The sequence below is a fragment of the Plectropomus leopardus genome, chromosome 18 (genome assembly GCF_008729295.1).
Source record: "Plectropomus leopardus isolate mb chromosome 18, YSFRI_Pleo_2.0, whole genome shotgun sequence".
NCBI classification, from domain to species: domain Eukaryota; kingdom Metazoa; phylum Chordata; class Actinopteri; order Perciformes; family Serranidae; genus Plectropomus; species Plectropomus leopardus.
Window position 1 is genome coordinate 5,843,359 of NC_056480.1, and position 117,850 is coordinate 5,961,208.

The 117,850-nt window shown below is 38.8% G+C and overlaps 5 protein-coding genes across 10 annotated transcripts; 2 read left to right on the plus strand and 3 right to left on the minus strand.

The window, feature by feature from the left end:
* Positions 1-2,452: 2,452 nt before the first annotated feature.
* On the plus strand, positions 2,453-10,066 carry eva1bb (eva-1 homolog Bb (C. elegans)). 2 transcript variants are annotated; one of them, XM_042506570.1, is made up of 4 exons: positions 2,453-2,841; positions 4,986-5,052; positions 7,759-7,900; positions 8,974-10,066. In XM_042506570.1, exons 3-4 carry the CDS (start codon positions 7,834-7,836, stop codon positions 9,405-9,407), a joined length of 501 nt encoding a protein of 166 aa, XP_042362504.1. In that variant the 5' UTR covers positions 2,453-2,841; positions 4,986-5,052; positions 7,759-7,833; the 3' UTR covers positions 9,408-10,066. The 2 variants fall into 2 exon arrangements, with proteins under 2 accessions (XP_042362504.1, XP_042362502.1); XM_042506568.1 differs by lacking the exon at positions 4,986-5,052 and having other exon boundaries at positions 2,454-2,841.
* Positions 10,067-13,906: 3,840 nt separating this feature from the next.
* Positions 13,907-29,575, minus strand: thrap3b (thyroid hormone receptor associated protein 3b). The gene is made up of 11 exons (XM_042506441.1): positions 29,222-29,575; positions 25,585-25,733; positions 21,272-22,084; positions 20,171-20,782; positions 19,375-19,541; positions 19,125-19,236; positions 18,934-19,009; positions 18,104-18,279; positions 16,591-16,828; positions 15,978-16,127; positions 13,907-15,435 (listed from the first exon to the last, which is right to left on the minus strand). Exons 2-11 carry the CDS (start codon positions 25,698-25,700, stop codon positions 15,208-15,210), a joined length of 2,688 nt encoding a protein of 895 aa, XP_042362375.1. The 5' UTR covers positions 25,701-25,733; positions 29,222-29,575; the 3' UTR covers positions 13,907-15,207.
* Positions 29,576-38,220: 8,645 nt separating this feature from the next.
* Positions 38,221-92,050, minus strand: LOC121957583 (MAP7 domain-containing protein 1-like). 4 transcript variants are annotated; one of them, XM_042506224.1, is made up of 17 exons: positions 91,696-92,050; positions 69,109-69,321; positions 64,578-64,646; positions 61,180-61,343; positions 59,338-59,446; positions 57,802-57,906; positions 51,662-51,781; positions 49,748-49,872; positions 49,112-49,254; positions 47,386-47,633; positions 46,083-46,419; positions 44,595-44,775; positions 41,459-41,563; positions 41,296-41,346; positions 41,146-41,200; positions 39,887-40,159; positions 38,221-38,814 (listed from the first exon to the last, which is right to left on the minus strand). In XM_042506224.1, exons 1-17 carry the CDS (start codon positions 91,760-91,762, stop codon positions 38,804-38,806), a joined length of 2,376 nt encoding a protein of 791 aa, XP_042362158.1. In that variant the 5' UTR covers positions 91,763-92,050; the 3' UTR covers positions 38,221-38,803. The 4 variants fall into 4 exon arrangements, with proteins under 4 accessions (XP_042362158.1, XP_042362157.1, XP_042362156.1 ...); XM_042506223.1 differs by having other exon boundaries at positions 39,887-40,156; positions 49,748-49,896; XM_042506222.1 differs by having other exon boundaries at positions 49,748-49,896.
* Positions 92,051-99,062: 7,012 nt separating this feature from the next.
* On the minus strand, positions 99,063-104,740 carry stpg1 (sperm-tail PG-rich repeat containing 1). Of its 2 annotated transcripts, XM_042507230.1 has the most exons (8): positions 104,663-104,739; positions 103,730-103,854; positions 103,547-103,648; positions 102,056-102,235; positions 101,856-101,964; positions 101,586-101,754; positions 101,308-101,492; positions 99,063-99,136 (listed from the first exon to the last, which is right to left on the minus strand). In XM_042507230.1, the coding sequence occupies exons 1-8, from the start codon at positions 104,691-104,693 to the stop codon at positions 99,063-99,065; spliced, it is 975 nt and encodes a 324-aa protein (XP_042363164.1). In that variant the 5' UTR covers positions 104,694-104,739. The 2 variants fall into 2 exon arrangements, with proteins under 2 accessions (XP_042363164.1, XP_042363165.1); XM_042507231.1 differs by lacking the exons at positions 103,547-103,648; positions 103,730-103,854 and having other exon boundaries at positions 104,663-104,740.
* A 66-nt stretch (positions 104,741-104,806) lies between these two features.
* meaf6 (MYST/Esa1-associated factor 6) lies at positions 104,807-109,580 on the plus strand. The gene is made up of 7 exons (XM_042507233.1): positions 104,807-104,975; positions 105,935-106,050; positions 106,247-106,334; positions 106,416-106,461; positions 106,561-106,753; positions 108,358-108,391; positions 109,150-109,580. The coding sequence occupies exons 1-7, from the start codon at positions 104,886-104,888 to the stop codon at positions 109,162-109,164; spliced, it is 582 nt and encodes a 193-aa protein (XP_042363167.1). The 5' UTR covers positions 104,807-104,885; the 3' UTR covers positions 109,165-109,580.
* The last annotated feature ends 8,270 nt before the right edge of the window (positions 109,581-117,850 follow it).

Below are 117,850 nucleotides of genomic sequence, written 5' to 3' on the forward strand. Positions count from 1 at the left end.
TACAGATATCCATCGGCGCTGTTACTATTATCGTTATGAGCTTACAGGCCAGACAACTGTTCCCCCAATCTGCAATTGCACCTTTTTATACAGAATAGTGAGGCATCTTAACAGCGTGAAATTCCCACTGTGAACAGGCAATGTATAAAATGTTTTGGTAATGACCCAAAATAGCAGTCCCCCATTTCTTTTAAATAAGTTACAACTGTTTGAAATACAGACAGGATTTATGAATAAAGATACTCACAATAAATTCATTGTCTCCCTCTGCTTCATCACATTAAAATCAAATAGAACATGTGGGTGCAACCCGGAGCGTCAGTGTATTTACTCTTCAGTAATCTTGGCATGCACCACAAAGCTCATCTGTCTGTCTATAAAGAAAGTTAATAACTGCCCACACGCAGGAAAACATTAGTCACCATCAATGCCAGTCTGGTGGAGGGAAAAACAAGCCTGTTTCCACAGCTTCCACCTCACAAACATCTCTGCTGCATGCATCAGTGAGCCGTCACTCTCCTGTGATTGGTGGTGTGGCATCCAAGCCGGGCGGGATGGAAACGAGCAGAGCGGGGTGAAAGGAAGAGAGTGTTTCACTTGGAAACTGCCGTCCCAGTGTTCTCCCGATACACAAATACGATTGGGAATTTGAGGAATTCGCAAAGGGGTATGTTATTCCTACAGAGTGTCAGGAAGAGGACAGGCCTGATACAACACAGGCGGAGGCAGCTGGTGCAGATAAAGCCTGCTCTGTAGAGAGATGGGAGTGTATCCACCAGCCATGTCATTTTAAGTGAAACGCTGCTTAAATTAAGGAATATGCACGCAGGAATGTCCCTCAGCGGTTGGGTCATTGTCTTGGCTGCGGCCTCGGTGTGTTTTTAGGGACATATTTTTCTCTCCAAACCGACATTGAGAGCGTCTGAATGACAGCAGCCCACATAATGACTGCTTACTGCTTTGCTAAAAACACGACCAAGCGCCACATCAACACTCACTAAACTCAGAATAGCACTTTACAGAGGCTCGACCGCATAAACAATTCTTTTACAAGACAACACGGCCTGATTCAGTGTCACAGACTCCAAGAGTGGTCGCAGAAGTACTCACATCCTGTACTTTAATAAAAGTACCAATACAACGAAACAGAAATACTACATACAAATAAAAGTCCTGCTCTCATTTTCATACTTACGTAGAGGTAAATTGCTCATCTGCTGCACACTGTCCCGGTGCATTTAATCAGCGTTTATGTAACGACCAAGAATGCTATGAGATCTAATACGATTCTGTTGTCATCAGTTGCCTACAGTGTGCTGTCCCTCTGAATAAACGGCCGAGGAAGCCAAAGAGAAAGGTCTGTGTTTGGTTAATCACACAACGCAAGAGAGAGAACACAAGCCACTACATAAGCAGGTTTCCATTAACCCTCAAATTGTGCAAATTACACCTGCAAATATAAAACACACCTAATGGAAACACACCCATTTGGAAAAAAGTCCCATTTATTGCAAAGTTTTTACGCTTGCACGAGGTGGTATTTCAGGCAATTCAAATAAGCCATATCTTGCAAAAAATGCAATGGAAACACTTTTGTCACTTCGTCACATAATGTACAACAATGAGTGTCAGTAAGAACTGGCTCCTTCGGGCATGATGTACTATAAGAGGTGTTATTGCACAACTTTTCAAAGGTTGAGTGGATTGTCTGAACGTATGTGGCCGCTCCCATGTATGACGGGCTTGCCTTTCCATTATCACTCACATAAAACGGCTACGTCAACTTCGAGTGGAAATAATGACAGCTAGTGCGGTGGCTGCAATAGAAATAAACCTGCTTATGTTCTGAATGTCCATCGCCATGCTTCTTGGAGTGTTTTCAAGAGGAGAAGTTGCATAACATCACTCAGTGGAAACACAGTCATCTCACTTTTGTGTTTTATCAACATTTCAAAAATAACCCTTACGTTCTGCACAAATCTGTAATGGAAACCCGCCTAATGTGACTTCATTCTCTGCTCTGAATGCAATTACTCCACTATATCTATGAATAGCAAATTGATTGCTGCTATATTAATGCTCTGAATCTGGTAAAGAGCTCCTTCTATTACAGTACCGGAGTAAATGTACTTAGTTACTTTCCACCACTGGAATCAAACAGCGGCACCTGCTGGCTCCACTGTTTGCTTAATAAAGTCAGTTAGAGAGACAAACTTCACTGCTGAAGTCCCCCTCCCCTCTCTCTCTCTCAACATTGAGATTAAAATACAAAGAGCTCAATTAATCCACAAGCCCGTGAAGGAACCGCGGCCCTGTGCCCATGGCAGCCGACTAGCTATTTCCTGTCCCACCCTCCTGGCTTAAGAGTGAACAGACCTCACTGTGGTGCGCTTGTGGCCAGCAGAGGAGAGATCACCTCCCTCTGGTCAGCAGTGTGGCTCAAATCTGCACACAGGCAGAATAACTCCAGAAAAAGGTGATTTCTGTTGAAATGAGGTCTCTCTGCATTTAGGGGCTTTTATTTTGGAGTCAGATGCCAGTGGATTAGGTTGAGTTATCTCTCAGGAAAAGGAAACACCTCCTTCTCAACACATGTGAGGACCATTCCTCCTCCTCTAAAGGATGACAGGGAGTGGATCATAGTGGAGGGCTGCTCCCTCTGCAGCAGCTACATCAGCTCCTCTGTCACAGAGTGACCAAAACCTCTCACTGCTCCTCGGAACAAATTATGGGATCTTATCTAAGTGTTGGCTGAAAGACCAGGTCCAAATTTGGATCTAAATTCTTTGTTTTTGGAAACTTTAATCTAGTCAATCTGTGCTGCTCTCATCTGGAACCAAGGTGAGTGGTTACTTAATTGTTTACTTTTTTACCTCAAACATATTTAATTTTCATACAAATCAAGCCTTTATTGCACATTACAGATGTTTTTCTGTCGGGAAAACTGTCACAGATACTGATTTTAAAACATCACATTTACAAAAAGATCTTCCCAACTATACTTCTCTGCCATCAGGCAATAAACTAGGCAACAAACTTGTTTATTAGCAGGGCCTGCACCATGTTCTTTACAATACCGCAGACCATAAAAGTGCAGTAGCTACAACGTGCCCAAAACCATCAACACTTTAAATAAAAATTCTAAGATGTTTTATGTGTTTTTATCCTTAATTGAGCGCACTTTTATGTAAGTATTTTGACAGCAGCTCCCCGCCTGAGACACAGCGAACATTCAGCGGACTACTGTAAAATAACAAGTCTTATTTTCAATGGTTTCAAGTTTCATCTTTTGACTTAAATGGGATTATCTAGGCAGGAAGTGTGGGGGGGTTGAACGGGAGTGCATTTTATGGGGTTACATAAACAGCTACAGCTGCTGGGCTTTGCATGTGTATAGTTAAGAGGAGAAGTTACTGGACTTGTCTGGAAATGTTAGGTGTTAAATCTGTCTGCCCAAGACGGCGGCGGCTGTATAAAATGGACATTTGTCTCCCTCTGGTATTTGAATTGTGCTCTCAGATCGGGGCAAACTTCAAAACATTTGTCATGAAGCTCTGCACAAAAATATATGTATTTTACTGTAAATCCGCAAATGAGAAAAAAGAAGAAGAGTGTGCTTAGGCACAGACAGAATACCCAATCTATCTTATCCTGTCTGTCTATAATTAAGTTATAATATCTTAAAGCTTGTTTTCTTAAAACAATAGAAATACAAATCTGCTAATGCAGTGAGATATTAAAGTTGTTTCCACAAGACATCAACTTGTTTCAAGAAGTTTCCAGATTTAGCGTCTGTAGTTTAAAACATAAAAGAATACGACAGGTCACTGCGCTGAAATTAAGGAAAATTTGATCTAATTTTGCAATAAAAACCAGGAAAAACGTTCCTACTGCACAAGCAGACTGTTCTGCTTATTTTAAGAAAATTATGCTTGTATTTTCTTTTATCACATACTACGGAGAGTCAGATGGAAAGATCGATACCATTCTCTAAATGTGAGTCTACATGTGAACACAGCTAGACTACAACTATAATAAAAAATTTATAACAAAACACCTCTGAGCTTTAACAGTTAACATGCTCTATCTTTTTTGTTTAATCCATACAAAACCAAAACATAAAAACATCTTATAGTTTAACAGAGGGTTATGTGCCGACCTAGTTCTTGGTCAGGAGCAATTGCATGGTACACAGCAAACTGTTGTTTTTTTTAAGATTTTTTAGGCTTTTTCAGCCTTATTAGATAGGACAAACTTAAGAGTGAAAGGGGGAGAGAGAGGGGAAGACATGCAGCAAAGGGCCGAGGTCAGACTCAAACCTGCAGCCGCTACAGCAAGGACGCAGCCCCTGTTCATGGGGCGCGTGCTCCATTGGGTGAGCTACCGGGCGCCCCAAAACAGCAAACTGTTGTATTATAGTTTGGTTTTAGACAAATAAGAACCTATATGTTAAAGCTGTGAAGCAGAAATCTGGATAAGGCAATGAAACCCAGCAATATCTGAAAATACACCCTCCTCCTCCTGCTGCCTTCCCTCTTTGTCCGATGGGACTCCCACCAGACACCCGTGTGCACGTGTATCAGTAACCCAATATTGCCCATACATTGATTTATTTATTATTTCAATGTGGAGTTGCGGGCAGCTCATTCACTCGGCCCTTCCTTGCTCGGCTCTCTCTCTCTTCATTAATCAGACTAGCTGTTAGCCACCCTGCGTCCCCTCTGACTCTCTCCTCACTGTAGACTGCTTTCTCAGAAGGTGAGCGACCATCAGTCGCCACCTGTAGCAGCTCAAATTTGGCCAGTGCAAACCCCTCAGCGTTAAGTGTGACAGCAGGCTGGTGGCCTAACATGTGCAACAGCAGCAACAGAAAGTTTTCTGATCCGCTGGGGCGTCAGGGCCGTCAGATTCTCTGAAGCTGGGGTTTGCGCTAGCTGGATTCGAGTTGCTGCGGCTGCTAACTGGGAGTCTGTCTGTCTCCACAGTCGCTGCCCGCTCTCCTCCCAGTGAAGTGGTCTATAGCAGCAGGTGTTGAGCGGGAGGAGACACTAGGTGGGTTTCCATTACAGATTTATGCAAAACTTATGTGATATTTTCGAAACGTTGATGTCATGCGACTTCTCCTCTCGCGACACCATTCCAAGAAGCATGGCGATGGATGTTCAAAACACTAGCAGGTTTATTTCTATCGCAGCCACCGAACTACCACCGTCATATTTAGCATACAGACATAAAAGTGGCATCACTCAGAGAACTCACCACAAGACAGCAAATGTTTCCCAAAGCTGTTGACCTATTCATTTCAAGACTAACTCGATAAGAATCTGCGGTGTGATAAATGCCACGTTTGATAAACAGTGTTATCAGTGGGAGCGTAGACGCACTGGTTGTAAAGGCCAGTCTTTAATCAAAACAAATACTGTTTGACTTTACACGAGCTCAAGCGGAAACTAAATAGCCCACTTATGTTGTTAAGGTCTGGGGGATGCAAATTATGGGTGCAGATGGAGTCATGCTTCTTCTGTCTGTGAGTTAAATGCTCAACAGAAGGCAGCGCTGGTTTAGACCCACCGGTTCCCATGAGTCAGCGGCCACCAGAGTGACTACCACTGTAATTGCCCCCCTTTGAAAAAACAGAAAAATAAAGCCTTTGAGAGCGCGCAGGGTCTGCCAAGAGTCACCAGGATAAAGATCAGGGTGGGAGAGCGAGAATCTAGCCCCCCAAATGGCAGCGATGGGAGCAGGGCATGATTTCGTTCTCCCCGGAGAGAAAGCAACAGAAAGAAAAACATTTGGCTCCCACGCACATTGTTGTTGTAATGACAGGGAATGTGAGGGGGTGGAAATATCAGTCATCATGTTTACATCAAGCTTTACTGTAACTCTGGGACCGTCTGTGACAAATCCCCCCGCCCCACCCCCAATTTAACCTGACTTAGCCCCACAGCCTCTCATTCTCAAGAACCAGTTTCACCCAAATTCCAAAAAATACATATTTAGGAACTATTTTTTGTGGTAGAAAGTCATTTAACTGTGGTCTGTGGGTTATCTAGAGTAACCGGAAAAGACATGGTACTGTTGAATTTTTAGATTCCAGCATGGTTCCAGGGATGGCAGTAAAGTGCCCCAGAAATGAGTCCTAAAACCCAGAAATAGGTTAACATTTTAGCAATTCCTTCGTGCCAAATGTCAATCAACTTCAGTCTTGTGCTGTCATTGGCTGTGCCTCACTGACAAAATCCCTGACAGGTCTAGATATTTAGCATACTAGATATCCAAGGAGCGTCTGCAATGAACGGGTCAAACATAGCACTCATGCGCTGATTTGCAAGCACCCAACCATTTCAGATTCCCCTCTGATCTGCATAGGTCGACCTACAACCCAAAGTCTGGGGTACTAACTAAAAATCTCAAGGTCAAAAAGCTAAAAGGCAGCATTCAGAGTAAAATATTAGGCTGAGAGCTGACACAAACACTGCATGCACTAGTCTACCCTCTACTGTCATGTTGTCTCTCCCTCCCTCTCTAAGACAAACACTAGTCTGTCTTACTGCTTCCCAGAACTTTTTTACTTAAGTACGCTGCCAAAAAACTGTAGAAAAGTAATACTTTTGTTTTGGTTGGTTTTGTGTCGTTCTCTCGGCTTGTATTGTAGCATTATGATCCATCAAGATACATTCATGAAACATTAAAGGTGCGCAGCTGAGATCAAGATAAAGACCGAGTTTGAAGATTAGTGCGTTCCAAGCGAGGGCGTTGGAAATCACACTTCACATTACGGGTCTACAGATTATCAGCCTAGCTGATTATCGGGGCCAATTTTTGGCATTTTCCCAATAATCAATGCTTTATTTTAATAATCGCAGATAAAATTAATGAATCAAAAAAGTGCGCTACTTTGGCTCCGCTGCAGCTGTCTCTCCCCCTCTGGGCTGTTTTCACCGTAGACTGTGTATAAAGATGGACGACGCGCGCCCACTTACCCCCATTTACCCCAGTGATGCTAAAGAAAAAAGTGCAGTTTAGGAGTATTACACTCAGCCAACACCAGGGGAGGCAGTCTGCAATACATGCACAGAAAGTGTCAGCATGGAAGGAACTTTTATTTGTAAAACCTCAGGGAGCTATTTTTATTTATTCATTTTTTTATTTATTTTATTTTGTGTTGGAGTTTGTTATATTCCAAATTCTAAATATTGACAGAAAGATTTTCATTTTCATTGTAAATGCATTCAAGTTCTTGGTCTCATTAATTACTAATAATTGGTATCTGCCCCGAAAATCCAATATCGGTCGACCCCTACTTCACATCCCTTGGCTCACATCTGTTTTAAGTCGCGGATCGCTGTATCGCAGCTGAGGTGATCCCATGGCATCATGGTCTCTGGTGACATGCTGTTATTAGCGGGAGTTTCCAAGAGAACATGTGAAATCTGTTATGTCACTTTTTCTGTGGGAAAAGAAAAAGCCGGAAAGAGCCTCCTCAGGCTCTGATGTCATAAATATAAACATCCCTGTTAGACACAGAGGGCCTCACGTTGCCGTCCTCACCGCAGCCCCGAGTGTCAAACACTTAGGAGGAACACAATGTCCTCGTCTGCTGACCTCTGACACCAGTTTAGATCACAGGAGTGATGGATGGGGAAGAAACACTGGATGAGCTCAGATTTCCCCAGTGGGCTTAAAAGTGACACTATCTTATATCTATTTGGTTTAAACATGAATTAAAAGTTTGCTTGTGTTTTTTCTTTGTTACAGAATCTTGGTTTGGGAGTTAAGTGTGTAAAACTAAGTCCTGGAGATGATAGATATTTGAGGCCACAGTGAACCAGGATGGAGCCTGTTAAGAGAGACATGGAGCTGCTCAGTAACAGCATGGCGACCTACGCTCACATCAAAGGTAAAAACCTCCGTGTGTCTGTGACCCCACGACTCCGACAAACAGCACGACTCTACAGGGTCACAAAATGACTGCCAGCGTTGGATATATATACATTTCCAAATCTTTCTCTGATTTTTCTCACCAAATACTGTATGACTTTACATTTTAATTCCCAGTGGTGGAAGAAGTACTTAGATCCTAGTGACAATACCACAAGTATTAACCCTTTGGGACAGTTTGGTGCATTTTACGCTCTATTCATTTTTCATTTTTTGCTAATTTTGGTTGTGTTCATGCATATGGCATACATTTTGGCAAGACTATTTTTGTTTAATCAAAATCAAAAATCAAAAATACACCGAGTAAACAAAACTGTTACATTCATACTGTTAAGTGCAAAAAATGCGCCACCGAAACCCTAACCCTTTCCCAAAATGTAATCTTTGATCCTACAGCCATCAAAGCATAAAAACATGCATTGTGTTATTTCTGTCTTGGAATTGGTAATTTTTACTATTTTTCACGTGATGACGTAATTTTTTTTTACCATAATTAGTAGAATTTGTGTTTGTATTTGCAGAACTCTGATTGCAACTGTTTAGTCAGGTTTTGCGATCGCGGCGCACCAATGCAACTTGGAAATATCAATAATATATCACCTGTAGAGCTGTTAGTTAGTCGCATGCTCGCAGCAGCTAAAGCTAACATCCAACTGTTTACTGGAAGCTTCACGTCAACAGCAACAACATCAACACTTCTGGCCTAAAACGGGCCAGCTCCTTTTAAAATTTCATTATAAAAGTTCTTTATTAACATCCTTATAACATCCTGTAACAGCAGTTCATTCAACAATTTTGTATTTTAGTAGTTTAAATTAGTTTAAAGGACATTTAAAAATATCAAAATATATCATGAATCGCAATGTAGCCTTAAAATACTGCGGTATTATTTGAAAGCCGTATCGCTCAGCCCCTAATGCAAAGCTAGTTCAGAATCGACAGTGTCTTTTTACTGCTTGAGTAAATAAACTCGTTACTCACTATTACTGAAGTCATATCGAACTCATCCATTGTGTTTCTCCGCCCTCTCAGCCAACCCAGAGAGCTTCGCCCTCTACTTCATGATGGGCGTCTGTTTCGGCCTCCTCATGGCGCTGTGCCTCCTGGTGGCCGGCATCGCCTGCAGGACTCGTCGCTACACAAGACCTCCACCTTCCCCCGAAAGGAGACAGCTGAAGGAGTCCAGCGAAGAAGAAGAGGAGGACGGGGACGAGGAGGAGAGCATTGCAGAGGAAGATGGGGAGGAGGCAGAGATCCCAAAAGTGACAATCGGGCCGATGAGTGATCGCAGCAGCCAGTCTAACGGGACTCTGAGGAGCGTCAATGTGTTTGCGTCAGCTGAGGAGCTGGAGAAGGCGCGACGTCTGGAGGAGAGAGAAAGAATCGTCAGGGAGATCTGGAGGAACGGACAGCCGGACATCCTGGTTACAGGGACAGGGACCATTGGACGAGTGCATTACCACTAACAGACACTTTGACTAAAGATCCACCTCACAAACTGCAAAGGACAGGACACTCAGCACATTGGACTGAGACATTTTAATCTGTATGGCAACCCAAAGTGTTCAATATTAAAATAAGAACCTGTACGATAATGATTGGAGTGATACGGGAGACTAAACCTTATATTTCACTTTGTCAAAACTACACCCCTCTTCTTGATTCACAAACAAGAAAAAATAATAATTCAGCAGTGTTACCCCAATTTAAACATGAAATAAATTAAATAAATAAACTTGGCTTCTAATGCTCATCACCAGTGAACAAATTGATATAACACTTACTTAGAGACCGAACAGCTGTCTTCTACATATGGCAAAGTTTAAAAGATAAGTAAGACAAAATACAAATTTGAACAGAAACATACCATAAAAATACTTTCCCTTAGGACAAGAAAAATACATTTTCTGACCCCTCTCCTGCCCGGTAGCTGTTTTACAGTCCCTAAATATATGAGGGTTGATGAAATGCTATTTTATCTTTATTGATCAAGAAAAACCTGTATGTCCTGACTAAAAAGTGCATCATTAACTAAATCTGTCTGGGGGAAAATGGCGTAATTTATTTCATAAAAAAAAAAGATATTGGATTATTTTTTTATATACTGACATTTTGAAGACACTGAAATATGAATAAAAATACTATATTAAAATAATAAACTCACAGCAGGACAAATAACATTATAAAACAATTAGCCAAGTTATATGTGTGTGTGTGTGTGTGTGTGTGTGTGTGTGTGTGTGTGTGTTACAATTTCAGTGTCATAAATTGTCTGTATTTATTCATATGAATTGATTATTCTTAGTTGTATATACAGAAGCATTCACTTGAGAAAAAAAACATTAGCCTTATTTATCTGAATTAACAACATTATCTCAGAATTATAAAGAAGTTTTGCTGAATTAAGGAGATTATTTTAGAATAATGGTAAAAGTTGTGAAACAACTAAATACATCTACTTTTGAAATAAGGAGAAAGTAATCTCGTGAATTCTTGTTTTTTTCCCAATTAACAGTTCCGTATGCATTCATAAATTTAATACTGAACACTCTGGGTTTCCATATGTATTATATTGTATTGCTTGTGCTTTTATTTGCTGCATATTTGACGTTATCTGTATTTTACCATGATCTCTTTGCAATGTGAATAATTAAAAGTTTAACCACTTTATCAAACAACAACAGCACATATATGTCAGTGGTTGCAGCAGTGTACATTTGTGGTTATTTATGTGTCAAACCAATGCATTTATTCGCTGTTTTAGCAATAATCAGAAGAGAAAATCGACACCACTCTCGTTTGTATGCTAATGTAGCGTTAGCTGAAGCCGAGGGACAGTTAGCTAAATTAGCTTAGCACAAACAATTGAAACAGGTAGAAACTGCTAGCCTAGCTCTGTCCAAACGGTAACAAAAATCCACCTACCAGCTCATCCAAGTGTGAAAGGCCTTCTAACACATCCATGGTAACAAAAAAAATAAATAAAAATGAGTAAATAAAGGGCAACTTGTGAACTGTTGCAAACCTGGTCGACCGACGTTGACGTTGACGTTGCCAAAACTCGGGGAGTATCCGGGAAGTAACCAATCCCGACCAAGAAATAGTCCGGACCCAAAAATCGCTAAACTCGGTTCCAGCCCTTCAAATGTAAATATTAGTTAATTTTTCCGTTATATAAGACACTCATTTGAATAAAGGTTTGTTTTACATTCTACTAATAGTCAATTAATGTTTTTGACTGATTAGTTGATTATTTTTAATTCTTAAAATTATTTGATTTGTCTGAACAACAGTCCAAAAATGTTAAATTTACAATGATATAAACGAGTAAACGCAGCAAATTTCCACATTTTAAAAACTCAAATCAAAGATCATTTTGATTTTATTTGATAAATTACCACAAAAAAAGTTTCCTTTTTACTATTAATATTAATAATAACTTAAGTTTATATAACGCTCTTTGAGGTTGCCTACATAAGGCCGCTTTACAGAGTAAGTAAACAAACGAAAAACAATACATTTAAAAAATGAGAATAAATAAATAGAAATACAAATTGTTTAATCTACAAAATATTTTAGTTGTTTGAACACAGTGGCCCATAGGTTTTTCACATACAAGAATTTGCTTTTGATGTTTTGATGCATAAACAAGAAACATAAATAAGCTATAGAATTTAAATAAATATATAAATAGCAATAAACATATTTTAAGTTAACATAATCTGCTATTTCAAAATAAGTAAGTATATGTAAGAGTTAAGAATGTGCAAATATATTTAAAGGGATGTGCAAAGGTTCACTGTATTTAAAAATTATGTGCAATATTCAGCGATAGTAAGCAAAAGAAATGTGCATTAATGTAAAACAAAGGCCTGTAAAGAGATAAGAGGAAGTTATAACATGTTGGCTAGTTAGGATGGGGTTTGGAAAACTGTGATAAATTTTTTTAATGTCCCCCCTTTTTTAATTAAGTAAATAAAGTGTACATTAATCAAAAAATTTAAACAATAATTAGTTGCAGCCCAGAAATAAAACTACTCCCAGAGGCAGCTTCATGGTGGGCTGATCTCAGCACAGAAGTCATCTTCTCACAGAAAACCCTCCAGTCTTTTTCCCAGCCTTTAAACTGGCTTGTGACTGTGACCCCATCACTTCCTGTTTCCCTTTCCACAATTCCCAGTCTCCTCCCTCCCAGTTTCATCTACAACACTGCAGCTCTCTCTGCTGAAGACATGTCTGCTAGAGGGACTATGAAAGAGCCATTCACCTCTGCCGAACTGTAGATATTACCAATGCAGAGCTTCTCCGAGCGATGTCCCAGGAGATTTTCTGTTGGCTGAGTTTTGCTCCTGCGTCCATGAAAAGGCTCGTTATGTTATAACTGCAGTGTCCGTTAAGTGGCACTGAATGGAGATTATAGTAAAGATTTAGAGAAAACTCTCATACTGACAAAGAGACACTCATGATCTGGTGGTATGAGCTCATTCTGGGACAAATTGCTTATTCACACTTGTTTACCGTCTTTGGCCTCTTTAACAGCTGAAGACATATTTAACATTGTTTGACATCATGAGATTTGCTTATAAATGTGATTTTAAACTGGTGACATTTCAACACCTCCGCTTTAACCCCTGGAAATCTGAAGCAACCTCGCTTTTCTCATGCTGCTTTCAGACGCCTTACACAATTATTTAAATCTATAAAACTTAAGAAAATTGGTGTGATTACTTAAAAAACATAGGGAAAAAGGGAATGAGCAATGTGGTTAAAAATGTTTCATGAATTGCAAGAAATGAGTGACTTAGAGAATGACTGATTTTTTTAACAAAAAAGCTAGCTGAAATTTCTAGGGAATAAAGAAAAAAGCTATGGAAAAACAATATTTATAGTTATATATAATATATATTCTATGTGATATTTACATATCTAAAATTGTAACAGAATAAGCATACATTTTTAGCTACTTTTTTCTTAGGTCATTTCCTTTTCTTTTTTAAACTTTGTTTTGTAGTAATAACTAATTTCAGGTAATTTTCTACTACTGTCTTACTGATTTACATTTCTTCTTTCGTTGCTCATTGTCTTCTTCCCATGCTTTTAAAAGAGACAAGTCAATTTGCTCAATTTAAGACCAGTAAGCCAATATTAAGCTGAAATCAGATGTGCCTGATAAGCAAAGTGGGGGAAGTAAAAATCATAATGGCCATTTTCTCTACATTGTGGCATATAGACAAAAATTAAAATAAAAAAAAGATATATTAATCATTAGTGAAAGTAATCATTACATACAGCCCTAAGATGTTTTGTGATTTTGTCACTATCATCAAATGTAAACCACCAGTTTGTGGCCAAGCTTAAAGTTACCACTTCACCACTTTACATAGAGGGTTTTTTTTAGTAGTTTTTTCCATGAACCTTGAATCTCTACATTTCACTATTTTTTTTTTTTTCATGAATTAATCCTGTTGGTCCCCCCTCTACATCTTGTGACTAAACCTATCTCCGTTGGATCCACTGAAAAATACAGCATTTTTTTCTAATTGCTGAAAAATAGATATTTTGGAGACAGGAGGTTTGTACCCGACAGCAGCGTTTTGCAACTATTAATATGTTAACATATACTGCAGTAGAGCGAGACCCCTCACAATAATGCAGCAAGTATTTAACACGCTTCTACAGTCTGTTAAAACTGGGATAGGCAATTGAAATTTGGCCTCATTACTGGTTCTTTAAATGCAGATGTGTGTGCACGTCCCTGCAGATGGTGAAAGTCTGGTTCAATGGTGGATAATCTTGCAGAGAAGTTGCTATTCCAATATTGGCAAAAACTACTTACACTACAAAGCAACCTAAAAAGGAAACAAGTCTAAAAATGTACAAAAAATGAAATAAAACACACTTGTTTTTTTGGCTTGTCCGGATTTCTGTCTAACCCAGCTTCACCTCAACAACCACTCTCACAGAATTTTCCCTGAATCAAAGAAAAGATTTATTGAAAATTAAAAGACAAAGTACTCCAAAGCTCTTGAGAATAGTACAAAAGTTTTCAGCTTCAGATTGAAACAAAAACAAAAGTCCTACAGCTCGGTTTAGTACATGCAGTATGTACAGTCAAAAGTGGGACGAAGCAGCACAGTGAGATTCACAAAACTAGTTCCGCTAGTTCGCATCGACTCCTCTTAAAAATATACACGTTCATCGTTGACAAAATGTTTTGTCAATTTTTTTTCTCTTCGCTTTTTCATGTTTAGGTTCTCTGGTATTTTTTTGCAAGAGGGTTTACTGCAACCGTTGTATTAAAACAAAAAAAAGAACCATTATCAGGTTTTATAATTTCCCTTCCCTCAGATGTTAAGATTACAATAATTTAGATCTTATAATTCTATACATGTATTAGCCTTTTGTAATAACTATTCTTCTTTTTATTAAAAAATCTAAATAAAAGGTAGTCACTTACCTATCTGATATGCCAGAGGCAGAAAACCTACATGTTTATCTAACGCAAAATCTTTTGTTGCCAAATTCTTTACAATTTACTTTTTTTTTTTTTTAAATGAAAACGCCCAAAATCAATGAGAATATACTGCAGCACTCACGCATAAAAATGTCCTCACTTCACAGTGAGAATTACAGGTGAAGTGGCACTATATAAAAGCTCGGATAATGTAAGCGACTATCGTTCAGGGGTTCATCAAAGGATTTTTTTTCTGTGTCTAATAATTTGACGATGGTGAGCCGCCACTGATTGGTCCCGAGGAGCGAGGTATGAATCAAACGTTTCATGCAGTAACATCACAGATTTATCACAGCCCCAAAACAAACGAAAAAAAACAATAAGATGATGTCATCTAATGCCGTCCTACACTGACACAGCTGCACCTCTCAAAGTCGGGGCAGTACCTTCAAACAGATTACACATGTATTATTATTTATATTTATTTTCTAAGGCACAAATTCTTATTTTGTCTTTTTTTTTGTCAGAAAATATTCACCATTGTTGCCTCAGTTTTTTCTCCCTTAAAAAGATACAACAACCAGCTGCAAAACAAAAACTCACCGTTACATAAAAAACACTCTGAAAAGAAGCTAACCTCACGTACAAAAAGAAGCAGAGTGCTGCTCTTCAAGTCTTTCTTCACTTTAACTCACTGAACATTAACCGTTAAATGAAATGACGTGGAGGGGAGAATAAAGAACACCGTCATCACCGCAGTAACCGCTCTGACACGGAGACGCTCACAAACACGTACATGTTGATGATGGAGTCTACTGCTTCTGGGCGGAGGAGTCTCCAATGTTCTTGGTTTCTTTGCGCTCTATTTCCATGTTGTCGTCTCCCAGCTCGCCCTCCGCTACGCCCTGGTACATGTCGTGGGTCCACTTTGGGCTGCTGCCACCTTTACGGTAGACGAAGCGTCCACGGCGAGGCGGGAAGGAGCCGCGGCCTCTTCCACGGTTGTCTACCCAGGTTTTCTCTCCATCTCGATCATCATGCTGGAAGGAGACACGCAATGTTAAAGCTGGTCAGAAGTCTCAGCTCTGGACCAACTTAAAACGTATTTTTATCTTTTGAAACACTTGTATATAACACTATATAATAAGATCTGTTTATTTCCAACATTATCTGTGAATGCATTGGAAAATGGGGATTTTTTGCACAGACCCATTAAACATAAAAAAGTAACAGTTGTGGTACACATGATACAGATCACACTGAGAAATTCAGCGTATTGCAGTTATCTGCAGAAAATACCGCAAGCTCGCAGAAAGGAGTCTGCAGGTATTTGCTTTCTGTTTTTTATACATGTATTTGTGATTAATTGTAAAAAGCAGTATAATGCTAAACCTGCAACTGGCAGTCGATCAGTGATAGCCGGGCTGAGAGTGAATGAAGGAAGGTGTGTTTTATTTCGATCCCCCGCCTGCTTTCTTGGCTTTCCGAGTGATGTCAGTGGTTATGTAATACCAATGGCTGAGGGGGAAGTACTAATGAAACACAGCGCTAATGCGCGCCACTAAATCTATCAGTAGCTCACCTGGTAATACTTCCTGCTCTTGGGAGTGTATTCAGGGTCCCACTCCTCCTCTGGAGGGCGCACGGCAGGATTCATATTGGCAGGGTTTCCATTGCTGTTGTTGCCTGGATAATTTCCCCTGTTCCACCCTCTGCCTCTGACTCTGGGGAACTGGAACCAAAACAACAAGGTGGATTTCAACTCGCCATCAAACAACAAACTCATTTTCTACAATAAGATGGAAGAATATTTTTACTATATTTAATATGTTTTGGTCCGAGTCAGCGTCAAAAAACTCAACCCAGGGACAATGAGAACGACAGCACACACAAATAAAAAGCCACACTGATGGAAATCAGGCATTTGTTTAGTGATGAGGTGAAGGTCCACTGATTTACGCTACATTACCTTAATACAAATCAGGTAGTGCATGGAAAATGTATGATAGTGTCATCATCATTATCATCATCATCCACATTATGTTCCTTATCATTAGGAGGAAGGAACAGAGCAGAGAAGCGCAGTCTACTGTGATGCCATTAGGACAAAGAATTGCAAGAAGATGAAATGTCAGTACCTCAGTGACAAAAACAAATGCAGCACAAGAGATGAACAGAGGCGGACAGGAACTTACAAATCCACGGCCGCGGCCCCTCTCCGGGTTGTGGCCCTCATAATCTCGAGGGCCTCTGTCTCCGGGCCCACTGTAGTCCCGTGGAGGGTAACGTGGGTGACCGTAGCCCTCCTCCGAGTGGTGCTCCATCCCCTCTCCTCCCATGTACTCTTTGCCTCTGTAAGGCGGAGGATAAGGGGACGGAGAGGAAGAGGAGGAAGAGGAGGACGGAGAGCGATCCCGCTTCTTCTTACCCTTCCTGTGAGCACAAACAAAGAAGTTGGACATGAGTGTCTTAAAAATTAGTTCTGCAGTTAAAAATAATAGTAATGGTATAGTAATAACACTATATATAAATAGTACCTTTAAAAACAGAGTTTACAGAGTTTACAGAGTTTACAGAGTTCTTTGACAAAAAAGAGCAAAAGCAGAAATGGGATACATAGAAGGCAACACAGCAACTAAACAGTGAACAACTGAACACAAACGAGATGAAACGAGGATAGAGTGTGGATGAAATTTAAAGAGGACAAATTAAGCAAGATGCAGGACACAAAATGTCAGTATAAAATAACACAAACAATAGGGCAAAAACAACAAAGCAAATACAAGTAATGAAACATAAATAAAATAGGTAAAATAAATAAAATTAAGTTAAATTAAAATAAATGTAAAAATGTGTAAAAAGGGTCTGAAGTCATGTTTTCACTGTTTTCTTCTTCACAAAAAACAAACACAACTTGTAAAATCTTTCTTTAAATGAGGCATTAACACACATTAAATATGCATGTCTCTTCACACATTACATTTTCTCACATGCCTCTCGACCAGCCTGAGCTAGCTCAGCCTCCGCTCTGTGCAGTCATAAAATAACTGCTGTTCCTGAAAATAGCCATGAAAAACGCATTTTTGTTACATTGCACACTTTGATCTGATTATTTTTGGTGTCGCTGATCTGAAGCGAGACCACCTCTTTTTCGTTGTATTACGGTTTGGCTGATTGGTCCTGACTGTGGTACGCAGGAGATTTCACAGCTGTAATTTTGGTTTGGATCAAACTGAAAAGTTCAACAGTTTGGAAAAAACAAGGTGAAAGGCCCCCCAAAAAACTAAAACTGTCACCTGAAACTTTAGACTTGTTTTAAGGCTTTAGTGCCTCAGAAATAAAAGCAAAGTGTCTCCTGTACTGACGGACTCTTTCTTTTGTTTTTTAAACGTTATGTGCCATCCATCTTTTTGCCTGACTGCCATCTTTCAATAAAGAGTTGCAAAAAGAAATGAAAAGTAGACAGTAATGAATACAAAGTCAATCGTGTGCTGATAAACATGTGGTAGGGTTTTAAATAATACTCTGAATGTCTGGGGAAAAAGAAGGAAGTGGTAATCCGACTCTGCTGCCGTTAATCCTCCAACATGGCAACCTATCCATTGTAACAACAGCAACCACTCCTCCAAACACTGTCCCCTGCAGATCTGAACACAGGACTGTCTGAACTCTCTAGGGGTAAAAACAGAGACAACAAAAGGGACGTACTTGGATTTCTTGTGGTGTTTCCCAGATTTCTCAGAGGACCTCTCTCTGCTCGGTCCTCGGGAGCCTCCAGGGCTCCTGCCTCCTTCACGCTTGTACTCCTTCCCAGCAAACCTCTTACGTCTTTCAATATCCAGGCGAAGGTCCATCACGTCGCCTTTGAACTTTTTACTTGGATCCTGCAGAAACACGTGTTTATCAGCCACTAAACCAGCTGTGTGTACCACTGATGGACAGATTCATAAATTATCTGACAAACATGAAACGCAAATGTAAAGCTTGAAAAACAAACATTACAGATAAAGATGCACAACATATATTAAGTATTGTGTTCCCTCTAGTGGTTAAGACAAAATGTGAATGCTAATGTTACTTTAAACACCATGAAATGACTATGATGGCACTAATTACGAAAATAATACAACGTGATCTTAAAAAATGACTTTTCACTGTTTAATATATTTGTGGAAACCAGCAGCATGCATGTAGCTTATCAAAATACACTGAATTTCACATTTTGTTGTAGCTTGATTTTTTTCTTTTTAGGAAAAATACTTACAAGGTAAAGTCACTGATAAGCGTCCCTTGAGAGGCTTGGATTCAGGATCTTAATTCACTTCCTTTTAGCCTTTGCTTGGGTTCGTACATACCCAATCAATAACCATATCTCATAGGCTGGGGGGGCTTGCTTGGCACTTACAAAACACAATTGGGCTCTTTTGATTTAGAAATATGCATCCTTTGAAAGAAAAGCACAAAGCTGAACACTGCTGCTTTGGATCGTCTCAAATTTGCTTGCTCCAAATACGTCAAATTTCAAAAGGGCGGGTCACCTTGTAGCTCGTCTCCTCCATATCCTCAAACAGGTGAGACTGCCTCTTAAAGGCACTGGGGGAAACATCGATTCTCCTGAGAGAGGAGGGAAAAGCGTTAATATCAGGAGGCTAAGATGATAAAAAAAAAAAAGCTAAAGTGCTTAACTGAAGAAATCACATCAGATCAGAAAATGAGACGTTGACAGTACCTGTGGATTTCTGGGCTCTTCCTTGGCTTCATCATTTCTACCTCTGCAGCTTTTCTTTGGTACATGGCAAACCGCTCACTTAAAGTCATGTCTGAGGATTGGAAGTGTTGAGCTGCAAATAAAGAGGAACAAACTATTTATCCAAATACAGCAGCACCAGCTTTGGTAACTAACGTATGATCATGAATGGAGCGTCCCCCCTGTTGTCTCTGTGGCAGCTGGACAAAAACCAGCGCAGGTCATACTATACCTTTGATGTAGTGCACGATAGACACTATGTGCTGAGCGAACAGCTCAGAGGGGCTGCGACGGAGCTGCGCTGACTGAATATGCTGGAAAATGGAGCGAAACTCTTGATCTCTCTTAGTTGGGTTCCGCAAATCTCGAGGCATGAGGCGCTCTTTAGAGAGGGAGGAGCTGAGAGAGCACAAGAAGTCAGACACAATGAACATCAGGGAGTAAAACATATCTACCGTATTGGCCCAAATACAGGATGAAGGGGTTGAATTATATTTCTGCACAAAAAATACATCAATGATGAAGTCATGAAGTACATGACATTGGGAACTTGAAGGTCCAGTGTGTAGGATTTAGTGGTGCTCGGTGCAGTTGCAGAACTGAAACTTGTCCTGAGTGCAAAGCGTGCACTAGATCTGCGGTGGCTGACGTGAAAACATGTATGGCTCCATATAGAGCCATTGTGTTAGCCACTGTGAACCATGTGAACAGTTAGACTCGTCACAGTGTGTGTGTGTAGGCAGACGAGAGCTCGGCATGGAGCAGAAAAAAATAAATAAATACATTTTAAAAAATTTTAACGTGGTGTTAGGATTACACATTTTTAGAGGGAATTAATTTCATGGGACAGTATAATAAAAAAGATTTACATATGTTCACCTTCAACAGAATTTTCCCAGTTTAAAAAAAAAAAAAAAAGTAATTGCCAAAAAACCGAAACCCTGCTCTCACTGTCTGTTTGGCTTATATTTGGGTCAATACGGTGATATTACAGTGTACACTACATGATCGGGTGTAACTACACATACCTGGGCATTTCATCTAAAGAGCTGATTTTGAGCTCAAAGTCGTCCCTTGATGCAGACAGGTGTCGTACAGGTGACCCTTCACGAGGAGGATAAGCTCCGGGGAACAGCGGCCGCTCCTTCTCTCTGGAAGTTGTGGGAGGGGACGGACTCCTTCTGGACTTCTCCTTCTCTTTCTTCTCCTTCTTCTTGGACTTCTCCTCTTTCTTGGAGCTGTGTTTGCGGCTTCGGTACATCTCCTCCTCCATGTCTACGACCTCGGCCTCTTCAGCATCCCTGCGGCTTTTCTCTTTGACTGACGGGTAGGACGTTGAGTAGCTTGGATCATCCCCCCATTTTCCAAAAATGTCCCGTGCTGTGAGAGTGGTTTTGACCTCCCCATCCTCATCAATGTCCCTCTCTTTCAGCCCGTGAGACTTTAGGAACTCTTCTTCTCCAGCGTCAAAGAAAGGCAGCGTCTTGTCTTCCTTGGACTCGCTGAAAGCTGACGAGATATTGAAAAGGTCTCCGGACTTGCTTCCTTTCTCAAGTTCTCTGTCTTCGCTGCTCTGCTCTTTATCCCGACCGTTCTCCTTTTCAGCAGCCTGCTTTTTGCTTTTATTCTCAGCCAAGAACCTGAAACAGAGAAGCAAAACAAACTTTAGTATCTATAACTCCAGATAAAACACTGTGATGAACAATGCAGGAGGGAAAAACAAGTACATATAACATATTCTCACAAGCTGAAAGATTTCAAGTATATTTCAGTTGACTTGGAAAAGCTAATTTTGCATAAAAAAGAAAAAAAATATATATTAGAAGAACTCCCATTCCGAAAACAGTACAGACCATGACTCAGTTTGCAGTAGTTATACTCACGTAACACCACCGTCCTAATTAAGTGGGATTTCATACAACTTCCTCTCAGAGCACAGAATAGGACGGATACATTTTCAATGCTCTTAAAATCTGGAGTCTTATGTTTTTCCTTTTTAACCTGTATTTCACCAGGGATCTTTGAAAAAAGCTAAACATGTTTGAAAGAAAAATAACGTTCATAATTCGATAGGAGAGTTAAAAAGACAACATGATTTCACTGACATAGTAGAAATCTAACTGACATACTTTTTGAAGGCAGCAGAGATCACAGTTTTATCTCCTGGTTTGATGTCGTCTTTTGAAAAGAACCCAAAGCCGCTGAAGGACGCCGTCTGTCCGGATTTTGTGGGGCTCTTAGCTGGAGGGGACACTGTGCCGATGGTTTTCCACAGAGGACCGCCACTCCCAGGCCCTTTACCCTCAGAACCAGAGGGACCGTCCTCTTTCTTAGTCTCTGGGCTGATCTGTTTCGGGCTGGTGTCGTAGTCGATCCATTTACCTCCAGAAGCCTTCTCGATGGCGCTGCCGTCCGCCATCTGTCCCGATTTCTCTGCTTGACTACCTTCTAACTTGACCTTAGCGTCCCTGGAGCCGTGCTTGCCCTTACTACTGCGATGGCGTGGTGATGAGGACCGGGACCGTGACGAGTAGCTGGAGTGCCTGGAGCGCCGAGATCCCCGCGAAGATGAGCGGTCAGAGTAGCGGGAGCGGCTCCGGCTGCCTGAGCGCTTCTTGGGTGTGCGGGAGCGGGAGCGGCCCCTCCTGGGGCTGTGTGAGTGGTGGTCCTGGTCGTGGTGGCGATCATGCCAGCCTCCTCCACCGCCGCCACCGCCGCCACCACCACCACCCTGCCAATTAGACTTATAGCCATAGCCGCCTCCTCCCCTGTTCTGGTAATGGCCGCGTGGATAATAGCCTCGGTTTCTGCCGCGGTAGTGGAAGGGTCTCCGGTAGCCTCGGTTATATCCTCTGAAGCCGCCTCTGTTGTTCTGATAGTCCCTGGTGGGATAGTTTCTGTAGGACGGAGAGTGAGAGCGAGAGCGGGAACGAGACCTAGAACTGGATGAAAGAGGAGACGGAGAGAAAGAGGATGAAAAACGATGTTTAATGAGGGCGAAGCATGTGCTGCGACCCAAGACAATTCTCAACCTTACAAGTCAAGAGCCACACTGTCCGCACATTTCAGCAAAACGCTGTGGCAAGAAACCTACTTCTCTAGTGGGGAATATTACATCTCTGAAATGGCAACCTCTAAACAAAAGACTGACTGAACATCAGAAACGGACGTCAGCTGTCTGTGAACACCAGACCAAAACCAGCCACAACATTGATCAGGAAGGGATAAAAAATAATCGACCAGGAGTCAGTGAACAGCCGCAGAGAGATACAGGAGGCCATTCACACCCTCATCAAATGCCAGCCACTATTCTTGATCAACCACTTATCACCTGATCCAAACTTAAAGGTCTGCACAGATGAGATTGAACCTTCGACCTGCCAAACTGGCTGAAACTAAAATGGAAATTCAACATCTTTGGGTTTCTGATTGTTGGTCAGACAAATTAAGTAATCTGAAGACATCACCTTCAGGTTTGACAACTTGCAATGGACAATTTTTCAATATTTTCTTGCACATAATAGGCAAACAACTAATCAGTTAGGAGGAATCAGGGAGGAAGTTTGATTTTGGCCTTATTAGACAAAAATCAATGAAATCAAAAATAAACTTTGAGCATATTGAAAGTGGTCTGAGAGAGAACTCAACTTCCACACTTCCTCCTGGCACTGTTTACAGGTAATTTCAGAGAAAGCTTTAATCCAGAAATAGTTAGAATAACTAGTAATTAACGGGAAGATTAACAGACAATGAAATTAAGTGTTAGTTACAGCCCTTTGATATTGTCAGCACTTACAAGAGGTTTTAAAAGAAGCAGAAAGAGTCCAGGGCAACACCCTTTTCTATTGTGGTACATTTGAGATTGGACTGATATCATATAAACTAGTTCTTTGGACCCTGTGGTTGTTCCAAAACTACAATTTGTATGGCCTTACAGGAAGTGGGGATCTACTACTGCCCAGGCATCAACAGGGGGCGCTGTAAGCCCAGAGGTGACTGAAAGGTATCTCCCAGAAAACAGCACTGTCTCTGTCATTCATTCATAAAATGTAAACAGAAATCTTTATTACACTCAGGATATCAAACAAGGGTTTGAACCATCACTAATTTCTAAAAACAACCTTCAGGAAGCTGGTACACTGTGGATAATAAATTCTGATGAAAGAGTAGAGTAACACAGTTAAATGTGATTTCAACCAAAGGACAAAATATCATGACATTAAATCTTCATATAAAACACCCAAAAAACTGCAGCTTATCTTACAAAAGACTACAAATAAAAGCAATCCAAACATGCTACTCAGAGAATGTAAAGTGGCATGTGTAAACTCAGGGATATATGAAAAGTCTCTGGAACCAATGCAATACTGAACATGTGCTGATGGTCTGAAAAGCCACAAACCAAACCATCAAGTTTACAAGCACATGTCAACTACACACTCACCCTTTGCACCTTCCCATTGGAGCAGAGTCCTGGACAAAACATAAGTCTCTTCCCACGAGCCAGACCTTCTGTGTGACTTTAATTAATGTGTGGACAAAGGGTACATCGAGGACACAACCTGCTCTAATCCACAGAGGGAGGAGGCAGTGAGGGGGGAGGGAGATACAGCACGGCCACGAGGACTCGTTCTTTACTCTCTCTTTACTTCTGACAATCATTGATATGCTGTGTAGCAATGCTCTTAAGGAAAAACATCCACTCCAACAGCTCACTGTCTGTGAAAGTGATTTAACGCTCCAGCTTCAAACATAGACTGACAACAACATAACAGACAGCGTGAGAAGAACTCCCTTGCTTAGGAAAACATTAAATAACTGAGGGATTATATTGCTTGCCATCTTAAAACTGCAACAAGTCACAAATACAGACGAATGGAGATACCTAACAAGAAAGAAAGTGAGCTGATGCAAATACTTTGAGGCTTTGTCAGTCTGTCTCCCACACAGGAAAAACATTTATGCAAATTAAAAACAAACCTAGAAGGAGTCTGGCCCAGTCAAGAAAAACAAAGAACTAACTTCAAGTTAAATTTTAATTTACTACAGCTGCTACGACCCTGTTATGTGCCCGTACCAACAGCTAATACCAATACAATCACCACCGATCAATTGTTCAGCTGATTTTCAGCTTGATCGGTGGTGACTGGTGACCAGGCGGTCAGTCTCAGATATACCTGATTCTGTGCCGCCTCCGCGATGTGTTTAAATAATCATTTTACACATATATAGATCTGTTGCACCTAGGGCCGGGCAATGTGGTTTTAAAATAATATCACGGTAGTTTAAGGCTAAATCGCAATGCATGATATATATCTCAATATCTTTAAATGTCCTTTAAACTAATGTTAACTACTAAAATACTAAATTACTGAATGAACTTCAGTTAAGTTCAATAAAGTAGCTTCTGTCATATCATGAGTCTAATACACTTCGGTTATAATAACATTTAATAAATTACAGTTATAAGGAAGTTAAAGTACTTTTATAATGACATTTTTAAAAGTATGGATGTGTGACTGTATGAGGGTATATATATTTGTACATTAATGTACAGGTTTTGATATACACTTGAAATTTTAATAAAAATATTGTTAAAGACTTATACTGCACGGGTTGTGTGAGAGTTTGTAAACAGGTGGTTTGATAAAATTTTGCTGCTTTTAAACGTGGTCCCTTATTACATCAATTCAGGCATAATGTTCCTTTTTTGGCTTATTCATTCATTGAGGAGGAATGCAAGAAAAACAAAGTTTTCCTGATGAATTCAATGTGACATGCATTGACTGAGAGATGTGTAAGTGATCATTTTGTGAGTGAAGCACTCCGTAAAGGAGAACTGCACACACCTTTACAGGAGTGCTGACTGAATCACTAAAGTGAAATGGCCGTCATGATGAAGCAAATGATAAGCAAACACCCAAGTGAACATGAGCTGGCCACTTCCTTGTTGCTTTGTGCTGTCCTACAAACAGATATTATTACACCAGAGTGTTTGACAGCACTGGCTGCTATCGCACAAGTGTTTCATCAAAAGCAATAGATGTTATTTGTCTAGTAGGTTACTGAGAGTTGACTTTGCCTTTACAACATTAGTAATTTCTGTAATAAAATATTGATATGTGGCGTTCGTGTATCAATTTAATATTAACCCATAAAAATATTGTGATACTATATTGCAGTATAGTATCCCCCCCAACCGTAATCGACAGCTACAGTAAATAAATGTATTGTTATGTTACATTAGGAAGGTTATTCCCAGAGGATAACTGTAACAATTTTTTTACACACAACAAAACTCCAAGACTTTTCCAAAACTTTTAATGATTTCTACTAATTCCATGACTTTTCCAGGCCTGGAAAATGTGAATGCGAAATTCCATGACTTTTTAGGTTTTTCGTGACCGTGGAAACCCTGTCAGAAACAGAAAACTAGATTTACCTATAGCGACGTTTTCTGGATCTTGAGCGGGAGCGGCTTCTAGATTTAGATCTGGAGTAGGATCTGGATCTGGATCTGGAGCGGGACCGAGCCGGAGAATCCGGAGCCTTTGACATCTTTGCTCTTAGGCCAGACAGAATATTCTTTGACTGAAAAACATGAAGAGAAAAGTAAATTTTAAGGTTATAAGGTTTTAAGGTTATTAATAGCTATTGTTCTCCACAAAAAGAAAACGTCGAAGTTAATTCAAAATCCTTCCTATTCGTCAGTATTGCACGTTTGCATTCAGTCTAGACTTGCTGACAGGCTGAATAGCGTACACCTTGTGCCCCGTCATCAAGACCCCTGCACCCAGCTGCTTCAAAACCTGCATTACAGCCCCTGAAGCTCCACATGCCCTTGAACTGTCAAAGCCAATGCAGTGAGAGCACACAGAGGCCAACAGGTTAGCGTTAAGACTGTAGCAGACAGCTGGAGCAGCGTGTAAACATGAGCTCATGAGCCGGCAGCAATGTGAGACAGGTTGAGCTTCTGTGCAGCAAGATGTTGAAGACGGCTGCTGCTGAGGAGGAGTGGAAGCTGGCTCAACATTAGACACAAATCAAACCAAATAGTGCAGCTTCCAACATCAGGATGCAGCCTACTACGGTCGGGCGATTGGATGAAAATATTGGCCTTTGGCGACTGGCTGACTACATCGCCCGCTGTTATTTTTGGGGATGATCTTTGTCATTTCATTTTGCTTATTTAATAGTTTACCTCAGAAAAACGAATAAGAGGCTCAGTGGGCAAACAGCAGCACACAGAGAGAAAGACAAAAACAGTGTGTAGAGCCATTGTATTTTCACATCTAACTCTATGTATTAAGGGTTTAGTTTGACCAAACAAATTTTAGGGACAATGCAAGTTAACATAGTGCAAAGTCCACCTGTTACAAACAAGCAGCAGTAACTGATGTTTCAGATATAGAGATTATAGCTATTGCCAGTTTCGAACTCCTGTCCTTTGTTAGGCATTTAAGAAAGAAAATGAAGAAAAAAAGAGAAGATCTCAAGGTTACATACAATAACAGTAATGGTAAAAACAAAAAAAAAGACAAAAAAAGGTAAATACTTACATCAAGATTACATAAAATTACAACATCCAATCTCAGTAAAAAAGACACACAAATACACAGCCCTAATCCAAACACTTGATCCTTCCACTGAGGACGTTTTTTGTACTTTCACTGCTGCTTAACATCATTCTGTAAAACATTCAGATAAAATGTAACTCTGCAGGTAAACAAACAATGCTTTGGCTAAGAGACTTTGACACTTAAACTAACTACTGAATCAAAACTAACAGAAAATGGCAATAACATGTGCAACATTGCATCACTTATTCCATCCTAACATTTCCGAAAAAAAAAGAGAAATTATATTCTTTAACTATTTGCTAGTTTCTGCAAAGGGGACAAGTAATACTGAAATTCTTGACTAAAATTTGACAGTATATGTCTATCTAGCTGCTCATTTGCAATGATGCCCTTATATTGCCTTAACAAATATATATATGTTTTTTCTCTTTTTCCATTTCTCTTTTTACAAAATGGAGACCAGAGTCACTTAAAATTAGCAGGCCCGCAGCAGGTAGTTCTGCTTTAGTGCAGTGGGGCAAGAGGAAAGCTTTCACTACTACAGGGGCTGCTTAATGCTGAAAAGGCAGTGCTGCTTACGTCAATCACTTTGCATTTTATTCACAATTCCCCTTTGAGAATCCAAAGAAATAAATGAGTGTTTTTCTTTCGAATGTTGTGGAATGCCTCTTTTCTTTCATGTTTGGGGGGCAACAGTTGCCATGTGCCAAACAATGGTTGCTACGTGCTCATGCGGGGTTTCCCTTCCTGCCCAAATCTTAAGCAGTCTACTTAAGTGTTATATTGACCGCTGAAGACCCTCACTGCTCTTCTGCTGAACCTGAATCTTTCAGAACACATAATTAAGGCACCTTGTTGCTTTTAGGTCCCCTCTGTTTGTGTCTCAACCACCATGTAATGCTCAACAAAAACCTGTCTCCTATGTACAGTTAGCATTGTGAGTTGCATGCTATTATTCTCAACAAGCAGGTCACAACTTGTGCACTGGAAATCTAGCTGCCTAAATACACACAGAGACCTTTTATAGGCATTATGGGTCTTTTAAAAATGTATATTCATAGAATCATCTCTAGATCATGGTTTTGCCTGCAGACTTCATGAACACCCTGAATAATAATTACAGGGAGGTGCATTAGTGAGTCAACTTTTACCACACTGTTTAGTGCATGCTACCAAAGCCCAACAGACTCACTGAGATCAAAACAATAAACAGAAGTGAAAGTAAGCATGAATAATTTTAGTTTTTTTCCATTTTATCACAGGCCAGAAAGATCTTAGTTCAGCTTTACACCCCGCATTTAATGCAAAAAACGTTCACATGTAGTACTTTTCTACTATTTTCTGTGCTCTTACCTCATATTTGCATGTGTGCTCCAGGGTTGGAAATTAGCAACAGCCACTAACCAAAATGCTAGTAAATATGCAAGTGGCTACTTCATTTATTTTTTCCACTCACCTTCCCAAAAAATGTTAATCTTTTGAGTGGCTGGTAGATATTGGCATCCATCAGCCACAGTTACAAGTGGACAAAAAGGTTAATTTCCAACCCTGGTGTGCATAGTTAATGATGCTGAACTGGTTCTGGTTAACCCTGAAAAGTGGCTTGGCTTGTTGGGTGGGTTGATGTTAAGTGTAAACGCATTATAAATATAAATAAATATAAATAGAAGTATCTGAAACTTGCAAACCGCAAAGGCAGTAGCCAAAAGATAAGCCAGAGTTGCTCCAGATCAAATCAAACCTAATCAGAGTGTTTTGACAAAGCTGCAACTGCCTAAAGGTCGAGCGCTTTATATGCTTCAAGTGCATATAATATATTTGTATTTCAAACAGGGAATGGAAAAAATGCAGGATATGAAGGGAACGAAATTAGCATGTGGAACTCTTTGTTTGTTTGAGGTACTTTTACTCCAATACATTTTGAAAGACAGTATCCTATATTTTACTCTACTACATAATAAGGTGGGTTTTTTTCCTTCGGGCACTTAAAGCATATTTAGATGTTAATTTTGTACTTTTACTGAGGGAAGCTTTTGAGTGCAGGACTTTCACGTGCATTTTTACACTGAAGTATATCTTTTTTTTCCTGAAATAAAAGATGTCAACACTTCTTCCACCACTGGGCATACGTGTCACTAACACAAACCACTGGGTTAAATTGATATCATTCATTTTGTCTGTATATTTAGCTGATTAATTGCGTCAAATACAACCATTTAAGAGTATGTGCAAAGATATAATAGGCGGTTGCATTTGCATTGCAGAAAAAGGGTGTCACCACATTAACAGCAAACAAACTCATATTACAATCTAAAAAGAAAATGATGTAGAAAACACCAGACTATGTTTGCTTAGTGTTACACAACACTGTAGTCAATTCAAGACCAAAAAAACTAGCTATCGATACTAAAATTAACGACGTTAACGACATGCTTGCCGAAAGAGAAGCGGCTACTAACTTCAACTATCAGCTTAGCGACAAATTGAAATAGCGTTTACCTTTCTCCCGTTTCCCCCGGACTGAACGCGGGTGTTTTTTGTGAATAAATGTTTGCAGAAGTGGAGTAACCTCTGAGGCCAGGCTGCTCGTCTGGTCCCTCCTTCCTGGTTTTACTGTACGAGCGTAAAACGGATGTTAGCAACCTAGCTTGTTAGCAGCGGCGCGGCTACCAGCCAGGCCGACAAAAACAGACGAACTGCGCCTTTAGAAGAAGCCAGGCGCTCGGTCTGCTGTGTCAGGCTCCATTCGATATATCCCCGGATGCTTGTTTGTGTCTATTAGTTAAGCTAAATGCGTGTTTTTGGTAAAATCGAGATTTTACACGAGCTAACGGTCGAGTTGGTCCGTTAGCACCCAATGCTAACGTCGATATGCTCAAATCTCGCGAGGTTTTGTGTGACGAGGAGGAGGGAGAAGGAGTGAACTTTCCTCTGAGGATGGAGAGCTCATTATTATGTAGATTATAATGTGCTGTTTTAATTTTGTTGTTACACATGTGGCACAGGTTACACACCTGGATTCAGTGATGGAAGAAGTATTCAGTTCCTTTACTTAAGTAAGAGTGCTAACGACAGACTGTGAAAATACTCTGTAACAAATTGCCTAAAAGTCCTGGATTGAAAATGTTTCTGAAGTAAAAGTATATAAAAGTAAAGTATGAGTGTAACCCAATGCATAAAAATAAAAAAATCTTCATATAAATATTCGTGAAAATACTGCTACTACAATAATAATAATAATAATGATGACAATGATAATGATAATAATAATATAGTAGAGTAAAAGTGGAAAGTAAAAAAAGAAAGTACTAAAATAATGTACAAGTACCTCAAATTTGTTCTTAAGTACCATTAAAACTGGTATTTAGAACACCAGTGATACATTTTAAGAAATGTTGATTGTTTTGTCTCTGTAAATAAATAAATGAAAATAAATGTGAGCACAACAATACAAGTAAAAATCTAACATTTTACCGCTTTATAAGTCCTTTTCTTTTGGTTCATTCTTTAGTGGAAAATGTTCACATTCCCCCTCAAACACACAGCTGTCTCTGAGCTGGGCGTAGGTGTCTGTGCCGTTTGTGACTCTATGCACTATTTTTATCAGACTAAAAGCCCCATAACGCCTCCTATCACAGAGGCAGATTCAGTCCTGAACACCACTCAGGGCCACTCGGCCTCGACCAAACACAAATACACTTAGTGAGTCACTAAAGTTGTATTCTGTCTCATCTCACTGATATGTTTTTCTGTCACAAAGACTTCTTTCATACTGTAAGACTGTGCTGCTCAATGAAATTTCTCTATATGGCATGATGGCATTTCAGAGCCCGTTTAAAACTAAAGAATGTGTGTTCAGTCTTTCGACAAATTATAGAAAATAAGAAATTTCAAATAAGGATACAAACTGAATCACTGGTTTTCCTGCATGTGAAATGTACATCTCCCATCTGTTGACCTCAGAGAACTTGTGATGAGATCAAACCTCAACAAAAAGGCTGACGCATCATCTCAGTCTTCCTCTCTGACACACACAACATTTCTTTATTGTTTAGTATTTAGTTTTTTAGCTCCTACTTTTAATCTCTTACAGACATTCAGTCAGATGTGCAAAACAAAATGCCAAAATGCTAATGCACCATTTAGTGTCAATATCATGATGAAATGCTTGCAAAAGTTACAAAACACAGGCTAAAACTAAAAACTGCACAGCTACACACTTAATACCCTGTATATATATCTTAACTGCATTTCTGTGTTTTAATTTAAGGAACTCAAAGGTGCTTGTATGCTGTTGTGCAGATGGCAAATTTTATCACATAACCTTAATCTTGAATTTAATCTTTTGTACTTTCTGATATTTAAAACATCATAATCTGAGAACTTACGAAGATATACCAATGTATTTACTAATTAAATTTATAATAAAACGTCATATTTTAATAATTCTTCTAATGTTTTTTTTTATCAAGAAATATTAATTCGTAAAGTAACTAAAGCTGTAAGATAAATTATTATGAAATAATCAGTAGCCTACAATATTTGCCTCTGAAATGTAGTTGAGTAAAAGTAGAAAGTAGAAAAGTACTCAAGTAAAGTACCTCAAATTTGTTCTTAGGTACTGTTCGAGCTGGCATTTAAAACATCAGTGACACATCTAAAGAAATGTTGATTGGTTTGTCTCTGTAAATTTACTTTCTGATATTGCAAAGATTGCAGAGCAAACCTCATCTTTACGAATCACGCATCCAAAATCTGAGAATCTGGTGCACCGCAGCCCCGAAGGCTTTCGACACAGTTCAAGTACAGAGAAAAGCTGCAGCTGAGCCTCAAACGCAGCTGTCTGTTCTTCATTCTGCATGATAACAACGTGTCATCCAGTCCACAGCCTGCGTAAAAGACCTGATTTGATTCTCACAGCTTTTAATGGCACACTGCGTGGAGTCACTCCTCGTTGACCTTCGACAAAGATATGCAAACAGTTCCTATACACTGTCATTTTCCCCTGCAGCACAGGTGTTGGACACTTGGACGAGCCAAAGTTAAATTTAACCTCCTGACAGATCTCAGCTTTGGCTACAATGTGAGACAAACCAGACTTGGCTCCTTGTCTGTCAGTCACTGTTACAAGCTGTTAACGGTGTCTCACTGGAGGTTTGAATTCCAAGGGGCAGAGGACGACTCTGACCAGTGAGGTCATGAGATGAAAGTGAATTAAAAGTCAGTCAGATTAAAGGATTAAAGCTGCAACATGAAACCTGCGGAGCATCTGTGCCATCATTCAAAATAGAGCAAACAAGAAGCAAACAAAAGAAAATACAGCGAAAGAGCAGCTAGGAAACGCAAAAATATTACTATTAATCTAATAATAAGGTGTTTTTATATACCATTTAAAATGTTTTCTCATCATGTGAACATTATTGTTCAGTTCTGCTGTTTTTGAGTTTTCTTTCCTGATATTCGGATTATTTTGTTGTTTCTATATCTAAAGTACAACAAAATACTTAATTGATCTGTTAAAGTTGCTCTAATGCAAAGCACAGAGAATTATAAGAAAGTAGAAATAAGAAGTATGCAAAAATATAACAATAAAAAATATGTGCATTAGGCTACAATTTAACACCAGTGTGTAAATAATTAAGAATATGAAATACATACATATTCTAAGTATGTGAAGTGTGCAATAAATACTAAAATATGTGCATTGTGCTACATTATAATGTATAAAACAAGTCTGTAAAGTTTTTTAAATATATAAATATGTGTAATTTGCTACAATGCATAACACAATATACACATAACTTGAAATAAGATGAAGAATGTTGAATCTGCATCAGTTAAATATAAATACTCTAAGTGCTATACGTAGTTAAATATGCATGTTTGGTAAGAATAAAATTAGGATAAAACACTGAACATACTTATAAACCATTAAAGTTTACACTAATAACAAAGCTGTAAAGGACTTAAATTAGTGTATTCAGTGGTAAAAGACATACTCTGATTCTTTACTTAAGTAAAAGTATAAGTATTGTCTTAAAATACTCCATTACAAGTAAAAAGGACCCAATTCAAAATGTTATTGGGTAAAAGTACATAAATAAGCAAAATGTACTTTAAGTATCAAAACTAAAGTATGCATTATGCAAATTATGTCCATTCAGAAGTATTTATATTAAAATATAACATTATATTATTCTGTTTAATTTTAATGTTGTAAACAGCAAATGTTAGATTCTTTGTGTACTTCTAGATTAGTTTAGTACTGCATAGTATCATATATAATTGTATTTTTCAATATGTAAAAACTAACTATAAGTGTCAAATAAATGTACTGGGATAATAAAATACAACATCTCCCTCCAAAATATAGTGGAATAGAAGTATAAAGTTGCATAAAAACAGAAATAGTCGAGTAAAGTTAAGTACCAGTCGCTGAAGTACTTGATGAATACTTTTCTATCCCTGCTGCTGTACAGTTCTTTATTTAACTATCATCTGTTACTTTAAGTTATAGGATTTCATTAATGAATTTATTTGTTTCTTTGCTTTTTTCTTTCAGTCCCATTTATACTGTGAATATACTGCAAATATTCTGTCATCTTTTTCTGAGGATTGTACTTTAATACATTTCATGTAATAAAGAATAAAAAATGCATTTAAACCCACAAACTAAATTACAATGCCTACTTTCTCAGAGAAAACTGAGAACTCGGCAGTGCTCTGAAATACTTCTAAGGCAAAAAACAAGAAGCACAAAACATGTAAACATGTGAGAGAGAGAAAAGAAAAGGCTCACCTTACAGGAGAGTAAAACTGTCCTGAACAGCGAAGACTGAGACGTCTTTTTGTTTCCTTGTTTATGGAGACATGTGAATAAGAACGTAAACTGTCTGACAACCACTTGGTGAAATCACATCTCAATTATAAATAGTTTGCTCAGTGGAAGCGTTTTCAGAGATGTTGTTTGAAGTGATGAGCTGTGAGTTACAGTATGTGTCTGCCTCCTCACATTAAGATGCCTTCAGGGTCCGCTGGTGATTCCTGAGGGGAATATTTTAAGTGTAGGAGTTGTATTGATGTGTGCACAGTACACTAAAGGTTAAACATCATTTATGCACGACAGCGGTCTCATTTCATTTACATGTGAAACGGGCAGGTTGTATCACTCGGCTAGATGACGTGTTTTGAAATGCTGTTGCTTTTGGCTTGAGTTCAGGCGTGAAGTTAAACAGCTAGTATCCACGATTCCTGCTCAGCCATGTGGCTCATTCTCAGAGACACTGAGGGTCTTTATTCAGGCTGATATCTCTGCTTCACCACCAGGCTCAATGTGTGACCAGAGATAACATACAGACCTGAATATATGTGACCTGACACTGTAGCGCCTATTCAAACATGTGCACACCAAGATCATTTTCATATCACAAGGTAGTTATGCAAAAAACCAAACTGTCTAGGAACATGAAGAGGAAAAAAATACATAAAGATAACATAATAATCTAACTGTATTTTGATATGTTACTCAGAACTGTGTGAAATAGAAAGCTGTGAACAAGCTGTAGGAAGATTGCAAAATTGCACAAGATCATTTTGGAGCCTGTGTTTATGATTTATTTGTTCACAGTTTTTGGATTGCTTTTGGTTTTAATAGTTTTGTGTTTTTGTTGATATTTATGACATATTTGGCATTTTGATTTAGCACTGGGGCACTTTAATTGTTTTGTCTTTTGATCTTTTACCCGATATCTTTTTATCACTTTTTTCACTGCAAAGCAATTTACCTACAGGTACAAATAAAGGAACCTGAACCTGAAAGCTTACTCACCAAACGATGCAGCGCTGAATATCTGCACAAAAACTGCACCGCTCCATCTGATGGATGTAATGAGTCAAAGTTTGACCAAGGCACTAGAGGAAAAAATCAGAAGAAAAATTAAAGTCAGGAGGATTCGGCCTCTGGGAACCATGAATGTCTTCATCAATTTCATCACAATCTGTCTGATAGCTTTTACGATATGTCACCAAATAAAAGCAATGTATCAGTCTAATGTTGGTATAGATTTAACGTCAGAAGACCACCAAAGACAGTAGGATTCATCCTCTGGGGAATCTCTTTTATACAATATTTCATGGCAATCTATTCATGATTTGTTCAGATATATAACTCAAAACTACAAACGTCAGTCTCACAGTGGTTCTGGAGGAAAAGTCTGAAAACATCTGGGCACCTTGAATTTCCTCGCCAAGTTTCAAGGCAATTCAACTAAATTAGTGAGATATGTCAATAAAAAACAAAAATGTGAACCTCCGTGACAACCACAGAAAAAAAGTCAAAGATTACCAAAGATACAAAGATTCATCCTCTGTGGAACATTTAATGGCTGTACCAAATTTCATGGTAATAAAAGTTAGTAAGAGACCGACCAGCAGACATTCGCCAACAGATAAAGTAAATGTTATCAAGAGCTCATCAAGGAAATTATTATCATTACACACACACACACACACACACACACACACACACATATATATATATATATATATATATTTCCTTTTTTCCTTTATACTTTGTATTGTGTCCTATGTACTTCTTGGTTTTTTTTTTAATATTTACTGACTGCTTACTTTTCCTGTTCTTTGTTGTCATTTATCTTTTGTTGTATTTTTCTGCAAAATATGAATTTGGTTGTTTTTTTGTGTATTTTTCTTCATTTTTGTTTGTTATTTTCAAGTTAATGGGGGTCTGTTTGTATAAACCTCTGGGCTTGTTGACCTCTCCTGACACCTTTTTTTTTTTTTTTTTTTAATCTAGATTTTATAAAAACTGGTATCAATCTGTAAAAAAATGCTGCTGTGTTGTCTCCTGCAGGTGAAACTGGAGTAACGTTACCATGTAAACGTTCACAGATCATCAGTAGAAACTGAATAGAAGCACAGATTGCAGACACAGAGAGGTTAATGGGGTCTCATCATTCACAGAGCGGCCTCTTTGTATGCAGTGCCGTTTTTTTGGGTGAATAATCATTGTAATTCCAAAGTCACCAACAAAGCAAACAGATGCAACAGACAACATGTCCTCCCCCTGGGGTTTCTGACCAGAATCATATCTCTGTGCTAAATTGCAGTGTGGTCACATTGAAACAAGCTCCAGTGTATTTTGTTAGACATTCGATATGCTCTCGAGCCTGTGACAGATGCACTGTGACCCAAACTGTGCGGCAGCTGCAGCAATGAGAGTCCTGTTTGAGGGCAACGTTACCTGGAGCTGAAGAGAAAACAAGAGCGACCACAGGGCTTCTCATATTTGATTGCTAGAGTGCATTATAGCGAGAGGACAGCAAATCCCATGCACACACCTTTGATCCTCTGGCTAGAGTTTACCTCGGAGCTGCCTGAGGTCAGCTCTCTGCTCCGTGTAACATGAAGCCACAGCCAAACAAACACAGACGGCTCCTGAAAACAGAGGCCTCCTGTTAAAATCCAACTGCTTTTTTATGCTTTCATAGATAAAATCCTATTTGCAAGAAACAGGAAGTAGAAACCAGAAACCTGAATAGAGGTCACTTTTTTGTCCTCAGATGCCTTTACAAGTGTTAAAACCTTTGAGTAATTGGTTTAATTTCTTTTTAAAACACGGGAGGAAAAGTCAGTGAAATGTCCACAAAATTTCAAGAAATTAGAACATTTATAAAATTACTTTTCAGAAAGCAATGGAAAAATTTCCAGGGAACTATATTTCATATGGCATACTTGAATATTTGAAATAATTTACAGAATAATTAAATTTTTTAGGTTGTTTCCCTGTTTGTTTATTTATTTTATTATACTTTTTTTTTACTTTCCTGTTTCTTATTATTTTTGTTTGTTTTACTAATTTTCAGGCGGCTTTCTTATACTTTTTTTTCAATTTCTTGCTTAATTTCTGAGCAATTTCCTTTTAAGTAAGTCCTCATTGTTTCATTCCATTTTTTTCTAAAATAAATCAAACCAATTTACCCAGGTTTCAAAGGGTTAAATGTGTTTCCTGTCTTTCTGCTGACAACAAAAAATGATGTAAAATAAAAAATGAAATGTTAAAATAAAAATGTTTGTTTTCAAATCCAGAAGTGAAAGCCAGACTCACTCACTGTTCTAAAATACTGTACCATTTTAATATTTATCTTTTCTTTAGGAGCTACCTATTGTTTGATTTTGTCAAAAAAAAGACCCAAATATTTACTCTTTGGTTCACATTACCTCTGGAAACTAATAGGTTTTTTTTTTATGGTTTAATAATCTACATCTTATGAGAAGATTTTACAAAGTAAAAGTTAAATTTACTCTTCATGGGAATAAGGTGTTGTAAACAATTGTATAAAGTCTTCTAAGAGTTTTAAAGGAGGAACTTTTGTCAAAATCAGAGAAAATAGCAGCATTTCCTATAAGAGGAATTTGTATGGGTCTAAAAATGAAGAGATTTAATTGCATTATGAGAAAAATACTGCAACAGAATTTGTAAAGTGTTTTTGAAGCTTGATCACAACAGAGATAAAAAGGTCAGTATATCTCTGCTGCTAAATGAAAATGATCTGTGCTGCCACCTTCTGGTCTCTCTAAAGGACCAGGAAATACAGACACGTACACGGTATGTGAGGCTGGTTTTAAGGAGTTTTCTATTTAAGATTGCACACAGGTACGGTGTTACCCTTTAAAATAATTTATTTCCAAATGCAAACAATAGATCCTCTCTTTGTAACTGTGAAGGAGAAACTATTGAACGTGTGTTTAAAGATTGTTTTCACACCACTTTTTTCTGGCTTGACTTACAGTCATCTTTCAAAAAATTATGAAAAAGATTTCATACTAACAAATATATGTTCTCATTCATTTTAGCTGGACTTAAACTGACATGCAGTTTAAGTCCAGCTTAACTTTTAAAGATATTTTTAAAGATACAGTTTTAAAACGTACTAGACAACTGTTGAAAATTTCAACCTAAAAATTATAAATTGGCAAAAAGATTAATGAGACATTTGTTTTTTCTCTCATCTCTACATTTTATTTGTTGTGCAATTGAATTCATTTTCTTATAAATATTTTAATACATTAAAAATATTTTAATATTTTTAATGTATTTTCTACAACTTTTATTAATAAAATTTTGAGCATGCATACTCAATATAATGAATGAATGAATGAATAAAGTTGAATTTAAAAATAAAAATAAAAGGCATAAAGTATCAGAAATTCGAAATACTCAAAGTACAAGCACCTGAAAATTGTATTAAGTGCCATACTTGTGTAAATGTACCACTGTTGAACTTCCTTGCAATAAAACAGCATTGATGCAGTTTAATTAACTGTTATCATGCAGCTTCATTACAAAATCTTAAAATATTATATATCCATTTTGGACACTGACAAAAAATCTGAATTTCACAGCAGTAACTGACTCCAGATATCTGCAGGCAGAATGGATATCTAATATTTTCAAATAATAAATACTCGGAGGCCAGTCCCTTTCATAAAGCTTTATTTCACAGATCCCCTGTAACAGGAGGCCTAGGCAGCCGGGCTCATTATACATTTACATACACTGTCTGTGGCCGGTCCTTACAATGCTCCCCATGTTAAATAACTCAATAATTCAAGACAAAAACAACAAACACACACACGCACACACACTGTTCAACTTAAGATAACAATAACAAGATCGTAACGACGGTAATAATAACAACCATTGTCAAATATTATGTATTTCCAGGGTCTTATACTGTATTTTCTAAAATTTGTTACACAGTCAGTCATCTTTAAGGTGCACCATAAAATCTGCATGTGACATTTCAATAAAACTCAACAGATGCTGCACCGGGACACGCGGTGGAGACAGAGAATACTTTTTGTTGCATGTTTTGTATATATTTCAGATGAGAAGCTCCTCCTTGTCCTGTGGCGGCAGATACTGTAACATGTGAATTCAGCGCAGTTCATTGTTTGTTTGGCACACGATTTTTTTTAATAAGCCGCTGTGGTGTGGCATGAATCTCTTAGCTCAAGCAGAGACATAAGGCGCGTCTCCATGGAGATGTGTGTCGGGACTCACAGGACCTCTGCAGGGAAAAACAACAGAGAGATGAAGATGAGAGAAATTAAGTTTTTATTCTTGTCTACCTTAAGTTTATTGATTTTAGTAATACCAAACGAATGAAAGACATCTTGCAAGAAAATGACAAATATATTGTTCATCAGTCAATAATTTAACAAGTAAAATGAAAAATTAGAAGCTGATTCCAGCTTCTCAAACATGAGGATTTGCCACTTTTCTTCTATGTGATAGTAAACTCAGTATCTTTGATGAATATTTAACCCCCAAATGACCATTTGTGTATCAGTTACTCACCACATGAATACATACATACATACATACTCTCTATTACTGACAGTACAAGTGTTTACATTAATCATTGTGCATCACATTTATCTGCATCTTTTCTGAGACGATGTTGTGTTTTCTGGGTTTTGCGGTGGGCATTATTTCCTGTTGCCTTTTTTTTTTTTTTCCTGTTTCGATCACAGCGTGTTTGTCCAAATTGTGCACATGGGAAGATTTCAGATTCTATGTGTGCGTCCCCACAGTGATAAAAGCATTTTTTTTAGTAAACACAATAAAGAAAACAAAAGATATTCTACATTACAAGAAAAAATGTCTTTCCATCTAGAGACTGCGATTAACATAATCTATGAGTTATATTTCCAGTTAGAGGTGACAGAGATGGGTCTTATAAAATAAAAACATACAAGTTTATATTTGTCTTCCTCTGACACAACACCTGTCACATTTAAATGAATCTTGAGGTAATTTTGCATTTTAAGGATACTACATTTCAGGGGAAGTTTGAAGTTTTATAGAAAAAAAAAAAAAGACATAAAATGTGACACCACAAGCCCAATTCTGATAAATTTAGCAGGATGACTTTGTTGTTGCTACTTCCACTGAAAGGGTGACATGTTTGTATTTTCTGATCTATGACAGTGATTCCCGATTTTGGGGTCAGGACCCTCAAATATGATTATGAGGGGTCAAAAGATGATTCATCTCATATAATAAGATTAAATGGATTCAGCTCCAGCTGAAGCCTCTGCTGAATCATCACAGCCTCGTGTGGTGTCTGTTCTCTGTACCTGCGACATGCTGAGGCTTCATAGGGCCTGTTTTCATCAGGAAGGGCTCTCCGCCCTCGAACGCCAGGATGGGCTCGCTGACCAGCCCGCTCTGAGTCTGCGCCGGGTTACCGCTGTTATTCAGCTTGATGATCTCCTCGAAGTCAGCCGCCTCTCCATTAGCCGAGACGCCATTCTGATGAGCGGCGGGCTGGACGCCATTTACAACAGGAGCGGACACACTTTGTGACGGGCTGAGGACCGCTGCATTGGGACTCTGCAGGTTTCCGGCTGCTGAGGAGAAATAATATTAATGAGCAAATACATTTTTTTCAGACTACATTTAAGCGTATATTAGATTGTTTTTGTATTCAAAACATGCAAAAATTAAAAAAAACCTACTAAAGATTGAAAAATATATAAGAAAATAAAACAAGAATACTCAGTAAACATATTCAGTAAAAAAACAAAGTATTTATTGCCTAATTAGGAGTAGGAAGAAGTGAATACTAAAGTAATACCCGTTTTTTATCAATAAACTAAATATTAAAGATGAATATTCCCACTGTTCACCACCATTAATCAAATCAATCAACCAAAAATAAAACATTCAAAACAAGAACAGATCAATGAGAATCATATAAAACAAAACATTACCAATTAAAAACAACTGTTCTCTCTGATCATCCATCTCATATCATTCATATGTTGTTTTTAAAAATGTGTTTTAAATTTGTTAAATATTCTACGTTTTCACAGTTGTTTCATGTTAACATCTTTGACTGTAATACCATGATAATTTGCATTAGTCATCACCGTTATTCAAACATAGAAATTCCTCTCAAATCATAAAGTAAAGTTTCTCTCATTAGAAGCAACTTTTGGATACTATTAGTTAATAGTTCAACGAAAGGTAAGTAATAATTAACTCTAAAATGTTTTCATTGTATCAGAAAAACAGCCTTTTTCACTGTTTTCAGCTTTCAGCTTAAGTTTATAAGAATTGTCTCAACACATGAAGGAACACGTCATCCTTCGGTTCATCACAAACATTCAACGTCAACACATCTGGAGATACAGGAAGGAGATAAAACACTGTGTGACAAATTTAGTGGATAAAAAAGTAAAATAGTAATGTGAAGTCGAGGTATAAAGTGGCATAAAATGGAAATACTCGAGGAAAATACCTCAAATTTGTCCTAAAGCTAAGTACTTGATTAAATGTAGTAGTTATATTCCAGCGCTGGGTTTAACTTTTAGACTGTTTCACAGACTCTTACCCTTACTGAGCTCCGAGTCTTTGCCGTTGACCTGTGGAGAAGCTTTCACATCCTTCTGTGATGATAAAGAACAAAAAGACTCTAATTATTCCAGAAAGTCGAGAGGAAGTTTGGTTTCTTCAAGCTTGTTTAAAAAGGAGTCAAACTGACCTTTTCTCCTGCGTCACTTTTCCGAGTCCTCTTCATGATCTCCTCCAGGCGCTGCGCAGATCACACACAAAGATCGGTTAGTTAGATGTTGTTGTTAAAAGAGTAAAAGCATCGAGATGAACTCGAGTGTGACTCTGAACTGTGAAGACGTTTTTCTCCTCACCCTCTTCCTCTCCAGACGCTCCTGCTCCTCTTTCTGGAAGTGTTTCTCCCTCTCGAGGCGCTGACGCTCGGCCTCCTCGCGGGCTTTGGCCTCGGCCTCCTCCCTCTGAGCAAAGAAGACAAAAACATTCATATGAAGCTGATGAATATGAGTTTCACACTGAAAACAAATAATCTGTTCGCCACTAGAAAAGTCACATGCAGCTACAAAGAGAGCAGAAGCAGCAGGATGTGAGTCATTTAAACTGAATCCGGCTGCACAAGAAAGATGATGGAAATGTTCCCACAGAGAAGAAAATATAAAACAACTGACAACTGCCCAGTAGTCCATTCATCATGTAGCTGAACATCTAAAAAATATATTTCGTGCAAATGAGGCCAAAAATCTTTTTTTCTGGTCCTACAAGAAAATAATTTTAGTAACTAAAACTGTATTTTAGTCTTGACGGATTTTTATTTCTGTGGTTTGTGTTCTGACATGTTAACAGAGCAGCAATTAAACTAAATATATACATTATATTTTGGGGTTAGATCGTGAATAATGCAGACATTTAGGTCACAATTATATACTTATTTTAGACTGATGTATGGCCACAGACGAGTTTCGTAATAACATGTTATTTAGATCTATGACGTGGAGAAGATGAAGCACTTCAGAAAGAAGTTTTGTTTCTTCTGCTCAAGAAGTATAAACAAAATACTCTGCTAAATACTATGTAGGTGTGTGTATATATACATGAGCATGTGTAAGAATTTGTACAAATATGGGACGATATGTCCATCGTATCCATTGTTGTATATTTGTATGTTTATCTTGTGAGACATGAAGATTGAAAACAAATTTCCCTCCTGGGACAACAAAGGCCATCTCTCTATAAATATACAGTAAAGTCAGAATGAGTATAAATAAATGACATTCACATAATTTCTTTAGTCTGAAGAGGAACCCCAGACTTTGTTGTTTGAATAAATGATTCTCCTCATAATGGAGTAATTTTACAGCGTGGTGTTGCTATTTTTACTTGTAACTAAGTACATTTACTTTGCTACTTAATAATAATTATAATCCTAAACTTATAATAATGATAATAATAGGTGTAGTTTTCTGAAAAAAAAATCCCAATCTACTAATTTCATGCAATTTGTGATACATTTCATGCAGAGTTGCTCATCGTCTTTTCCCCCATGTTTTCAAAAGAAATACGAAAAAAAAAGGAAGAAATGACCTGAAAGAAATAGCTTAAAAATTACAATAATTCTGCAAAATAATTTTAAATATAGAATTACAAAAACTTTGAATACAATTCACCTGATATTTTTTCCCTGGCTTTTAAAATAATAAGTTTATTAGTGCCTTTTTTGCGTTTACTGTACTGTAGTGCCGTCTTCTGTCGTATTGATTGAATTGTGTAGAATCTTACCAAGCTAATATCATGTGCAGCATGCTCATATTGACAGGAGTTTAAAAATATATACATATTGTATTTGTGATCTAAGCAGCTAACTAACATTTTCTCCAGCAGGTAGCCTACAATTTATAAATCCACTTAAATTATATAAAATAAACTGCACTGAAACCAGACCAGACCTCTAACTGAGACAGGCCTCTATTTGTGGGCTAGTGAAACGTACTGAGTGTTTAACTGGCTTTTATTTTAAATTTTAGGGTAGTTCTTCCACCACTGTTCACACTGTGTGTTACTGCATCTCTTGACCACCAGGGGGCGGCACATGCTCAGTCTGTTCTGCGGCCTTCAGGCCGGAGTTGATATTATCTGAGTAACTCCATTACACGCTTCACTGAGTATTTAGATTGAGCACCAACAAACAGATGTGTTGAATAAAAACAAGAATTATGACATGTGCATAAATCACATCTGCGTGCAGAACTTTTGTAACCTGCTGCTGTTGGAAAATCTGCACATTTAACCAGCGTGCACTGACTTCTGACTTCTGATTTTAAACGCACAAATCTTCAACAGTCACACACATTTTCAGTTTCAGTTTGAGAGAGTGCGGCACTTGAGCTCTAAAAAATACGAGGCCTCTCTGCTCTCGAGCTGTCAGGGTGGAACAATGGCCCGATTGAAGGGGAAAAGGGGAGTCGAGCGTGGCGGAGTGCTTCAGGCGTACACTGACGCTGCTTATCTGCAGAGAGCGAGCCGAGTGTACGAGACAGAGGCAGCACAGGCCTGTCACTATCTCCCCAGATCACAATGGCTCCCTCAGCCTCCGCTCATCACCATTATGGAGGTCACCAGCTGGCATCTGCCCGGGCAGACAAGGGGCCTCTGACTAACAGGGCTCACGCTCCGTCCGTGACAGCAGCACATACTCTCCTGCTTTAATCTGCCCAGATGCCAGACAGTCAGTCAGTCAGTCAGTCAGGGGGTGAGGGAGGCAGAGGTTTGGGCTCACGTATGGTATCAAGCCCCGACAGCTCAGGCATCCTCGTACACATTAATCTGCCCAGATGGTAAATGGGCTTACTGCATGTGGGGATCAAAGGGATTCATGGCGGTTAATGGAAAATTAGAGGGTTTTCAGAGCGTACAGTATTTACAGTTAAGAAATGATCCTGTGTCTCCCTGAGGACGTGATGGGCTTCACAGCAGAGAGTTTAGTCCGAGGCTGTGGGTTTGTTTCCAGTTTGAGGTAACAATATTTCATTACAGTACTTAAGTATTTCTCCCGAATAAAATTTGTACTTTTACTCCACTACATTTCAATCCTTAACTGCTGATACTTTAAATAGTAACTTTTATTGTAATTTTAATATTTTAATTAGATTCTATATTATTATATTTCCCAGGGCACTTTGATATGTGTTTCTCCATTTTTAAGATTTTAGGGTTTTACTGTTTACACACTGCACTGCTCACTCTATCTATCTATCTGATAACCCGGTGTTTTATTTATTATAATGTTATTATTGATCACAGAGACCTGAGTACAGTAGTAGTGTTGTTCTTCTCATGTAATGCATGGCTGGAATAATAATATCGAATCCCTTGAATTTCCTGAGCATAAATAAAAACTACAAAAAATCTTGTTTGCAGACTCAAAGAAGTATTCCTAGTTTGAATGATGTAGACTACAATAGTTTTGACGACAATTAATCTTTCCTGGTGACTGACCTGTTTCTGCAGCCTCTCGTTCTCCTCCTGTTCGGCCTTTGCTCTCTCCTGCGCCTCCTTCTCCTCTTGAGCCCGCTGGGCCTCGTCCCTCAGACGCTGTTGCTCCGCCATGAATCGAGCCTCCTCCTCTCTGCGCTTCCTCTCCTCGGCCTCCCGTGCCATCGCCTCCTCCCGGAGGATCCTGAAAAGACGTGTTACAAACAGTAAGAACATATTAAATATCTGCAGGAAGATCAGCAGGAACCTGAGAACAACCTTCAGTTCTCTCAGGTGTTGTTCTTCACTACCTGAGGCTAGAACACCAAAAATAAACCGTCTTTCAAATGAAACAACAGAATGGGAAACAAGTCTGATATTTAAAACCTCCACTATTAAAAAATGTGAAAAAAAACAACAAAACTCTAATGTTTCTATGAAAAAAAGTTTCAAATTTGCCAATAATTTTCTTAGTGATGTAATTGGGTATTGGGTATATATATATAATATTCAAAACACTGTAAAAAATCTTTAAAGTTAAAATATTTTTTTATCTTTGAAATGTTAGCATCTAGGCTTCCTTAAAATTTTACGTTGACTGAACTTAAAAAAGCCAAAGTAAATCATTAGAAATTGACCTCAACTTGTCCCCTCACATTCAGCCAACTTAAAATTTTACTGCAGCCCGCACACTGACTTTTTAGGTTTAGAACAAGTGGTTTCTTTTTACAGTGAATAATAGTGATGTAATTTGGTCATCATAATAATAGTAATAATTACGGACTTACGTAATATTATATCAGTATATTTAGGTATTAAATAATTAAATTACGTTATATGAAATTAATTGAATAAATAATAAATTACATTAATTAAATGAAATTATATGACGTATTAAAATAAAGACAGTGCTCAAATGGTGTAAGTGCATATAAATAACTCAGTAACAACTGATTTTTTAGCAGCAGTTGGACAAACTGACATTTGTCTACAGGCAACATTATATAATAACAAAATTCTCACTAGATAAGGTTTATGATCACTCATGTTATTTTTTTTAATTCTTTCATTTATTTGGGTTTTAATGCAGCAGTTCTTTCATGGAAGTTTCTCATTTTCCTGCAATCAATGCCAAATTCACAGAAATTATTATGAAATTAAGGATTTGTAAAGTAAAACATCACCAAATTGTCTGTTTTTTTGTCAGAAAAAAATATTTTGGCAAGGTGAGGAGGGATAAAATAACCTTACAGTGTGATGCAATATAATGCAAGTTTAAAATGTGTTTTTTTATTGCAGGACTGTTGTATTGAATTACATCATGTTGGAAAGTGTTCCTGTTACTGTGTCAAACGCTGTGTGTTTAATGTCTCTTGGCAATAAAGATTTAATTTATTACGTCAGAAATGCTTCAAAGTATTATCACATTGTTTATGGACACTGAATTAAATTATATGATGAACAAGGAGGCGTTATGATGTTGGCATCATATATATCGAGATTAGGTCTGACCTGTTCCTCTGCTCCTGCTCCAGACGCTCCTGCTCCTCCCTCTCCCTCTGCTCTCGGGCTTGTCTGCGTTTCTCTGCCAGGACACGAGCGGCCTCCTCCGGGTCGTTGGTGCCGGCTGACGGCTTGCTGGCCGGTGCAGCCGGGGTGGTGGATGCGGCAGCGGGGGCGGCTGCGGGTGCAGCAGAAGGAGCAGGATTACTGTTGGAGGCTGCAGCAGGAGAAGCGGCTCGCTCTACATTTGGAGCCGCTGGAGAGGCCGCTGATACAACCGCTGGGCTGAGTGAGGGAGGTGTAACCGGTGCAGAGGACACCACGATGGCAGGAAGATTACTGGAGTCTGTTTGAGAGGAGACAGAGAGGTCAGGTGGTGCTTATGTCTCTAAAAACACAATAATATGGAAGCAAACATCTGGTTTACCGAGAACCGATTATTAAAAACATCTGCAGAATTAGACTGACTGCCAGTGATACATTTTTAAATCATTCGTCACGTTCCAAAGATTCAACATTGAATTTTATTTTCATAAAAGAACAATTCCCAGTTAAGTGCCCATCGTGTAAAGCAGATTTATCAATAACAGACATAAAGAGCTCTTTTTTCATGAACCCAGCAACACAGCACAGATTGCAGTCAAGTGCGCCCTGCCAAGTCAGTCGGGGGTGTGCCAAATGCACTTTTTGTGTTTTTCATGCTGTGACAATCAGGGCCAATCACATTTTCTACTTCCACTCCCTTAAACCACAGTGCGCTCCACTTCATGACACACTGACAGTTTGGAAACTCCTGTGGAGAGTTTTCCTCACAGGAAACTTTTTGCACTGTGTGCTTTTGGGATGTTTAAGGATAATCACGGACAAGAAGGATTCAAAGTCCTTGATGCTACAGTGTATCCCTGCTCCTTTTCCTCTCCCCTCAGTTTTTTATTTTACATGATGTTATGCATCCATCCTTCCTATGATGTCTGTCGTCCCTCGTCTTGTCTGTTTGCATCAAAAAAACAATAAAAAAAATAAAGTATTAAAAAAAGGTGAAAACTTTATTGTGCACATAAGCAGGGAGGTTTCTGTGGTTATTTGACAACAGTCTGGCGCAACTACACACCGTTTAAGAGTAATTGTGGTTTGACAGTGTGCAACATCACTCCAGTTAGAGACCAGTCAGTAAAGCTGTCGGAGATCAGAGAGCTGGTGCGAACCTGGCACACTCTCCGCAGTAATCACACTGTCCTTTAACACAAATGTCGGCCAAAACCTCTAGGTCACCTTGAAGCTTGGATATCGTCTCTATGGTAACCATACTCACTCTTTTTCTCCTCTGCAGTGTCGGGCTGCTGGGGTTCGTGGCCCGTTTCCACGGTGACCGCAGTAACCGTCTGGGGCTGCACCCTGGCGGGCGTCTGGGCTCGTTTGGGTCGGGTCTTGGTGCCAGGGGGAGGAGTCTTTTTGCCCGTCGGGGTCTTGGAGGCCGCTGTTGCTGCCGGCACCAGGGGGGACAGGGGCCGACTCTTGGGGGCGGCAGGAGACGGAGGTCTGTTTTTGGGCTTCGGGGTGCTGAGGAGAAGAGAGGAGGTGGAGGTGGAGGTGAAATATGAGTCAAAGAGAGAGTTGGTGGCACAGGAAGATGATGTTTCATGGCGGAGCAGGAAAAGGTAACGAGGTTCCCGGTGCACCGCATGAAGCTGATATCTGGGTCATGTGGAAGATATGAGTGGGTCCATAATTATTTGGCCGCAGGGGGATGTAACCTGAGAGGAGCGGAGCCATCAGTCAGGACAACCCCTCTCTGTCTAACAGACCTGCGGTTGGCTCTCGGCTGCTGGCTGAACGGCGTCCAGCAGAGTCTCTTTTAGTAGTTAGATTATAGCACCTTGGACCATCTGTCAGACATTAACCTGCTCCGAGGATAAAGCTCCAGCACCTCTCTCTCTCAGCCTCTCCTGCTTTAACTAACGCCTCTGGAAATGTGGCTTGAAATAATAAAAACAGACATATTTTTAAAAAGTTTGGTGTTTCATTACGTATCTACAAAAATCTGAGTGAAAATAAATGCTATAAACTATTAGAAAACCAACTTCAAAACAGCTGTTTTTGAGGATAACAGCATTTCTCCAGACTGTGTGGGCGTGGCAGATCACGTTTTGATTGACACCTCCTCGTATCCCACCTTTGTCAACTGTCTCTAGTCTCCACGACAACCATGGAGCAAAGCAGAGTCGGAGTGGTACAGCTCGATCTGCTCCAGCCCTCTGACTCTGGGTGCATTCGTTAATCCAGTCTGAAGCTCTACACTAAAAAGAGAGAGCTGTTGTTCAAAGTCACGGAGCGTTTTCTTTCTCCAAGAATTTACCAAATGTCCGGTTTGTGCCAAAGTGCTCCGGCACTCAGAGTGTTACAGGACACACCCTCTGAACTTTCAGAATCAGAAGATTATCAAAATAACACATTTTACTCCGTCACTGAATGCTGAGTTTACAAAATGCTTTTTTATCGATGCATAACGTAGCACATGTGACATGAGCTAAGATGCAGATTAGTATCAAAACTATGAATGCAATGATAAATTATGGCACTGCAGGGTTAGCTAACGCTAGTGCCATATTATAAATTAATTCTTATTATTTTATAGCTTTCCCATTTGGCACATTCTCACTGGTGTTAATCTAATGTTGATAAAAGCCAGGAAACAAACACAAACACTGCGTGCTGCACAATTAACGTTATGTTAGTCGAAGACTTGAAAGGAGCGTTGAGGGATTTCAGTTGTTTCGATTTCAGGATCAGGGATAAAGATGCCAAAATTAACCCAACTTCAGGAAAGAGAGGAAAAACTAAAATGACAATATTTCAAATTTAGATTGAGGTTAATGTGTGATCGCTTTTTTATGCTTTTTATTACACATGTAAGACCCTAAATTACATATTTAGAAGGTTTTGGGTGATTCGGGTCCCATGAGGCTTTAACTAATGCCTCAATATAGAATTAATTTAGCATTTTTTCTAGTTAAAATACAGGGTTTTTTGCGTGATACCTGCTCTCTGGCCTGGATCTCTGGGTGGTGGTGGTGGGTGACGTCGTCTGTCTCTTCTTCTGCACTTTGTCTTTTGTGAGAGCGCTCTTCTCTTTCTCATTCTCCCTCTCTTTGTCTTTCTTCTCTTTCTTCTTTTTGTCCACCTTGAAGAAAAACAATAACCAGTAATTTCCTCAGGCTGAGGCTATTCTTACTGCATAGACAACCTAGTTTGATGAAAATACCATGTTTCCAGCTGTGAAATACTTCGTTAACAGTAGGGATCACATGAAAAATGGCAACAAGCTACATAATGTAGAATATCAATATATATGTTCATAAAAAAGCTGTTCAAACTTTAACAAGCGCAGGTTTAAATATCAAATATAGGTTTCCATTCCTGTTAAATAGGTTTGATGGATCACTGGAAATTAAATCATATTTTTTCATCTGAAGTGAAGTATGTTTTATGCATTATGTATTTATGTATTTTGACGGTCTGTTTTAGGGTATGAAAGATCCAAAAATAACAGACAACAAAACCACAAAAGATCAGCTTAAACATTTCTGTTATAAAACATATAAATAAAAAATAAAAAACCCAGAAAAACAGTGCATATGTTCACAGCAGGTTTGTGAGTCATTCTTTGTGCCTACCGGTGTGGAGTTTCGCCTGCGCTGGCGCTGGGTGATGTCCGGCGTGCTGGCGGAGGAGACCCTCCAGCGCTCGGCGTTCTGGTGCGGGTGGTGATGGGAGCAGGCGTTCAGCGGGCTGGCGGAGACTGAACGGGAGCAGTGGTGAGAGTCTGAGTGACACATGAACATGCAGAGAGCGGCAGCAGGGCCGAGGTCAGGGCCCCGCACACACACATGAACACCATGCAGAGTGATAATGAAAAGTCTCACAGTGACATGCTGCGACACGACGACTCAATCCATCTGACAGATACGGTAACGATGGCTGAGGAGGAGGGGACTTATTTTACTGTTCCTGATGGGATCTTATTGATTTCACTCATCTTTCATTCATCTTTTAGTTATTAATCCACCAAATTTTATGGCTTTATTCTTTAAAGCAGCAAAGACCCCTCAGGAATCAACACAACAGCTATTTGGATAATCGATTAATCATCTCAAAAGAAAAAATGACAAAAATCTGCTGGTTTCAGCTTCTTAAATGTGAGATTTTACCAGATTTTCTTTGTTTTATATTATTGTAAAATCTAATCTTTAAATGTTGTTTACTGCTGTTTTGACAAAATAAGCATCTTAAAGATGTCATCTTGGGATCTGACAAACAGCAGTGTTTCGACATCTTTAAACCAAACGATGAATCGATTATTCCAACAACAAAAATGATTGATTTAGTGATACTGAAGATAATCTTCTGTTGAAACCTTATCTTCAGTGGAACTAAACAACTGACGATATTCATTAAGCAAAAATGTCAGATATTTGCTGGTTTTAGCTTCACAAATGTGAGTTTTTGCTGGTTTTCTCAGTTTCATTTAATTGTAAATTTATTATCTTTAGGTTTTGGATATTGTTTTGATTAAAAGAACATGTTAAACACGTCAATTTGAAATCTGAAAAAATGTGGTGTGTATTTTTCACTGCCTGCATACATTTTTAGAATAAACAATTAATGATTAACCCAACAAATAAATGACAGATGAACTGATATTTAACATAATCATTAGTTGCAGCCTTCCAATGCATCTCCAACTGAACAAAATATTAACACAGGGTTTTATATACAAATATAATAACATTAATGCAGAGAGAGGAAGAGAGAGGAGTAAGAGGGAGGGAAAATATAAATACTGAAACAATTTTTTTATAAAGCAAAAATGTCAAATAACTGTTGGTTCCAGGTTTTGCTGCATTTCCGTGATTTATATCATTTAAAAAAATCTTACAGTTTTGGACAATACAATCGATTTAAAGATATCACCTTTTGGATATGAGAAGCTGCAGGGTGCACTTCTCACAGCTTTCTGACATTTTTGGACTAAACAATTATTCAAACAAACAACTGACAGATTCTTATTGATATTGAAAATAAATTGTTGTGAAGAAAACAATCTCACCATGAGGTCTTTTTGCATTTTTTTTTTTTAGGATAATTGATGGACAAACTTCTAAGCTCACTTTAATGAACACTGCAGAGAAGTGCTTGAGAGAAAATGTAAATTTGAAAATCTAGAATTCATGATAAAAAGATGAACTCAGTCATGCGATGAAGTTCACATGATATGATCAAAAGCTCCAGAAAAGCTATTATATGAAGCGGTGAGATTGTTTCTTAACTTCTTTGCTGAAGGTAAAGATTGAACTTTGAACATGTCACTATAGGGTTATATTTTATTCAAAAAAACCTGGATAGAAACAGAGAGATTAAAGAAGAAAGTGCAGGACAGAGAGGGTAAAGATAAATACTGGAACAAAGACAAGAAGAGTGATGATTTTAGGTCAAAAAAACTCATAAAATGTCCTAAACAGGGATCTAAGGATGACCAAACACAGTATTATTCCTCTGTCCTAACTATCCACATGTGGTTTCACACTCACAAGAGTCGCTGTTGTTGAGGAGGGTGGCGGCGCTGCGACTGCGGGCCAAGAAGGACAGCGTCGGCGTCATGAGCCGCTCCACGATCTTGCTCTCCCACGGGCTCAGACGCAGGCTGCGGGCTGACACAAGAAGGTGCCGTCAGTATTGTGTTACTGTCAGAGCGACAAACCGCAAACACACCCCTAATATCTCCTGCATACAGTCTGTCGCACAGGTGAATGCACTCACAGCAGGGGGTGAACCGCTGCTCACTGATGACACACACACACACACACACACACACACACACACACACACCACACACACACACACACACACACACACACACACACACACAGTCTGATGCCAGAGTGGAGCTTTATGCTTCAATCATGTGCTGCTGGAAAACTGATTCAGAGGAGGATGAAGCTGGAAAGTCTGAGGATTATGACAAAAAAAGCTAAAATTGCTTTTTTCAGTAGAAAACAAACACCATTCTCGTGTGTTTATTTTACCAGAAAAACCCTCATCACTTCTAAAAAGCACTGAAATCGAATAAGATGCACAACGGCTCACGTTACACAGATTTTCCACCAGCACGTGAATGAACACTTGATTAAACATCTCAGAGGCTCTGAAAGATTCAAAAGTCTCACTGACTGACTTAAAAAGTCAACAAATTAATGAAAGAGATTTTTTTCTATTTACTGATGATGATTTAGAAAGTCAGCAGAAAAGCTCACTGTCTTACATGCAGAAGAAATTAACTTGCAAGAGGCTTATAGCTCTGTTTTAGCTTTTAACATTGATGTTTTCAAGAGGTATCGTGTTACTACAATTTAAACGATATACTGATGTGTTGTTTGCAGCTAAGATGGTTTCTACATTTCTAACATTTTAGTTTTCACCAGTTGTGGTGAGCCATAGTTGTCAACTCTTGTGTCATTTCTAATGTAAGCTCACTTATCCTAACGAAAACACAACATCGTAAGTTGTATTTGAAGGAAGCTTTAGAACAAATCAAAGTTTATCGCAACGGTTTGATTTTTGCTGCTTTAAGCAGTGATTTTATTGGTTATAATGACACTGTAGTCACCAAAGTAAACATAGGTGTGCAGCTAAAACAGATATGGGGCAACAACACTTTCATCAGATGATCTATCTTTTTTACATGGACCCAATAATGAGTACAAATACGTTATGTTGCTAATAATCCCTTCTTGCACAGTCAAACCGTGAGTGTTGTTTGGTGGATCAAAGCTGTAAGCTGTGATGTTGTCGTTATGAGCTTTGGGGGTTAAACTCTCTGCACGATTATCTTATCACTTGTGCTTCTTTAATTTTGTTTTCAGATCTCAACGACTTGGTGAGCACACTGGTTTTTAGCTCCACACACTGAGGTTCAACTCATCCAGTGAGATTTTTACTGCAACGAGAAAATGTTTCTGTAACTCCAGTCTGCACAATCAGACACCGTCACACTCAAAGAACCAGAGAAGCTCAAACAGGATGAATGACCGACCCTTTTCCCACGTTACACACAGTTTCAGACATTAGATAACAACACACAAATGTTAATTTCCATTACTTACCACTCAAAAAAACACATCATGTAAAAAGCCAGCATGGCCGTTTACTCGACCCCAAATCAAACCCAATGCAGTGCAATCAGTTTCTGTGAGTTCAGCTTTTAGCGAAACACACTCTGACTTTAACACCAGTCTGGTATTACACAGCGTGAATCTGTTATGTGATGATCAGCACATGTGACGTCCAACAACAGCAGAATATAATCAAATGTTCTGTAATGACGGGTGGAGAAACATATACACATAATAAATCATTCTTCAAAGCAAACTTAATGCCAGACAGTAAATTTGCTTAAAGTCAGAGGTCTGCGCCATCTTTGATTCTGTCAGAATCAAATCAGTCTGGTTAGAAACTGAAGATGCCTGTGTATGAATTTTACACGAATACTAGAAAACCCTGAAAGGGAATAGACAGAGAAAGAGGCGATGAATGATGCAGAGAGAGAGCTCAGATTCAGAGACTCTTCACACAGAATATTTTACAGATGACGCTCTAACGTCTTCAACAGCAACCGAAATAAAGAAACAAACGTTTGAAGCATTTTCTTTCAAATAATTTAAACTTTAGACCCGCAGACAGTGAAGGAGAGCAATATGTGTACTTAAGTGGGTTTTAAGGTACTTTACTCCAGTACTTTCATTAGGTTTGCAAATCGTACGTACTTTCTTTAGTCGATTAATGTAAAATGAACAATCAATTAATCACTATTTGAAAAAAAAACATAACAACTTATCCTAAGTCAAAGATAACAGCAATATATTGCGTGTATTTTGACGGCATTTCACAGCCTATTGATTAATCGATTCAATTTCACGTGTCCAATAGAATTCTTAACAATGTTTTTTCACACTTACATGTTTTATTTTCTACGTTTTAGTTCACTAGGAGGGTTTCCATTAACCCTCAAATTGCGAAAACTGAAATTGTGAATATAAACTACGCCTAATGGAAACACGTCAATTTCGAAAAAATTCCCATTTACTGTAAAAACGTTTTTACATGAGGTGGTACCTCAGGTGATTGAAAAAAGCCATATTTCATAAAACTGAAATGGAAACACTTTTTTGGCTTTTATAGGTCACATGATGCTATGGCTATGTGCTTGTTGGTAGGAATGCTGAATCCACAATTCCTCTGTGAAATCGTGGACAATCACCTCCCAGAAATCCCTCATATGTGGCGGCTCCCTTGTATAAGGGGCTCGCCTTTCCATTATCACGCGCATAACACGCCTACATCGCCTTTGATTGGAAATAATGACGGCTGGTGCGGTGGCTGCAATAGAAACAAACCTGACGTTTTGAACGTCCATCGCCATGCTTCTTGTAATGTTATCGCGAGAGAAGAAGTCGCATAGCATCAATCAAAGGAAACGCAGTCATCTCACAATTGTGTTTTATTGACATTGTTGCGCAAATCTGTAATGGAAACCCACCTACTGTAAAGTCCTTGAGTTACCCAACTACTGAACTATTCCTTTAAAATAAAAGATTTGACTTTTTTAACCACCACTGGCTGCCGTGATATTATTTAGTGTTGCACTTGAGCTCTTTGAGGCATCTAACTGAGTAAACATCATGTGGGTTTTGTTTTCTTTGTGCTGTTAACTGTTCTGTTCTTTCAAAACAGAACAAAAAAATACAGACACGCGAGTGCGCAGTAGATGATAATGTACAGATGCACACAGATTTTACCATCTCACTGAGATCTAATGGATTTCGACATGTTGTCCAGTATCCTGTTTGTCATGACAACAGCTGACAACATGCTTTGCAAAGATGTATTTTCAGAAACAACTCGACCGTGTGTCCTGCTTCCTCTCGGTGCTCTACTGTAGTGCCTCACCGTGTTGGTATGCACGACACCTACTGACACACACACGATAACAGTGCAATCACAACAATGTTTTTACGCATTTAACACTAAAAACACTCCTTGTATCACAGACTGGCCTTTCTTATGCAACAGTCACCTCTGCTGTACATTATCATTTTTACAACATGTTTTATGACTAACTGATAACACGACTACCTCCCGTTGCTAGGCAACAGTGGTTTCCCCTCCTCCTCTTCTTTCTCCAATGCGGCAAGAGGAGGCTGAGCTGAGCTGCTGCCTGGTGATCGACTCTTCACCTGGAGGCAGATTGATCTATAAACGTCACCCCACCACCACCCTGTTACTGGTACACTGCTGCAGAGCGTCTCCCAAGGCCCGAAACACGAGTTCTGATATCGACTCAAATATGATTCAACTCCAAAATTGTCCTTTCATGTTCCCGCAGTGTCTGTGTTATTAGTGATTATCAAGCACAAAATCTGAGTCTCTATTGTGGCGATGGGGAGCCGAGAGCCGAACTGCTGATTGCACTGTGGGTGATATGATCAGTAATGACACGTTATGAGGCGTGACGAATCTGAGATGAAGACAGTGCTGCTTATGTACATGTGGAAACTCAGGACTCTGATGGGATGAGTTTGATATAACAAGTTCAGCTTGAATATTGAATATTTATCTTATAACAGCAGCGTGCGGCTGCCACGACAAAAAAAACATCTGCTCAGTTTCTCCTTATAGCGTAAGTTTCTTGCTTTAATGAGATCCTTTTTTTGTTATAACAAGATATTTTTCATGTTGTGACATATTTTCTTTAGTTTTACTACATACTAAATTATTGTTGTCTTACAAGAAACTTTCAGCCTGTCTGTCTGTGCACCACTTTGATCCAGAGTGAAATATTTCAACAACTACTGCATGGTCTGCCATGCAATCCATGCAGAAACATCACATTTACAGATTTCTCAAATCTCTGCAATAGAAAACAATTGCCAGTTGTGATTGTTGTTGTTAGCTGGACATCATAATGATTTGGTCTATTCCTGCTAATCATCGGCATGTTAGCATTGTTACTGTGAGCATATTAGCATGCTAACGGTAGCATTTAGCTCAAAAGTACTGCCGTATCTACGACTAGACTAGCAAGACTCTTTTGTCTACTTGTTTATTATGACAACATGCAAACCTACTAAGTAATGATGAGACACAGTTCTTGTTTTAACAATATGTTGCATTTGTCTAAATAAAGTTTACTGTTTAAGCAGGAGTGGGCAACTGTTTGTTTATAAAGTGCCACTTTAACATCTCCTTAATCAGTGTACCATATCGAATAGTTAAATTCTCAAATGCTAAATCACAACTTTGCCTATGTTGTCACATTTTGTTGTCTGAGGCATTGGTTTTAGGAAGCAGAGCTTCTCCGTTACAGTCAAATGACAGTATCTTGCGATGATTGACGAACGTGGTTTATTATTATGAAACCAAGCTTTCATCAAGTGAGATGCTAAATATTGTGATTTTTTAAAAAATCAAATCAGCCGTCCTACGCACGCTAACATTTTCACTTATTATCACACTTATTGTTAGTGTGTCACTGGTTAAGCTAACATGTGTAAGTGGTGGCCCCCGTGCCCAGGGTTACTGACCCCTGCTATAAAGGATCGTCGACTTCTGTTTGTAAACAGTATTGCCAGGAAAAGTAAGAGACAACCAAAGCTTTGCTATATTTTTGCTTTTTTGGCACCGTGTCTGTGATTTTGGTTGCTTTCTCTTCCTCCTCTACCTGTTTATGAAGTCCCGACCTCACCTGAGCGCTCTCCCCTGGACATTACCGAGCACAGCAAAATAAGAAGAAAATACCACTAAACATTTCTACTGGGTCATAAGTGATAACTGAGGGGAATTACTTTTGTCGGACTCCATACATAGATTTTTTTTTTACAAAAATCTGGCATAGTATACCTTTAACAAAATAGTTTCTTGGAAAAGTAGAATTAATTTAGTATGGCGTAATAATAAGAAAAATGTTACAACAAGGACATTAAAACACTTGATAACATAAAATAGATTGTGTATCGAGAAACTTCTCACATCATAACAAGAAACTGAGCATTTTTTTTTAATTAATTAATTTTATATTGCGTTAAATACCTAACCAAGCAAAAAAGGCTATATATTGACATACAGTATAAATAAATATACATTTATATACATTAATATATTACATGTGCATTTAGTTGCTCAACTTTCACTTGCAACAGTCACACTCTAATATCCACCACCAATACCACCACCACCACCACCACACCAAACCACCGACAGTTAAAGTGGAGGGGGACAACCAATAAAAGAGACAAGATGTGAACTTATAAACCTCTGAAACAAAACATGAGATCACAAAATATGGCTCAGTGATGTCGAGGTGAGAGGGAGGCTGATCAAAAATGCATTGGAGACTCAAATCAATGACAACCACCAACTGAAAAAAAAAAAAAAAAAAAAAAAAAACCACGATGCACACGAGACCGAGAGCGTGATCAGAGGAGAGGTGGTAAATGACGAGTCACCAAGCACAGGCAGGCAGGCAGGCCACCAGAGACGACAGTTATAATCATAAAAGAAGAAAACCAAAAACCAGATTAGGGTAGGAGGAGTGGGGTGGGGAGGTGGGATGAAGAGGAAGGGACAGGGGAGGGAGGAGGAGGCCTGGTGGACATTGACGTCGGGTCGTCCTTACTTCTGTTGGGGGAGTTCCAGAGCGTGGCAGAGGACTTGGACAGCCTGTTGTTAATGACAGGGTCCACCTGTCTCGGCAAGTTGACCGTGGAGGCCGAGCATCTGCCTGCACCGGAGAGAACGCAACACACAACAACTGTTCACAAGGCGGCCGGGGTGCAGGCGGCCCCAGCTGATAAGAGATGGAGGGGCTGCTGACTCCCCTCGCTGTGGATCAGGGACTCCCGAAGTTCTCAAACATTTAGGAGTAATCTAACTTTGGGGGGCAATGGGGAGGAAATTTGAGGAAAGCGTGGGAAGGGTGTGGTATAGTTAGAAATCACATTTAGAGTGCTTTTTGTCTGCTGCGAGAAATTCTCACACACATACACGCAAGTTCTCACACACATTCAGGATCTTTCACACTTTGAAGGAGAGAAATTGGCCTCGACCTCAGTGTCACGGGTCCAAAAGAGGCAGCACGTCACATGACCGAAAAGAGGAATAAGCTCACAGCTCTCTGAGAAACACTGTTCGAACTGCTAAACTAACGACACATGTTCATGACAGCTCCCTCACTGCCTCTGTGATCATTTTAACCCTATCAAACCATGAGTGACACCACTTTTCTTGCGCTGCTTTCAGATGCATTTCACAAGTATTTAAACCTTTGAATCCCGAGCAAATTGGTATAATTTATTTTAAAAAATATGGCAAAATAAATAATAAATATTTAAAATTATGTTACAAAATTTTATTAATTTTTTTTCATACTTTTCCAGTCTGTTTCCTTTTTTTAAAATGTTTTAATTTTTAAAAAATTATTTTTTTTAAAGTAATTTTCTGGTCATTTCCTTGTACTTTTAACAAATTTCTTGCTAATTTTGGGTCATTTCTTCTTTTGTTACTCATTGCCTTCTTCATGTTTTTGAAAGAAACAAAACAAATTTGCACAGATTTCAAAGGGTTAAACTGGTACTCAAAACCATTTTTGCCTAAATAAGCAAAACAAAGACGGAAAAAAAGCTAGGAAAAAACTATGTTTATAAATAATCCTAATTAAATATTTGTTACAAAATTATTTTTTAAGCACTTTTCCGGCTAATTTCCTTTTTTTCCATCCATGTTTCATTATGTTTTTAAACTTTTTTTCAAGTAATTTTCATGTACATTTTATTCATTTCTTTCTTCTTGTCTAATTTTGGGTAATTTCTAATTTTGCTGCTCATTGTCATCTTCATGTCTTAGAAATCAAGCCAATTTGCTCAAGTTTCAAAGGGTTAAACTGCTACTCGAAAACAATGTTTCCCTTTAAAAGCAAAACGGAGACATTCACCGAGAATTAACAAAGGTTTAAATTACTGAGAGGGTCATCTGCCTCTGGTACCCCGCCCTCATGACAGCAAACCCTTCAGCAGCTATTTCCTTGAATTGCATCAGTTGGACCAGTGAGTCACAGTCTGAGCAGCAACATGATGCTACTGCGCGGATGTGATCTGTATTCCTGTCATTGTTGTTTTAGTGTTCACCATGTTGTTATGGTTCATTTCAAACTCACTTTCTCTGCGGGAGGTCTGGTTGAGTCCGCCTGCCCAGGACCACCTCTGCTGACGGATCTCGGCCCATGTCTTCTTTGTCGACCTCTTGATAGCTGCTTCATATCTCTCCTGGAGAGACCAAACAGTCAAAACGGAGTATTCACACTTGTAACAGCTCATATGACAGTTTAAAGAGATAGTTTTGGGAAATATTTGCTTTCTTGTGGTGGGTGCTGTAAATGTGAAGCTAAAGACAGCAGCCAGTTAGTTTATATTAGCATTAAGACTGGAAACAGAGGGAAACAGCTAACCTGGCTGTCTAGAAGTTTTAAAATCCACCTACCAGCACCTCCAAAGCTCATTAATTAAAATGTTATATCTCTTTTGTCTTATTCGTACAAAATTGTGAAAGCAACATATCATTTTTTGGAGCTATCAGTCTGGTCTAAAATTATCCTGGATCTAAAGTTTAAAAAAATATGCTTATTAGAACCATTTAGGCCCCTGAGACATTAAGACGACAGTCAGCCGGTGGTTCATTTTGGGCCATTGCTGTGTCGGCTGTAATCAGCTCTTGACGCCTCTTTTTTTGGCCGATTCAGCATGTTGACTAGTCGTTGTCAGTGAATAAAATCCTTCTGATTGGCAGTTCAGCTACATGCACAAGAAGAGAAACAGAAGTGAGGAAACAAATAAATGACTGAAGTCAAGAGGGCGAAACAAATATAAGATTATTATTTGAACCATTACGGTCTTTAGCAGAAACGGTTTGTAATTGTGACGAACAGAGACAACTTCTGTCTGCTGCTATGAAGTTTTTTCCTCTCACTTAAGTGAATAGCGTACATGCTAGTTGGCTGCTGGTTTTAGTCTTGCAACTTTTTGGCCAAGACAATAAGTGACACAACAGTCGTCCGCTTCGCAGCTAGTTCTTTGATGTCGGTTTGCAGTCTGACCAGCGCTGGTCACATGGGCTGTGTGGCTGCCTTGACATGTTAACATGAATAAGCCAGAATAAAAGCAAGTGGATCCACAATGCATGCGCTGTTACAGTATGAAACTACCTGTAAACCCAGAAATTTTACATTTCTGTTTGATTACAGGTCAAACAAATGAGGTGCAGCTTGATAAATAATCAGCTTTGGAGCTGCTGGTTGGTGTATTTTTGACGTTTCAGCAGAGCCAGACTGGCTGTTTGCTCCTGCCTCCAGGCTTTACGATAAGCAGATATGGGAGTTAAAATCATCATGACAAAAAAGCATATACTTGAGCAATCACTCAAATTTAACAATGTGCAGTTAGAAATGAAACTAAATGTTTGATAGAGGTGCTCACGACTCATGGGCATGTGCAACTTGTGACGAGGAGTCACCAGATGACACAGTTTCCCTTTAAAAGGTCACAGAGAAGCCAGAAAGTTTGGGAACAACCGCTGTGATCAATAACTGTTAAACCAAATTGCTGCCAATGAAACATCTGCACTTCTGACCACTGGAAAGTTCTGTGCCAATACTTGGCATCACAACTGATACTTAAGATGGGGCCAAATGCCTGTTACACAGGCAATTTTCCAGCAGTCAAAAGCTTTGCAAAGCATTAAGCTTGCATAAACATATTGGTATTGTGTTGACTTTTCCACTCTGACTTCAATTAACACCAAATATTTTGGACAGCAGGACACAGTTCTGTCTCTGGCGATAATATAAATCTCTCTGTGCAATTTACAGTTGATTACAACCATATTAGCTCTGTGTTATTATTGAAAATGAACCTTATAAAATGCATCCACGGGTTAAACTATAATTTGTTTATTATACAATCCATGCTTGGCTGCTTTTATAGGCTACTTTGTATTTTCTGACCTTGTTCTTTTCGAGTTTCTGTCTCTGTTTTTCCTCCAGAAGAGCTCGGCGTTTCTCGGCCTTCAGCCTCTGCTCCTCCAGCTTCCTCCTGCGATCCTCCAGCTGGCTCTCCCTCAGACGCCGCGCCTTCTCCTCCTTCTCCAGCCACTGGGCTTTCTTCGCCGCTGCAGGGTCACCACAGACAGAGAGTTTAACATTTCGATCGACAGGAAAGAGAATAATGACAAAAGGTAGTGGAGGATTTCTTTTGTCTGCAATCTTTTTTTTCCTTTCTTCAATATTGTGTGTCCTTGTTAGCGAAGGCTGAGGACGAGTGTTTTTTTTTTTTTTTTTTTCGAATTTTGTAAGCAAAGCAGCACCTGTTTCTTTCCCTACCACAATAAGATGTAAAAATGGCACAGAGGATGGCTGTCGTGTCTTGAGCTCCACACTTAACTTTTTATATACTCTTACCTAAAGTTTTGCAAATATTTACACCTCTGTGTCTTTATATTTATACTTATCATTATACATATACATTTGCTACATTCCTGTTTACAGTTCATTAATTTGCAATTACTGTCTAATTTATATTAGTTTGTTTTATACTATAGTCACACTAAATTTATCCATTATTTTAATCATCTACTATGCACTTTTTATGTTTCTCTGGCAAGTAAGAATGTGTGTTACAAATTTTGTTTCAGTCTGGTAGATGTAAAGATATTTCAGGAGATAAATCCAAACTTTAGAGCTAGATAAGCGATAGACTCGAGTCACTGGAAATCAAGAGGATTTAATGAATATCTGAGCAAAATTTTTATGACAGTGCATTAAATAATTTTTAAATTATTTCTGTCAATGATGCAACAAACCAACTGGACAGACATCACCGTCAATATGGGCGTCACAATCATGTCTAAAACATGAACTTTATCAAAAAGGGATAATAAAAAGACATATAAAAGCTTATTTGTGTGTATGAAGTACCGTAACAGCTATTTAAAGACATGTCTTCTTTCATAGGTCAAATCTAAAGTCGGTTCGTAAAACTGAACAGGGTACAATCACCTAAACTCTTGGAGCTCAAACAGAACGGGCGAAGCAGATGGAAGACACTGTGTTCATTTACACGATAATCCAACAACAGTAAATAAGCAGAAGTTCCCGCTGTGTTTTACAGCACCCTGCAGCAGACGCCTGCTTGTCTTTGCACACACGCTGCTGCGGCTCATTTCTTGGAGAAACAATTAAACAGCAATCAATCCTCGTAAATTAAAGCTTCTGTATGCTGGACTGCAGCTGCATCGCCCTCTCTCTTAGACATCTTTCTTATCTTTAACTTTCAAGTTTGTTGCATAATATATTTACAGGCATGGCGGAGAGTTTAAACAGTTAATGATGATGTTTTGGGTTAAATGCTGAATTCAATCAAAGTAATGTGTATGACATATTTCAATGATACCTCGTATTGCTGTGAGTTAGACGGCATTAGAAAGACTTTTTAGTGGATTTAGCTCTGCAAGGGTGTAACAGTGTTGTGAGGCAAAGGTGTGTTTTGTATTTAGTTCTGTTTTCTGCAGCTCATTTTCACTTAATGAGGCACACAACTCTGAGCCTCATCGACAATAATGAAAGCTTTCTTCGCTCCTCCATAAATCCAATTCTTGAAAAAAATCTAATTATGTCTGCATCCGAGCAGCAAGATGGAAAAATGTCTTGTGAGCGTGCTTTTTTTGCATTGTCATTTTTGCAGAGTGTGCAAGAAATATTCATTGCACAGCAGCTGTTGCATAACAACAATACTCAACTGTTCATATGTTCAGATAAAGCAGTTGTTTAAAGGGACAGTTCACCCCAAAATCAAAAACATATTTTTTATCAGTTGCAGAAATTTCTGCCTTTTCTCCAATATCCTGAAACTAGATGTCACTCGGCTGCACTCGGTGGTCATAAGTCTCTAGTGCGCTTGTGCTATGGCTCCATAATGTGGAAGATATAGGTAATTTCATAAAAAAAAAAAAAAAAAAAAATTTCATTAAAAAAACAGCAATTTTGGCTTTATGTGCCACTGAGCAACTTTCAGAGGAATGAACGCGGCCACACCTCGAATGCTGTATCCAGGTCTCTTAACACATCCATGGGTAATTCGGTTAGTGAGTGTTGTTTGGTTGAAAGAAAGTAGTTCCTACATGAAACTACTCACGACAACGTCTGTGGCTTATCATAATTAACCAGGTTATGATTTCTGAAAAAAGACATTGATTTTGAGTTTTAAGAAAATAACTTTTTGGCGCTTTGAGCACCACAAGCTTAGTTCTAGTTCTATTATATTAGAGATATCAGACATATAGACAACTCAAACCAAATCGGTCTAGATTCATACATAGCCCTACAGGTAAGAGGAAAAATATGTATACTTTGACTTTGGGGTTAACTATCCCTTTAAGGAATAAATATGCAAAAAAATCGTGTCTTGACCTACATACGTGCATACTGTTTTGAACAAATTGCATGCTCCACATGAAATGAGCCTTAACTGTGTAATTACAGACCGAAGCAGACTGCAGGAGATTTATCTCAAAGGGGCTGAAGCAGAGTCAACCTCAGATATTATCAATAAAAAGCAGCAGAATTCCCCTTTAACTGTGCTGCAGCATGACCACATTACTGATGCTAATGGAAGTAGTAATTAAATCTAATCTGTCTGAGAGGCCTGCTCTCAGTTTTATAGTAATGACTGCTCATTTTTCTCGCCCTGGGCTACATGGGACGTCTCTGCAGGGAGACACCCACCAAGGTCTACTCTGATTGGCCGCCTTCATCCACAGGGAGAAGCTGAAAACTAGATATAGTCTTTCATGTTTTTTGGCTAAAACAATGTTGTTATAAGAGAGGAAAGTTTCATTCTGTAGCCACAAAGTAAAACTATGATTATAGGTGTGGAGCACGCATGCTTGGTGGGAATGCATAAGAACATAAAGTAAAAATTTAAACATGAGCGGAAACATTTAAGTCAAAAAATGCAGAGGGTTCACAGGGTTCAAAAGCTTCCACCAAATGACATAAAACCAAAATAAATAATCGATTCATGGAGGGGAGAAGAAAAGCCGCATGATTTTTTTCCCAAATGGCTGCTGCAGACACTGAGGGTTTTAGTGAAGCCCCTTACCTTGCACCTGAGTTTGGTGTTCTGAAAGCCATGCAAGGAGAGACAATAAGAGACGACAACAACCGTCAGAGCAGAGTGACAGAGGAAAGTTAATACCGCATTAACAACAGAAGACAGGCATGCATCAAGTTGGTTATAACAAATTCCCACTTCATGCATCACCTTAAGTTTTTCTTGTTTTGCGGAAAATCTGATTTGTTTCAAGTTTAAAAAGCCCAAAATATTTGCTTGTTTTATTGTTTCTTACCAATATATCTGGCTCGTTCCTCCCTCCGCTCCTTGGCAAGTTTCTGTCGTTGCTCTGACGTCATCGAATCTACAGAGAAAAAAAAAATTCAGTTGAATCTTGTATCTTGAATGTACAATAACTGATTTTATTTTGGATACTTGGCAGAAATGTTCGGCTCTTTCACTGCTAGATGCTCCCCTATGTTCACCAGTTATAATCATAATAATAAAGTTTATTTGTATGGCACTTATCAAAACCAATGTTGCAAAGTGACTTACAAATAAAATACCACACACACATGAATAATCTTAATAAACAACCATAACTGTAGGAACCATAGGAATAAACATTAATAAAATACCATGGAAAAATGTAAAAACGATTGAACTTTAAACTAAAACAGAACAGTGCAAGAATTACATGCTGTGTCTGGGGTAACATACAGTGTAACTCATTAGTTAAAATAAAACAAAGTTTAAAAGAGAGAAGTCGAATGTGTCTGTCAGCCGTTCGATGCTGCGTAGGAGGCTCAAAGAAAATAAAACAGTCGATAAAGCGGAGATGAACTGCTTCAGGTAATAGTTCCCAGTGGATTCGCTACCACCACCGACCCCTTTTACATCACACACAGTCATTTTTATTCCATTGTTGATATATAAATATTGATTAGAGCAGCTTTCACTTGACTTTTGCGTAGGAACAAAACAAGGAGATTGTAAGTTTTCTTCACACTGTGGCTGAGCTCACTGCTTTATGACCCACATCCACGAGGTATTAAGAGAGAGAGTGAGGAGCTCCGACATCCAGAAGGAGCTCGGAGCAGAACCTTTGTTTATTCACTTCAAAGCGAGCCAGTTGAGGTGGTTCAAGCATCTGATTAGGATGCGTCCTACACGCCTCCCTCTAGAGGTTTTCCAGGAACAACTCCAGCTGAGAGAGGACCCCGGGCAGACCCAGCACACGCTGAGAGGGATTAGATATCCCATCTGGCCCCGGGAATGTCTTGGGATCTCTCAGGAGCAGCTGGACAAGACAAGTGTTTGGGCTGCAATGCTTCGTCTGCTGCCACCAAATCTGAGACCCGGATAAGCTGCACAAAACAGATTTGTGGTGGTCCAAGAATTTAAAATTAATTCAAAAATTCAATAGAAATGTATCATTCCTGTAACAATGTTTCTCATACTTTGATTATTCCACAATCAGCTGAGGTGCTGTGTCCCACACAACTGCAAGCTTTGAACACGTGCCCTACCATACGAAGAACATTGCTTAATGTGAAAAAGTTATAATTATTAACAACAAAGTTTTCTTTATTAACTACAGTCATTCTTGTCTGTAAATGACTTTCTCTGTCTTTTAAAATTCTTAAATTCTTTGCCCTAAATGTATCAAATCAAATATCAATATTCTGGATGTATTGTATCAAAGTTAGAAATTCCCTTGTGAGAAATTCACTTGTGGGTTGTGCACAGTAACAGGGACAATGTCTGTGCAGACATGTTGCTGCAGACTTTACATGTATTTTTCAAAGATGTGAAAACTTCAAAGACGATCTGACTGACTGCATTGTACTGAAGTGATGGCAGAAGTTTCACAGACATAATGCTCAAAACCTGGAAATAACAAACCAAAATTGTTTGCACAGTTGAAAATTATGAAATTATTTTGTGGTTTGGAGTGAGTATATAACATGTTACAGATGTAAGTATAAAAATAGTATTAAAAGTAAAAGGGCTCCACGAAATGTGATTCAGATCTGCAGTTTGATTCACTGATTCAGTTTCAAGGTCAGAGCAGCTCCGTCTCTTTGTACACTGACGGTGTTTAAACTCTTGTGTAGCTCAACTGTAACTGTGTGTGAACATCTGCTTTTCAGCTGGTCTCATCTGCAGCGATAATCAGCATGAAACCTGGTACGCTTTAAAAGACGCAGCGGTGTAACGTGTGGATTTGGGCGTCTCTTTCCGCCTTAAAACCGGCTGTGAAAAGCCACGACTGAAGATCCGTTCACACCGTTGAAAAACCAGGACCCCTGGGGTGCCCGTCTCCTTTTGTGGCTCTCTTCCGTGCTATGTAATATGTATGCCGTACATTCGCAACCAATCACAGAGGGCCCTGCAGCACTTCAGCCCCGTCTCCATGGCAACCATCATTTCCTCCCCACCTTGCAGAGAGTTTTTCCTACACTGCCGTAGACTTCAGTCTGGCTGATATTCAGACGCTGTGAAGTGCAGAGAGGAAAAAATCTCATCGGTCTGAAGGTCTCGTCCCACTGAGACGTCCCTTAATGCATCAGTTCACCCCCCAACCCTCCACACGTCCTCACCATCAGTCCTCCTCCGATCTATACATCCCGTCTCCCCCACAGCAAATGATGATCTGGCTGTCAGCCGCTACCATCTGTCTGGTTATAATGACGCAATATACATCAAAACTCCCTTTAGGAGAAAAGTATGTGAACACAAGTTCAGAAATTAAACATGGACATTAAAAAATACCTTAATTAACAGTTCCATACTTTTAATGCCTTTTAATGCTGTGTTCAGGGTTCCTGCAGCTCAAGAAAAGTTAGATTTAAACTTTTTAACACTGCTCAGAATGAAACTGAAGACAAATTTTACAATAGTCCAAACTGAAGAGAAAAAAATGAACCAGCATCAGTCACTTTGGGTTGGGGAAATTTATCCCAAATGTTAATTTCAACATAAAACATGACTTTTTGGTCAAGTTAAAAAGTTCAATGAAAGTTTTTAAACATGGAAAATAATGAACATATTTTATCATATAGGTATCCATTCCTTGAAAAAAGCTTTTTGATTGGATGTTGTAAATGGTAAATTAAAAAAAAAAAAAAAAAAGATATTACCAATTATTTTGAGATTTACTATGCAAAATCAGAAAAAAGTGATTCCAATTATCCTACATTCAAGGTGTTAGCATTTTTAAGACTTTGACAGATTGACTTAAGACATTTTAAAAACTATTATGGCCTTAAATACAGATTAATGAATTTAATGCCTTGTAAGACTTTTTAAAGATCTGGTTGCATTCACATGAAATTAGTTAGAAGGAAGACAGCTAACCAGAAATCATTTTAGCGGACAACAGAGCAGGACGAAAAAACTAAGATAGAAAGCTGGCAACACTGACAGAAGATGACATTCAATTCAAAGTTAAAATATTTCAAGTTTTCGCCGTACTCTGCAAGGGAATTTACAAACAAATCCTTCGCACAAGGCAAAAACAGGCACACTCTGGACAATTACTGGACATTACTAGAAAAACTACATACATTAATAAACAAAATTACATTTTTTAATACATTGTTTTGCAGTCCTGCCATTTCAGACTTTTTGTTTGTTTTCCCTTGCCTTCCAGAGAGAGTTGTCCGTCTGTCGTCTACCATCTGCCTAAATCCATGTTAACGCAGGATAAAGGTGTTTTTGTTTAAAAAAGGAGTTTCTGAGAATGTGGGAGGCACGGCAGTGTTTTCTGGGAGCAACTGAACAATTTATACTGAGCAGGTTTTTATAAGAAAAAAAAAATAGCCTGACACACAGTCACATGGCCAACAGGAGATAATGCTGACTCCACATTTGACAATCAGCTATTGAACAACTAATCCTAAGAAAAAGGTTTTAAAAACTTGAAACAGAAACAGACTGGAGCATTTTCTTCACCTCTTTTGGTAATTACAGGTTTTGTTTATAATATTAAAACACTACATCATGAGAACAGTGACCTTGCATTGTGTGTAGTAGACAGGCATTCAAATGAGCACCAGTGTCTCCCTGCTGCATCACTCTGCTTTAATTACCTTTTTAATACCTGAAACCAGCATCCTATCTGATCTCAGCACTGCTATCTGCCTTATGCCTGCAAATGAGGTGCCAATACTGCACAATACAGCAGTCTCTCTGGATTATTATTGTTTACATAAGGGGGGGAAAAGTAGCTTATCATTTTAAATATCAACAACACTACTGCTGAAAAATAAAGCACAGAAAAAGTCAAAGAATAGATGTGAAGAATTTTAAAAATCCTAGTCTGCAAACTAGTTATTTGCAAACCAAGATTTTATGAACAATTAGATGATGCTATAATCTAATAAGAATCATCCTACACACTGAGCTAACCACTTTGTTTCTTTTTAAATAAGCCGGTAAAATGCAAAAAAATCTATGTGATGTTCCCTCTTTCAAAACATTCACCATCTGACCGAGTATGTGGACTCTATTTGTCTGTTTGGGGGAGCCCCTTCACTGTTTCAACATGACAATGAATTTGTGCACAAAGCCAGTTGCATAAAGAAAACAGTTTTCCCAGTTTAGAGGAACCTGACACACAGGCAGCCCTGACCTTAACCCTGTCCAACACCTCTGGGATTAACGAGCCGTGCCTTATCGCCCGACATCAGTGGCTGACATCGCTCATGCTCTGCTGGCTGAACGGGAGCAAATCTCTGCAGTGCCAACGTGATTTACTGCTGTGTTGCTGTTTTGGACTTTGTGGGCTAAACACAGATATTGAACAGCATCCATAACTGTACCTTTCTTGGGCTGAGGGCTGCTGCCGCCCGGGGTGGATGGCCTCACGTCTGTCTTGGAGGAGGCATCTGTCCTGGTGGGGGTCTCTGTTACGGGGCTGGAGTCTGTTTTCGGAGAGAGGTCTGTGATGGCCGAGTCGTCTGAAGTCTGGAGGTCCTTCCCCAAAGACTTGTCCTCATTCTGGATGGACTGAGACGTGTTCTGTAGCGGCAGAGCTGGAAAACAGAAGAAGACAAATTGATTGATAAAAAATCTTAGATGAGTGAATTTTTTTCTTTGCGCTGTCTCTGATGCTTTTTGTCCAAAATGTGACGTCTTGTTGCATCATTAGTCTCCAAAGTGACGATTTCAATAAATTCTAGACTTTTCTTTTCACATCCATTGCTGACATTTCTCCACTATAAACCTGGAAATCCTCTGCGACTTCATTAACACAACGCTCTCGCCTCATTAGAAATCATTAACATCTCTTTCACACACAATTCACACACATCAGTCGACTCGCAGCACCGCTGCACTCCCCCTCAGTCCCTGAGGGTTTTTGGTCCTGCAGAGAAAAAGCCTCCTGTCAACAGTGTTAAACACAACCGCAGAAGGTGAGACACTCGAGCGTGGGAATAAATCTTTTAAAGAGTGAAGCCGAAGCAACAGATTTACAGTATTTAAAAAAGATGGAGAGGCTCAGACACACATTGATTTTTCCTTTAGGGGCGGAAATAAACATTGCAGATTGTTGTGTAAGTCTATCGCAGCTTTCTTAGAAAGACGAATGTTTACAGTGGTTATCGTGGGGATAATTAATGATAATTGGCTTAATTATCCCCACAGAGCCACCTAAACCGATCTATAAACCCACTGACTTCACTGTGGGGCACAAAATGTTTGTCGCTGCTCAAGATGTAAATGAATCAACAAAAACTTTCATAATAAAATATTAGTTATTGTCTATTTTAAGTAAAAAAATGTAAAACTACTTAAACTAAATCGCTGTACACTGAGTATATTTTGGGACAAAAGCAATTTGAAGAGCTGCTTCTGATTTAGCATTTAAATAAAAGATGTTTGCTATTTCCAAATACTTTTTACAGATTAAAATGTTTAACAAGTACTTTAGTGATTCAGTATCTTTATTCCATAAAGGTGGATGACATGTGAGAGACACATTTGAAAAAGGATCTGCCAAAAGCAAAGTAGAAGAGATACATCCTGAATTTTAGACTCCCAAATACACCTGTTATCTGTATGTTATCTGTATCTGGATACATTATGAAGTTAATAATATCTGGCCTTTGAATTACAGTAAGTATTAAAGAAGTATTTCACAGCTGGAAAGATGGTACTTTCATAAAACCGGGCTGTCTAGGTAGTATAAGGATGCAAATACTCTAGAAATTGGTGCTTTATGAGCAGAGAAAACAGAGAAAAAGGACGCTTTTAGTCAAGAGGAAGAAAACCTACATCTACCAGAAAGCACTGTGCTACATTCCTGCTGGTGAATAAGTTTCCCACCAAAAACAATATGGCAGCTGGTAACAAACGATCCGTATTACAGTGTGCTCAAATATTTTTCTGAAAACATTTTGGGTGAGAAATAGGCAACTCAGGAACAGAATCTTTGTTTATATTTGATCAGCGCTGCTTAGTTTTACCGAGAGAGGCCCCATGAAAAGATGCTTTTATGTTTGTTATGGTGGCAGTATAATCATCACCTGTTAACATGTTCTTAAATGTGTTAAAGCAACTTTTTTTCCCCACAAGAATATTCCCAATTCTTTGAATTCAGGTGATCTTGGCCGTCCTCAGTCGTTCCTAATTTGGGCTCACAGTATCTCTTACAGCCATATAAGGCCTGTAAACTGATCAAATTCAAAAGTCAGCCGCACTCGGTGAACAAGTAATCTTCTCAGGCGAGGAGGAGCACCGCAATCCTCTTTTTGCCAAATCCTAATCCTTTTTTCAACATCAGGTGGAAGCAGTGCCGTCCTGTCTGAACATGACGCTGCATCTTTTTCTTACTCTCTTATCTGAACACACACACGCAGAGCTCTAATTCACATCCTGTCACTCCTCCATTAGTATTCCATACAGCGGCCTGTGCATTTGGGCTCAGGGTTGGAGTACAGTGGGGGGAGCTGGAGAGGAGCCCAGTGTTAATCTGTGATTTATGTGGTTCGGTGAGCGTTTGGACGGGCCTGAGGAGAGCGTCACGCTCCATCTGCCCATTGTTGGCTGAGTGGAGAGGAGAGCTGGCCTGAAGCCTGCAGCCTCTCACCTTCCTACCTCACTATCTCTGAGCTCATTATTCCCACAGCTCTGGGCCTCGCTGTCTTTATCGCTCCTCCTTTTTTTGTCTTTTCAAATCCCACGTTTTCTTTTTCCTCCCCTGTCATTATAAAAACACCCTGCCGCACCATTTTTCCACTCTCTCATTGTCCTCCAGCTCTCCTTTCTCTATAAATCTCTCCCCTCGCTCTCCACGTGTCCTTGTAGAAGTGCACAAATTGTCCCTTCTTCGTCTTCCTGCTCCAGTCCCCCCCTCTGTGCGTCACTGCGGCTCTGCTCAGTTTGTCACCGACTCCTCCACTGTGACAGCCAGAGAGGGGTGAAGAGAGAGTCAGACGAGCAGCAGCCGAACTATCAGCAGGAGAATGAAAACAAAGACAGCAGGATTAAGACAGGATGTGTTTTGTGTCTTTTTGCTGCCCCATTGTCGCCCTCTGTCAGGGTCAGAGGTCAGGAAGTCAGGCCTCGTGACCGGATCTGTGTGCAGCCGTCAAGGGTGCTCATGTTAGGAAGTTTAAGTCGAGTTACATAAAATATTACATTTAATATACGGCTGCAAGTATTAATTATGTTCAAAATGTATTAATCTGTAGGTTCAAGGGGTGCTTAAATGTCAAGTGAATTTTGAACTCATCAGGAGTACTGCACAGCTGCTGAAAACAGTTACAGCAATTTCTGAAGTATGTTTTTGAGCCTTTTAATCATGGTTTTCTGTCATTTTTATCTATGGTTTTATTTTCTTGATATTTATCTCATGTTTTGATCATCAGAAATGGTTGATTAGGAGAGAAGTACTGTAATTTCCATGTTTTTTAATGTATAAATTAGACTTTAATAGTGTATAGACTGAGCAAAAGAAGACCTTATTAGTGATGGAGTTAAAAAGCCACTTCTTTAATCTTAAGTCAACATTTCTGTGACTGAAATAAATAAGTAAAGTATCCACAACACAACTGTCTGAGAAGACAATCATGAGAATGAGATGTCCAAAGACCAAAAAAAGACCTCTTTTCCTCTCTCTTTAGCAGAGCTGCAACAACTCCTAAACAACATTAATAACGATTAATTGTTTGAGTCACTTTTAAGGAAATAAAAGCAAAAAAATTATCTGATTCCAGCTTTTAAATGTGAATACTTTATAGTTTCTTATTTATCTGTGACAGTTACCTGAATATCTTTAGATTATGGACAAAAAATGATTTAAAAACTGATTGAAATTTTTTACTATTTTGTGGCATAGTACAAATTTTTTAAAAAATGGATTCATTAAGAAAACAATCCACAGATTAATTGACAATAAGAATAATTGTTGGTTGTAGATTTTCACTCTTGCAAACTTCTTCCCAAAATATGATCATTCCAGGATTGAAGGACTTTTGTCCAGCTCAAATATTTTACTTTTTGTATGTGATTGCTTTTGCAAAAGTGGTAATGGATGTCTAATGGCAAGTAAACTAGGCACCACTGTGATAAAGTGCATAGAAAACTCTACAAAACAAAAGAGATCCCTCCTGTGACTCTAGTTTATGTTGCAGAGTTGACTCTAACTTCCATATAAACATGGGATGGGTGTGGTTGTCATGTTTTCTTAAATCTCTAAAGGTTACTGTAGGAGAAGAGTGATGACAGGAGTTGTGATGAACCAACACTGCAGTATAAACTTTAAATCGAGTAATAAGCAGCCTAGTTCAATTCAATACTCCCCGGGGCCCCAGTTGGTCTCGTACTGAATTTAAATTGAATTGAAATTTATTTTGAACATTTGGAAAAAAACAGGAAAGGAAAGAATGAACATACAAAAACAGACATACCCAAAAAGGAGTACAAAGACATGCACACTTTCTTAAACTCTATACTATAAACTACATGTTATCATATTTATATTGTTATTTACAAGAAAGATGAGATAGAAAAAGGAAATAATACTACATAATTGCACAAAATAAATTATACAATAATCCCTGTAAACACTTGGTGACTTTAAAATATTCCATAATGTGATATATTATACATATAATACAGTATTGACATAGACATAGTAGCCCGAAGCATGACAATTGGTTATTTTATGTTGACCTCTGAGAGGTTTTGTGTTAGATTGGATTTTTTTTTTTATTTGTTATTGTTGATAGATTGGGGAATTAATTATTATTATTATATTTTGCTTACAATTGTTGAAGTAGTTGTATATTTGTATTAGCATTATTATTATAATTTGGTTACCTATTTTATTAATTACAACTATTATTATAAATTTCTATTACTGTTTGTTTTTGCTGTAATGTTATGTTGCCTAGCTTGTCGCTTCAGCTAATGGGGATCCTGATAATAAAGTGGCTAATGTTAGCTACTATTATCAAACTTTATACAGACACTGCTGAATAACTCTTACTTACTGAGTCAGTCTACTGACTTCATGACTCACTTCTCTACTTGCATGTATGCTGAATATTAGCTTAGCAACTGTCATTTTAACACAGCTGTGGGTCACGGAGGCAATTAAGGTGCTTCAAACAATCAGCGCCCGTTTGCGGCAAATTACGTCCTTCTCGGAGTCATAAATCAATTAAATGTGAACACAAAAACATAATAACACACAAATTAATAATAAATATGACTTACACTTTTCGAGGATATCATTATCTTCGACAATTAACCTCCATAAATCCGCTAGAAAATGACGCTCCCGTTAACAGAACTTGCTTATGAATCATCACATTTTAAGGTTTTCTTCGGTTAATTTTTTTTCCAGTGATAGCTGTCTGTAAATCCATGGCTACAATGCGACAGGAACTTCTAACAGCTAATTCGGCATACTTTGAATTGTGCCAAATAGCTAAAATGTAACTAAATACAGCCTTAAAAAAGGACTTGAGTGGCAACAGTTCACACCTGAATCATTAGCAATGGGACACTATACTTCCTGTTTACATCCCCTAAAGCATTATGGGAACTGTATTTCTACAAGTTAAGAGAATGATTACAGATAAAAACTAACAGCAGTGACAAAATTAAAGAATATTAAATATTTTCCTGTTTGTTGGCACAGTTAAATTCCCTGGTCATGATAGGTGAAATTAAACTGCAAAAAATCACAACTACCTCCAACAAGCTATACTGACAACTTGTTATTTTTTTTTTGTGAAAATCAAAATCATAATGTGGGATAGTAGTATCTTAATTTAAACAGGCTGTGCAAACTTAATATTAATATATATACATTTCGTAGATTTTATTTTGCAACCTAAGAAAAATATTGATAAAATCTTACTTCCCATGTCCTAGTATTTTAAAGACATCTGAAAGATTGATTTAAGACATTTTAACTAAAATTAAGCCCTTTTTTAAAAAATCAAATTCATTCAAAGCCGTTTAAAACCTTTTAACCCTTTAACACCTGGAACTGACATCAGTTTTCTTGTGCTTCTTCAGACATCTTTCACAAGTATTATAACCTTTGAAATGTGAGAACTTTTTAATCAGCAAGTTGTATAAAATGATAAAATTGCACAAAAAAAAAAAAATTGTAAAAGAGAAAATAAAAATGAACTTATCAAAAACCTTAGCTAACAAGGGGAGAGAGTCATTATCATTAGACAATTATCAAGAAAACTATATTTACTGTATAGCTTTATAATTATGTATTTAAAATTAGGTTACTTAAAAATAAATTAGCATTATTTATTTATTTTTATTTTATTTTAGCACTTTTTTGAGTCATATCCTGTGTTTGTTCTTTTACTTTCTTTTATTAATTTCAGTTAATTTTCTTTTACCTTTTCACTGATTTCTTGCTATTTTGCGGGTCATTTCTTGTTAAGCTGCTTTTGGCCTTCTTTACAAGTTTTTGAAAGAAATTAAGCCAATTTGCTCAAGTTTCGAAGGGTTATGGTCCCGTGGGAAACCTGTACATGTTTTCAGTTGTGACCCTGCAAAAACAACGAGAGTTTATACAACCTTGCAGAAATACACGTTCAGCATCAAGTCATGGTTATCGCACATGATCAGCCGTTCATGTGACAGGCTCCATTTAACACAGAAACACAGATTCAGCATGATGTTCACCCGTCGCTGCCTCCCCTCCCTCCCTCAGAGCTCCTCGTCCCTCCACAGCCATCTCAGGTTTCTGTGCCACTGTGACAGACTCTGGGTTTATAAATAGCGATAAGCACCATACTGAGAATGTCGGCCATAAAAGGGGCTGGCTTCTGTCGAGGCACCTTGGGACGGCACAGCGGCCTCAAACTGCAGCATGTGGTACGCCAGATTTACTGCACAGGCAGGGCAGGAAAACTTAATTTTGTTTGTGTGTGGGCCACGTTGGCTGGTAAAATCCAACTCCATCTGGCATAAAAACTGTTTTAACCAATAACAGAATAACACAGAGAAGTGTACGCCCAAATGAGAGCTGGTAACCTGCCAAACTGGGAGTCAAACTGGACCGAAATTCACCCATGGTGGTCAAAACAAAAAACTTAGATACTCTGACACTGGCTACAGTTAGATTCAAACCAATATTCCCCTATTAATACAAATATGACGATATTCTGAATTTGATGTGTCATATAAACAGCAGCTTCTGTTTAAATATTTCAAATAAGGCTGTTTTCCAATTAAGACGTGTGGCATATGCTGATATAATTTGGGTTTTAGGAGCATTAGTTGGGCATGAATATACAGCCAGTTTAGAAAATGCACCTCAATTTGGGTTTTTACTACAGTTTGCAGCACAACACCTCTTGTCTGTTCACGGTTGGCTCTTTGCGTTGTCATGGATACGCTGAACACAAACCAACTTGCCAACAGTTTGTAAAGCTGTGGGGTAGATGCGAGCAGAAAAGCCTTGATTTTTGGTCAGAATTAAAAACACAACTGCTTTTAAACTTTATGAAAGACTGGAATATAAAAAGGTCTTTGGATGAGCAGAAATATCACAGCGCCAACATTTTCAAGAGGTTGATTTAAAGGGGGCCAATTGTGCTTTTCCCTTTTTTTTTATTGTTTTGTATAACATTTTTGTGCTTGTAAAAGGTCTCCTAAGTATTCTAAATCCTCCTCCGAACAATGAAGGAGGGATGCTGAACTTGCATGGTCCAACAAGCTGTAGAAAACCCTGAAAAAAAAATCCTATTTTAATGCAAAGAAGCAAAATGACAAGTGGCTCCAGCTGCTCTACTTTTGCATATTTTATCGTTATAAATTACATGTTAGGACACGTTCATTCATCAGACTATGCATGGCTGCATGTAAATGGGAGTATTAACGGAAAACTCATTTTTATTAGCCATGTAACAGCTTAGTAGGAATATTGTCTTTATCAGAATAAGAGCGAAAACAGAATATGTTGTGCATGTAAACATACTCAGTGTTTTCTGTCAGACAGCTGAGGCAGTATGGATGCTTATTTGTCTGTTCGAGTGCACTGCATTCCCCATAATTCCTTTAAGACAGGCTCACAATCATACATGTAAAAGCTGTAGTCAAAACAAAGCTGAAGAGTTTGTAACGGGGATTTACAAGGTGCATGTAGGACAACCAATCACACATTATCTCTGCTTTCAGTCCTAATGTTTAGAACAGGGGTGTCAAAAGGGTCCAATCCAGCCCTCGGGATGACTTTACAGAGTGTGAAATTTAAAAGTCGTTATTGATTTTAGAGCCCAGCTGATTAAATCTCTGGCATCGACAACTTAACACGTTCCTTCTCCTGTAAAGGCAACTTACTGTGTGTAAAAAGTAGTATTCTATAAACAAACCAGTAGGAGAGCTCTTCTTATTTTGTTACTTGTGTTGCGTCCCTCATTTTCTGTCGCCTCTCTGCTTTTGAATAAAGGCAAAATCTCCAAAAAATGATAATAACATTGAAGGTATTGTATGCAGAAATTGTAGACTACTGTTTACAAACAGTAGCTCCTGCAAAAGCGAAAGCCCGAACCTCCTTTGTCTTCTTAGCGTTTCCTCTCACTATATTTGTGTTTTTTGGCGCTGTGTCTGGCTTTTAAGTCCTAACCTCACATGTGCACTGTGCCCAGGAACGTCTCAAACACAGCAAAATAAGTATAAAATAAGAAAATACAGATGAACACACTACCACACACTGAGAGTCAGTCATAAATGATAATTAAGAGGGATTTCGTTTGCATTTTGTTTGTTTTGTTTTTAGAAAAATCCTGTATTATATACCTTTAACGATGGCTCTGTCTATTCAACCACCACAGTAAACGCCAGTTTATGGTTTCTGTGTCCACGACCTTGAAACTAAAGCAGCTAAATTGAATTTTAGCCATCATTAATTTATGTGACATTTCAAAACGTCTCTTGTGATAACATCAAAATTGTAATTATAGGGGGGAGTTTTCTCTGTTGTGTTTTAATTATTTAGTCCCCCTCATTTATATCAATAAGTACAGGCAAAATAACACTGCAATATAAATTTCATGAGCGGTTGTATTCACAGTTGTAGTTGTATTAACAATCTAATTTGAGATTGAGAAATTAAATTGCATCACAATGTTTAATGTGCATAACCTACATTTGCATCTGCAAACTGTTTCAACTGCACATCTGTTAAATATGCAAAACTGACTTGAAGCTCTCTACATTTTTATGCAACTGAATTAATTTCTTATCTATTCTACTTCTGCATTCATATTTTGAACACTTGAAGTATGAGGCACATATTTGTGCATTGTTTTAGATTTTTTCATGCAAATACTTTAATATACTTTTATTTCAAATACAACATATATCTTCTTGCATTTTAGATTTTTGTCTGTTTTTCTATTTATATGTATATGTTACATATTATTGCATAATGCACATTTTACATTTAATTCCACTATGTCTGTATAATACAAGATCAGCTAATATCTCCCATTTTCCCCGCAGAGAACAATAAAATATTCTGAATCTGAATTTGTATATTTTGGAAAAAATTAGGTCCATGCTACAATATAATAGTATATTTTAAATGTATACTATACTATTAAAAAGCTACTAGTTTATGTGATTGTAGGTACAGTGAATATGGACATTACTGATTATTTTATTTATTTAACCAAGAAAACCTCTTGAGATTAAAATCTCTTTTTTAAGAGTGTCCTGGCCAAGAGAACCAGCAGCATAAGTTACAGATGAACAAAAACTACAAAATCAAAATATGCAACTCCAAAACATTGGAGCATTATAACGCGCAAAAAGAACACAAAATGAAGTTACTACAAGGAAGGACTAAGAAGTACATTAATATATGCTATAAATGTACCATATATACAAGACAAATTCTGATACACCCTGACATCGGCATGCAGAAGGTTATTTTAAAGTCCTGCAACAGAAAGCAAACCGTCTCTTTAATTACTCTCTTTTTTTAAAGGTGGCAGGGAGCAGAGCCCCATGTGGTGTGAAACAGGTCAGACTATTGTTTGGAGTTGTGCATGAGAGACCCAGCATGTGAACGCTCATATATGCATGTGTGTTTGTGTGTGTGTCTTTGTGATGAGTGGGACATGTTGGATCTGGGTCAGGCCGACCTCAGGAATCCCTGGCATCCACATTCCCCTTGCACGTGTTTATACGGCAAATGTGTGTCTTTTGTGTGCATCTGCATGGTCTGCATGTGCCAAGGATTCAAAGGATTATTATCATACAAAAAAAGGAGAGGAGATTACTGTTTGTGTGGTCGAAGCAACAGGACAATATCTGTCCACTTACACAAAATGGACAAACTCAGATTAAATGAGTTGTGATATTCCAACCAAAAGCAGACAACTTGTTAAATTTACAACCTTCCGCTGAACGTATTTGACTTGTTATACACTGTCAAAGTGCACATGTGGCTTAACGGATGCTTCTTCCTCTGTGGATAGAAAAAAACGGAAATGCTCTTGGGCAACAAGCATCCACGCCCCAGGGAAAAGCAGAGGAAGAGCATTCCTGGGACACTGGTGGTGCTGAGAGCAACAACAGCCAAAACACGCCTCCGGTGTGGAAATCTGGAGAGCTATAACCAGCCTCTGTGTCATAAATGTTTGCAAAAATGAAACTGCTGAGTAAATATTTAAGTTTTACACCAATTTGCACCTTAACAGCAGGAAAATCTGTTGACCATTGTACCGAAGCCGCCAGCTCCATCTCGTGACAAACAACAAAAGCACTGAGTAAACCAAAAGGTCACAGAGTCCAAATTCAAGCATGCACGATATAAAAAAGCCCACAAACAAAATGTCAACCACACAACTGCCTCTGAAGGCACAAGCCTCACGAAACAGATGCTGCACAAACATTTGAACCCCTCAGATTCTCCCGTTACGCCGTGAGAGGTCACCAGAACCAGCAGCTGTGTTTGTAGTGACTTCCAGGTCGCAGCAGCAGCAACATGCGCAGCTACTAATCACTGTCACAGGAGCAGAAACGCCGCTTCTTTGTAATGATGGAAGAGGAGAAATGCACATTTTAAAGCCAGGTTTCAATTACAGACCACTGTGCATCAGCTGTTACAGAAAATGCTGCGTTTTCTCTTTACAGTTTGACTAGAAATGAACATCAAGGCGCGCCACAGTTAGCTGCTACGCCTGTCATGTTCTCCCTTCTCTTCTTAGTATTTTTATCAAATTATGGGTGTTCGATATCAAACAAAAGTAGACACAAAGTTAAGGAAAAGCTTCTCATTTCTAGCCAACGACCAAGGATTTGGTCGCCTGAAATGATGACTGATAGCAGATTGTATCGGCTGTAGCTAGTTAGCATAAACTAATGCTCATGTTAAAACTCAGTGAGTAAGAATATTTGTGCATATTTTTAAAAATATTTTTGTGCAAATATTTGTTCTTTTTTTAACTTTTATTTCATATACAGCATATCTCTTCTTATAATTTAGATTTTCTTTTATTTTTCTTATATTTTTGTATTATGTTATATATTATTGCATAATGCACTTTTTTTTCCTCTTCAAAAGGCATTACGGAAAAAAACTAAAACTCAAATGTGCTATTATTAACTGTACATTACCACATTTAAGAGTCTTGAAAAAAGGGCATTTTTAAATAAAATGTCTAGTATGGGAAAGAAATGTTATAAAAATGAATGATTATGTAACACTGCATTATAATTAGTTTAGTTTGAATAATTTCTTCAAAAATTTTACACATTGTTGGTTCATTTATATATTGTATACATCTTATTAATATGATTGTTTATGTATTGGCTTTTTACTTATTTGACATTCTGGTTCCATAAGTGAGCATCATAAATTAAATCACCAACATTGTATTTCAGAGACAGATATAAAATACCTTAAAACCGAAGCAAATAAATCCAAAATTATCTGCATAGCTAGATATTGTTAAAATCTGTCTAAAACACATCCCATGTGACTTATATTTTTTTCTCCGAGCAACAAAATATTTGACTGATCCTGACACAATATGCTGGTTTCTAACAGTAAACATCAGTGTGAAGGATGATTTTCTCATCGTCTCAACAACTCCCCTGTCTCTGAACACAGAGCAAAAACAGGAGAAAGTATTAAAAGTTAATTCAAGTACTACAGTGTTTTTCTGGGTCTGAAGACGAGAGCTAAAATAGATTCAGTCTGAGAAGCGAGTGGCAGGCGACAGGATGTTACTCCACTGCAAACAGAAGGGATCTCCAGATGCTTTTAACCACAGAGAAGTGGGTTACCCAGTCACAAAGACGCACAACAGAGCCGAGCATGAATCATATATGTTTCATCTATTATTCACTTTTTCCTTCTTCTCTTTTCACCGGCTCAGGGTTAACGCTAAAAACTAAGGTCAAAGGTGAAGCAGCGAGAAACTGGGAAGACTTTTAAACCATTTTTAAACGTCGGGGAGCTGAGAAAAGCTTTTTCTTCAAGACGGGGAGAAAATAGCTCAGGCGTGGTTTGTTGTGACTGCGGCTGTAGTCAAGGAGTTTCACTTCTTTACATATGACCTCATCATTAAGTCATCATATCCTCGACATAGCAACCGTCAGCACGGCACATGATGTAAATAAGCAGCGAGTTACCACAAGGTTTTTACATCGATGGCACACAGACGGACGTAATAACAATAAAGCAAAAAAAACATGGTCATTCGCACGTTTTCTACAAGCTTGTGGTGTAACAAACAGAAGTGTGACCACTGCTTTAAGAGGAAGAGACCAAAAAAAGAAAAGAAGTAGCACCAAAGCTGAGGACTGAACTGTGATCACACCCGAAATGTGTCCATATAGCACACAGCATCAAGGTTTATGTGATTATTTCATCATTGATTCATCTTCAGACTATTTTCAGGATTAATCTATTGATTGTTTTGTTTAGAAAATGTATAATGTATAAAAATGCTCATCACAATTTCCTTTTTTTCTTAAGATTATCTTTTTGGGCTTTTAGCCCTTAATTGATATGACAGACCGAGTGTGAAACGGGTAGAGAGTGCGGACGACCTGCAGCAGAGGGCCACGGCCGGAGTCAAACCCGCGGCGGCTGCAGCGAGGACAAAGCCTCGGTCCGTGGGGCGCCCGCTTTACCTACTGAGCTACTGGGCACCCAAACTTTTGCTTTTTTGTTCAGTGAAAAAAAGGGACTTTGTAAACATCAAGGTCTTGAAAAAATGTGATTATTATCATTTCAGCATTCCAGTGATGATCAGCACCACTGCATAAGAAGTCACAAAGGACTCTGCTGAAATAACAATGTCAAAAGAAACTGTTATATAAAACAGCAGCAACAACTGAAACAAAAGACAGAAAGAAAAAGCAAACAGAGATCTGCAGCAACAATGAGTCGCACTGCAGCTGATCCGTTTCCTGTTTATTTCTGTGGTTACCGCAGACCGCCAGCCTCCTTCAGACACTGACCATTACTGCATCCGCGCCTGAGAGTGACTGCAAACAAATCTACTTTGTGTTGTTACAAAGCAGCCATACTTGCTCCTTATTACATCTAGTCTTTTTTTTTCATTTAACCAACTATTTTTCCAGAGAGACCTGGCCAAGAAGACAGAGTGTACTCCTCGTCTTCATCTATCATGTGACTTTAACGAAGAACTTGGCATTAATATTTAATAAAAACTAAGTCTTGATAGTCTTTGTGATGGAAACTTGTGATGGAAACATTAAAATCAAGTGTATATAGACCACAGCTGCCCCGCCACACTCACTCACCCACTTGTTTTGGACTCATAAAGTAGGGCATAACTGTATCTGGCTGACTAATGTTGACCTGGCAGCGTGGCGAGGTGTGATGGCGGACTAAGTTTAATCTCAGCTGAGGTCCGGTTTCAGCGCTGCGTCACTGCGGGTCAACAAACGACAGCTGGAGAAGATAAATACGAGTTAATATTGTGCTCTATCTCCATTAGAACTGGATCAATAAAATCTTATTTTAACCGATGATAATAGATCACACTTAAATAGTTAATCATATTTTGTATTTTTAATCTAAATCTGCAAAAAGTTATCAATAATTTTACTGGAGTAAAAAAGTACAATATTTGCCTTTAAATTATACTGAAGTAGAGAATGACATTGCAAATAAAGTACCCTAAAACTGTATATTAGTATAGTACTTGAGTAAATGTACTTAGTTACAGTCAACCACTGGACATAAATATTTTTAGTTATTGGTCTTGGCGTTTTGGGGAATCGTTTCTAATTTTTAAAACACATTTTGCATCTAGTATTGAAAGATTGGCCCTTCTAATTAATGAGGCAGGCAAAAATAAAACATTTAACCTGCAGCGAATTAATCAAATCTAGTAAGTAAGATCAACAGGAAGAGGGTGCTGCAACATCAGCTCTGTAGTGTTTTGTTTAAAAATCATCACATGTGCGATTGTTTTGCAGAAGAAAATCAACATGCCGGAGGACAACAGAGCATCACCGATGACCTCTACGTGATTTACTACAGATCTGACTATCAGACACATCAGTCAAGAGGTGGTGTAACGTCAGCTGAAAGCCCTCCGGATGAGGGGAAAACCTGACCAGCTGCAGACAAAATGTACCGGCATCTTGCTGCAGCCCGGTCTTCATCTTCCATCCTGCAGATTAGAGCTTTTCAAGGATCATTTCAGGGTAGAAAAGGGCACAGAGAGCTGCTAGCTGGGTCACAGCAACTGGTGCGTGGGTAATGGAAGAAGCAGAGTGGCGTCATTGAGGAGACTGCAGAGGTAATCAATCGACTGACGCAGCAGAGACGCTGCATTTCGAACCGGTTCAATGCTGTTCAAAAATAGCCGTCCGAGAGCAGAAAAACACATGGAGGTGTTTGAAGACAAAGAAAACATCTGACACACCACATGACGACGCATCCTTACACAACACCAAGATGTTTTCTTTCTGCACTGTGTTTGGGAACCATTACATTGCCACCATTGTCATATCTGGGGTTGATCAGTACAGCTTAGTTTAATTTTAGTCAGAAAACTTTAGTACAGAATTGTGGGGTTAGACTGTTTTTCACCATTTCACCAAGGTCAATGATGTCCTTGAGCCATCCTTAACTCGATAAATACCAAGAAAAAACTGCTGTGAAACAACAGACTTTGGCTAGCAGCTAAGTCAGCAGTGCAAAGCACACCTGTCCCACTGGCTGAAGAGAGAGCCGCACAGCCATACCCTTTAACGCCAAAATGAGTGTGTGTATGCACTTTTTTCAACGCTAAACGCACTAAATATATCCTTTCTGATTGCCAGTAGCAGCAGACGAGTATGCCTTTCCGCCTGCAAGCTGGTTTGGGGTTTTGATTATATTTAGAATAAACACAAATACAGCCATTTAAAGTTGTGTGTCCCTCCCCCTGAGCCAAAATCTTAAAAAAATAAGTCCCTCTCCAAAGCTTAAAAAAATATTTGACATGCCTCCATAGTTTTGCACTTCCCCCTCCCCCCTCATGAATAACAAACAGTCCCCTATTATGAGTTTTATTATGAGTTGTCCTGGCTTCCAGATTAAATTAGGTTGCAGTCTTGCAGGCTGTTAGCAGCATGCATCAGCCATCATCTGCGCTCTAATATTAGAGCCTGTGGGTCCTGTGACTGAGATGATGTTTGCTGAGTGACACATGTGAGTTCAAGTGGGCACGAACATCAAATGTGGCTACATTAGGGCTGTTATCACACACACGTACATACGCACACACACACACTTCAAAGCAGGAGGAAGGGGGGAGTACATCTGTTAGTGATTCCCCTGAGGTCGGAGCAACACATCAACAAAAACATCCAGTACATACTGCAATGCAGCATGGGTAACAGCGGACAAGTACAGGACAGGAACCAAACAGCTGAACACCTACACCAGAATTTTGCTTCCTGAAATAATACTCGACATGTTCGTACATCATCTCCTTCAAAAGGAGGATATTTGAGCTTCTCTTTTGCAGCAAGAACAGCAAAAAAAGGCTCCTATTAAACACTAAAGATGAATTCAGCCGCATTAATATTGATCAATTAAACTTTAATTGAACGGCCCAGTGCCCAAGGACATAAAATCCGACTGAGCTGCAGAATTAGAAAAAAGGAGGGAGGGATGGGGGTGTCTCTGGTTTAGCTGGAAAGGCCCCGAGGACACAAGCAACACTGTAGTACTCTGTGTAATACATCACAGTCAATGAATATTTAAGTCACATTCGGGTGCAGAGCTGCGTCGGGTTGAAAGGACAAATTCATGTGTCTGTTCCCCGTAACTACGGCGAGACATTAGACCTCAGTGAGAAATGTGGCTGCAGCACCAGGTAGGTCAACTCAAATATTTTCATCATCAGTTAAGTTTCAGTTTCTGCGATGGTTTGATGTTATGGTTTGGTCTATAAAATGACAGATAAAGGGAAATAATGTCTATTACAATCTTCCAGAAATCAATGTGACACTTCCATATTACTTGTTTTATCCAAGCTAATCCAAAAACTAAAAATATTCAGGATACTGTCAAATAAAACAAAGAAACGCAGCACATCTTTTCAATGCAGAAGCTCAAACTGGAGCATTTTTGCTTGAAGAATGACAAAAATCTTTACTTGATTTCTAAAATAGTTGATTATTTCAGCTGTAATCCTGATTACCTGTTCTTTCATCAAATAGTTCCTCATTTAAATCAAAATTCAGCCAATTTTAGGGCAACGTTAAACATCTCTGTTAAATGAAATGAAATGTAAATAATATCCATCTCTACCAGTAAGCATAACTCAACCAATTTTTCAAAAGACAAGTAATCGACGGATGTGCAAAAAGGAAAATAAACAATCATGAGAGGATACAGTCGTGGTATGATAAGTCATACAACTTTAAGTCATAATGGATGAAAAATGTGTTTTGAAAGTGAATAAAATTTGCAACTTATGTAAGCAAACACACAGTAGGTTGCAACTAAATATTATCATGATTATATTTTACAATATTTTTATTATTATAACATCCACTTCCTAAAGGACAAGAGCTGAATTTGCACCCAAAATGCTGTCAAAACTTTTGTTTATATAACTGCCAATGTAGCCTCCATAATGGAAGAAACAGAAAGAAACAAAAAAACAACACCCAAAATCACAGAGATACCGATTCACGTGCGGCTGATATTATCACGTGACCTCTGTGTTTGTAGTTATGGTAATTTGAGGTTGAATTTTTACTTGACAAATTACAGATGTGGCGATTTGCACGAGATAAAGATCAAAGGCGACCTCTGCAATTATTGCAAATTGCTACAGGTCAGCAGGTAATTGGCACCAGCCACCAGCCAAATGCTGGTAAATTTGCAAGTGGCTGCTAGATTTGCTTCACTAATCGGCCAAAAAGACAACAGTTATCTACTGAGAGGCTGGTGGATGCTGGAATCCATCAGCCACAGTGGCAGGTGGACTAAAAAGTTAATTCCCATCCCTGCGTCAAGTCCTGAACAAGTCATTATTTGTCTGTCAGCTGGTCTTCTGTACCAAAAACACACTTTCCTCCTGCTCACTTGGCTGCTGTAAGACTCATCATTAATCCATGAAAACATTTGGGCAACATTTAAAATCTTAGAGGTCTGAGTTTAAGTCACAGTCGAGTTGCAAACTTTTTTGTCAAATTATGTCTAAAATCATCAAACTGGTGACTCAAATCTACATCTCTGTTTAGTTATATAACACAATGGTGATTCATGTCAGAATCAGCCGTCAGTCAGTTGTTGCTTTACAATCGTAAACATCCTCTGGTGCAGCATCAGGAAGTGATGTGTGTTGCTTTTCCTGTGGCAGCAGCAGTTAATGTGGACTAAACAGAGGGAAACATCGGTAAAATTAGCATGAGCACTAAAATGATATTTGGTAAGTGTACTGCAAAAAATGTCATTATTGGAAACTGGGTTATTTTTGATTAAGTGCGAAACATTCGCAGTCTTTGTCGGTACTGTTGACTGAGAACGCGATCATCGGCCTGTGGCTCTGATATCTCTCAGTACTGCCTCCACTTTAGCTCTTAAATAGTCACAGGTGTGTAGGTGTTGCTCCAATGACTCAAATCTATAAAATGTGATACAACTGTTCTCCTTTATGACTAAACTCTGCCTCACGCCGTTCCCTAAAAGGATTAAGCTGCAAACAGGATTACTACATATCCACATCTCATTCATGATTTTTTTTAATGCCGGATACGAAGGGAAACATGACTAATCTCTGCATAAACGCTCAGGAAGCTACATGCTTCTCCTTCTTCACACTGGGCAGCAGAACGGAGCATTACCTCTCTTTTCCCGTGCGAGCGGTCAGCGTCATGGCTCTGATTGATAGCATCTGGTCACAGGGACCGCTGACGTGGAGTTTAGAGGAGAGAGCGCTCTCCTCCTCCACCTCCCTTCTTCTTCTTCAAGGATCCACTCAAACCACAACAACCAAACCTCGACTCCCCGTCCAGTTTCTCAGAGTCATTCTCGCCGAGCACTTCCACAAACTCAGCGCTCATACCACACGTACAAGCATTCGAGCCCCCGGGGGGCAAACAAGACACAGTTGGCAGAGCTGAGAGAAGCTGAGCCTCTTCAGACTGCAGCAGCTGACAGGAGTTTTGTCTTTAGTTTGAGCTCTGATGATAAAAGAAACTGTGTTAAAAACCATGAGTTAATACAGAAATGAGGACTGAACAACGCTATAATGTAACTTTGAGTCGATTAGTAAATAAGGAAAAAAAAATGTTGTGATGATCATTGGGGAATGGGAATTGTGGAGCGTTTTGGGGCAGCATCACCATCTTAGAAGGATAAACTTGACTAATCATTTGTCAATCTTTCATCAGAAATAAAGAAGAACGTGCTAAAGACAAGCACCCACTTAAAGAGAAGCTTTCGACAGACGCAAAGGAGCTAAACATTACAAAGTTGAAGTTAATTAATGATATCAATCCGTACACACTTTGACAGATTGACACCCATCAACATCATGGTCCCTGTTGGCAATCAAAAGCTTTAAAGCTTTGAAGCCCAGTGTGTAATTTACAAAGGGGCGGGTGCAGGACTTTCAGATCTACAAGACAAATACAAACTGCTCAAGCATCTGAACAAAGAAAAGCTGGACAGTGTTAAAATGTTGGCTAATCATGCATTATTAATCTACTGGTAGGCCTATCAAGCAAAGATTCTGCTGGTATCTGGTGAAATTACTCGATTAACTATCGGGGTTAGATCCATTCGGCCCAATATCATTTCATAAGTCTAGAGGTCATGGGCTATAATTAAATAATTTGATCCCAAGTGAATTTTGGGGAGCGCTAAACCAGAAGTTCGCCGTTGGTCGGCGATGTCTTTAGTGCACTTGCTCAATGGGTTCAGCGATGCAGAAGATCCAGATAATTTTACATCCAGGATCTCTTTAGGTCTAATGCGCCACAAAGGAACTTTCATATGAACGAGGCCCCACCTCCAAAGCTGTATCCAGTTTTCTTTATACATCCGTGATGGCAACACCTTCCCGTTTCCTACTGATTGTTTGCTAACCCCTCTTTAGTTAGGACTGTCAAGCTTGTGCATTTTCATGTGCCAATATGTGCAGTTTACTATGTCGACAGAGGCAAATTCACCATCTCAATACTGATTTTTGACACAATGGTTCTTAAAAATAGCTGATCTCTCATTTCTTAAGATGATTTTGAAAAGCAAAATGAAAATACAACTAATAATTTTTTGTTGCAACTCTGTGTGATTCAGCTCTACTTAGCCGGAAACCCCAGACCAAAGGTTACTTCTTCTCTGAGTTTAATTGTGGAGGATGATAGATGATAGTTGCAAATTAAAAGCCAGTGGGAGGAAGGTTTCCAGGCCAGAATCTACATTTTCAGCCTGGCTGTGATGTTGAACGTGTGCCAAGAACATAACGTCAGCATGAGTGGGAGGCTCTCGGGCCAAAAGGGAGTCCACGTCTCATGATTGCTTCCACAGAGAGGCATTTAACTCCACACTGAGACTGACCGCAGGGCGACCAGGCTGGAAAACCCGGTACAGTGACACTGCAGATAACAATTTAAACTCCTTTACAAACAAGAGCAGAAGTTCTCTGTCTGCACCACACAAAAAGTTAATTGTCTCGGCAAAGGACGGCCGGTGCCACTCCTATTGTAAGCCACAAACAGAGAGTCTTTGAACATGTCATGTCTTGGAGAGTCTTGGTTTGGATCCAGCACTCGCCGAGTTGGTAACAAAGGAAGCCGCTAGCTGTGTTTCCTCAAAAAACTCTTTCTGCTCTGTAGCATCCACTCTGAAACCCCAGCAGACAGAAAAACAGACTCTGATTAAGTGTCGTAATTTCGCTGGTTGGTGGGTTTCAGTGTGTGTGAGGGCTGACAGGAGATATATGAGGACAGGACGGCTGGATGTGTGTACATTTGTGTATGTGTGTTAGGGATTTAGCTAGTCTACATGCATTAAACCAAAGGTCTGCCAACCTCAGACCTAAATAAATCACTTTGATAAGGGATTATGATGCCATCTCACAGCCCTGCAGGCCCTCTAAGCTGTAAAAAACAAACAAACCCTAGTTGGCTATTGTTTCTGTCTTTTTCTTTTTTTTTAAAGAATGGGACTCAGCGCTCAGAAAGGAGTCACACTGAGAGAAAGAATGTTTCTGTTTATCTAACGCCACTGCCTTTTTCGGCATCTAGCATTCCTGATAACGTCACGTTGATCGACCCGGCTTCTGCTTGCTGCACCTCTCTATGGAAGGCCTCATACAAAAACACGCTTTGCTTTTCGCCTTGGAAAACTTATTGTAGGGTGAAGTTGCTCAAGAGCAATACGAGCTTGTTGAGTACTTCAATGAATTCACTTTTACAGGCAAAAATACACCAGTAACACAAAAGTCTCATGATAAAACACCAGAAAGACAGCTTCAAAGTTGACAATCTTGCTTCAAAAACATACACAGGACGATAGCTCCCTTCTCTTGACCAAAGAGCGAGAAGCCACATTCCAGTGGAGGAAATCTTGGCCTGGATACCAGCTATAGTGGATCTTCAAAAACGTTGTCTGTTACCACCAGAGGCTTATTGGACCAAAAACTGATGGGTTCCGAGATTGGCCAATAAGTATCAAGAATGCAGCAAAAATGACCGACAGTGTATATATAACACAGTTTGATGACCAGAGAGTTGATGAGCTTTTTTTTCCCCCAACTATAAAATATTCGCTCAGTATGTTTCTTGGTTCCCGTATAAACGAAAAATTTAATACACAGGAATCCCCAACAAGATGTTTGTGTGTTTATGAAAAAAAGAAGCATATTACTATGCCCGATATATGCCGCTATCAAATTCCAAAATGTTGATGTCAGTATCGGCCTCAAAATACAATTATCTGTCAGGCTATAGTTGCCATCCATCTAGCCAATGTAAATACAGACACCCACACATGCAGAGATCCAGCACCATGACAACCTGCCTTTGCGGTGATAAAAAGCTGCAGCAGACGTTTCCCTCCATCCAATGCGCTCCACATCAAGCGAAAACTGGAGGGGGGAGGGCTGCCAGCAAACAGAAAGTCACCTTCTACCAGTGCACAGGTCAAGAGGAGGTGCATGATGGAGGTGTTCTGTGTTTTTACATGGATGCATTTATTATGTTTTAAAAATGCAGAAAACAGAGAACTAAATTTATAAACCAGAAAATAAGACTCAGACTAAAGAAGTCAAACCATTTCAGACCTTCATTTTCTACAAAAATATGTAAATAAATCACTGGATAAAAAAAGCATTCACTCTATAGACCTTTTCTGTTTTGTTGCTATGGAAACAGCAGTAACAAACATTCCGACAGGATATACAAAGATTCCATTTAGAATGATTATGTTGTCTGTGGAGAAATGAGAGTGACTATGCTTATTAAGCTGACCATATAGCCTTATTTTCCAGCGTTTTCTAAGAATATTTAAAGCTTTTGTTGTATATTTCAAAGATTTTTGTATAATACATGTAATAATTAAATTATTACATGTATTATACAAGAGGGAATGGCACTCGCTATTATCAGCTTACAATTATTAGGGTCGGGAATCACCAGAGGCCCCCCAAGATGCAATATTTACCTCACAAAAATATCGCGATAATATGCTTTATCATCCCCTCCCACTCCCAATAATTAGAAGGATTTCAATTAAATTAAATCTTCTCTGGTTGACACAACCAGCTTCCAAAAAAAGTGAGCAGCGTGAAAAAAAACATCAGCTGGAGATGCAGATGTTCAAGCTCTACATCAGCCAGTAGGAGCGCTGCAGAAGTGCTCTTGAGCAAGACACTTTAGGGGCTAAAATAAGAGTTTTCCTGCATAGATCTACATGATGTAGATCTAGATTTTATGTTGTAAGACTGTTTTTGCAACGGGCCGTGCGTCTCCAGCTGCAGCAGCCTGCCTGGCTGTATATGTGGGCCATTTTTCACCCTGTGCACCACTGACGTGTTTGGTAATGGAGACCACAGCTCAGTGCAGCATTTCCAGGATCTCTTGCTGGTCAGAGGAGGACCCGCCTGTTTTAGAGACGCAGACAGCCCGCTGTTTGAGTTTGAAGGAATTACAGCAGGGTTGCCAGGACCGACAAACAGCCCTCTTTTTCTAAGATTTTTGAGTGGGAGGATGTGTTGCATTGCTGCAGCTGTTGAACCAAAAAATTCTCAGGAAAACTGATTCACTGGATAACACTGACACACTTTCATTGTGATCAAAAGATCAAGAGAAAAAAAAATAACATATATAATCAGAATCCTTGCCTCCACTCTTTTAAATTCTAAGATGACGTTATTCATGACCTATTTTTTTTTAATATATTGACTGTAAAATGGGTAACTCACATTTGTCTGTTAGTGTCAGCTTCTCCTCGAAATTATGTCCCAGCTCCTTATAATCCATTGTTTCCATTCAGGCGGATCGATTCCCAGTTGCTGTCATTCCTCAGAGTCGCACAAGTACAGGAGATGAAACTCCCGGTACAGATCGCCCCAAACACGCCCTTTGTAAATCCAACCGGAATACAAGATAAAAGTGAACAAAAAATAATGTGGAATTAAAAACAGGATCCGACAGAGGACAGCTGGGGAATGTCTGAAATGTTAAATTATAATAAACTGTCGTCAGTGTCTTGTTAAGATTAGAGACACGGTCCAATCCAGCGAGTCTTCAATGGAAAATCTACAGTGTGGGAATAAAAAGCTTCAGTGAGTACTGTGAGCAGCAGGACCAGAGTCAAGTCATAATTAATGAGGAAAACACATCCGGTGAGATTTTTCAGAATAAAATAGTGCAAATATTTTGACACAAGTACAACTCAAATTTCCATAGTTTAAACCAAGTGTTGGAGATTAACCATTTAAATGTAAAATAACAGAAGTGCAACTATATTATGTCAGTTACAGGTACTGAGGAAAAAAAGTAATTTAATTAGGCTACATTCAAATAGTTAAAGATGAACATTAGTTTAACTAAATCTTCATATGAAACTGTGATAAATGAGATTTTTTTTCCAATCACCAAAAAGAGACTATGGACTTACCATGGGTCTTTCTTTATGGACCTTTGGGAAAAGGGTTGGAGGAAGCCAAGTGATGTCATCAGTGTGATCAGCATTTCAAAATAATTTAATTTTGTTACACCAGTGACCCAGGGTACCACCACTTTGTTTATGACTATGTATTTCATAATATTCATTTAGCCTTTTGTTTTTGACACAGTTTAAATAAGACAATTGTTAGTAATGCACATATGGCATTTTAAATGGTCCTTGAAATTCTACATAAATCACTAAAACCAAATATTGAGAAACCTATGGCCCAATGGTATATAACTGTTCAAAATGACTCTCTCTCTCTCTCTCTCACACACACACACACACACACAAACACACACACACACACACACACACGAATGTTGGCCTCTGAATGTGATTAAAAAATGAAAATAAACAAACATTTATACATAAATAAGCATATTTGACCTTTACTAAATAGCTAATTTTCCACACATAGGTGCAGATGCCATCAGAATTATATGTTATCTACAAAACCTTCCTCATAATTATAAGTATACAGGAAACAGAGTACAAAAATTGTATTATTAATTAGTACTAAAAGAAAATTAATAATTTAATGTTTGAAAGTAGTATCACAAAATGTTCTTCATGAAGAAATAACACAGCCCCAATATAACTTCAGTGAAACTAATCCCACAGATCATTTGATTATGGTCAGAATTTGAAATCCTTATTTACTAAATATATCAATTTTAGATAAATGTCTAATTTCGGGTATTAGAGTTCTTGTATAGTTTACAATATTTTATTCTGAAGGCAACAATGACTAATTTCCTGTTGTGGTCTTTTTCTCATTCCCGCGACCTTGACGCCTCCGATCGCAGCAAAAAACCGCATGCCGGACAACTGGACTGTACCAACTGTTTCGCAAGGGAATAAACTAATTAACCCATTGAACTGCGACCAAATATCTACCGAAGACGAATCAAAAAAATTAAATAAAGCCAGTCAATTACATCAATGCCTCCTATATCGGGTTTGACTGCAATAATAGACCAGAAAGTGTCCCCCTGGACCCCGTGAATGGTTTGATCCATCAGATGATTTCCAGCAGCTGAAAACAGCCTGCTGCCTGGAACAACGTCAGTTGTCATAACAGCGTAAAAAAACGGACTGTCTGTGTAATTACAGCTATTTATTTTACGCTAATTAACGTCCTGTAACAGGCAAAGACATTATTTACTTCACGGAAAGATATACATTATGAAAATAGCCTACTTTTTATACAATATTAATTTGAAACATGCATTGATACGCTCATTAAATCTGAAATCTCAGAAACACAAGACTTTGTTAAAAACAAGATTTCTAACTAGACTGTTAAAGGTTGGCTTAAGAAAAATCAGATGTGAGCAGATTTAACTATTTAATGTCTTTTAGTCGACTGGTGTAATTGTAAAATTGATCTTTGTCACTTTTATATATATTTTTTAGAGTAACTATATATTACAAATCCATGTCATGATGTAAATTTTTTTTTTTTTTTTACCACAACTGTTATTGTATGTAAACTTGATATTTTCTCTTTTTTTCCTTCTTTTTCTCTACCTAACTAGGGACAGGAGTTGGAAAGCAGCAATAGCTATAATCTCTATATGTGAAACATCAGTTTCTAGAGCTTATCTGTAACAGGTGGAAGTTGTACAATGTTTATTTGCATTGTCCATATCAAATACTTTTTTTTGAGTAGCCTTTAAATGTCTCCATAAACCAACCAATGAATAAACATACAATCCCATATACATTGTAGAAAATGCATTTCTACAGACATACTAAAACAGCACAAAAGTTTGCGCACTACATGCCTACATTGTCTTTTTCATTGTTTAAAAAGTGATAGGGTTTTTATCTGTCTGTATGCTGCTGGTGATACTGGTGATGACAAACTGATTAACAGCTGACATGACCTTCCTGTCACTGCGGGTGACAGAGGAGGTCAGTCCTCCAGGAGGAAATCTGCTGCCAAGTCTTACCTGATAAAATGCAGCAGGAATAAATAAAACACATCTCAAGGGTACAAACCTTGACCAAGCAGGATATGCATATAATGACACTATGGCAGTTTAATTCGTGTTTTTTTTTTTAAATAAATATTTGTATTATAACCCCTTTAAATCAGTGATTATCATTTCAAAATCTTCTCTCATGGGTGAAGATAAAAGCAGCTATTGCAGGGTTGAGGAGGAGGAGTGTCATTCATTTTTTAAAAGAGGAATTTTATAAATAGTCTGGCCAGAATCACGCCCACTCTGCCTTTTTGCTCATTTAAATAAAAATTTCAAATTAATTATAAATGAGGTCATCTGTGCTCATCTGCAGGACACAAGGAGGGCACAGAGAGCAAATGTATGTTAAAAAGCATACAAAAATTCCCTGAACGCCTCATTTTGAGACTCTTTAAAGCAGAGTACATGATGTCAGAGCTATGCTTAATGCTAAAAGGCCAAATGTATGTGAGCTTTACCAGAGAGATAAAATATGCATGACCCACTTAACTTGAAGACACTAAGGACTTCACAGACCTCAGGACTCTTTGGTTATTGCAGCTGAAGATAGAGACTTACTTTCCCTCTCCAGTCTAGCTTAAATGCAAACTTTGCCAGTTAAAAACTCAAATTGCATATGCAAAAAAAAAACAACAACTTGGATTTATGGCTAAGCAGATGATAGCTATATTTCTTTAAATTACTGGTCTACAGAGGCTAAAGATAGGCTGTGATGTGCGGAAACACTACTAATCAATGCACTGGCCGCCCTGCGACACATGAGAGGGGAAGAGAAGCAGCTCCATCAGGGTTAATGAAACTGGATCTGAACTGATGGAGCCTGCGAGGGAGCTGTTGTTGAGTCTGGAGTCTGGAATTATATGTTGATGATGCAGCAGTGGGACTTGGAAATGCAATACAGCGGGAGAAAAAAGGCAGGATGTGCTTAATACAGTAAACCTCACATCTATAGTTCATCTGAATTAAAACCTTTGTCTCTTTCTGAGCATACATACTTTATACACAGATGCACAAATACTATACATACTGCAATACTGCATTTCCATTTCTGCCACAACAAGAAAAATCAGATATTACAGGCTGAGAGGCTTCATGACACTGATCACACTGAACTTGTGCTGTTTTTCTAGAAAACTAACACAAGTCATGTGTTATAGAAGGGAGGGGTGGGTGGGATGTTGTTTTCTAGGATATAACCTCAAAATGAATAAATGATCTAATTTATCAGAGCACATCTTGAACCCGCAGGTCTCAGCGTCCATTCACTGCAACAATATCAATCTGTTGACAGCCACAATCTTTATTACGACAAGAAACGTGGAGAAAAAAACAAAAACAAAACTATGGACCCTATTAAAACAATCTATACTCACGGTGCATTTCAGGCGTGTCCAGCTACACTTTTGCTACTTATAAGGCTCATAATGTCTTGAGACATTTAAGAAGCATAACTAAAATAACTTTAGTTTGAAGACACAGGACTCAACTTCAGGATTCTGAAATAGTCAAGCTGCTCCTTATACGCTCTCTGCAACTCTGCTATGTCCACATTTTAATTAATTTTCTCATTAACGTGTTATTTAACCCACCTGCAACCCATCTGCACGTCTCTGTGTGTAACTAGCAGATCATAAGCTTGATGGGAAGCAACACATCTTACTATCTAAATAATGTGCCCTTTAAATAGTAGGAAAAAAACTGTGCCATTCTGATTTTAGACCAGTTTTTTATCGGTCAATGATGCAATTGCTTGCCCTAACAACGCACCTAACCACACTTCATTTTAAGACCCACATGCTGATGGCAGGTTCATTTTCTACTCACACAACGTTGGCGAAAAAATTACAGGGTTGCCAAAGTCATCACAAAGATGAATGTCAACGCAAACTTTCAAGGCAACCTATCTGTTAGTTGTAAGTTTTTCCAGACTGGCGAAGGATGGACCGACTGACCCACACTGTCATCCCAACTGCCGCTAGCTTGGCTAAAAAACTATATGTGATGGAGAAGCAGGACAGATAATTCCTCCAACACTTTACCATGCTTTTCTCATGTTATTTCAGATTCTCAGGGTTTCCATAAATACACCATGTGTCTTTGAACGTTTTACGCAAGCCTCAAAGAATTTACAGCAGAGCGAATTGTGCCTGCAATCCACTGATGTCCTGCCAAGCAGCAGACATAAGTTGACCTGATTAGCTCTTCACTCTGATGCAGGCAGCGTCACTTTAGCAAAATAATGTGTATTGACTATTTATTGGTATCATTTCGGGTATAATGTAACCTAATATACCTGGTTAGAACACTCAAGTGCATGAATAAGGTAAAGTAAGAGCAAAGATCGATGAGGAACTGATTCAGTCCGCATGTGTCGCTGAACTTTTCCTAAACAAAGAGCCTTCTTATTGAGACTTCCTCTGAGGGAGTGCATGTCCATACTTGCCTGCACCTGACTGAGACATGGGGAGGTTCAGAGAGCCTCCCATAAACCCATAGAGGCATGGAGTTATTGCCCCTCCTACACACTAACACAAAGGCAACCACAAACCCAAACAGCCTGCAGTTACACTTAAAACATCCATCTGGATCCTCTCTGCGCATTTGACCAAGGGGGAGAGCACATTTCTGTCTGCAAAAGGGGTTATAAAACGCTCTTTTCATTGTAAAAAACACAAGTACACAATGGTTTGGTTTTACAGGGCGAGCACACATATTTGGAGAGCACACCGCTGAAGTCACAGTCTGAATATAACTACAGCTGCTGCAGAGTGGGAGTCGAGCCGACTGCAGTTGGTGTGGTTATCGAGTGCAGAGCTACAGAAAAATCTCCAACTGATTTCCTTGCGAGCAGATGACATTGCTGTGTAAACTGAATCGCATCCTCTGTGTTTGCAGATGGAAAAAAGCTTGAGGTATAAATAACACCTCTTTGGCACCATGCTGTTGGTTTTTTCCTGTAATTTCCAGAGAACTGATATCTTTCTACGACATTAACGCCCTCAACAGCTGCATCTGATGAACACAAAATGCCACGCCAATGACTGAAACTGATTTCAGCAAACATTTAGGAAATATGCCTCTTCGCTTTCTGGCAGACAGTTAGATGAAAACCTTGGCACCAGGGTGCCTGGTGGCTCAGTGGACAGAGGGGCGCCTCACGTACAGAGGCTGCAGCGGCCGCGGGTTCGACTCGAGCCTCGGCCCTTTGCCGCTTGGCTCCCCCCTTTCACACTCACATTGTCCTGTCAATTAAAGGCCATAAAGGCTCCAAAAAAAGACAGTGCACGCTTGTTCGTCGAAAAATTGCACATCATCAGCCTGTAGCAGTTAGTGGGCCGCGGTGCATCCAATGAGAACAGTCCAAGTGTTCAACATGGGTGCCGAAAGCAGGTGGCCGGCACTCTATGGAAAATAGCTGGAGTGGATCTCTTCACAACAGTGACATCAATTTTTAAGTTGATATAACAAACCTGTCGCTATTTTTACACATTCAGCAAACACAGAGTAACATTGTTCAGTTTGAGACGCGTTTCTGTTCGACTGATTAATCAAAGACCAATATTAACTCTTTTTTTAGCTCTGTTTTTGGTCTCTACCAACTCCTGAGGGAAATATCTCTCTCTTCAGCTGCTAAATGCTTCACTATTTTCACCAGCTGATCTCTAACTGCATCAGTTTGCTGTTATTTTGTTGATACTGATCAAGTCATGTACAGTGAGTTTTCACAGCTTTTTCTGCCTTCTGCAGCCAAAAATTACGCTATGAGAGCAATGAAAGTGAACCAAAACTGTGAAGTTGTTGGCCAGACAGCTCAACAATGATCTGAGACTGTAACTCTCTGAGGGAGCTGCACGATCAGGTGATAATTCTCTGTAGGTTCATTACTACAAGCAAACCCGTTCACTTTGTCATTTGATACATTTTCTTCATGAAAATACAGACCAAAGCTTCTTTTAGTATGAGTGGTATCAATCTCCACATATAACTCTACGCCAGTGAGTAAACCAGAATATTTTCAAAATTATAAAACACAAAAGAGGGGCCAGGAAAGATTTCTATCCACTTTTCCAACAATAAAACGCTGATGACTGATGTGTGCATTTGTCTCTCGGGTTGAACACCATCCCTGCCTCATGCCCAGTCAGTCACATTGCTCACATACAGTCACACCCCTGTGTCTGCCCTCTAGCAGTTGGCACAGCGGTGTCATCTCAAGCTCTCAGCTGTTACTGCGGCGTACCACTGACTGGACCCGCAGCTGTCGGGGACCGCAGCAATACTTGCTTCTACATCATCTCCAGATTAGAGCATCGGGAAATCGAGGTGAGGATGAAACACATCGCTTTTAAAGTGTTTTGGCATTCGCTTACATCACTGCTACAGATGAATAGAGAATATGATTCAGCTTCCAAATTATCTCTTATCTCTCATCGGCGTACTTAAACATAGAAAGAGAATAAATGTTTGCAAAGATTTAATTATCCTTTTTCCTCTCAACAAATATTGACCTTAAGGAACACGTACATCTAAACACAGACACATACCTTGTATAGAAGCATTTTGACACAGTTAATTACAGTCCATGTGTGTGAAAAAATGTACATATCTGCAGTTTTCCTTGAAAGCGTCACACAGGGAGCCAGACTCTGGAGTCGTTGTAAAAGAAGGACTGCTTTGGCAAAATCTGTGGATTGTAGAAACCTAGAAAAAGGGGAAGAAATTTTAATTTGATGCTTTTATGCTTGCAATTATATGAGAAACTGAAATACTTAAAAAGATTACGACTGCATACGTGTTTTTTTCCTGTAGCCAGAGACAGTAATGTCAGACAAATGGACAACTTGAGCTATTCCCCCAGAAAAGAATTGTGCCTGATTTCTAATTTTTCTGAAACCTTAAATCCAGATAAATTTTATATAACAAAACACTGACCAGCTGCAGTAGAGTTGTTATTCTCTCTCGCTTCAGTCTCAGGGCGTAGGCTTTGTTTCACATATGAAACAGGGTGTTTGGCTGTCCTTCACCAGAAAATTTTGGGAGTCAAATACTATTTGTCCTACAGTCTGCATGCACCAATTTGTGCCTTTTCTGCATCAATTTAAGGTGTAAATGTCTTTAATTTTCAAAGATAAAAGCAGTCTAGAACTTTCATGTTTTCATTGAGGGGGACAAACGCACGTTACAAATAATGAGGGGGACGTGTCCCCTGCAGAACAGAGGAGTTAAAGGGAGCCTATGAAATGGGACATCTCTTCAAGACTCTCATACATCATCACTGATCATGAATGGTTCACATAAACAGATGTGACTCTGGCAATAATGGTGCCATCCAAATAACATATGCCATTTATCTGATAACGACTGAAAAGTATGGATGCCCCTGGTTCGTTTATAGCTTAAGTTGCAATACTATCAATCGATCAAATATTGAGCTCTGCTTCATTACCAGGTCACTGGCAGTCTGTGTAGGCCAACGTTAACCACTCGTGCTTCTCTCTGCCAGTCTGCACGTTAGAGAAGTGGTAACAAGCACATCGACGTCGCTGCTGGACATAAACTAAATTTCAGGCATCACATGCCATCAAAGGGAGGGAATGTGACATGGAAATTTGCCAAAATGCAGGACTTTCATGCACAAATCAGCTATAATATAACGTTACCCAGCTAGCAAGTTGGTGACGGAGACATCAGCATATCAGGGATTTTTTTATGTATGTTAAAGAGAAAAGGACCATAATACATTGGAAAAAGATTTAACTAAGATAATACAATCATTATTGTAATTTTTAAAACATTTTTTAACAAATACATTTTGGGGTTTTTGCTTGTGCAGTCATCTTGTTGATGATTTTTCATGACACTCAGTTTGAAATGTGAATCTGGAAAAACCTGTTTGGAGAGCCATTTCGCCCAATTAGTTTTCCATCTCTATCCCAGGAACAGTCGGGACACCGTGCCCCTGGACTTGAATGTGCAAAATGAAGCGGTAAGGAATACGTGGTAGGGGCAAGTGGTGTATTGGGATTAAACCTTATAAAATGGGACTGATGGAGTTAAAGAAAAAACACAGGCAGATACCAGGAGTTACTTTATGATAAAATCTTGTCATTAAATTTTCATGTGCACCTACTTCTCCTTACCCTGCCTCATTTACATTCACTTAAGTCAGCACATTTCCCACGGCTAATTTCAAAAGCTCCCACAGTGGGAATGCAAATTTAATACAACCAAATCTATACCAATGTATTCATTAAAGATGTACAAATTAAAATGACTACAACAAGCAACTAGTAGGTGAAAAAATGGCATGTTTTTGGGTGGGTGACACACTCAACCCACCCAAAAATTGTGGCAGACCAAGTGCCTCCTCTCATGGCAGCAGCACTCCCTGATGGCAGGGACCCTCTGGCAGGACAATGCACCACGACACACCAAAAAAACTGCTCAGCAATGGCTCGAGGAGCGTGACAAAGAGGTCAACGTGTCGACCTGGCCTCTAATCTCAATCCCAATCTCATCGAGCATCCGTCGGACATACTAGTTACCCACCTTGCAGCCCACGTGATTAAAAGGATCTGCCACCAACGCCTCGCTGCCAGACCCCACAGGACACTAGAGGTCCTGTGCACATCCCTTTGGTGTGAAGCATGGCGCACTGTCCTGCTGCATCAGTGTTTGGGGCCTTTGTCAGGTGGCATCCACCATTGCATTTAAACAAGATGATCAATTTAATTTACTTCTTCTCTCAGTGGTTTTAACGTTTTGGTTTATTGGTGTACATAACAACAACCAAAATATCCTTAAAATGCATGATTTTTTAAAAGAAATATTTATGTTTCACATGGTGTATTTATTAATCATTTTAGTATTACCTGGACCTGGCCTCGTATCAGCCCGTGAGGGTGTCCTCTCAGTTTTGGATGCAAATGCAGAAGAGGGCATGTGATGCTTAGATGGGCTGTTATAATCCTTGATGTCATAATGCCCCGGGCCTGGCAAGGGAGGGTCCTTAGGAACAATCACGGGAGGCGCTGATATTGCCAAATAATATCCCCTCCTTCGAAAACAGTGAATGGAATTCACATTTTAGACTTTAAAATAAATGACTAGTGGTTTAATAATTAAAGCCATAAATTTAGTGTTTACTCACGGCAGGATGGTTCTCTTCACCGGTGCAGGGGTCTGATGGGGACTGTAGGCTCCTGGGCCTGGTACATGGTCGTCCTTCAGAGCAGGGATTCTTTGGGTTTTTGATTTGAAGGGGGACAGGACTGCCTTGGAGCTGTGCTGGATTAAGTGGCCATTCAACTCGTAGTGGCCTTTAACAAATACGTAAAAACTAGGCTAAATAAAATTAAGAATAAAAAAGATGACACACAGAAAACATGCACGCAAATGGTCGAAAAATTGAGGTAGTTACATGGTGATGGCCCATTTTTCTTTGGATAAAAAGAGTCGCGTCCAGCTTTTGACAGGAAAGCTGAAGTGCCGACCACTGAGGAGAATCTTTCTCTGCTAACACATCGCACCTGTGCAAACAGAAGACACAAAAAAGCTGCACGTTAACTAAAAGATGCACCACACAGTCTTAAAAGCAACTTGCATAATTCACATACATACATCATACTGATTCGGGGCCGGAGTTTTGTGCTTCGGACCATCCAGCTGCACAGCCACAGGCAGCCTGAACACCCTGGAGACTCCGATGTTGAAGTTGTTTTTGTTTATGAAGGAGCTCTGCAGGTTGTAAGCGTTTGGTCCTGGGGTGCCTCTGTTTGGGTTACTGGAAGACCTGGGAGCCTGTTGGAGAGGATGAGGTGATAAATAATGCTTCTGCTCATATTTTAAAAAATATTTGGTGTATGTACAGGCAGATTTAGCAGAATCTAAACTCTATTTCAGGGCTATAACTACATTCGATGTCATGTTAACTGTATTCTGAGTGGGGATTTGGGGGATTTTGGCAACCATGGAACGCAATTTAGAGTTCCATGTTGTAAAATAAAAGTTACAGAAAATTACGTTAAAGGTTCAGTGTGGGATTTAGGGGTATATATTGGCAAAAATGAAATATAAAGCAAAAAGTATATATCCTTTAGTGTATAATCACCTGAAAACAGCAATTTCTGTGTTTTCATTTCCTTAGAATGAGCCATTTATATCTAGCAGGGAGCGGGTCTTCGTCCACAAAAATCGCTATGTTGCACCACCATGTTTCTACAGAGGCCCGGAAAGGACAAACCAAACACTGACTCTTAATCGAGCAATTCGCGTTTTTGCTTCGGCCACTTCAGTTAGCAGCCCCTCTGCGATGAACACCGTTGAAGAAACACTGATTTGAAATGTGAGACTGTTTTATTTTGTATTGTTACTGGCTTAAATCACTGGGTTTGTTGTTTTGGAGAGGAAGAGACCTCTGTGGATAATTCGGCTCTAAGTAAAAACCTCCTAAATGTCTGGATCTAAAGCAACTACCACAATGCTATGTGCCTGATCAGACCAATTAACACTCCCACAGGTGGATGACGTAAAGTGTAAAAGTCCTTGTGAAACAATGGTGGCCAGCCAAATCTCATATTACAATTAAACGGCAAGAAAAAACATGTTTCTGAAAACATTTGAGGGGAGAAACAGGGAACTCATCAGGGCTGCTTAGGTTTACCGTTTGATCTCAGTTTTTTCACCGTCCGCTTTCACTGTGCAGGAGGCAGCGTAGCGCCCACTTCCTGTTCACAAACCTTCACTATTACAGCTAAACGGGGTGTTGAAGTATATTTCTGAGAACATATTAGGTAAAAAATGGGCAATGCAGTGACACAATCTTGAGTTATATTCAATCAGCACTGCCTTGTTTTATCATTTGGATTTTGGTCTGACTGTAAGAGAGACAGAGAGAGAGAGCAACAGTGTCATTTGGCGGTGTTTCACCGGGTGGGGCAGGTGGGGATATCTTGGCACTGGTTAGATAGGAAAGCTTACCACAGTTCATCTACACATATTATCCACAAAGCTGGCTGAAAGTCAGCAATGAACCTTCTCAACTTGACCTTAATATTTCTGCCCTGCTCAGCATGCACCTAAAATCAGTGCACATGACTCGGGGGAGCTGACCTTAGATGCAACAAAGCCTGAGGTGCCTTTCTTAGAGAAGGATGGACTTAAGACCTCAGCACTGGAGATACAACCATAACTGCCTGGACCTGGATTTTCATTCTGAAACAAAACAAATCATTATCAAGTTATAATTATTTTTTTTAGCTGATACTTTTGTAATGGATTTGAGAGAGTCCCTACCTGACAGACTTGTGAAGGGAATCTCTTAGCTTGAGATGAAAAGCCTTTCTTTTCTTGATTTGTTGTCACCACTCTTTGGTATTTCGCTGGTATTGAAGATGAAATTTCGTAGGCTGGAATATTATCTGTTTTAAGATAAAAATAACAGTTATGACCATAAAACTTCAAATATAAACCTAGTCCCAATCAAATGCCCAATTCTTTGTACAAGCTGGGTGTGACTACACATTTTGACAAATTAAGTCCTGTTTCAATTGGAAACCCAGTCTGATTGCCATACAGTTAATTTTTATATTAAGTTCATTGGATGTATAAAACCTGATTGTTCATGCTGGAGAAAATATTAGTTAACTGCTTAGATAACGATCATTGTGTGTAGATGTCCATCAATATGTACATGCTACACACAATGTTAGCTTGGTAAGAATCTCACAGTTCAATCGCTCAGTTAATTTTACTGACATTACTGACATTATTACTGGCATAATAAACAAGAGAGATGCAAAAAAAGAATAGTAGATGTAAAAGACATTTTTTTAAAAAAAAGCAAGGAAAAAATGTCCAGAAAGCTGTATCCATGATTATCATAATGCTATATTTAAAAGTTTTTCTTCTTTTTTTCAAGTTAAATTTTCGCTTTTTATTTCTTCTGATTTAAATTTTAATGTCATTTTCTTGTACTTTTCTCAGATTTCTTGCTAACTTTGGGGTCATTTCCTATTTTGTTGCCCATTACCTTCTCCCCATGTTTTTGAAAAATAAATAAATAAAGCCAATTTGCCCATGTTTCCAAAGCAAAAGTTTTGTGTCTCACATAGATGCCTGTCCCACATTTAACCCTGATGAGTTCAGTAATTTAAGTAAATAATAGCCCGGGCTATTAATTCAAGTTTTAAGGTAAAATATATAAGTTAAGTCATAATTTTGACTTACTTTTATCATTTCCTCGGTACATGTTGCCCATAGTTCAGCAGAAAGTTGGTAAATCTGAGGCCATATTTGTGTTGCCATAGCAACGCAGAAACAGACAGTCGTTCCAGTTCACGCGCTGCCGCGGTCGTGTAGCGCCATCTCCCGGTAACGTGTCCGCCCGTCCGCCGCTCTTTTATGCTCTCCAACCCGCCTCTGTTTTGTTTCTAGAATAGTTGGATCCACCATGGCGATGCATGCGAAGGCGACTCCACCGCAGATCCCCGACACCCGCCGGGAGCTCGCCGAGCTGGTGAAGAGGAAACAAGAACTCGCTGTGAGTTACCGTAATTTCGTCAAAGATGAAACCGGCGTTAAGTATTTTTTTTAACAATAAAATAAACCGCGTTTCAACAGCGGCGACTGATAGCCGAGGCCTTGCTAAAAGCTAGGCTAATGATAGCAGTTGCTAACGTTGGGTAGCTACCGTTAAGACAGCACAGCAGCGACCGTAACTATATTGGCTGACAAACGTTGACTATAATGGTACGTTGTGATTACAACACCTATGTTTTTCGTAAACATTTCATATTATAATATCAGCATTACCTTTTTTTGCGCTCACTAGCATTGCTGCAGTGAATGTGCTAGCTTGTTAGCATAGCTTCAATTTAGCCGCCGCCTGGTTGGCGAAGTTCTCGCGTTATGTTCTTCTTCTTCGGCTTTTAGCAGCAGTGTGCATCTTAAATGTTGCACCACTGCCATCCTCTGGAGTTTGTTGACAAATTTTCTCCCAAAACTTTGTTGGATACATGCAGTATTTACATATGTTGTCATTATAAAAGTCGTGATTTCGAAATAAGTACATTTGCACATCAAATAAATAAAATGTAGAGAAAAACAAAAACAAAACCTTCATTGACTGCTAAACAGATGGACGAAAACTGAAATGTCTTTATAATCCAATGTTTTTTTTCCAATCTAAATTTTTTCAGTTTTAAATTTTCAAGTATTCAAGTATGTTTTGGATTGGTATGTTTCAAAATTTGAAAAGGAAAGTAGGAATTTGTAGTAGTTGGACTTCTCACCCACCTGCCTGGCATCTCTGTTCTGCTTGAAGCTAAGGTGACTCATTTGTATCTGCTTCCCCGACATCAAAAATAACCCCAAAATCAAATATCAAGACTCACGCAAACATGTCTAAAAACCTGTCTGATTGTATTTGCACGGCACTCACTGCTTAGTCACAATTAATTAATGGTTGTTGTTTTTTTTAACATGTCTTCAATATCTTAGGAAACGTTGGTAAACTTGGAAAGACAAATATATGCATTTGAAGGCAGCTACCTAGAAGACACCCAGATGTATGGCAATATTATCAGAGGATGGGATCGATACCTCACCAACCAAAAGTAAGTATATCATAAAATTCCAAATTAACAAATGCAAGGCAACTTTTTTCAATTAAGCTTTGCTATAAGCTGAAAACTGACAAAGGAAATGCTGCAGCACCGTTAAAGTGTAATGAGCAGGTGCTTGGTGGGAACTTTGTGTCATCCCATTTAAAAATGAGCAAATCACTTAACCACACTTTTGGTATTTTGACAGGAACTCCAACAGTAAGACTGATAGAAGGAATAGGAAATTCAAGGAAGCAGAGCGTTTATTCAGCAAGTCCTCCGTAACATCAGTTGCAGTAAGTGTCTCTCACTGGAGTTTTTCTGCATGAAAAGACAAAAAAAACTAATGCAATTGCACTCTCTGTTTTGGCTCACAGGCAGTATGTGCACTCGGTGGGATACCAGATCACATGAATGAAAAACGTGAGTTGGTTTTGTCACTTTTGCAGGCCAGTCAGTGTTTCTTCATAGTCTTTAGTACTTACTGACTGTGAGGTTTTGCTTTCATTTGGGTCGCTTCAGGTGAGGCAGGCAGCGGCACAGAAAGCGACGCCTCGCCAGATCTCCAGAACCAAGAGAACGAACCCAGCCAGGAGGACACGGAAGATGTGGACTCAACGCTGCAGGACCTAAAGCCTCAGAAAGCTGCCTCCTCTTCCTCCTCAGGAAGCCATCACGGGAGCCACAAGAAGAGAAAGAACAAAAACAGACACAGGTACACGATAAAGATACAGCATGTTGTTTAATCTCTGCGTCTTTGCCCTTCTGATTGTGTCGTAAATTAATATCCATTCTCAGGATTTCCTTCAGTTCATAGCAGATCAGTGTGTTTACATGCTCACAAGAAACCAGGTTACTCTGAGAAAGTGTTTTTTCTGGAGTTCATGTGTGTTTAATATCTTTTCATTTACTGAAGTGTCTCGGTGAAGGAATGCCGTGTTAAGTTGTGTTAAATTGCCTTTTCTGTAGGCTTTTCTTTTTACAGTAGTTTACATTTGGGCCATTAAAAACATACTTTGGCCACCAGAAAGATAAAAATGAAAAGGTTCATCACATCACATTAACTTTTTTTTGGTTAACTAGCAGAGAACAACAGAATGACTGCAGTCCAAATACTGCGGAAAATTAGTACAAATGAAATTAGAAATAATTTCAACTATTCAGAAGCGATATGTGTCGATAAATCTTTTTTTATTTTTATTTTTTGTCAACACTTTGCAAATATAAAATGATCCTAATTTTTTTTTTTTTAAAGAAGATTTTTTGGGTGGGGTGGGCTTAAAAATATCAAATACTTTCAGACCAGTCCTGTTTGGAAAGTTTCCCAGAGACGCTGTTAGTCCAAATATAAAATAGTCCTCACCCCTTTTCTCTCCAAGTGAAAAAAAAAATAAATCCAATATTGTGAATATTTCAATGTAATTTCCTGGGGAAAGACATTATTTTTGGGCCAATGTGGTATTTTTTGTTTTCCAATCATGGTTTGAAGGTTGTGCATTGACTTAAGAGCATGTAATCACACTGAATACTTGATGGAAAGGCTGTTTTTGTTATTAACAGTTCACAAATGACTGGTTAGTTAACTCAAATTGTTGTTGACACTTGAACTGTGTAATGTGGCATATTAACACAGCAGGTGCTCCACCTAACACACTGTGACGGAGCGTTTCTCTCACTCTGTAAAGTGCGGACTGCAGTATTATGTAGACGTAGGGCTTTAGACTCAGGTTGGTGAACTAACAGCTGCTGCTGTCTTCCTTCCCCTAATGCTGCCCCCCCAGTCCTTCTGCCATGTATGATTATGACTTTGAGTAAGTCTGATTTTTACTCTCTGCTCCTGCCGGTCTTCACATCCTGCCTGCTGCAAACCCCATCCTCGACCTTTCCACCATTTTCCCAACTCTCTCTTTCTTTCTCTCTGCTTCTCTTAGTAGAGTTTGCTAGTTATTCAGTCATACTGCATGTCCAACACTTCATTCTTTAATTTTGAATGCATCCAGCACTCTGAGCTCCATTAGATTGTATTGCTTGTCCCTGGGGTGTTTTCATATCGTTCTGACCCCCAGATTCATTTCCAATGTGCTTCCCCCAACTCCAGCAACCAAATCAAATGTTGCCGGTGTTGTCAGATGCTGGGCTGGCTACAGATTTGTGCACAAACAAGAACAAACACATGGTCATATAGCGTTCTTGTTATGGGCTTGTTTCTAGGCTTCTTCATGATACAGTAGTGATTGCGCTTTTCACAATAGTTCCCTTTAAAAGGAGGTTTATGATCTGTTAATATCTAATGCAGCCCTTTCTTTCTCATTGTTGCAGATTTGACATGAAGGTTAACAAGAAACCGAGAGCTGTAAGTGGAGTTCTTTGTTGATTTAATAATACTTTTGTTTGTGCTGCAATTAAAGATTATTTTCATTGGTGACTAAACTCGCTGTTATTTTCTCAGGTGTTTAGTCTCTAAAATGTCAGAAAATAATGAAGAAATGTTATAATTTCTCACAGAACAAGATTGCATCTTCAGATGTTTTTTTTCTCACTAACAGTCCAAAATGCCCAAAACATTTTGTAATAAAAGTATGAAAATGCTCAGATATGGGATGCAATGTTTGAATGTTTTTTTTTATGACATTACATTGTTAAATCTCAAAATAATTACGAAGTTCTTTTGGTTTTCTTTTTTTAGTAATTTACCAAATGCTTTTTGCATTAGCAATTCATGAGCATTGTCAATTTAAACAAGATTTTGCAGCGCAGCTTAAACCAGAACAAGACATTGCATACAACACTTGTGTATTTTATGCAAAAAGTTTTTCAAACTCTGCATGATAAAAATTGAGGCAGTGGAATATCAAATACAAAGCGGGTAAAACAAAATTGCCAAGTCATGTTTAATGTTACAAGAAACATGTTGGCAAAGCTGTCCACAAAGCAGTTGATGGCACTTTTTGTTTTTCTTCAATTTCGGTCATTGCAAAGTTGAATTTCAAGTGGCACTAATAAAATCTTACAAAGTCTAACTTAACCCTGGATTAACTGATTTACCTTTGCAGCTGTCTGTTGCTGTCCTTGCGTTATTTTCCTCAGTCATTGTCTTCTGTCCTCCTGCAGGATTATTCGACTTAACGAAGACGACTGGAACGCCTGGACGCATGAGGAAACCTGTAGAGAAACACAAGATATCTGGACTTTATGAACTTTGTTTTGCCTTTTTTTGTCCTACGGTTGTCATATTTCAGCCTGTACTGTGTGTATTGCTTGAAACATTCCCCCCCGGACACCTACCTTTGGTCACAGTTAGGATTTTGACCCACCAAGTCAGTAGAAACTGGTGTTGCATGTTACTAGAGGCCTGATGAGGCCCACCTCCAGTAACACACCATCTTGTACAGTGTTTAAAAAGATTGTATTTATTATGTAGTTCATTTCCCATTGTGAGATTTTTTTTTTTAACGTCACATAGTCCTATAATCCCTGAATACCCTGGATTCTTTTATTACATGATTGTTTTGCAAAAAATAATAAAATACAAGTAACATGAATATGTTGTGATGTTTATTAAAGGCAGTGCTGTGTGTCACTCATCACAGCAGTTAAAATGATTATTTAATGTTTTGAAGCAGCTGATAAGTCGACATTGATGGATGTAGTAATTAGCTTAAATCTTGGCTGTTTCTTGTGTCAGTCACAGGCAGATAAATGCCTGTGAAACTTTAAAATTGACCAATTTTAGGATGGAGTTCCCACACATATAGTCCATAAAAAGCTGTATCATGGAATACATTTTTAGGAGTCCAAATATGATCATTGTTTAGCTAACTAATACAGAAAATAGCCAGCAAATTCTCCTCTGACAGTTCTCAGTTATGAAAATAGTTACTAAAGTAAACAGGCACAAGCTGATGACGGCATCGTGTTTAGACAATTTTCCCTGGGTTTTGTCAGTCGTAAACTTGAATATCTAATGTTGTTTTAACAAAGAGATGATTTACACACTTGTGAAGTTGTTTCATTTATACTATTTGGTTAACAAATATTTGTGAAAGTTACAGCTTTAACTCATTTTCAATACACTTAGTTGTCAGCCTGCAGTTTTCCAAATTTTTCACCAGGCAGCGCCAAAACACACAATTGTCTAAATAGTAAATAACACTGACATACTTGCACATAGAAGGCATGATACTTTGAAATTTCATATTTCTTCCCCTGTTAAGATTAGAGCTACAATCAAGATTGTTTGTTGAAGTTTTATAAAGTAATTCCTTCTCTTATAAATGTTCGTCAAGAACACAAACTCAACTTTATCAGAGTGCAGACAATATAATAATGTTAAGAAATAAATGATAATAATAGACGATAGGAATAGATGAGTAAAGCATTTAATTTTTCCTTTCGGGAAGCTCATTTGTTTGCTATCTTGCCACCAGTTAAAAAGATTAATGCCACTCTCACTCACTACAGCCATAAAGCGCTTATCTTAGCTAAGCCTGACAGCCAACTTAAAGCAGGGGGAAACATATATCACGATTTTCTTTAAATGGAAAAAAACACGACGCAAGCTCACATTTTATGTAATCTATATATCAACAGAAATGTAAAAACAAGTTGTGGTTTCACGGAGCCATTATGAACTGCAGTATTTCTTGGCCTTTTATCTTTAATGGTAAGCGGGCTAATCTGCTGGCTCTAGTAAACGTCATTAACATCATCTAACTCAAATAAGCGTTGGCTATTTCTCAAAAACGATTCCTTCAAGGCTGCTTTAGAGAGCCATCGAAGCTTCCTTAAAACTTGGGAGTACTGAGATCTCGCAGTGACTAGCACATTAGTCACAACTGGTCTGAAACTTCGCCTCGTGGGGGGACGGAGAGGAACCACAGCTGCTGACAAACACAATGATGGAGAGACTGACTGGGAAGAGTCCATCCCTGGAATGCACTCCTCGGTTTCAGGCTCCATCCCACAGTCACATTTCATCTGATATGAATGGCACAATTACTGTTTTTTTACTGCACTAACAGACAGTTATGGCTATTTTCTTTGTTTTTAGTCATATCATCACAACATGTATTAGATGTATTATAGTTTCAGTTTGTGCAGACATTCATGGTCCCCAGATGATAAATCCTGGTAACTTCAGTGATCCCCGAACTTTTACACTAGCGCCAGTGAGGTCGACTTGATTGGTTTTTATTGTAGTAAACATACTCAAAGACACTGATTTGGTTTCAATTTTACAGGAACTTCAATGGATAAACCAGCTAGAGCAACTATCACAAGCTGGTATGACCGGTTAAACCATCAAAAACTATGCCAAAACAAACCTTAAGCTGGTCACCCAGAGTAACCATCCTAAGATGATCAAACAGGTTGTTTTTTTTTTTTATTTAGACTGTATAAATAACGGATGTGGTTACTGTGACTTCACCCATTGGTTGGTGGATTGCTGTTTTGAGGCCTTGAGTTCGGCATTTCGACTGTCGCCATCTTTTTAGAGTCAGAAGTGACCATATTTGAACGAGAGGATGGATCTGACTCACAGACTGTAGTAACGTCTCACAGACAGCCTGTCACTCAAAGTGGCCAAGCTCTTAAATATGCGTAACATTATGCCATAACAATATATAAACGGGTGAGTAAAAAAAAAAAAAAAAAACTAAAAAAACTTAATTTACTGCATTCTGATGAATTGATTTGCACCAATTTTTGTCTTTTCTGCATCATTAACTTTACGCCTAAATAAAATGTAAACAAGTGAATTATATATGAATCCACCCCTCATATAGTTGAATGTTGAAATTAGCTACAGAGACCAAAATAGTTTCTGGCACCAGGCTGTTGAGGAGATTTACTCTGTCTTGGAGCTGAACTGCAGTTTACTTCTGCATCATCTTCATTTTTCTCAGCCACATAGTTTGAGGTTTTTAGAGGAAACGAAGTTTAAAGTAACTTTCTAAGAATCTTTGAGGCTAGTTGAAAAGAAAACATAAACACAACTCCAACCTCTCATCCAGTGTTTTAACCACACTCGGACTGGCCTTCATCAGCTAAGTTGTAATGACACCACAAGAAATGACAAACAACTCCAGCAGATTAGAAAGGCTCCGCTTCCAGTAAAGGTCGACGGAGTTCAAATGAAGTTGTTTGCAATTCTTCACTTTCGGTTGAAGGCATCATTATTTAAAGCTGTTGTTTTTTACATAGTGGGGCTGACACTTGACTTAACACACATGCTTTTCTAACAACAAAACAAAATCTTTCATTATGATCAGCTTCCCAGGAGACACTGACAATACATTATAAAAGATTTGCATGTTAGGAGTCAAACTCCAGAACATTTGGCAGCAAAGCAGATTCTTTTAAACCCTATAAAAAAGCCAATTTGGATGCAAAAGTACAAGAAAGGTCTAAACGCCATAGAGCGGAGTCGTTCAAGGAATCCTGTTTGGCTCCCGACAGCTCAATTAAAGTTTCTCCTCGGTCAGTTCTTTCCAGATAATTTCCTGAAGTGACAGGAAATGAAACAAAGATTTGCGGTTTAAGTGGTGAAACACACATTGGAGGTTCATGCCTCATTACTCACACACCCCAAGGTTAAACGTGAGGAATGTTCTCTGGTGTGAGTGTGTGAGTGTGTGAGTTTCCAGCCAGATTGCATTACGTAGTTGGCGATGTTGAATGTGACTTGAGTGAGTCATGGGCTGACTTGTAACCTGGTCTCAATCACAGCCTTTAACAATATCTATGTGTTGGACGGCTGACGGAGACGTGGGAGGAGACGAGGAAATAATACTGTTGGGAGAAAAATGTGCCGTATGTCTATAAACCTGTTTAAATACTCAACACACTGTCATTTGTAATGAATCATCAACTCAGGTAAAGAAGTAAAGGCCCCAGTGAAATCTACCTGTGGGGGAAAAAAAACTGTTACCCAAGATAGCAATTTTTGGTTCTAAAAATGTTCTGAGAATGGTACAATGCAAACAATGCAAAGTTTAACGCCTTAGTTCGCATTTAACCTCATAGACATTATCTGAAATGATAAACATCCTTAAAATGTTCTTTGAACATTAGATCAAAAATGTAAGTAAGTAAGTAAGACTGTGCTAGGTTCACAAGGAGCTAAGTGATATATAAAAATAAATTCAGAAAAAAACGGGCCCTATTAAAATAAATTAGTCTTTGTTTTTGTTTTTGTCAATAGTCCTTTAAGTCTTTCTGCTTTGTGATCACTTTTAGTGTTAGTCAATCCACTGCCAGGGGTGCTCCTTGAAAATGTTTGTCACGGCTCCTGCAACAGTTTTGGAGTTTTTTTTTTTTTTTTTTGGAGTTTTGCACTCTTGAAAGTGTGTGTAGCAGTCCAGGCAACTGGACATGTCCTACCAGGTGAAGTATGCGATGGGTCAGTTCTGCGTCCTGTCAGGATCACACTGGGAGGCTCGCCATCAACGGAAAGGGATCTTCTGATTGGTTCTCACACTGTCCATAAGATCTGACCTGTTTGTGCAAACGGGACTTTAAGATTTTGTTCTATGTCTATATGTTGTACAACAACCATACTAAAACATAATAACCATGTAACACCAAGCACCACATGCTGTATAATACACAATGATAACATTTTCAGGCCTATTTATCACACTCCAGTTCAAAACTTTACATCTCAGTTCAATTACTGAATCACCATACAGTAGAGCCAGCACATACAATCACACACTGTAGTACTAATTCAAAAACAGCCTATAGTAACCATCTGCAATAGCATCAGGCTACACTTTATCCTACATTAGGAAAAATGGTAGGCGATACATGCTTCAAATAGCTCAGCTTTTGTTTGCAACACTCATACTCTAATGAAAATAGACATATCAGAAACATTAAATACTATATCTACCCACAGCAGAATTCAAACACATTTTCACACTCAAAATAATAATAAAATTACGACAAAAACCAACCAATCTGGTATTTTTAATTACCTTCTCTTTACTAACAGTGCAGTGAAATTCACTCAGCTAATCTTTAAAACAAAGAAAACACACATAATGCTGCTGAACTCGGCTAATCTGAGCATCAGGTTACTACTTTTAGCTGCACTAGGGCTGCTAATTAACGTCTTTATGCTTTAAACACTATCAGCAATCAATAACCACAGTGCTGGGGCAATAAACCTTCCCACAACACTCAAAAAACGTTCAGGCAATGTAGCACCGCAAACGCTATTAGCAACGTTAGCATGGCGCAGTTCGCGAGCTTACCGCGATATACAGAGGGGCAAAACCGGACTTTTCCCAAACTCCCGGTCACTTCTATCTAGTTTGTCGTCTGTGTTGGTTCGTTAACTTGTTGATACTTTAACTTTTATCTACTCTTTCAACTTTAATTCGGTCTGTTTACTCCCTTCTCTCCTGTCGCCATCATTCATGCCCTTTTGCTCTGTTTTCCGCACATACTCACGCGCAGTATCACGCAATGACGTCGTGACCTGTCAATCAAGTTCAGTTAGGGGCGGGACTAACGCTCCTGATTGGCTGATCTTTCACCGTCTGTTTGTAAATGGACATTACGCTGTTTTAATACATTTTTGATTTCTTTTAACCTTGTATTGTCACTGGGTTACATTTGCTTTAAAACATTGCAACGTGTAGGTAATTTTAGCCAATGTTGTGGGAATATTTTGCTTTTGCTTTTTGATTCTATACATAGGCACATGGACACTTTGAGCTACAGCATTTTGGCATTGCCCTGGTTTTCTCAACAAAAAGCAGGTGGGATTTTTCCATTATATTTCTGATAAGTGCATTGTTGAAGAACATGAACTCTGTGGCAAACAAAGGTTTCTGACATGTCTTGTTCAGCAAGATAATCTCCACAAATAAGCAACCCTTTTAGGGTTATTGAAGCACGCAGTCAGCCAACGGTACCTTTACAGTATATATACCAAAAAAAGAAAAAAAGAAAAAGGTCTTCAGTTTTCAATAGACACCTTGTGTGGCTTGACCCGAAACTTAACAGCTAAATTGATCATATTATAGCTTATGAAACAAAAATCTCAGCTCTATAGTTTTTAAAGGTTTGAAGACTGAGAGTGTTTTTAGGGAGCCAGCATAGGATTTAGGGCTGCATTGGAAAAGCTGACAAACAAGGATTTTTAAATGACATTTTTGTTATGATGTACTATACTATGATATTTTTTAAAAGCATTTTTATGACATTTCACATAAATTATAACAACTGACAGTTTTACAGATTTCATTACACATATTAGATTCTAGTTTCCCCCTTTTTAATAAATTTGAAAGTAATGAAATAGAGTGACGGTAAAGGATGGGACTATACTATGTACTTTGACTTGTAAAAAACACACACAGAACTGCGCTACAACAAAATACTAGAACCAGTAGTGGCAATAATGGCAATTGGTTAAGTTTATCTATGATTCTTATGAAATTTGCAAATAATTATTTTTGTATAGTGGTGCATGGTTGCTTTTTTGAGCATTTTCTTAATGTTGGGCCCTGTTTGTGAAAGAGATGCTCCTGTTTGATAAATGAAATGCTGTGAGCACCACAAATAAACCTCACTTCCACTTCATAGGCCCACTTGGCAGAAAGACAGATGGATGGATGGAGATAAAAACAAAATAATCAGTCTGACTAGAAACCACCAGGGATAAAAGACAAATGTGTTTTTGTACTTTAAGTTTAAATGACCCTCTTTAAGATTATCCTCATTATTCAAAAGTTACAAAGTGGCAAATCCCACAGAAACAGAGAATATACTGAGTGAATTCTTGTTGATACGACACAGTCGTCTCAGGACATTTGAGAAATAACTGTAGGCGCTGCAGGGTCTCCAGCGAGGCGTAGCCCCCCTTTTTCCTTCTTCTGTGGTCAGTCAGTCAGAGTAATGTCTTATAATTACTTTAACAGCCGGCAGCAGCAGGATCCAGCTGAGTCTGAGTCCCCGGCCACTGAGCAGGATGACGTGAAATCTTAAATATTCACTGAGGAGCTTCAACCCCATCCTTCCTCCTCCTCCTCCTCCTCCTCCTCCTCCTCCTGGGACCAAACAAGACTCGTTCTCCTACATCCCCGCAAACAAGGTCAAACATATTTCAGGAAGAGTCATGGGAACGACTCAAACAAATAAGAGCACCACACAGCGCTTTTATTTTTCATCTGGAGTTGATCTTGTGATAAGATTGTAACAGGGCACAAAGAGCACGCTTGTAGCAGCAAGTCAACACTTTTACACTGAGTCGTAAATGATGATCAAAAGCAGGAAGTTGCAGGAATGTATATCACTTCTAGACGGCTACATTTCTCAGTTTATGAGGAAGTGCCAGGCGCCTGGAGTGAAGGAGAGCAGCTGTATTTTCATATAAGCACCTGTCAGAGCCAAGTCCATATATTTAGCCTTTTTAACATCCTTTTTTTATATATAATAATAATATAATATATATATTTTATTTAATTTCGATTATCTTAACTCAAAGTCCACATACAGCTTTTCCTGGAGTTCCCAAGGTCCAAAATGCAACTCTCAGACTCAATATTGTTTCTATTAACCTTTAGAAACCTGGAGCAACATCACTTTTCTTGTGCATCTGTCAGATGCCTTTCACAAATATTTAAAACCTTTGAACCATAAGCAAAGGTGCAGTTTCTTAAAAAACAAACAAACAAATAAACACCAACAAAAAAGCCAAAAAGGTTATGAGCAAGAAATGTTTACCATATTGCAAGGAATGAGTAGATTTGGAAAATTAAGTTAAAACTTTTTATAATTACCATAATTAGATATTTAAATTTATGTTACAACATTATGATTTTTTAAACACTTTCCCAGGTCATTTCTTTCTTTCTTTGTGTTTAAACTTTTTTTATACTAATATTCAGGTCACTTCCTTTTACTTTTTACTTATTTCTTTCTCATTTTTGGGTAATTTCTGCTTTCATTGCTCATTGCCTGTGAAAAGAAATTAAGCCAATTTGCTCTTAAAGTGTTAAAATGTTTTTTCTGCCCCTTTATTTATTTTTTCTTATTAAAACAATATCCTGCCACTTTAAAGGCTAGAAAAAGCAGGTAAAAGTATTTCATTTAACATTAGGGCCACAAATATAAAAGTACTAGATGCCCAAATCACTTTTATGGAGAAGTTTTCGACCGGTGTCATCGTGGATTTGTGTTCCCTCCTCCTGACATGGACACCAGCCTGGCACAGCCTCCACATAAACACAATCAGAGCAGATCAGCACAGAGGTTCTGAACTGTAAATATTTATCCAGATTATGTAGTGAGGGAAACAGTCTGCTTAGGACTACCCACAGAAAACCATCTTTGGGAAACAGGGTAAAGGTTTTTCAAGGGAACCTTCTCCCAATTTTCCACCCCCTTTTTGAGATAAGAGATAAAGTATAAGCAAAAGTAATATTTCAGTGTTTCGGATATATGTATTTTTTGAGGATTGATTGATTTTTTTTCTCAGTGAGACAGGAAAAAAAACTGCTAAATATCACTTTAAAGGAGCAGTACAAATGATTTAGTGGCATCTAGTGGTGAAACTTCTCCCGTGAGCCAAGCCGACTTCGGTGTTTGTTTTTCAGGAGGTCTTTACTGGAAGCCAAATTATCCACGGAGATCTCTCATTTAAAACAAATAGAACAAGGAAATGAAACACTGACTGAAACTTTTGTTTTCTTCGACCTCAAGTGGGGATTCCAGAAACTGCAGTTTCTCGAATGGCCATTTCCTAATTCACAATAAAAATAAATGCAATAACGCTGGCATTTTTCTTTGTACTCTTAAT

Bases quoted from the DNA above. Each gene is read 5' to 3' on its own strand.
- eva1bb (XM_042506570.1), top strand. From the start codon at position 7,834: ATGGAGCCTGTTAAGAGAGACATGGAGCTGCTCAGTAACAGCATGGCG. The intron at 7,901-8,973 runs GTAAAAACCTCC...CCGCCCTCTCAG, and splicing joins GACCTACGCTCACATCAAAG to CCAACCCAGAGAGCTTCGCC.
- thrap3b (XM_042506441.1), bottom strand. From the start codon at position 25,700: ATGTCAAAGGCTCCGGATTCTCCGGCTCGGTCCCGCTCCAGATCCAGA. The intron at 19,542-20,170 runs GTATGTGTAGTT...GTGCTCTCTCAG, and splicing joins TCTTTAGATGAAATGCCCAG to CTCCTCCCTCTCTAAAGAGC. The intron at 15,436-15,977 runs GTGAGCTACTGA...GTCTCCTTCCAG, and splicing joins AGAGCAGGAAGTATTACCAG to CATGATGATCGAGATGGAGA.
- LOC121957583 (XM_042506222.1), bottom strand. From the start codon at position 91,762: ATGGAAACAATGGATTATAAGGAGCTGGGACATAATTTCGAGGAGAAG. The intron at 47,634-49,111 runs GTATCACGCAAA...TCTTCTCCTCAG, and splicing joins AGATCCAGGCCAGAGAGCAG to CACCCCGAAGCCCAAAAACA. The intron at 40,160-41,145 runs GTAAGAGTCTGT...ATTTCTCCTCAG, and splicing joins AGACTCGGAGCTCAGTAAGG to CAGCCGGAAACCTGCAGAGT.
- stpg1 (XM_042507230.1), bottom strand. From the start codon at position 104,693: ATGGGCAACATGTACCGAGGAAATGATAAAA. The intron at 101,755-101,855 runs GTAACTACCTCA...TATTTGTTAAAG, and splicing joins GAAAAATGGGCCATCACCAT to GCCACTACGAGTTGAATGGC. The intron at 99,137-101,307 runs GTAATACTAAAA...CCCTTTTTCTAG, and splicing joins TGATACGAGGCCAGGTCCAG to GTTTCTACAATCCACAGATT.
- meaf6 (XM_042507233.1), top strand. From the start codon at position 104,886: ATGGCGATGCATGCGAAGGCGACTCCACCGCAGATCCCCGACACCCGC. The intron at 106,462-106,560 runs GTGAGTTGGTTT...GGGTCGCTTCAG, and splicing joins AGATCACATGAATGAAAAAC to GTGAGGCAGGCAGCGGCACA. The intron at 106,754-108,357 runs GTACACGATAAA...TCATTGTTGCAG, and splicing joins AAGAACAAAAACAGACACAG to ATTTGACATGAAGGTTAACA.